At 39.8% G+C, this 125,870-nt stretch overlaps 2 protein-coding genes across 7 annotated transcripts; one reads left to right on the plus strand and one right to left on the minus strand.

Annotated features, from left to right (window-relative positions):
- The first annotated feature begins 3,468 nt into the window (after positions 1–3,468).
- Positions 3,469–53,307, plus strand: LOC140482838 (neuroblast differentiation-associated protein AHNAK). Of its 3 annotated transcripts, none has more exons than XM_072580521.1 (7): positions 3,503–3,579; positions 10,880–11,018; positions 29,195–29,234; positions 29,925–30,081; positions 37,847–38,004; positions 40,682–40,865; positions 44,944–53,307. In XM_072580521.1, exons 3-7 carry the CDS (start codon positions 29,232–29,234, stop codon positions 52,305–52,307), a joined length of 7,866 nt encoding a protein of 2,621 aa, XP_072436622.1. In that variant the 5' UTR covers positions 3,503–3,579; positions 10,880–11,018; positions 29,195–29,231; the 3' UTR covers positions 52,308–53,307. The 3 variants fall into 3 exon arrangements, with proteins under 3 accessions (XP_072436620.1, XP_072436622.1, XP_072436621.1); XM_072580520.1 differs by lacking the exon at positions 10,880–11,018 and adding an exon at positions 18,622–18,736; XM_072580519.1 differs by lacking the exon at positions 10,880–11,018 and having other exon boundaries at positions 3,469–3,579.
- A 2,563-nt stretch (positions 53,308–55,870) lies between these two features.
- edaradd (EDAR-associated death domain) lies at positions 55,871–112,076 on the minus strand. Of its 4 annotated transcripts, none has more exons than XM_072580523.1 (6): positions 111,916–112,076; positions 89,152–89,204; positions 86,626–86,674; positions 82,038–82,117; positions 74,097–74,148; positions 55,871–57,655 (listed from the first exon to the last, which is right to left on the minus strand). In XM_072580523.1, exons 1-6 carry the CDS (start codon positions 111,953–111,955, stop codon positions 57,264–57,266), a joined length of 666 nt encoding a protein of 221 aa, XP_072436624.1. In that variant the 5' UTR covers positions 111,956–112,076; the 3' UTR covers positions 55,871–57,263. The 4 variants fall into 4 exon arrangements, with proteins under 4 accessions (XP_072436624.1, XP_072436626.1, XP_072436625.1 ...); XM_072580525.1 differs by lacking the exon at positions 82,038–82,117 and adding an exon at positions 109,337–109,398 and having other exon boundaries at positions 111,916–112,071; XM_072580524.1 differs by lacking the exon at positions 82,038–82,117 and adding an exon at positions 109,337–109,398 and having other exon boundaries at positions 89,152–89,207; positions 111,916–112,071.
- Positions 112,077–125,870: the final 13,794 nt, after the last annotated feature.

Genomic DNA, 125,870 nt, shown 5'->3' on the forward strand with positions numbered 1-125,870 from the left:
TTCCCTTCCAGTTGGAGAACATTTCAGCGGGTCAGGATATTTGACCTCGGACCTTCGGGTGATCATCCTCCAAGGCAGACTTCGGAACAGGCAACAGTGAAATGTGGCCGAACAGAGGCTGATAGTTAAGTTCGGTACCCATAGGGAGGGCCTTAACCAGGACCTTGGGTTCATGTCACACCACATGTAACCACCATTGCACTATACACATACCCAGGCACGCGCGCGCACACACACAATCCTACAGGCGCACACACTCCCACACTCACACATGCACCCTATCACAGACTTAGACCCCTTTACACTCACGCACACACATATACACTCTCTCTCACAGACACTCACAGCATCCTCCCCCCCCCCCCCCCCACCCCAGACAGACAGACACACAAACAAACCCACATGCACACATACACATATATATTTGTGGGGTGAATTTGTATTTGCAGAGTTACATTGTACTTTGCTCAAAAACTGCACACAGGGTCTAACGCCTTCAACGTATTATCTGGGTTGACACCAATTGTTAAACTAATGTAACTTTTTAAAAACGTTTTGTGATTTACATATGAAAGAAGTGAAACTAACATGGTCATTCTAACAGATGAGAGACTTAACAAACAATCAAGGTATTTTTCAATGTATAATTTCAGTTATATCACACTGTAAACTTTTGCTATAAATTCTGTGTCATACAATTGTGTACTCCACAACCACCTGATGAAGGAGTAGCACTCCAAAAGCTAGTGCTTCCAATTAAACCTGTTGGACTAAAACCTGATGTTGTACGATTTTTAACATGAGAATCCAGTTCATGTAACTTCAGTGTGTTAACAACTGGGTGGGCAAAACTTCCTTTTTGTGCCAATCCACCATTTCACAGAAATTCCAGTCAAATACTGATTTCATAGGTGGCCATTTGACATCTTCATTGGTACCCTCTGTGAGCAGGCTTGAATGCCAGCACTCTCAATGACAAGCTGATACCTAGCCCTTCTTATCCCCCTGCCCTTCATTCTGTGCATTAACACTAGGAGCATCTAATCTAGCCCCCTCCAACCAATCTTCCTGTACTATTGTACCAAACTGTGAACTGGAGTCTGTAAATGCAACTCAAGCAATATTTCTGTTGCCTTCTCATTCTTCTCTGGGCCCTCACAGCCATATTCCAAGGAGTTTTTGGAACTGACATTGAAGTGACAGATAAGACCCTGTATTTTGTGGCATGGGTAAGCAGAAAGAATTTGTCATGCATATGGGTGAGACTTAGCCAAAAAGAGAAAAATGGTAAAAAAAAAACCTCACAGGACTCATTCTCTTTCTTTGCTAGGTGTACCTATTGCCCATGAAATCCATCACCTGTCCTTCCAATGGAAACGAACACATGAAAGATTGGTGTTATCCAACTTTGGGTACCTGCTCAATATAATTATTTGCATCATACCCTGCAGGAGAGAATGGATTGTGTCAATGTTATTTGAGGGTGTGCTTGTCAGGCACAAGTAGTGTTGCTGGTGTGTGAATTATGGCAGAGGATGCGACAGAGGTTATTGCACCAGTGTACCTGTGTGAGCAAGGAGGCTAACTGGTACATGGTGTTGTTATAGGAATGATAGGAGGAGAAGCAAGTGTAGGCAGCTATGCAAGAATACCTGGAAAGGGATGAGGTGTGGGGGAATTGGAGATGGAGAATGTCAGGGGGCTGAATGCTGGGGCTTCAGGGCCATATAAAGCTAAGGAAGTAACTAATGAGATATATGATTTAAGAGACTTACTTTACAAAGCCTTGTGTAGTTATTGAATCTATCCTTGTTTCACAGCCATGTCCTGAGGGTAATGTTATTGCTGTTCACCTGCTCTGCCACTCTGCCCATGTAATGGACAATTTGCTTTATTGATGCATGGTGGAAACAGCATGTTCTCCTGTAGCTCATTGAATATCCCACTTTGAATGCTTGTCATTTTTTCCATCCCTCTAATGGAGGCTTTGTTTAGTTTGTATCACACTTGCTTCTGAGTCAAACATTTCAGGTTTACATTCCAGTCCAGGTTTTCAGTAAATAATCTAAGTCACATTTGCAGCGTTATGAGGTCAGAGTGAGGTAGTGGGACTGACTAGATTTCTCCATAAATGTGCTGTCACGGACTTGATGAACTGAATGGCCTCCTTCTGTGTTTCTATGACCTATGTGTGATACCAAATGTGCATTGTATTTCTGGACGTTACCTTTTCTTCTTACCTGATGTTCAATTAATGACCTTGCTACCTGGTCAAGTGGACATTGGTCAGTTATACAATACTTCTGTTTGCATCAAAAACAAATACATGTAAAGGTTAAGCCAAGCTGAGATATTTGCTGCCCAGATCAAACGTGTGCACTTTCCAGGTTTACTGGTAACATTCTTGAGAGAGCATGAATCTTTGCTTCTTTTGACCAGAAATGGTAGTGTCTGCACTTCCTGAAATCAACCCAAGGGGTTAAACCCAGGCCTTCTTCTGGGCTGAATAACGTATCACTAAAAACCTATACCTTCAGAATTTTCAGAGGTGTATAAGAAGAATTGTTATGAGGAAATATTTCCTTCTCCTCAGTTCACTCCTCTTCTTTTGACCATGAAGACATGATATCCCTTGCTCAATATACATCCACCAACTCTCTGCTACTTATAAACCAAGTAGCCATTGCTTGCTTGTAAATGTGACCATTTATCAGATCATGGACGATATTACAACCCTTTGAAACTTGATGCCTTTGTGCAAACTTCCAAAAATGAGTTCCTGACCAGAAATAGCATGTTGACAGATTGTTGGATCCTATCAATTCTGAGACTTGGCAGGAAACTCAGTGGTGACCTGTACATTTTTTTAAAATTTCAAAAATATACTTTATACGGAAAAAATATCATTGTATACATTTATAGTCACACATGCAGTTTGGTTCTGTACAGCAGCATGTCAAGGAAACAAAGAACCATTGGAATTTGACTCTATCCAAACAAGCAAAAGACATCTCTTAAACATACAAAACTATATTTACATTCATTTGAGGCACTAAGATGGTCCGATAACTGAATGGACCCCCATGTAACTTCAGCAGGAAAACCTCAGACAGTGGTCTTTCCAGGTGGGCTGTAAATGATCAAGGGAGTGGTAAACATTTTTTTAAAAATACATATTTTGCTTGAAATTTCCACTTAAATCAGTTCTGTGAAGTACAGTCTCAGGCAGTACAACTCCAGCACTTTTTAAAAAGCTTTCCACAAGCAAAATAAAACTTTGGAAGAAACAGTTAGCTGGAAGGATAAGAATAGTCCAAATTCATGACTGTGCTTTCAGAATCTGCATATCTGACAGAACCTGTGTATTTGTGTGAGGATTCAGGCTCCTCCCGGAGGGGACGTTTAAAACACACCCACCCCATTCTCTGATAAACCTGCCCGATGACTTTTGGAAGCAACAAAAGCAGGAAGGAAGGCAGAGGGTGTTACTGCTTCAGTTCACCTACACACCAGAGAGAGAGAGAGAGAGAGACAGTACTGTGCTACCACTGTGGTGAACTCCTGAGACAGTCACTGCAGGTAAGAGACTGACTTGTGCCTGCTAAAGTATTGTGTTGAGCCAATGGTAATTCCACATCATAAGGGAAAACTGTGATAAATGACAAGTAAAATATTTGTTATAGAATATCAGTTTTTATCCTCATTTGCTATAGTGTAGTCTTGGATGGGTTCTCTAGCATCAGACTTCCTATGTGGATTACTGAATATCTTGGCATCCAAGCCAGTCTTGATTCCTTTGTCAAGGCAAAGGTGATGGTTTAATATCCGAAAGCACACATTGACCTGTATGTTTTTGTGTCAGAATGGCAACCAACTATTTGTCCGTAATTTGGATAGAAAGGGGAAAAAAGTATGTTTGATATCACAATTGGCACTTTGAACCCAAATGGCAATAGTAAACTTTGTGAAATAGGAATGATTTTGCATTTCATGCTACATATATGCTAGTGTGTAGAATTGTAATCAATTTGAAAGATGAAAAAAATTGTAAAATTGACAAGTGCAAAGTTCATAATATTTTGAAGAAAGGCATTTTAAAGCCTTTTATATCTGTATTATAGCTCTGAGATTAAAATATAACTATGAACAAGGACAGTCTGCAATAAAAACAGAAAGTACTGGAAGAACTCTGCAGATCTGCCAGCATCTGTGTAGAGAGTAACAGAGTTAACATCTCTGATATGACTCCCTTCTTCTTCAAGTCATATTTATTCTCCATTATAATGGAAAATGAAGAAATGGCAGAGGCATTGAATAGATATGTCACAGAATCACAAATGTGTTCTGATAGAGAAGAAGACCATTCAACCCATCGTGACTTCACCGGCTCATTAAGTTAGTAAATTTTGTGTCTGCCCTCATGGTAACAATCAAGGGGCAATGGGGGAGATGGACTTAAAACAATCACCACCACCAGGAAAAAGAGGCTGGAAAAACTGTTGGATGTAAAGGCTAACAAATCCCCATGATCAGATGGCCTGCATCCTAGGGTTTTATGGAAATGCCAGCCCAGGTAGTAGATTCATTGTTTATAATCTTACAAAATCTCTTAAAATCTGTAAGGTTGTCAGCAGATTGTAAAATAGCAAATGTAACACCTTTATTCCAAATGGGAAAAATGCAGGAAGCAAGAAATTATAGATAAGTTAGACTAACATCTGTTAGGAAAGGTGCTGGAATCTATTTTTAAGTTGTTAATGGCAGGTTACCTTTGAAATTCATGCTGTAATCAGGCAGAGCCAACATGGCTTTGTGAAATGGAAATTGTATTTACGATTTCTTACTCAAATGACATTCATGTAGAACCAATAGATGTGGTGTAGTTAGATTTGCAAAATGCATTGGATAAAGTACTATATTAAAGTTTGCTACACCAGACAAGAATGTATTGTGTAGGCAGTATTAGTAATGTATGGGAGAAAGGATTGGTTAACTATCAAAAAGCAAAGAATGGACATAATGGGTCTTTTACAAGTTGGCAAGATGTAACTAGTGGAGTATCACAGTAATTGTTGCTGGAGGCCTCAGCTATTTACAACCTATATCAATGATTTGAATGAAAAGACAAATGCAGCAGCTAAATTTGCCAGTGGCATGAAAATAGGTAGGAAAATAAGCTGTCAGGAGGGAGATTGAAAGAGTCTGCAAAGGGATATAGACAGTTTACCTCAGTGGGCAAAAAATTGGCACATGGAGTATGATGCAGGGATATATGAACATTTGGCAGAAGGTCTAGAGACAAGCAGGAGGCTGGAAGAACACAGCAAGCCAGGCAGCATCAGGAACTGGAGAAGTCAACACTGCAAAGTCTCTTCAAAGGATGCCCATTTTGTAGAAGTTCTCTGCCTCCCTCACCTGAAATGTCAACTTCTCTACCTCATGATGCTGCCTGGCTTACTGTGTTCTTTCAGCCTCCTGCTTGTCTTCCTTGGATTATAGCATCTGCAGTTTTTTCTGTCTCTAAGGAAATCTAGAGAAGGAGTGAAGAGAGATTGCAGGAGATAAAGAACTGAGGGATTCGGTGTCGCAGTACAAGAATCAGATAAAGCTCACACAGTTGCAGAAAGCAATTAGAACTCAAATTTTAAAATACTCATTCATTTTAAATTCATCCCAGCCAGTGACACCTTCATCCCATGAATAAATAACAAAATAAAAATTATTTGGACTGAAACAAGGAGAAATTTCTTCATGTAAAGGGATAGAGAATTCAATGCTCCAGGATTGTTAAATGAAACTTGCCCCTCTACTCTAGATTCCTCAACCAGTTGAAAAAAAAATCCTCTCAGCATCTACATACCCTCCAATTACTTTTTCTTCTGCACAGACCTCCAAGGTCCATGTGTGGCATGTCACCATAGGACAACCCATTCATTCCAGGACGAAGCTAGTGAATGTTTCCTGTGCTGCCTCCAAATGCCAATATATACTTCCTTAACAATTGCACACAATATTCCAGGTGTGGTCTTAGCAAACCATCTACAATTGTAGTAAAACTTACTTATTTCGGAATTCCTACTCCTTTGCAATAAAGGCCAAGGTGCCACTTGTTTTCTGAATTGTTTGCTGTACTTTAATGCTAGGCTTTTGTTCCTTGCTCAAGTACATCAAAGAATGAATATGAACCTTTATAAATTTCACTCCTTTTTAAAACATTTGCTCTTCTATCCTTATGATTAAAGCGAATAAACTCAAAATTTTGCCCTATCTATCACCTTGTTGCCCACTCTGTTAACCTGCCTATATCTCTCTGCACTCTCTTTATGTCTTTCTCATGGTTGCATTCCCACCTAGCTTTGATTCATTGGCAAATATAGATACATTCCTCTCAACCTCTTTGTCTGATAGTGATTGTAAATAACTAAGGCCCCTACACTAATCCTTGTGGCACTCCATAGCCTGCCCAACTCTAAAATGCCCCATTTAACCCACTCTCTGCTTACTGCCCATGAACCAATTCTCTATTCACATTAATATATCTCCCCCAGCTCTATGTTGTGTATTAACCTTTAGAATAGCACCTTTTTGAAAATTAAAATATACCACCTATATTGATTCACTTTTATCGATACTACTTATATTTTCCAAGCACGCTACTAAATTTGTCAAGTGGTATTCATACATCCTGTTGATTTTTTTCTAATCATACTATGGTTTTCTCAGTGCAAAGATTAGTTCTGCACAATGGTGCAGGAAGATATTTGAATCTGGCTAAATCAGTTCTGAGATTAAAATATAAGTATAAAGAATCATGCAATTGTTTCTGTTCAATTTGATGAGAACATGAAAATATAACAAAGGAGCAGGAGAAGGCCATGTTGCTCATTAAACCTGTTCTGCCATTCGGATTCCAGCACTATCCCAATGACTGATGTCAGGCTAACTAGCCTGTTGTTCCCTCTTTTCTCTCACCCTCTCTTCTTGATCATTGGTGTTGCCTATGCCAACTTCAAATCAGCTGGGACCTTTCTGAATCGATTGAACTTGGGAACATCATAGTCAATGCATCCACTGGGTATAAAGTGCTGTTGAGAAATCTAAGTTGCAAATCAAAAATGTTGAAAGTGAAAGTGGCTCAGTTACACTATATAAGTAAATCATGACTTTTTAAAAACAAAATCTCTCTTCTCATCCATCATCTCTGACAATTAGCTCTCTCAATTTCGTCCTTTGGATGATAACATTTACTGGGTGATACTGGGTCACATTATAAATACAGCCTTGGATTCTATATGTTCTCAGTTTCCAGAACAATCATAAAATAACCCCAGATGTTACAAGAAGTATTGAGTGGAACCCAAATAAAAGCTTATTGACAACAAGCAAAGGGCCAAGTTTAGAAACTGAAGATGAATGTGTAGGTTTTGTAAAATACTGCACAATTTTATTTAGGTAATTTGCAGAGCTCATTGTCAGATAGATACATGAGTTCTGCTTTAATAATTTGCTTGATGAATGAATAGACACCTCTCTTGCCTGTGGAACTGAACCATATATTTTTATTAAACATTTTGCAGTCTGTAGCCTTAATAGTGACTTCAATAATATCCCCAAATGTAGCTTTTTTCTACGGTGGGTGCTACCAGTGTTCAGATACATGTACTGATACTGGAATTTGAGAGCACTCCATCAAAAATCTGAGCTAACTGTGGAATGTATAGCCAGAACCGTGTAATATTAATCTATACAAAATGTACTCAAACATTACATTATGGATTCAGTGAGGCAATGTACACATACTTTCAGAAAACATTTGACAAGGTGTCTTGACAACCACAATTAAGAATTAGGGTGTGAGTAGAAAATAGCATTAATACAGTTAGAAAGGAGGTACATAAAGTAGGAGTAAAAGGTAGTTTCGCAGTGTTACTGGAATCGGATATATATGTTTAATGTTGTCCAAAATGTCAGACAATATGAAATTTAGAATAGTGTAACTAATCCAGTGGACCATAGAAGTTGGAAGGCAACAAGGTGTTGTTGGCAAGACATTGTGGATGGATTTTGATGGTAGTAATTGAGGTGATAAAAAGAAATTATTATACTTTTAATTAGAAAAGTCTTCATAATGTCTAGGGTATAAAAGGTAGAGATATATAGGGTAGAGGTTTTTTTAGATGCTAAAAGCAACACAGAATAACAATACAATAAAAATACAAATGTTGTACTGGGTACATGGCAAGAATCATATATTGGCCTCCTCCAGTGGTTCCCAGCATTACAGATACCAATCTTCAGCCAGTTCAATTCACTCCATGTGATATCAAGAAAAGGCTAAAGGCACTGGTTGCTACAAAGGTTATGGGCCCTGGCAACATTCCAGTAATAGTATGAAGATTTGTGGTCCAGAACTTGCCACTCCCCTAACCAAGCTGTTCCAATATAGTCACAACACTGGCATCTACCCAACAATACAGAAAATTGCCCCAGCTTATGTCTTACACACAAAAATACAGAGCAAATCCAACTCTGCCAATTACTATCCCAGCAGCCTACATTTGGGCCTCAGTAAAGTGATGGACGGTGTCATCGTCAGTGCTATCCAGCAGCAACTACTCAGCTTCTGACTTCATTACAGCCCTGGATCGAACATGGACAAAAGAGCTGAATTCCAGAGATGAGGTGAGAGTGTCAGCCCTTGACATCAAAGCCACATTTGACCGAATGTGGCTTCGGTGTCTAACAAAATTGGAAACAATGGGTATCAAGGGCAAATTCTCCACTGATCACTGTCATACCTGGCACATAGGAAGATGGTTGTGGTTATTGGAGGTCAGTCATCTCAGTTCCAGGACATCTATGCAGGAGTTCCTCATGGTAGTATCCTAGATCTAACCATCTTCAGCTGCTTCATCAATAACATTCCATCCATCATAAGTCAGAAGTGGGGACGATTCACAATGTTCTACACTATTCAGGATAGTGAAGCAGTACATGTTCAAGTGCAACAAGATCTGGACAATATCCAGAGTTGGGCTGACAAATGGCAAGTAACATTCATGCCACACAATGCCATGCAATGACCATTTTCAATAAGACACAAGCTATCCACTGCCCCTTGACAATCAATGGGGTTACTGTCACTGAATTCCCCAATATCAACACCCTCAAGGTTAACATTAACTAAAAACTAGACTCACCATGTAAATGTAGTGGCTACAAGAGCAGGTCAGAAGCTAGGAATATTGCGGCAAACAATTCACCTCTTGATTCCCCAAAGCCTGTCCACCATCTACAAGGCACAAGTCAGGAGTGTGATGGAATACTCCCCACTTGCCTGGATGGAATCAGTTCCAACAGCACTCAAGAAGCTTGACACCATTCAGGACAAAGCAACCTGCTTGATTGGCATCACATCCATGAACATCCATTCCCTCAACCCCCGACGATTAGTAGTAGCAGCAGTGGTATTATCTACAAAGTGCACTGCAAGCATACACCAAAGATCCTAAGAAGCATCTTTCAAACCCATGATCACTTCCATCTAGAAGGACAGGGGCATTAGATACCTGGGAACACCATCACATGTAAGTTCCCCTCCAAGCCACTCACCATCCTGACTTGGAAATATATTGCCATTCCTTCACTGCCACGGGGTCAAATCCTGGAATTGCCTTCCCAGGGGCATTGTGTGTGTCAATGTACAGCATGTGGATAGCAGCGGTTCAAAAAGACAGCTCACCACCACCTTCTCAAGGGCAACTAGGAATGGGCAATAAATACCAGCCAGCCAACAATGCCCATGTCCTACAACTGAATAAAAATAGAACATGAGTGATATGAAACCTTAATTATACAACAGTTGTAATGCACCGTTTTGGACTTCACACTGTGGGCAAGATGTTTATACTACATCTTGTTTCATTTGCAATGTTCCCGAAAGAAGTACAGACACCTAGAAAGACTTGCTACAATGGTATAATGAAAAGTTTAGAAAGAAAAGGTTGAAAAATGTTTCAATAAACTATTTTAATGCTGATTCAAAGCATAAGGATGGGAATTTAAGATGCAACTGCATTTGTATTCCAGCTGAGCATAAATATGCATTTCTAAAGTAAGATTTCAACAAGACAATTTTTTATCACAAACAGTTCTTCTTTGATTATGTTTTGGATTGCAAGTAAAACAGAACATAATGTATAATGAAACATGAATCCAATAGACCCATTTTACATTCCCATTAATATTTAAAGCAATAACTTGCAATTACATATTTTTATTTATTCACTTATGGGATGTGGGCATTGCTGGTTGGTGCAACATTTATTGCCTTTCCCTAATTGCCCCTGTGAAGGTAGCAGTGAGCTATTTTTGTGAACCACTGCAGTATAGTGTGGGGAAGGGGTGATTGAGTTCCTTATGACCGTACATAGACACATGAATTGGGAGCAGGAGTAGGCCATTCAGCCTATTGAGCCTGGTGCACCACTCAATAAGATCATGGCTGACCTGTTTGTGACCACAAATCTGTTTACCCACCTACCCGTTATAACCTTTTGCTAAAAGAAATTATCTATTTCTGCCTTATTATATTCAAAGACTGTTGTTCTGCCACTTTTTCAGCAGAAACACAGACACCTAAGGACTCATTAATAGAGGCATTTGAGGTAATTACAGGATGGAACAAGAGTAGTTATAAGGAAAATATTTCCTGTGACTGAAGGTTCTGGAATAATAGGGAGAAAAATCTTCTCTCAACAATTCCCAGACTTACCATAGGTCTGGAACTGGAATCCTGTTGGTGATCGGTATGACCTCTTTGAATGGTCCCTGGGCACAGCTGGTGTTCTTAGTACAATGGTTTGATCTGATATTACAGATGCTCCAATTTTGCGTGGCCTGGTGAAGTGCTTGTGTTGTGTTGCACATATAGTTGGACACAAAGATAATTCCTCAACCTAATATTGAATGGAGCAGATACAACGACCCTAAAATATTACTTCCAAGTGAGTCAGTTGGTAAGTGGGACTAGAAAAGACATACTGAAAAATATAAATAAAACTGATGTTAGAGGAAAAAATGCACACAACAGCAAACATTTGAAGTAATCTACCAATTGAGGTGCTGGAATCAAAAACTTCAGTGGTTCAAAGTATAATTGAGAATTTGTTTGGGTGATTTGGAATACTAAAGAGTAAAGCTTATTTAGCTACTTAATAAAAGAAAGAACTGTGGATGTTGAAAATCTGAATCTAAAACAGAAATTTCTGGAAAAACTCAGCAGGTCTGGCAACATCTGTACAGAGAAAGCACTGTTAATGTTTCAGGTCCAGTGACCCTTCTTCATAATGTACTTTCTTTTATGTTACCTTCTAACATAGTAATCCAAATGCTGCATTGGTTCAGTCTGTTTACAAGAAAAACAGTTGTGCTCCATGTATGAACAGCTACATGAGAAATTTCAACAGCATGGATGTTAATGTTATACAGAAATCACAGGTTAAAGCCATTTAGAGATCACCCATAGGTTGGTGACATACTTGTTTTTTTAATTTTAGAGTTTCTAAAAACTTTGTTTGTTTTTCCAAAGAACAATATGAGTTTCAGTGTAATTGATATTTAATAGAACAATTGTGAAAACACTTTAAAAGGATAATTAATTTAATAATAAAGGGAGCTGTGAGTCAGTTAATTGATGTTTCTTTCTCTCCACCCTCCATCCACACCTTAACATGGAATGTCTTTTGAGTGCATTTACTCGACAACTAGTAGCTGGGCAAACACTGGTCCAACTTATTAAACTAAATCTGTGCAGGTGACAATCCTGCATATAACTCACAAACATGAGACCTTCAGACAGGGAACCAGGCACTTTGCCTTATGTTGAGCCTGAATTTCTCAATTTTAACCAAAGTAGGAATTCTTAATTATGAGGAGTACTCTGAGCACTGATTCCAAAATACCTAATTGATCACTAGTCTGCCTTGATTAAATTGATGGTTTAATGATAAGAATACAAAGAAAAGGTCAAAAAAAGTTCCAATAAACTATTTTAATACGGATGCAAAGCATAAGGATGGAAATTCAAGATGTATTTGTATTCCAGCTGAGCAAAAATATGCATTTCTAAAATGAGATTTTAACAAGGCCATTATTTGTTGCTAACAATTCTCCTTTGATTATATTTGGATTAACGTATAGTGAAAGATGAGTCCAATAGATCCATTTTACATTCCCATTAATTTTTAAAACAATAAATTGCACCTACATATTTTTGTTCATTCATGGGATGAAGGCATTGCTGGCTGGGGCAGCATTTATTGCTTTCCTCTAATTGCCCTTGAGAAGGTAGCAGTGAGCTGCCATCTTGAACCACTCCAGTACATCAAACCTCTAGAGCCTGGTGCATTCAATAAGATTGCGGCTGACCTGTTTGTAAACGCAAATCTGTATTCTTACATACCTGTGATACCCCTTCGTTCCTTCGCTTAAAAAGAATCTATATACTTCTGCCTTAAAAATATTCAAAGACTCTTCTTCTATCACCTTTTCAGGATAAGAATTTCAAAGAATCTTGACCGTCTGAGTGAAGAAAAACTTGATTTATACTATAGTGACCTGTGACTCTAGATTCTTACATTATGGGAAATATCGCTCTACATCTACCCTGTTAAAAGCCCTCAGGATATTACTTATTTCAACCAAATGACCTTTTACTTTTCTAACTCCAGTGGATACAAGGCCAGGCCCATCCAATCTTGCTTCATTTTGACCCAGTGACAGTGAAGGAACAACGATATATTTTCAAGTCTGGATGGTGAATGGCTTGGAGAGGAAACTGCTATTGTATTCTCCCATGCATCTATTGCCCTTGTCTTTCTAGTGTTAGAGGGGGATTTGGAAGGTTCACCCTTAACAGAACCAAATGTCCTAAGATCAACATTAACAACAAAAAAAAGAGATATACAGCTCAAGGTTACTGAGGCATTTATGAATGTACACGTCTGTTTGCGTGAAACAATCAAGTGGTAAAGGACATTTATTTTCGTATCCATCCTATTTTATTTTTTGTCAACAGAATGTAGTTTCCAAGTTAGAAAAATATTAAAGCAATTCTTTTGCTAATGTTATAATGTGTTTTTCTAGGGTTTGAGAGCATAGAGGCATAGTTGTTCCAACCTTGAGTTGTATATCAAAGTCAAATTGATGACACAAGGGTTTGCTTTTCCAGATCGATATTAAGAATCCAAAGCAAAATGATTTTAGGCAATTTCAATCCTTTATGAGGAGGCAGTGTATAGAATGATTGGAATTTGTACTAATTAGTATTGAGTGTTTTGATTGGGTGGCTAATTTAGAGTAGGAGGATATAATTATGAAGTAGGTTTATTCCCAGGTTTCCATCCCTACAATCTAGTTAATACTTTGTGTCCATCGCCACATCTGAACTGAATCACTTTAATGATATTGAGATGAGTTTCTGACCCTATGTCCTGTCTATCATTGAGACCATTTACTTCTTTCCACATCTGTAACGTTGCTCAATTTCACCGTTGTCTTAACACGTTCTGAAAACCCCTCAAGCCTTTAACATCTTTAGATTTGACTATTCTAATATGTTGCCTTGGATTTTGTGTTTTTCTGTGTGACCTCTGAGCTGTGTTTGGCAGCAACTACTGAAACCAGAACTCAGTGCTGGGAATAACTTAACCCCCCCACCCCCCATCAGTGTGTACAGACCCTCAAAGTATCTGTGCAGCCACACAGAGGGAGCATTGTGTCCCAGTCACCCTCTTCTCTATGAACTTGGAATATTGCAAAATTCTGCTGTCTGCATTCTGACTTGTACTAACTGCAATTCACTTGCCCTGTGCCCACTCATTTATATTAGTGCCAGGTCTGAAAATGACTTGATTTTAAAATTATCAGTTGTGTGTCAAACCTTTCCATAGATTGGTCTCTCCCTGTCCCTGTAGCCTTTTCAAGCTTTATAACTCTTCCTCATGTCTGTGCTCAAATTCTGGCTTATTGCACATCTCAGTTTCGAATTGCTTGGAGAGAAGACCAGGAAATCTCCTTCCCTTTTCTGTAGGTCTTCTGTTTCTTCAATCGAACACAATTGCACTGAAAACTGAGAAGTTGGTGTTGACATTGCCTCCTGCCTGGAAAGATCCTAAGCCACAATGGTGACCTTGAGAGCAACTGGCTGTGCGGTCCTTGCCCTCCTTTATGACCACAGGAAGAGTCAGTTTTAATGATCTGTATCAGTATCTGTGATCATCTCCTTGGTGAATTGTAGCTATCTCAAATTCCGTTGACTAAGGCTGAATTGACAGATGTGGGTCTGACTGTTTGTTGAGGGCCTTCTTCTTTTTTCATCTGCACATAAGTTCCCTCCTGCTTCTGCCAGTGCTCCATTCTGTGACCTTTAAGAGATTTATAAATTATATTGAACCCATTACAAAAGTCCATTCTCTTTTGAATCTAATAATTTGTGACAATTCTTCAAACAACGCGGTGGACAGTATTTCATGAACTTCACAACAGCTAAAGTCAAAAGTTTGATTCTGATGCATCTAAACAGCATTATGGTTGGAGGGAGGGGGACTGGGCAGGGGTAGGAGGGGAAGTTACTCATGCTTCTGATTCTATGCTCAGCTATGAATGGTCAAAAGCAGACTTTCAAAGGACCTGTGAGGTGCCTAATGACAGGTTCAGTACCATGTTAGTGCTAGATGCTGACTGATCTCACAATTAGGACCTGACGACGGGCATCCTCCCCAAGTCCCGAACCAGCCTGACCGTTCATTGCCAATATTAACCGTCTTCACTCACAAAAGACCATGAGATGTAGGAGCAAGAGTAGGTCACTCAATCCATTGAGTCTGCTCTGCCATTCAATGAGATTGTGGCAGATCTGATAATCTTTAACTACACCTCCTGCCTTTTCCCTATAACCCTTGATTCCCTTACTAATTAAAAATCTGTCTGTCTCAGCCTTGAATGTACTTAATGACTCAGCCTCCATAGCCATTTGTGTGAGGAATTCCACAGAATCTCTACTCTCTGGGAAAAGAAATGCCTCCACACCTTGGTCTTAAATGTGTAACTCCTTATTCTGGAATTATAGCCTCTGGTTCGAGACTCTCCCACAAGGGGAAACAAACTTTCTACATCTACCCTGTTACATTCCTAAGAATCTTGCATGGTTCAATAAGATCAACTCTCATTCCTCTAAATTCCAATGAGTACAAACCTAACTTACTTAACTCTTCTCATAAGACAGTCCTTTCATATCTGGTATCAGCTCTGGTCCCCAGTTTACTTGGCTGGTGTACTTGGGATAACAGAAAATGTTGACCCACTTTCCATACTTAATGTGAACTATTATTTATTACAAATAAATCAATTCTAACCATAGGAAAGCAAAAATGTGAATTATCAACATGTATCTCTAGTAGCTGAAACTCATACCCTTCATAAACACCTACAGACCAATGCAGACTGACATAGACTGCAAACAAACATGGATGTAATGGGTGAAGGAAAAAAATATTGGGAACTACAGTTCAGTAGCACCCAGTCCACAGCATTTGGATGAGGCTCCCTTTTGCTTCTTCCAAGTCATTCAAATTTCTAATCTTCATATCCAAGTTCTTTCAGTTTGGATCTAATTTAAAAAAAAACCATCAGTCTGTATCTGGGAGAAACTTGCTCCACACATGGGATGCTTTTGCATCTCAAAATCTACCCCACTGCCTGAACAAAAGTAACAGTGTGAAAGAAAACTCACAATGAGTTCCAGTAACTTGTTTTTAAAAGTGCAGAACTCTTTTCACACTCCTTGGTTTACAGCAGCGTACTTTTCCCATGCTGGTCCACAATCTGAAATAAAGAAAAAGAAAAACAAAAAAGATGTGGTCTTTACACTATGAACTGAGCTAAACTGAAAATTGAGGTTGCAGCCAGCAGTTCACTTCAGGAAAGTTTCCTATTTTTAAAACCACACTAAAACCACGCTGTTTAGAACGATGCTTGACAGTGTTCAGAAAAGACTTACAAGGATGTTTGAGGGTTTGAGCTATGGGGAGAGGCTGAATAGGCTGGGGCTATTTTCCCTGGAGTGTGGGAAGCTGAGGGGTGACCTTGTAGAGATTTATAAAAAAACATGAGGGGGCATGGATAGGGTAAATAGACAAGGTCTTTTCCCTGGGGTGGGGGAGTTCAGAACTAGGCTTAGGGTGAGAAGGGAAAGATTTAAAAGGGACTTAAGAGATAACCTTTTCACACAGAGGGTGTTGCGTGTTTGGAATGAGCTGCCAGAAGCAGTGGTGGAGGCTGATACAATTATAGCATTTAAAAGGCATCTGGATGGCGGTATGAATAGAAAGTATTTAGAGGGATATGGGCCATGTGCTGGCAAATGGGGCTGAATTAGTTTAGGAAATATGATCAGCATCAATAAGTTGGACTGAAGGGTCTGTTTCCGTGCTGTACATCTCTCTATGACATATATGTTATTATTATATATCCATGGACCAGGCACTTTATCTGCACCTAATATTAGATTAGATTAGATTACTTACAGTGTGGAAACAGGCCCTTCGGCCCAACAAGTCCACACCGCCCCACCGAAGCGTAACCCACCCATACCCCTACATGTACATGTACGTCTACATCTACCCCTTACCTAACACTACGGGCAATTTAGCATGGCCAATTCACCTGACCTGCACATCTTTGGACTGTGGGAGGAAACCGGAGCACCCATGGGAAACCCACGCAGACACGGGGAGAACGTGCAAACTCCACACAGTCGGTCGCCTGAGGCGGGAATTGAACCCGGGTCTCCGGCGCTGTGAGGCAGCAGTGCTAACCACTGTGCCACCGTGCCGCCCACTTTTTCTTAAACAATGTGCCTCCCATCACCCTCTTTCTCCTACCATCAAGCCAATTTTTTTTTAGATTAGAAAATATATAGGATCAAAACAGCAAAAGATTGTGACACTTAGGCCAAGAATAGTGGAAACTAGAAGGAATGATGCAAGCTTCAGTGTTATTTTTCCATGGCCATTATTTTTAGATAGTAAGTGTTTATGTCATATTGGCCTGGATTTATTTTACAAGAAATGTAAAACACAGTAACAGGTCATTCGGCCAAACTAGTCCATGCTTATTAATCTACACAATTTAATAGTATTTTATCTACTCTCTAGACTGAAGACTTTATGGTTTTTTAAATTCTTTTTTGTGAAGCCTGTATTAAATGCTGGCAAACTGACAAATTTTTAAAAATAACTCATAAAATACTAGGAGTAGAGGTGGGAGGATCTCCACCTTCTCTTCCAAAGCAAATAACAGATCAGGAACAGAGCTAAAGATGAAGACTCCTTGATCCAGAGTTCCCATTACTGAAATTCAATGAGCAGGACCTACTCTAGCAGTCTTGATTGACACATTCAGTAACATAGGCACAGCCGTCACCACAAGGATTCACGTGAACAGAATGACCTATAAGTGGTCTAAAGCCTCACAGTTAAAATGAAAGTGAGTTTTGTATTGGTCCCCTTGCTCAAAGGCCTAATGGAACAGTGTCAGGTTCACCAATCCTGCTCATTTGGAGTAACTGCAACCCACTATCCCATGGAAATGAGCACAGGTTTTAAAAGGGATGAACAGTTGGAAAGATTTAAGAATCATAAGTTCCACAGACTAGAGAGTAAACAAAACACTATTAAATTGTGTAGATTAATAAAAATGGACTAGTTTGGCCGAATGGCCTATCTCTGTGCTTTGCATTCCTTGTAAAATTAATCCCGGTCAATATGGGCATAGTTAACCTCAAAGTCAGACCAGATGTCATGAAATGGAAGTGAGTGAATTACATGCTTAAAAGCAATACCATGGAAAAGACAAACAAAGTATGATAGGTGTGATTTTCCTCTTCCTAATAGAAGAATTAGTGAGAAGGGGAAATAATTGGGCGTGTTTGCCCTGGCGAGAAATTCATCCACAAATCAACACCCTTTAATTAAGTGTTGGGTGAGAAAGCTCTTGGGCAACTGCATCAATTCACCACCAGTTAAGGTCCTAAGTGGTCAATCAATGGCCACTCAAGGACCTCAACTTGCCAGCTCCCCAATCACCAGCCTCTTTGGTCTGATAGAAAGATAGCTAATTTCCTAACTGATAAATGAGGCAACCTGTAATGCCTGAATCTGAGGCAATTGGAGGCACTGATGAGCAATAAGGCAGTTGTGTCTGAAAGCCTGACTTTCCTCTTCCCACGACCTTCATCCCTTGAGAAAAGAAGGAACTATTCACCGTCGGATCCCTCAAGACATAGGCCTTGACTGACAGATTTAGGACTCAGAACCTGCTGACCTCTGATTGGCTGGTAGCTTCTGGCAGCCCAAGTCACCAGTGTCGAGGCCTGTGATAGCATGAAATAATAGCCGTCAATTACCTGTTAGCTCTTAATGGATTCAATGGGTTCTCTCACTGGTTAAGATAACTTGCTAAGTGCTACAAAACAGACTTGCCCCAAGACTTGGGGAGAAAAAGAAAATCATACCCCATAGCTGATTTGAATGGAGTTAGATCTTTTTTATTACTTCACAGGATGTGAGCATCACTAGCAAGGCATTGCTTGGCATTTGTTGTCCATCCCTAGTCAGAGTCATACAGCTTGGAAACTGACACTTCGGTCCAACTAGGTGCCCTTGAGAGCATGCTGGTAAGCTACCTTCTTGAACTGTTGCCGTCTATCTGGTGTAGCTACTCCCATAATGTGTTAGAAAGGGAATTCCAAGATTTTGATCCTGCAGTGGTGAAGGAACTGAGATATAACCTCAAGTCAGGGTGCTGTGTGGTTTGAAAGGAACTTGTGACCATAAGGTCATAAGAAATAGAAACAGGAGAAGGCTGTTTGTCCTCTTGAGCCTATTCCGCCATTCAATAGGATTGTGGCTGATCTGAAACTCCTCATGTCCACTTCCTTGCCCTTTCCCTTGATGCCTTAGCTGGTCAAGAATCTACCTATCTCAGCCTTAAATGTACATAAGGACTCTTCCCCCACAGCTCTCTGTGGTAAGGGGTTCAAAAAGCTCACAACACTTTGAGACAAGAAGTTCCTCCTCACCCCAGTCTTAAATTGCCACCCTTTAATTCTGAGACTGTGCCCTCTAGATGGAGACTCTCCCAAGAGGGGAAACATCCTGTCAGTATTTCCTCTGTCATGACCCTTATATGTTTCAATGAGATCACCTCTCATTCTTCTAAATGCCAATGTGTAGTGTCAAAACCTATTTAACTTTCTCTGATAAGGCAATCCTTCATACCAGTATCATCCTTGTCAATGTTCTTTGAACAGGCTTCAATGAAATAATATACTTTCTCAAATAAGGGGATCAAACCTTCTCGCAGTTCTCCAGATGTGGTCTCAACACTGCCTTGTACAATTGCACTAAGAATTCCTTACTCTATATTCCAACCCCTTGAAATAAGGGCCAACATTGCACTAGCCTTCCAGATTACTCACTGCACACACATGCTGGCTTTCTGTGTCTCATGCGCAAGTACCCCCCAAGTCCCTTTGTGTTGCAGTTTTCTCCATTTAAATAATACTCTATGTATTGGTGTTCCAATGCCATGCAAAAAAGATTAACATAAAAACAGATGATCTTCCCTATTTGAATGGTCTTTTCTTATCCTTGAAATGCTGTTCCTTTATTGGATCTGTTGAGCGTATCATTCACAGGACTGTGAACAGCAGTCTTTTAATCTCTGCTACCTGATGACGTATTCCAACAGGAGCTCCACTTTAAATAGAAGTTTCTTTGCATGTTGAAATAGGGTAGGCAGGAATGCTGTAGATCCCGTTACACTGGCAACATTCTTCTCCCTTAGCAAACAATCTTAGCTCTCTTTCAATAATTCTCAATTGTATGTGCATTTAAATGGTGTTGGTCATACTGTGTAGAGATCAGTAAACTTTCAAATAGAACAGCAGGTTTCTTTTTGACTGAAGCAAACAATTAAAGATAAAATCGGGGGGGAAACTGTGAAAGGAAAGCTTATGATTTTGATGATCAATGTAAATTAATACCTTTTCCAAAGCTTTCCTCTGTTTTTCATAATTATGCAAATTTACATTGGAGTATTTCATCAAAATGAGCATTCTGTAATTTGATGTGTCATTATATACAGGAAGAGAACATGCACTTTAAAGGTTTAGAATTTCAGATCTGAACTCATTTAAAAATCTTATATCCCACATTCAATTAAAAGACAGACAGTGCTTTTGATGCCAAGTTAAATTATAATTGATATGAATTATTGCTGGCTGTATCAAAATAAATGGCAAATTTCTATAAGCTGAAATGGGTCAACTGTTCATTGTGCACTTGTTTGCATATTTAGCTCACAACCTATGTGGAAATATGTGAATTGAGATTAGAATAAAAACAATTTTCATTATCAGGTTGAGAATCAGAACCCTGAGGAAGGATTTTGTCAGTTGGTACCTTTTGAAGAGAGCTTTTTTTTTGTTTTTATGAGGGAGAGTTAACAACCTTTAAAGAAGGATACAAAATTGCCGTGGTATAGAGTGGAAGGAGTTCTATGATAGAACAATCAAACAAGACCTTTAAACAGAGTGGCATGATGAGATGAACAAACAATTCTCATCTGGAAATTGTTATGCTTTGGTTGAATACATATAATAAAAACAATTTCCTCTAGTATTTAATGTTAAACCTGCCTGGGCTCATTCTTACATAATATGGAGCCATATATTATATGTATATCTGTAAAATATGAATACATATTGTTTATATATATTTAAATGCTTCAAATTACAGAATTTTTTGGAGGGCAGAAGGAGATATTGCAATCTTTCATTTCTGTGCTGTTTCTTTAAATGATCTATCCAGTTAGCACTACTGCACTTTCTTGCAGTTTATTTCTTTTCAAGCATTTATCCATTTCCTTTTCAAACCAAGATTTCTTGCTTTTTAAGCAATGGAGACAAATTCAAAACTATCCCACAATCCATTCCAGATCACAGCCAGGAAATTCTCTGCAGTCCTCTTGGGTTCATTTGTCAATTACATTAAATGTGTGCCCTCTGTTTGCCAACCTTTCTGCCAGTGCAAAGCAATTTCTTGTAATTTAATGTATCAAAAAAGACTTAAGAATTTGAATTTCTCTGTTAAGTCTCCCCTGAACTGTGCTGTTCTCAGGTTAACAATTCAGTTTCTCTGGATTTGCAACATAATTTCACTTTGAATTCTGATTAATGGATTTAATTATCAAATCTTAAAACACTCAGACCATGGTGGCTCAGTGGTTAGCACTGCTGCCTCGGGTTCAATTCCCACCTCTGGTAGCTGTCTGTGTGGATTTTGCACATTCTCCTCGTGTCTGCGTGGGTTTTCTCTGGGTGCTCCAGTTTCCTCCCATAGTCCAAAAATGTGCAGATTAGGTGAATTGGCCATGCTAAATTGCCCGTAGTGTTAGGTGCATTAGTCAGGGGTGAATGTAGGGGAATGGATCTGGGTGGGTTGCTCTTCGGAGGGTCGGTGTGGACTTGTTGGGCCGAAGGGCCTGTTTCCACACTGTAGGGAATCTAATCTAATCTAATCACCACACCAGTTAATTGTATGCAGGTGTGAATTTACTTAAAGTAGAAGTGCTAAATTTCGAACTACATTCCTATCCTCATCATTTTAACGGGACAGGATTAAGGTTTTACATACGCAAGTTGACAACGGGAATTTCTAAGGTTGCTTTTCCAGATGTGCAGTCTGTTACAATATCACCATCACGTCATTACCATTCCACCTCAACTACCAGAAATGCAAATTCAATTATCTCAAAGAACACTTAAGTAACTACCTAACAAACAAATCAAGTGACAGACATTATATGCTGGAGAAATTGGAAAATCACCCAAGAAGCAAGTGACTGAAAGCCAGAGTTTAATAACAAGGGTGGTAACAGAGTTAGTGACATTCTGGCAAGCAAACAAAACATACAAATTAGGAGAATAGTTTGCTAGTTGGCCCCTCCATCCCTAGCTGATCTGATTGCGCCTTGACTTCACATTCCCACCAACCTGTAAAAACCATAAATTGTGTGCTAATATAAAACAAAGAACTGCAAATGCTGGAGATCAAAAGAAACAAATTAGTTCTGAAGGAGGATCACTGCACTTGAAAAATTAATTCAGTTTGCTCTTCACAGATGCTTCCAGACCTGTTGGGTTTGTCCAGCAATTTCTGTTTTTGTTTGTTCCCTCAATTGTGTAGCTCGGATACACAGCCCAAAGCTGTACACGTGACAGCAAGTTTAATGATTAATGAACTGACCAATTTTGCTGTGCTAGTAACAAATACCTTCCCCTCCTGAGACAAAAGGAAGTTTTATTATCTTTCCGATTATGTCCTTATGAAGGGTAATTTCTTTGACTATTCTTTTTCTGTATTTATTAATTTGGTTTGCTTTTGTACTTTTGCAGTAATTGTACATCTAATTGTTTTAACTTATTACATGTGGTAAGCACTTGCAAGTCAACACAAGTAAGAATATTCAAGTAAAACAATTGTTAATCCTCTGGATATGTAACTGTATTGGGGTAAATGAACATAACATTGTAATGCCACAGGTTCTGCCCATATATGGACACGATTGTTAAACAATTGAGGACAATACATCAGAAAAGTAGGAATCTGTAATATGAACAAATGTTCATTGTGGCTCATATATCCTTGCTCTCAGCTCCTTGTGAGGCAGGTAAACTGTTCTCAGGAGTGGCCTAGTTGCTGGGTTTTTCTGTAGTATAGGTTTGGGTTTTTGGTTTTTGAATTTGAGACGTAAAATAGAGCTCAGTATCTCAAGCAGACTGAATGTCTGAGTTGTGCACCAGAATTTCACCTACTGCATGACCAAATACATATCAACTATTGAAACTCTGCCATTTAATCTCTTGCTTCTTTCAATGTTTTCCGTCAGCATAGAACCTCTGCCAGGTTTGAGACTAAAACATAATTGTCCAAAATAGTTGTAACCGTGGTGAACATATAAAACTTCTTTCAGATTTTCAAATGGTGGGAATTGTAGCATATTTTTAAATTAAATGAAAAAGAACTTGCAAATTCTATATATTTGAAGTAAAAGCTCAATTTGCTAGAAATATACAGCTGCAGATGTAAAGAGGAAGTGTATTGAAACTTTTAGGTTGTGGAAGATTCTTTATAATTTCCTGCTTAAAATGCTGGGTACTCCACTTACATGGACATACACACATATACAGTATGTTCACACAGGTTCGATCACAAAGCAGCTACAAAATGGCTGGGAAAAGATAATAAACCACAAAGACAAAAGCAAAGAAATACAAAACTAAGGAGTTGTGCTTACAAAAATAAGTAATATTGATGGAAGCTATAGTTATACATGAGGTATGCAAAAGAATGATTCATGGTGATTTAAATGTTAGTGCCACTGGTTCTATAAACAGCAAGTCTGGCGGGTCTGCAACAAAAAGGCTCTGGCCTATAATTTCCACACCAGAGGTTGTTCTTGGGAGTTAAAATAACCGTCAGCTTCAAATAAAGTTGCTACTAATCTGACTCCAATCACAACTTCAGGTTGACCATCCATAAGAGGAGGGGACCTCTCAGTTTGAGAGTTTCCTTGTCCCAGCTTGGGGACCACAGAAGGTATATGCATTGGGTTTGTGGAAACCCAAATGTGAGTACATATCTGGGCTTTGGCCTTGATCGCTGAAAGATTAGCTGAAAGACTTCTTTTTTCCACCGCTCTAAGGGCCCTCCCACTGTAGTAAACCAAGGAGTTGGAAACAGTGTAACACCCCTGAGATGGTATGGATGACATGAAATGAATATTGTAAATACTGAGGCACCTCAGAGTGCTACATATGAGAAACTAATCTGTTTTGTACTTAGTATAATGTTAAAGTCGAACTGTTGTTTACAAAAGTATATTTTTAGAAACAAAAGGATTCCTGAAGGAGAAGATTTGGATATCCTCACCTCCTCCCAATCCCTACAATGGGCCGCTGAAGCTGTCCAGCTGCCTGCCAATCTGGCAGTGCCCAATACTCATCTCTGGTATGAGTGCCCATCACAAAAATATGAAAGAAGGGAACTTCCTTCAAGAGTGGCTATTGGTGGCTAGGGGACTGTCAGTAGAGAAATTCTGCTTCTGATGACCCCAGATATTACCCTTCAATATTTGCATTTATCACTAGGCCAGATCACCTTTAACTTAGTGCTCAGTAGGAGTGAAATTTGCTTTCAAAACTAAAAATGAATCTGGCAACTATTCATTGCCGTTACCGTATCAACAATTAACAACAGTAATCTGAGCTATGTCAATATGTTACACATACTATACCTTGTATCCAGTCATAATGACGTATGGAATGCTACAACTTTATTGACGTATCTCATTTGAATTCACACCAGTTTGTTGACTGTTGAGTTTATAAAACCCCACCCTCGGAGAGTTGGAGGTTTCAGTTTGATTTTATTTTTAATGGCAACGCCTTCATGACATGACGTTCTCTGACAAGTTATTGCCATGGAGATGATCGATCTGAGCTAATTAGATTAGCAATACCAAAGAAAACTGAGATGAAAGAAAAGCAATGCGATGCACTGACATGTCAGTTTGCTAATATCATGCTGTAAGTCTGGCAGACGTTGTTTCAAGGAAAGTCAGCTATTTACTGGGCAGTGGGGACAAACTTGGCTCTAACCAAACTCGAGAAAATTGTATTTGTAGCACTTTTGGGCAGATTTAGTGACACAAGTCAGTCCCTTGAATTACCTAACATCATTATTTTAATATCAGTGTTGACCAGATAGGCTAACAGAGACAGTTAATTAACACCAATCCGGAAGTCTAGGCTAGTGCAATCATAACTTGACATCTCCTTTATTTTGATCAATTTGTTCCAATGGTGCGTCATAACTTGGACATCAATGCATCTTTAATAGATCAATTATAGTGCAGTTTCTGTATTACTACAGTCAATGTGTTTGTTGATAAAGTTCTGGTTGAAGTGCCATGCTTCTAGGAATTCTCATGCGTGTCTCTGTTTGGCTTGTCCTAGGATAGATGTATTGTCCCAGTTTAAGTGGTGTCCTTCCTCATTTGTATGTAAAGATACTAGTGAGAGTGGGTCATGTCGTTTTGTGGCTAATTGATGTGGCTAGTTGATCCTTACATACAATGAGAAAGAACACCACTTCGACTGGGTCAACACACCTATCCTAGAACAAGCCAAACAGAGACACGCATGAGAATTCCTAAAAGCATGACATTCAAAATAGAAATCTTATTGACAAACACATTAAATTTGATCCCATTTACCACCCCCTAAGAAAAAGAACAGGAAATAACATCACCATAGAAAATGATGTCACCACAAGAAATGATATCACCAACCCTAGGAAACTTAAACATATAAATAGAAAGCGGGCTACACCACCAGTGCTTCATTCGGAGGCTCACTGAGTATGTTACCTAGTATGGTGGCAAAACGTCTGAAAATGAACCTTCCAGCTCAGCAAGCAAATGTACATCCTGAATCCTTTCAAGTTTCACAACATCCTTCCGATAGGAAGGATATCAGAATTGTGCCCAATATTCCAAAAGTGGCCTAATCAATGTCCTGTACAGCCACAACTCCTATACTCAATGCACTGATCAATAAAGGCAAACATACCAAATGCCTTCTTGACTATCCTATCTACCTGCGACTCTACTTTCAAGGAACTATGAACCTGCACTCCAAGGTCTCTTTGTTCAGCAACACTCTCTAGGACCTTACTGTTAAGTGTACAAGTCCTGCTAAGATTTGTTTTTTCCAAAATGCAGCACCTCACATTTATCTAAATTAAACTCCATCTGCCACTCCTCAACCCATTGGCCCATATGATCAAGATCCTGTTGTACTCTGAGGTTACCTTCTTCACTGTCCACTACACATTGAATCTTGATGTCATCTGCAAACTGACTAACTGTACCTCTTATGTTCACATCCAAATTATTTATATAAATGACAAAATGTAGTGGACCCAGCATCGATCCTTGTGACACTCTATTGGTCACAGGCCTCCAGTCTGTAAAGCAACTTTCCACCACCACCCAATGTCTTCTACCTTTAGAGTCAGTTCTGTATTGAAATGGCTAGTTCGCCTTGTATTGGATGAGATCTAACCTTGCTAACCAGTCTCCCATGAGGAGACTTGTTAAACGCCTTGCTGAAGTCCATATAGATCACATCCATCACTCTGCCCTCATCAATCCTCTTTGTTACTTCTTCCATTACACTCTCAACACACCTCAATCGAATAATCTTTTCAAGTCCTAGGCCCCACTCAGCGCCTCAAGCCCTCTGAACAGAGGAAATTGAATTGAGGATTCAAAGTCTAGCCTCAGTGATGGTGACCATGAAACTATCGCCCATTCGATTCACTTATTTTCTTCAGGGGAGGGAAGTTGGTATCCTTATTCAGTCTGACATACACATGACTCCAGGCAGAGACAATGTGGTCAACTCTTAACTGCCTTCTGAAATCTCCAAGCAAGCCAAAGACAACCAGGGATGGACAACAAAATGCTGGCTTTGCCAGTGATAGCCATGTCCCATGGAAGAATTAGAAAACCTTTCAATGATAATTTTTTATCCTACTACTTCCCCTCCACCAATGGAGACTAATCAATGAGTAACTGAGGAGAAGAGCCATTGAGCTCAGCATAAGTTTCTTCAAAACCACTTCAGTTTTCACTTTGCTACTGTCTTCCTGCAAAAGTTTCTAAAATTTCCACCTTCTGAATGATCTCTCAAAACATCAAATTCCATCTGCTCCTCAACGTTCTCCACTATCATAGTAAACTTTATGCATGTTGAAGTGATACTTCTTATAAAGTCCAATTTGTTACTTATAGGGCAATGAAATATTTTTAAAAGAATATGATTATATTTTCATTTTCAATCGATAATTATTACCAGAACCTGACTTTTCTGAAATCGTTATCCTTTTAAGTTAATTGGCAGCAAACCACTGAGAACGTAAGTAGTATAGTGGTGCCTCCTAGTGGACCATGAAATATATGTTGTTCCAAGGGAACTTATAGTCAGAGAGTCTACCTTTTGAATCCTCTATTCAGGGATAAGGTCACATTCTCATTACTGAGAATAAACCAATTGGCTTGGACCTTACATCAGATCATAAGACCACAGAGTACCTTTAGATATACTTATCTAGTTGGTACAGCGGTGCAATCTTAACTTCTGTATCCTTTAATTTTCTCTCTCTTTCTCTCTGCCAGAGATTTTCTCGAGGCTCTGAAAATGGACCAGTTATTGAAGTAATTGTGACCTTGGTTGGAGAGAAACTCACTGAAATCTGACACTTCTTTTTCTGCAGTAAACCTGCTAGAAACTCATTCCAACATCCCATTGTATCTTGCTGGGAGAATTTAAGACTTCAATTAAGAGGGTGGGATGATGGCTCAGTGGTTAGCACTGCTGTCTAACAGTGCCAGGGACCTGGGTTCGATTCTAGCCTTGGGCGACTGTCTGTGTGGAGCTTGCACATTCTCCCCATGTCTGCATGGGTTTCCTCCCATAATGTTCAGGGATGTGTAGGTTAGGTGCATTAGTCAGGGGTAAATGTAGAGGAATGGGTCTGGGTGGGTTGCTCTTTGGAGGGTGGGTGTGGACCTGTTGAGCTGAAGGCCTGTTTCCACATTGTTCGGATTCAGTGATATTAAGGGTTCAACTAAATATTCCCTGGGAAAAGAGGATTAGATTGCAGACAGTTAAAAATCACTTGAAGAATTGTGACCTACAGGGCTACAGACCAACTGTTAGAAAGAGTGATTAGGCTGGTTAACTCTTACTTTGGCTGCAAGAACGTGACAGTCTGAAAGACCTTCTTCTGTTGCCATAGATTTTCTCTACTTCTAAATTCCTATGTGAATCGGGCTGTAACAAACTGAGAGACATCGTTTATTTTTTATTAATTCATGGCACATGGGTGTCACTGGCCATTTCTTGTCCATAACTGATTGCCCAGAGGGCAGCTAAGAGTCAATTATATTGCTGTGGGCCTGGTGTCACATGTAGGTGACACCAGGTAGGGACAACAGCTTTCTGCCCTAAAGGATATTAGTGAATGGATCATTAAAACATGGAATGATTCTAGGTACATGGATAGGAAAGATTTCAAGGGATATGGGCCAACAGCAATCGAATTGGACCAGTACAAATTAAGAAACCTGATCATCAGAGACAAGCTGGGCCAAAAGGCTTGTTTCTGTGCAGTATATCTCTATAACCGGATGGGTTTGTCCCCAACAATCAACACGAGTTTCATGATCATCATTGGATTCTTAATTCCAGACTTATATTGAATTCAAATTCCTCCATCTGCCATATTGGGAGGAATTGAACCCAATCCCCAGAACGTTGCCTGGGTCTCTGGATTAATAGTCGAGCAATAGTACCACTAAATATTGCATCCCACTAATGATGTAAATGAAAACAGGTGACATGACTTAAACAGTGAAAGCAAAACCAAGGCACGTGGCCAGAAATTGGAAGAAGACTCAATCCATCAGTGATAAACTTTCTGCAAAAACATCTTTTGTTATGTCAATTAAAAACATTTATAAGCTTTGGACATGAGATATTCCCAATTGGTGATAGGTATTGTCTAGGCTCATTGGGCGGCACAGTGGTACAGTGGTTAGCACTGTTGCCTCACAGCGCCAGAGACCCGGGTTCAATTCCTGCCTCAGGCGACTCTGTGTGGAGTTTGCACATTCTCCCCGTGTCTGCGTGGATTTCCTCCGGGTGCTCCGGTTTCCTCCCACATTCCAAAGATGTGCAGGTCAGGTGAATTGGCCATGCTAAATTGCCCGTAGTGTTAGGTAAGGGGTAGATGTAGGGATATGGGTGGGTTGCGCTTCGGCGGGGCGGTGTGGACTTGTTGGGCCGAAGGGCCTGTTTCCACACTGTAAGTAATCTAATCTAATTGGCAAGGAAAATGGTGCTCTTGACAAAGAGGAAGGGATTTCAAGACAGAATCAAATAAAGTGTAGTGTTGTTACTATAGAATGTAAAAAAACTTTCACTTTGTTTCTCTGCCTGCAGGGATTTCCACTAGAAGAACAGTGACTGAGGGGACAAAATGGTGAGTACGGATTTTCACAAAAGAACCAATTTTAATGTTTAATGTGTGAGCATGTATGGTAGATTGAAAATTCTGATACTTTCAATGTTTCATCCTTCTCCTATTTTATATTGATAGCAAAGTCTCTGGTTTATAAATTCACTGATCTATTAATGTTAGAAATGTATCTTCGTACCAATAAGCTTCATGTTTGCAGGTTGTAGTGAGGTAATTCTCCAAGATTTTTTTTGACAGTACCGCCACCATCTAGAAGGACAAGGTTAGTGTCAGAGAGGGAATATAGCACTTTCATGTTCCACTTTGAGTTTTATGCCATACTGCCTTCTAATGCTCTTTGTTGTCACAGGGTATAAATCTACTCTGAAGCAATCAGAACATTAACTTACCCAACCAAAATGTGAACATCAATTGGCTGGAAGCAACCACCACTTTCACTCTTTACATTATTGTCAGACTGTTGGAATGGAAAGATGGAAATGAGAACAGGCATCTTGTCGAGAGTTTTCACCCATAACATCCCAATCTTGCACTCACTGACTTTGTGAATTAGGAAAAACACTTCCCTTTCAATGTAACATAGTAAAAAGCTTTAGAATTAAATCTATCTATTTCGTCAAAATCTACAGATGAATTCTAGGCTATGTAAAGAACCTTCCAAGCTCATAGGTGTGATTTTTCTTCTGAAACCAGAACTTCAGCTTTAACAAAACGATGGGAGTTACTCTCCCAGGGAACATTGGGGCTTTGTCGGAAGAACTTACCCTCACCGATACAAATGATGGAAATGTCATTATTGAGGATATTCAACAAGACTCTCCAGTTGCCAGAGCTGGTACTTTGAAAAAAGGTAACCATTCCATTCTTTTTAATGTGGAGTGATAAATATTAAATACCAGAACTGATACAACTGAAAATCAAAATATGTTATTAGCATGGACAAAACAATTACAACTCTCTGACTTAGAAATTTGTTGGCACCATGCTGTTTTTCAACCATGTAAAGATTACCTAAGTGCCCAATCCAGCTGGCAGTGATGTTGCACATATTTCCTTCTCCACATACAACACTAATGTTACTTTGTGTGCAACCCATTAACCCTGGCATCTTTAGGAATTGGAATGGCTTCCATTCCCTCAATGTATGGCTTATATGCATGTTTGTGGAGGTGACCACTCAACCCATGTTGGGCAGAATAGCTTCCACACTCTATGGAGGCCATGACAGAAATTCAAGCTGTACTCCAAGGTTGGAGCCAAGTTATTACAAGTTGGTTGGCTGATGATCAAGTGCACCTTGACTTTCTTTATGTACATCCACTAACCTTATACAATGGCCTGAGTCCTCAAAATCAGCATATATGTCCTGTGAGGCAGAGTTAGTGCACCATCTTGTTCTCTACTGAGCTGATATGTGTGGTGTCCTATTCGCTTGCCTGAGCTTCTGTCACATGTATCACTCATCAGTGTAGACCTCAAGCCAAGGAAAAGTAGAGAAAAATGTCATCAACCCTGAATGACTATATGTCCCCATCTTTGCCAGAGATGATTTCTGTGAGCCACAGCAACAGTATGAAGCCAATTAAAATTGTTAATCAAGCAATTACCAGGCATTTTGTGAGGGAATGGAATTTTTCCAATGATGCACAGGAGTGTCTGCAGGAGCCCAGTGCACAGTGGAAGGTAGGACTACTTGAATATAATATGCAATCAGAACTTCAAAGACACAAAATGGCACAGCCAAGGTTATCTACAGGGAGAGACTTTCAAAAGCTTATCCTTGAAGACTGCTTTCTCAGATAGTGTTGCCTGGTGAGAACAAAAAATGTTGGAAATCACAACGGGTCAAGCAGCACCTGTGGAGAGAGTGCAAGCTTACATTTTAAGTCAAGATAACACTTCATCAGAGCTGATGTGAAGTGCGATGTGAAAAGCTGCCTTGTAACTCAATATTTGCTCCAGTTGTTTCACACCGTTGTTAATTTTTTTTCACAACAAAAAGTGTGATCACACACAATGAAACAGCTTTTACCACCACCACAGCACTTGTACAAATTTTCACCTGCACCATTAAATCACCTGTATTTCCAAATTGTTCAATTTCAGCGCACAGCCCATTATGGGTGATATAATATCACCAACAGTGAGGGAAAGGTAGGAAGAGCAGGAGAGGGCTAAATCAAAGTGGAGTTGGATGAAAAATCTCTCCATTTTATCTGAACTCTTTCTCATCCTATTCAACTCAGCAGCCATCTCCCTTCAGGCAAAGTGAAGGCTACAAGTCACCCTCATTCAATTGAGTGTGCTGAATTGCATGGTCATTTCCTTATCTCACTTGCCCATTACCAGTTGGATGTTGGAGCTAATACCACCCTCTCAATAGGATGCATCTTCAGAGATTGTACCTGCTGTCACATTGCAAAGGCAATCAAGTTCATGACCTGAACATTATCTTGCCACCCAGAAAAACATCTTAATATGGAAAAAATTCAGTCTGATCTGACTCACATTCACTGCCTAAATATCCTGCAATGCAACCCCCAGAAGACCTAAGTGTTTTGTCTGGAACTCTGGGAAATCTTTTTCAATACGAGAAATTTCCTGCGGTCTACAGCCAGAGTACATTACCTTGAAAAAGGTGCTGATTTTTGTCCAGCAGCTTGATTTTCTGGCCCACATATAATTGTAACCAATGAATGGCATTTATAACAAAACACAGAGGATGTTGGAGAAAATCAGCAAGTCTGGCAGCATCTATGGAAAGAGAAACAGACAATGTTTTGGGTCCAGTATGACTTTTTCAGAGGATTCTGAAATCCCATTGGTACTAGCAAAACAAGTTATGGATATTGGTGAAAGAACTGACTAAGGAGTCTTGACAAGGAATATGTAGAGAGAGTGTTTCCTCTTATGGGAGAAACTAGAATTATGGATCTCTGTTTAAAAGTTGGGAATTGCGCATTTAAAACAGATGAGGCAATTATTTTTTCCAAGGGTTGTGAGTCTGTGGAAATCTCTTTTTTGAAAGGTAGTGAAGGCAGAGCCTTTGACTATTTTTAAGACAGATTCATGTTAAACAAGGTGGTGGAAGGTTTTTGGGGTAGGCAAGAATGCAGATTTGAGATTACAATCAAATCAGCCAGGATCTCATTGAATGGTGAAGCAGACGATATAGACTGACTGGCCTATCTCTTCTTCTGTATCTTCTGGGGAAACAAGAATGCAGATTTGAGGCTCCAGTCAGATCAGCCTTGATCTTATTGAACGTTGAGTAGGCTCAAGGGGCTGAATAGCCTGCTTCTGCCTCTTTATGTTCATGTGATAAATTTGCTTAAGACTCTTAAGGTTATGACCTGTGAAAATATAAATTATGAATGGTGTAAAATGGGTTGCTGATTCACTATCTTTCATTTTTACACTGTTGCACCAAGTCAAAACATGCCCCTTAATTCCTTGACAGCTTATCTTCAATTTCATTTAAGCCTTAGGTGCTGCCCTAGATATTACAGAATTCAGAGGTATTAATCTGTCTGAACCATTCCCCTGACCTGTAGTCAGCATCGCCACACTGGAATCAATTTGCCTGGAGGCCTTACATACAAGAGAATGTTTGCAGATGTTTCTGGAGCTGCCAGGTGTGCCAAGAATTACTGTATTATTGTGAATTATTCACTGAAGGGTGTTCTACTCTATTATATTGGAGTCAATCCTAGCTGACTGCTGCATATCTTCTGAGAGTCTGCTACATGTTTCTGCATGTGCCAGCAGTTCTTTCACGGCAGGATGGCTAAGACTTCAGTGTCTAGAGAACTGACATCTCCTAAATTTCTGTCCAGCAACATCAGGCTTCACTTCGTTGCCTTAACCAAGATTTGCTTCTCAGCAGCACTACTGAGTTGCCTCAAATGTATTTCACTGGGACAGTGGGTGGAAGAGACAGGAAATGAATGAGGGGTCAATGAGTGACCATCAGCATTGCTAATGGTTGAAGTAGTTGGAAGTTTGAAGCAGTTTTGAAGAGCCATACTGGACTCAAAACATTTGTTTTGTTACTATTTGCAGATGCTGCCAGACCTGCTGAGTTTCTCCAGCATTTGTTGCTTGAATTTCAGGTTTCCAGGATCCACCTTATTTTTCTTTTGTTGGAGTGTTTTTCCTGTTCTTAAATGCTGAATCTTGGCTCACAACTTGTGGGAAGACTAAGGCAGATACAAAGTTTCCACTCAGTCTCTCACTGTTACTTTTCATTGCCTTTACTTTTGTAACAATAACATGTTCCAATACAGGTATACAGGTTTCCACTTCAAACTCACTGTGTTCATAAGGCCCCCACTTATAAAACTAAATTGCAAGGGTGGAGTATGTGTGAAAGGTAACCATCATCCATTTTTCTTGTTATCCAGGTTGTGCCTCCCATAGCTCTCTGTTCCTAGTTTTGCAATAGTCCCTTTCTGCAGCAGGAAGATGATGTTCTACTGGTATTATCATTGGACTATTAATCCAGAAACTCAGCTAATGTCCTGTGCATCTGGATTTGAAACCCACCAGATGGTGGAACTTAAATTTGATTGTTAAAAAAATGTCTGGAATTAAGAATCTACTGAAGACCATCAAACCACTGTTGATTGTCAGAAAAACCTTTAGGGAAGGAAATATGCCACCCTCACCTGTCTGGCCTACATGTGACTCCAGTAGTGTGGTCGACTCAAGTCTCAAGAAAGAAATTGAACCGGACAGACCACCCAGCATCAACCTAGGCACAGGAATAGACAAAGGCAGAAACAGCCCTGTCAACCCTGCAAAGTCCTCCTTACTAACGTCTGGGCGCGAGTGCGAAAATTGGGAGAGTTGTCTCACAGTCTAGACTGATGCAAGTCAAACTTATGGGACAGACAATGTCCCAGGCACTACCATCCCTGGATATGTTCTGTCCCATTGGCAGGAGTGACCCAGCAGAGGTGGCAATACAGTGTTATACAGAGAGTTGTCTTCAGAATCCTCAATATTAACTCCAGACTCCATGAAATCTCATGGGCAAGGAAACCTCCTGCTGATTTCTATATGCCATCCTCACTTAGCTGATGAATCATTACTCCTCCATGTTGAACAACACTTGGAGAAAGCTCGGAGCATGGTAGGGGTACAAAATGTACTGGGTGGGGGATTTCAATGTCCTCCACCAAGAGTGGCTTACAAACAACACTACTGTTTGAGCTGGTCAGGTCTAAAGGACATAGCTGCTAGATTGGGTCTGCAGCAGGTGGGGAGGGAACTACCATGAGGGAAAAACATTCATGACCTCATTCTTACCAATCTGCTGGCTTCGTTGGTAAGGTAAAAGTGACCACAACACAGTCCAGACAAATCCCACCTTAATATTGGGAATACCCTCCATTGTGGTATGTAATAGACAGGACAAAATGATCCCACAACCAACAGATCAGATCTCAGCTCTGCAGTCCTGCCACATCCAGTCGTGAATGGTGGTGGATAATTAAAGCACTTATTAGAGGAGGAAGAGGGTCCATAAATATCCCCAGCCTCAATAATGAAAGAACCCAACACAAGTGCATAAGATAAGGTTGAAGCATTCTCAGCAATCTTCAGCCAGAATTGTCAGTGGTCCTCAGCATTACAGATACCAGTCTTCAGCCAATTCAATTCACTCCTCGTGATATCAAGAAATGGTTGGAGGTACTGGATACCTCAAAGGTTATGAAGTTAAAAATCACAACACCAGGTTATAGTCCAACAGGTTTAATTGGAAGCACACTAGCTTTCGGAGCAATGCTCCTTCATCAGGTGATAGTCGAGGGCTCAATCCTAACACACAGAATTTATAGCAAAAATTTACAGTGTGATGTAACTGAAATTATACATTGAAAAATTAATTGTCTGTTAAGCCTTTCATCTGTTAGAATACAGTGATAATTTCACTTTTCATGTGTAAATCACAAAACCTTTTGTTTAAAAGTTGCATTCTCGGGTTAGCTGTTAACAATGGTGATAGCTAGACAATATGTTGAAGGTGTTGTGTGTGAAGGTGGTGTCAAAGGTTATGGGTCTTGACAACATTCCAGCAATAGTACTGAAGACTTGTGCTCAAGAACTTGCCACTCCCCTAGACAAGCTGTTCCAGTACAATTACGACACTGGCATCTAACCAATGAAGTGGAAAATTGTCCAGGTATTTTCTGTGCACAAAAAGCAGGACAAATCCAACTTAGCTAATTAACGTCCCATTGGTCTTCTCTCTATCATTAGTAAAGTGATGGAAAATGTCATCAACAGAGCTATTAGGCAGCACCTGCTCAACAGTAATCTGCCCAGTGACATCCAGTTTGGGTTGCATCAGGTTCTCTCACCTCCCGACCTTATTACAGCCTTGGTGCAAACATGGACAAAAGAGTTGAATTCCAGAGATGAAGTTAGAGTGACAATCCTTGGCATTAAGGCTGAATTTGTCAGAGTTTTTCATCAAGGAGCCCTCGGAGTATTGGGAGGCAAACTCTCCACTAGCTGGAGACATACCTAGCATATAGGAAGATAGGCATTGTTGTTGGAGGTCAGTCACCTCAGCTTCAGGACCTTACGACAAAGTTCCTCAGGGTAGCATCCTAAGCTCAATCAACTTCAACTGCTTCTTCAATGACTTTCCCTCATCATAAAGTCAGACATTGGGATGTTCGCTGATGATTGCACAATGTTCAGCAACATTCAAATGTAAGAAGATCTGGATAAATCCAGACTTGGGCTGACAAGTAACAGTCACACCATACAAATGCCAGGCAATGACCATCGTCAATAAGAGACAATCTAATCACCAATCCTTAATATTCCATAGAATACTATGTTAGTGAATCCCTAAAGTGTGGAAACAGGCCATTCAGCCCAACAAGTCCACATTGACCATCTGAAGAATAACCCCCTCAGACCCTCCCCACTCTATAGCCCTGCATTTCTCATAACCAATGCACCTGACCTGCACATCTTTGAACACAATGGGCAATTTGGCATGGCCAATTCACCTAACTTACACATCTTTGGACTGTGGGAGGAAACTGGAACACCTGGAGGAAACCCACACAGACACAGGGACAATATGCAAATTCCACAAAGACAGTCGCCCGAGACTGGAATCAAACCCACATCCTTGGTGCTGTGAGACAGCAGTGCTAACCAGTGAGCCATCATACCACCCAGTGTTACCATCACTGAATCCCCCATTATCAAGATCCTCAGAGTCATCATTGGGCCAGAAACTCAATGGGACTCATTATATAAACACAATGGCTACAAGAGTAAGTCAGAGGCAAGGAATACTGTGGCAAATCATCATCATCTGACTCCTCAAAGTCTCTCCACCATCTGCAAGGCACAAGTCAGGAGTGAGTTGTAATACTCCCCACTTACTTGGATAAGTCCAACTCCAACAACATTCAAGAAGCTTGGCACCATTCAGAACAAAGCAGCACACTTGATTGACACCAAATCCACAAGTAACCAGTCCTCCATCACCAATGCTCAAGAGCAACAGTATGCACTATGTACAAGATGCACTGAAGAAATTCACTAAAAATTCTCAGACAGCCCCTTTTAAACCCATGACTGTGTGGATTATATGACTGATTGATTGACCTCTTCAAGTATAAAGGCAACAGATAAATGGAAACACCACTTTTTGCAAGTTTCCCACCAGGCCACGCGCCATTCTCACTTGGAAGTGTATTGCTGTTCCTTCATTGCCACTGGGTCAAATTCTGGGAACTCCATTCCTCAGGGCGTGGTGAGTCAACCCTCCAGCATGCGGACTGCTGTGGTTCAAGAAGACAGCACACCATTACCTTCTCAAGGGCAACTAGGGATCATCAATAAAATGCCTGCCAGCCAGCGATGCCCACATCCATGAACGAATTTTAAAAAGTGCTTGGCATCAACCTGCTCACAGGACCTCCCCTGCTCTCTGACCCTCTCTGGCTTGCTGACTCACTTCTGCTTCTTGACACTTTGCCTCTCGCCAACTCTATCCTGCTTGCTGACTTTCTCTTGGTCACCAACTCACCTTTGTTCCCCATTTCTGTCACTTGCTGGTTCCTACCCATTCCTTTTACTTCCCATTCCCCATCCTCATATTCACTACATCTCCCCTGTTTGGTGTTTCTCTCACACACCACATCCCTTTTCAAACCTCCCATACACGGTTTCTCTTTGTGGTCCTCCCATTAAAACCTCCTCTAATTCCCTTAATTACCCCCTTCCTCTTAGAGAGCATGGTAATTAGGAAGAGTTAGCTTATCCCTTCCATTTTTAAAGTTATTTTGTTTTAAAAACACTTTCATTTACAAATACAGCTATATGAATGTATTTCATTTTACTGGTTTAATGTTTAATTGTTTTCTCCAATGAGAAAGGTCCATTTAGAATGTTGTAATGCTTTTAGATATTTTGTAATTATCATGCTCAGAGATGATAATACATATCTCCTGATGCATATGGTGACATTGTTTATGTGTATTTGTTGAACAAATTTTATTACAGGAGATTTTATTCTCTGGAAAAATGTGGTACATTTTAAAACTTATCTTTGTTTATCTTACCTTTATCTTGTCTTGTAGGTGATCAATTGAATGCAGTAACAATACATTTTGACAATCTAACCAGTGAAGAAGTTAGCAAAATACTGAAATATTCGGAACAATACAAAACAAGCTTAAAACTAAATGCAAAAGAAGAACTCAGGAGTCCAGATTTCAGACTGTCCAGTCCTGACATGGTAAAAAAGAAGTTCTTGGTTTATTTAGCTACTTTCAATGAAACAAATAAATTTTCTGGCCATTGCTTGACTTTTCACATTTACTAGTACTGATCATCCTAGTTACTAGTTACCTTCCTTTTGCTGACCCTCCCAGTCCCTGACTCTCCCTCTCACCAAATCTCCCATGCACTGACCTACTTTCCCTCCCACCAACCCTTTATGTCCTCAACTCCTGCTCCCACTAACCCTCCCAGTCCCCAGCCATCTCTTTCACCAAACTTCCCAGTTGCAGGCCCAACCTGTATCTTGTTAATCTTTTTCACATGCCTGACCCTCTCACTGAATGTCCCAGTCCCTGACTCTTTCTGTATGTGACCCTCCCTCTCACTGAACATCATTGCTCCCTGATCATCCTAGTCACTGGCTGACCTTCCCTACCATTGACCTTCCTTCTAGACCTCCTTTCTGTTTGCCCACCTTCATGTTGTCTCTCTAGTTTGTGGTTTACCTTTATGACCTTGAACTCAAAAATTTCTCTCACTCCAAAGTTGCTCATCCTGCCTCTCACTGCTCATCTCCCAGGCCTTCACTCACAACAAGGGAAATGGATGCAGCAAGTGGGAAAGTTGGCCAACAAACAGGAGGGCTGGCAAGCAACTGTGAGGATCTGGAACTGGCAGGATTGGAAACCAGGAGGGTTGGGGCCTTGACGAGTTGCACGGGGATTAAGAGATTGGCTAACAAACAGGAAGTTAGCTAGAAACTGGATGATTAGGGAAGCAAAAAGTGCAATGAGCAAGAGATTTGGTAAGCACATTGGTGGTGAGGGCTGTGGAGTAGGAAAGGCAATGATTGGGAAGACTGATAAATGTGGAAAGTGGTGTATGGGCAGGTACAAGCAGAGTAAGCCTTTTGTATTTTTCAATGAATTTTATTTTATAAGTTGTATCTTTTACAAATATAGGAATTTAACTACATTCCATCTTATAATGTTTTCAACATTTATTTTTAAAATTTCTCAAATAAACTCTTCATTTTGTAAACATTCTTTGTGCTGCAGACACCAACATTCTGGCAGAGAATATAACATACATGAAATCCTCAGTTCCATGGAGCTGTTATGTTTAGCTGTTCCAAAATATTAGCAAATCTACCTAGAAAAAAGGATGGACTTAGTTGCAAGGTTTTCAATAGGTCACTCAGGACAGTTCAAGGGCTATTGAAAAGTAGTTCAAAGTTTACAGGCAGTTGATAAAGTCAGGGAAGATGAGAAAGAGAGAGAAAAAGTAAAAGTAGGTACTACTATTTAAGCTATACTTGTAGGAAGATAACTGAATTTACATAGGTTCTGCTGAAGGTACTTAGTGAGAAGTCCCAAGAGAAGTTGAATATCCCTGTGTTGTTTGGACTCAGGCAGAAGTTCTAGGAGCTGGTAGGCAGCTAGCAGTAGGAGTTGGGGCTCCGAATAGTCCCAGGCGCAATGGAAACTCAGAAAAAGCTGTCTGCCAGCTGAAAGTGGGGGGGGGTTCAAAAGCACACAAGTAGTATTTGCTTAATGCAACTGAATTCAGATCAGATCTCAGGGAAAAAAAGCATTCTAGCTTGGTGAAGTTAATTGTTGGTAAAAACCTAGAATTATGACTGTGAGTAAGTACTGGAGTGTAGTTTCCAAAGTGCAGGGCGAGGAAAGGAAGGTTATTAAAATAATAGTAAATAAAAGCAAATTACTGCTGATGCTGGAATCTGAAACCAACTGAGATTATGCTGGAAAATCTAAGCAGGTCTGGCAGCGTCTGTAAGGAGAGAAAAGAGCTGACATTTCACATCTAACTGACCCTTTGTCAAAGCTGGTTATTGTTGAAAACAGGCACAGTCAGTATGGTGGCTTATTACAGAACAGCTCATTACAGGGTGTTTCAAGATGAGCAAAAGTTAAGATCTGAATCCCTTGTGAAGTTCACTGAAATTTGACAGAACACCATGTCATTAATGTTTGAGAATTGCTGAGCCATTTGGACAACTCACTGTATTTGCCATTTGAGGTGTAGTTTCGGGTATTTGACCATATTCCAGGTTTACCACACATTAGTTCTGGGTGTTAGCATTCAAGTTATATAAGTATTGTAGATTGTATTATTGTTGTAACCTTGTGGTAGTAACATTTATTGTTATTTGTTCAAGATCATGGAATCCTGTGGCTTTATTCTCTTAGTAAGTTCCTTAGATCTCAGAACTTGTCTACTTAAATTTACAGGTCCTTAGGCAGATTGCAACATGAATTTGCTGTCTGGTCCAGGATTATAACTCTGAGGAGAAAGGCCATGTAGGTCCTAGCTACAGTTTTTACATTGGTTGTGTGGGAAAAATCTGATTCACGTAATGTTGTTTCACTTAAGTTACACTTTTAAAGAACACAACTATAATGTTAAGTAAGGACATTCCTCTATATTCAAGGCTGAACTATTGAATCAGTCAAAGTTTTGTCTCTCGAGGAGTCAAGGTTTATGAGGTGTAGGCAGGAAAGTGGAATTAATACCACAATTGGATCAGCCATGATCTTCCTGCATGGTGCAGCAGGCTGAGTGGTCTACTCCTGCTCCTATTTCTTATGATCTTCTTAATTAAACGTTTATGCCATTTATAAGTCAAAATCAATTGAACATACATACTTTACAAATTACGTTCTTCTTTGCAGGGATCTGGTGATCAAGCTTACTTAAAGCTGTACAACAGCAAGATTAAGCCACATCTTAAGCTAGCAAAACCAAACCTGAGTGTTGGAAGCCTAAATGTAAATGTAAAAAATAAAACATCTTTTGGAATAAAAGAGCCCAAGATATATTCTCCTGATATTGACATGAAGCTAAAGGCAACAGAAGGTAAAATTTATACTTTAATCTTCACATTGAATTCATTGTTTGTGATTTCCACATTAATGGCATAAATAAGGATAAAGTTACCACAGTGCAGCTTAACCTGAAGGTCACAGTGCCTCAGATGAGGGAAGAGATTGACAACCCTGCAAGGTAATCTCAGCCAGTGTAGGAATTGAACTCATGCTATTGTTGATGCTTGACATTGATAAACCAGCTGGCCACTCAAGTGAGCTAACTGACTGCCAACCAACTGGCTTAAATATGAAACTAATGAAGCCAGTGCACACATGACATTTCCTTCATAATATAAATTTAGCAGCTGACTAGGGGTATGGTACGGGCATTGTGGCTATGTCACTGGACTTGTAATTCAGAGATCTGGACATAAAAATTCAAATTTCACCATTACAATTAGGGAGTTTAAATTTAATTAAATAAATTTGGGGAAAAGGCCATTATTAGTAATACAGATCATGAAACAACCAAATTTTCATTAAAAATATCCATGGAGTTTACTAACATCTTTTAGAATCCCTACAGTGTGGAAGCAGGCCATTCCACACCAACCCTCCAAACAGCCATTCAATCTAACCCATCTCTGTAATTCTGCATTGTCCATGACTAATCCATCTAATCAGTACATCTGTGGACTCTATGGGTAATTTAGCATGGCCAATCCACCTAACCTGCACATCTTTGGACTGTGGGAGTAAACCAGAGCATCTGGTCTTGCACTAAAATCAAAACTTTAAGGAATAAAGGAGAAATTAAAGTCTCTATAGTTCTATAGAGAAAATAAACATTAAAAAGTGGAATGCAAACCTAATAATGACTGATTTGAATCTTGAGGTTCCTGATTTCAAATCAACAATATAAATGCTTTTATTCACATTAACAATAACAAACCTTTAATGTCAGATTCTTAGCTCAACTCTGAATTTTAAAGTGGCATTAACAATCTTACCACTTGATGTCAAGGAATCCAAACTTGATACTGGGTGTAAAATTAATTCACGTTGAATGCAGACTTGTTTTGATATCAAGGGGGTAGATAGTGTTGCTGCTAACTGTTTGCATAGCCCAGGTTGATTTGTTTCAATTATATGAATGGAAAAATCCAAAGGCTGATTCTTCAGTCTGCTCCCAGGCAACTGTTTTACATAGAGGAGAAAGTGAGGACTGTTAATGCTGGAGATCAGAGTCACAAATTCCATCCCCAGTAATCCATATGAGAATTCACTGAATGAAAGATTAAATTGCCATAATTCAATTTGTCAGAAATAAAATGATGAAGTCCAAATATTGGCCTTATCATAAAAGCACCACAAATTTACAGTCCTCAATATTAAATATATTACAACTAATATGAAAGAATATTATCTGGTCAGTTGTACTCCAAATCATAATGTGATTAAGAGGATAGCAAATGTTATTTCCTTGTTTAAGAAGGGAATTACAACCCTGGAAATTATAGACCTGTGAGCCTTACTTCGGTTGTTGGTAAAGTGTTGTAAAAGGTTGTAAGAAATAGGATTTATCATCATCAAGAGATGAGTAAGTTGATAAGTCAACACGGTTTTGTGAAGGGTAAGTCGTGCCTCACAAATCTTATTGAGTTCTTTGAGAAGGTGACCAAACAGATGGATGAGGGTAGAATGGTTGATGTGGTGTATATGGATTTGAGTAAGGTGTTTGATAAGGTTCCCCACAGTAGGCTATTGCACAAAATACAGAGGCATGGGATTGAGGGTGACTTAATGGTTTGGGTCAGAAATTGGCTAGCTAAAAGAAGACAGAGGGTGGTGGCTGATGGGAAATATTCATGCTGAGGCTCAGTTACTACTGGGATACTGCAAGGATCTATTTTGGATCCACTGTTGTTTGCCATTTATATAAATGACCTGGATGTGGGCATAGAAGAATGGGTTAGTAAATTTGCGGATGATACCAAGGTTGGTAGAGTTGTGGATAGTGATGAAGGATGTTGTAGGTTACAGAGAGACAAAGATAAGCTGCAGAGCTGGGCTGAGAGGTGGCAAATGGAGTTTAATGTGGAAAAGTGTGAGGTGATTCACTTTGAAAGGAATAACAGGAATGCAGAGTACTGGGCTAATGGTAAGACTCTTGGCTGTGTAGATGAGCAGAAAGATCTTGGTGTCCAGATACATAGATCCATGAAAGTTGCCACCAGGTTGATAGGGTTGTTAAGAAGGCATACGGTGTGTTAGCTTTTATTGGTAGAGAGATTGAGTTTCAGAACCATGAGGTCATGCTGCAGCTGTACAAAACTCTGGTACGGCCACATTTGGAGTATTGCGTACAATTCTGGTCTCTGCATTATAGGAAGGATGTGGAAGCTTTGGAAAGGGTTCAGATGTTGCCTGGTATGAAGGGAAGGTCTTACAAGGAAAGGCTGAGGGACTTGAGGCTGTTTTCATGAGAGAGAAGAAGGTTGAGAGGTGACTTAATTGAGACATATAAGAAATCAGAAGGTTCGATAGGTTGGACAGTGATGGTGATGACTAGCATGAGGGGACATAGCTTTAAATTGAGCAGTGATAGATATAGGACAGATGTCAGAGGTAGTTTCTTTACTCAGTAGTAGGGGCATGGAATGCACTGCCTGCAACAGTAGTAGACTCCCCAAATTTAAGCGCATTTAAACGGTCATTGGATAGGCATATGGATGAGAATAGAATAGTGTAGATTAGATAGGCTTCAGATTGGTACTGCAGATTGACGCAACATCGAGGTGTGAAGGGCCTGTATTGTGCTGTAATGTTCTATGTTCTAAGACCCACCTACTATAATTTGAGCCATGCTATTCCCTAAGTCATATCAATGTTAACTTTTTTTTAATGTATGCTAGTAATTTATCTGACTTTCAGATGAAGATTGGTAGAAAGAATGGACCAGATTTCTGTACTACCCAAGAATTATTAATTATTCCAAGCAATTAGACTATAGTTACATGGAAACTGATATAAACTCTACTAAAACTTTAATTAACACATAACTCTACTAAATTAAAACTTAATCCCCTCATAAAGTCCCTCTTATCCACACATACTCACAATTTATTGGTAGAGGTAGAAAAAATGGAAATTCAGTTCAGCAGTCTTTGCTTCCAAGTAATAATGTTGAGATGGCTCATCTTCAGCTGGCCATACTCCTTGTTGATCAGATGACTTTCTCTGGATGTTTTCATTGGTTTTTAAGAAGTACAGAGTGACTAATTCACTTGGAAAATGTCTTTGTTTTCTCAATTCAAAGACCACAGCTTATAGCAACTGCTGCAGGAAAGGTAACTGGTTTTATTCAAGTTTAAATAATGATAGTCAGGTTGAAGTTTTTGACTGCAGTGAACAGACAGTTTCTGGCTACAAGAAAATTTGCACACTTCTTTGCCCATCTCTGTATCTCCTAATTTGCTTTTAGCTCCAAGCTGCTTAGCCATCCAAGAACCAATCACACAGTTGTTTGGAGGTAAAAGGTCTCTGTCATTGATAACTGTCACTAGCTCACAGACCAATCAGTTTCTTGTGGCCAAGACGAGCTACATCAGTTCCTGAGCTCCAATCTTCAGCAATGTGAACTACAATTATTGCTTAAACAAACAATTGTTGCCATGGGTATCAGGTTACTTGCTTTCAAAACTGAATCCACTCTTCCAAATTGCACATGTTCAAATATTGATAGTGACAATCTTTGATGTTGCACTTAAACAGACTCTTAAACACAGTTCTTTCTTACTTCAGACTCCAGATTCTATGAAAATGCAAAGATAAAAACATACAGTCTTTACAAAGTTTAGAGGACAGATGTAAAATTGAACATGAAAAGTTCCAAATTTGAGAAATTTCAGGAACAAAAGAAAGTAATGTGGATTTAGACAAATGTGTAAAATTTCCTATGACTGATAATATAACCTCTACCTAGTCAAGCAGAGCTGGGATCTACCAAAGTAAACAATTAAAAACATAAATTATGTAATTTATCTTGAAGATACACATACAAAAAAAAGGCATACAATTAAAAACATATTTTATTAACAAGTCTTTATCAAATATTTTCATTCCAGATAATGGCCTCAAACTGCCAACATCAAATATAAATCTTGAAGCTCCGAACATCCAAGCTAAAGTCAAAAGTCCAACTCTTGATATAGGTAGTGGAAGACTTAAAAGCACCAAGCTTGAAGGAAAGATAAAGTCCTCAGGGTATCAAACACCATCGTTTTCAATTTCAAGAAACAAATCTAAAATGCCAGAAATGGACGTGTCTGGACCAGATATAAACACTTCTAATATTGATATTGGTGGTGTAAATATCCCTGAAACAAATTTGAAAATGCCAAAAGTACAAATGTCATCCTTTGATCTATCAGGACCAAAAATACCAGATGTGGATGTTGATGGTTCAGTGAAAGGACTTGGCTTTGATGTGTCTGTTCCAAATGTTAAAGGAAATTTTGCTGCACCAAATGTTGATGTAAATTTTCCAAAAGGAGATATAAACATTCCAGATACAGATCTTAATAAACAGAAATTCACAATGCCAAAATTTAATATGGCAAGTGCAAATTTGTCAGCTCCAGATGTGAAGGTGAACATGAAAACACCAACTGTGACAAGTGAGTTAGATAGTAAATTGGAGGTTCCGAACATCAAGAAGCCAAGTGTAGATATTTCCGGACTTGAAGGACCCAATGTGAATTTAGACGGCAAAGTAAAACTGCCAAAGGCTGACATACAAAATCCAGGGATTAAAGGTGGGATAGGATCTGGTCATTTAGACTTCAAAACACCTAGGATCAGTGGAGACTATGATATGCCTGATATGAACCTGGAAGTACCTGATATAAAACTGAAAAACCCAGGGTTAAAGACGCCTTCACTCAACCTTTCAGGAAAAAATATTTCTACTTCAGATGTGCATGTCAGTCTACCAACTGGAAATATAGATGTGGCTACTCCAAAAATACAAGCTAATGTCAGAAGTCCAAACTTGGATATAAATGCTCCAAAGATTGATGCCCCTGGTGCACACAAGAAATTTAAGTTGCCAAAATTTAAAAAGCCCACATTTTCAATCTCTGGAAACAAACCAAAAATGCCTGAACTTGATGCAACCGCTCCGGATTTGAAGACAGATTTCAAAGGTCCAGAGGTTGATGTTGGGGGATTAAAAGGAAATGTTGATGTTCCTGATGCAAAATGGAAAATGCCAACCCTGAAAGTGTCTTCATTTGGAGTGTCAGGAGCAAAAGGACCTGATGTGGATGTTGATGGTTCGATAAAAGCACCACGTGTTGATGTTGCTGTTCCAAACGTCAAGGGAAACATTGAGGGTCCAGATGTTGACATAAATGTTCCAAAAGGAGATATAGATGCAAATATCCCAGATGCAAAACTTAAGGGAGGAAATTTCAAACTGCCGGGATTCAACACGCCAAGTGGAAAACTGTCATTGTCAGGTACTGATGCAGGACTGAAGATGCCAAAAGGTCAGGTGGACCTTTCTGCTCCTGATGTTCAGGGAGATATCAGTGGCCCAAGTCTTGATATGAAAGGCCCAAATATTGATATCAATGCTCCAAGTGTTGATCTTCCTGAAGCAAAATCCAAATGGAGAATGCCAAAATTTGAATTGCCATCCTTTGGTTTTTCGGCACCAAAAGGACCAGATGTAGATGTTGATGGTTCAGTGAAAGCACCTGGTTTTGATTTATCTGTTCCAAATGTTAAGGGTGATTTTGCTGCACCAAATGTTGATGTGAATCTTCCAAAAGCAGACATAGATGCAAACATTCCAGCTGCTGAACATAAAGGAGGAAAATTCAAAATGCCAAAGTTTAACATGCCAAGTGCAAATTTGTCAGCTCCTGATTTGAACTTGAACATGAAAACACCAACTGTGGTCAGCGATTTAGATGCTGGATTGAAGGTTCCAAAGCTCAAGACCCCAAATATAGACACTTCCAGACTTGAAGGACCTAATGTGAATTTAGATGGCAAAGTAAAGCTGCCAAAGGCTGACATAACAACCCCAGAGATTAAAGGTGGGTTAGGATCTGGTGGCTTAAACTTCAAAACACCCAGGATCGGTGGAGATTACGACATGCCTGACATGAATCTTGAAGTACCTGATATAAAACTTAAAGGTCCAGGAATTAAAAAGCCTTCACTTAACATGTCTGCCGGCAACATTTCTATTCCAAATATGGATGTCAGTCTACCAACGGGAAATATAGATGTGGCTTCTCCAAAAATACAAGCTGATGCGAAAACTCCACACTTGGATATAAATGCACCAAACGTTGGCGACTTCAATGCTGAAGGAAAATTTAAGTTGCCAAAATTTAAAAAGCCCACATTTTCAATCTCTGGAAACAAACCAAAAATGCCTGAACTTGATGCAACCGCTCCGGATTTGAAGACAGATTTCAAAGGTCCAGAGGTTGATGTTGGGGGATTAAAAGGAAATGTTGATGTTCCTGATGCAAAATGGAAAATGCCAACCCTGAAAGTGTCTTCATTTGGAGTGTCAGGAGCAAAAGGACCTGATGTGGATGTTGATGGTTCGATAAAAGCACCACGTGTTGATGTTGCTGTTCCAAACGTCAAGGGAAACATTGAGGGTCCAGATGTTGACATAAATGTTCCAAAAGGAGATATAGATGCAAATATCCCAGATGCAAAACTTAAGGGAGGAAATTTCAAACTGCCGGGATTCAACACGCCAAGTGGAAAACTGTCATTGTCAGGTACTGATGCAGGACTGAAGATGCCAAAAGGTCAGGTGGACCTTTCTGCTCCTGATGTTCAGGGAGATATCAGTGGCCCAAGTCTTGATATGAAAGGCCCAAATATTGATATCAATGCTCCAAGTGTTGATCTTCCTGAAGCAAAATCCAAATGGAGAATGCCAAAATTTGAATTGCCATCCTTTGGTTTTTCGGCACCAAAAGGACCAGATGTAGATGTTGATGGTTCAGTGAAAGCACCTGGTTTTGATTTATCTGTTCCAAATGTTAAGGGTGATTTTGCTGCACCAAATGTTGATGTGAATCTTCCAAAAGCAGACATAGATGCAAACATTCCAGCTGCTGAACATAAAGGAGGAAAATTCAAAATGCCAAAGTTTAACATGCCAAGTGCAAATTTGTCAGCTCCTGATTTGAACTTGAACATGAAAACACCAACTGTGGTCAGCGATTTAGATGCTGGATTGAAGGTTCCAAAGCTCAAGACCCCAAATATAGACACTTCCAGACTTGAAGGACCTAATGTGAATTTAGATGGCAAAGTAAAGCTGCCAAAGGCTGACATAACAACCCCAGAGATTAAAGGTGGGTTAGGATCTGGTGGCTTAAACTTCAAAACACCCAGGATCGGTGGAGATTACGACATGCCTGACATGAATCTTGAAGTACCTGATATAAAACTTAAAGGTCCAGGAATTAAAAAGCCTTCACTTAACATGTCTGCCGGCAACATTTCTATTCCAAATATGGATGTCAGTCTACCAACGGGAAATATAGATGTGGCTTCTCCAAAAATACAAGCTGATGCGAAAACTCCACACTTGGATATAAATGCACCAAACGTTGGCGACTTCAATGCTGAAGGAAAATTTAAGTTGCCAAAATTTAAAAAGCCCACATTTTCAATCTCTGGAAACAAACCAAAAATGCCTGAACTTGATGCAACCGCTCCGGATTTGAAGACAGATTTCAAAGGTCCAGAGGTTGATGTTGGGGGATTAAAAGGAAATGTTGATGTTCCTGATGCAAAATGGAAAATGCCAACCCTGAAAGTGTCTTCATTTGGAGTGTCAGGAGCAAAAGGACCTGATGTGGATTTTGATGGTTCGATAAAAGCACCACGCGTTGATGTTGCTGTTCCAAACGTCAAGGGAAACATTGAGGGTCCAGATGTTGACATAAATGTTCCAAAAGGAGATATAGATGCAAATATCCCAGATGCAAAACTTAAGGGAGGAAATTTCAAACTGCCGGGATTCAACACGCCAAGTGGAAAACTGTCATTGTCAGGTACTGATGCAGGACTGAAGATGCCAAAAGGTCAGGTGGACCTTTCTGCTCCTGATGTTCAGGGAGATATCAGTGGCCCAAGTCTTGATATGAAAGGCCCAAATATTGATATCAATGCTCCAAGTGTTGATCTTCCTGAAGCAAAATCCAAATGGAGAATGCCAAAATTTGAATTGCCATCCTTTGGTTTTTCGGCACCAAAAGGACCAGATGTAGATGTTGATGGTTCAGTGAAAGCACCTGGTTTTGATTTATCTGTTCCAAATGTTAAGGGTGATTTTGCTGCACCAAATTTTGATGTGAATCTTCCAAAAGCAGACATAGATGCAAACATTCCAGCTGCTGAACATAAAGGAGGAAATTTCAAAATACCAAAGTTTAACATGCCAAGTGCAAATTTGTCAGCTCCTGATTTGAACTTGAACATGAAAACACCAACTGTGGCCAGCGATTTAGATGCTGGATTCAAGGTTCCAAAGTTCAAGAAGCCGAATGTAGACATTTCCGGACCTGGTGTGAATTTAGATGGCAAAGTAAAACTGCCAAAAGCTAACATAACAACCCCAGAGATTAAAGGTGGGATAGGATCTGCTGGCTTAAACTTCAAAACACCCAGCATCAGTGGAGATTACGACATGCCTGACATGGATCTTGAAGTACCTGATATAAAACTTAAAGGTCCAGGAATTAAAAAGCCTTCACTTAACATGTCTGCAGGCAACATTTCTATTCCAAATATGGATGTCAGTCGACCAACAGGAAATATAGATGTGGCTTCTCCAAAAATACAAGCTGATGCGAAAACTCCACACTTGGATATAAATGCACCAAATGTTGGTGACATCAATGCTGAAGGAAAATTTAAGTTGCCAAAATTTAAATGGCCCACATTTTCATTCTCTGGAAACAAACCAAAAATGCCTGAACTTGATGCTCCAGATTTGAAGACAGGTTTCAAAGGTCCAGAGGTAGATGTTGGGGGATTAAAAGGAAATGCTGATGTTCCTGATGCAAAATGGAAAATGCCAACCCTGAAAGTGTCTTCATTTGGAGTGTCAGGACCAAAAGGATCCGATGTGGATGTTGATGGTTCGATAAAAGCACCACGCGTTGATGTTGCTGTTCCAAACATCAAGGGAAACATTGAGGGTCCAGATGTTGACATAAATTATCCAAAGGGAGATATAGATGCAAATATCTCAGATGCAAAACTTAGAGGTGGAATATTTAAACTGCCGGGATTCAACACGCCAAGTGGAAAACTGTCATTGTCAGGTACTAATACAGGACTGAAGATGCCAAAAGGTCAGGTGGACCTTTCTGCTCCTGATGTTCAGGGAGATATCAGTGGCCCAAGTCTTGATATGAAAGGCCCAAATATTGATATCAATGCTCCAAGTGTTGATCTTCCTGAAGCAAAATCCAAATGGAGCATGCCAAAATTTGAATTGCCATCCTTTGGTTTATCAGCACCAAAAGGACCAGAAATAGATGTTGATGGTTCAGTGAAAGCACCTGGTTTTGATTTATCTGTTCCAAATGTTAAGGGTGATTTTACTGCACCAAATGTTGATGTGAATCTTCCAAAAGCAGACATAGATGCAAACATTCCAGCTGCTGAACATAAAGGAGGAAATTTCAAAATACCAAAGTTTAACATGCCAAGTGCAAATTTGTCAGCTCCTGATTTGAACTTGAACATGAAAACACCAACTGTGGCCAGCGATTTAGATGCTGGATTCAAGGTTCCAAAGTTCAAGAAGCCGAATGTAGACATTTCCGGACCTGATGTGAATTTAGATGGCAAAGTAAAATTGCCAAAAGCTAACATAACAACCCCAGAGATTAAAGGTGGGATAGGATCTGGTGGTTTAGACTTCAAAACACCCAGGATCGGTGGAGATTACGATATGCCTGACATGAATGTCAGTCTACCAACGGGAAATATAGACGTGGCTACTCCAAAATTACAAGCTGATGTGAAAACTCCACACTTGAATATAAATGCACCAAATGTTGATGACTTCAATGCTGAATTAAAATATAAGTTGCCAAAATTTAAAAAGCCCATATTTTCAATCTCTGGAAACAAACCAAAAATGCCTGAACTTGATGCAACCGCTCCAGATTTGAAGACAGATTTCAAAGGTCCAGTGGTTGATGTTGGGGGATTAAAAGGAAATGTTGATGTTCCTGATGCAAAATGGAAAATGCCAACCCTGGAGGTGTCTTCATTTGGAGTGTCAGGAGCAAAAGGACCTGATGTGGATGTTGATGGTTTGATAAAAGCACCACGTGTTGATGTTGCTGTTCCAAACGTCAAGGGAAACATTGCGGGTCCAGATGTTGACATAAATATTCCAAAGGGAGATATAGATGCAAATATCTCAGATGCAGAACGTAAAGGAGGAAATTTCAAACTGCCGGGATTCAACATGCCAAGTGGCAAACTGTCATTGTCGGGAAGTAATACAGGACTGAAGATGCCAAAAGGTCAGGTGGACCTTTCTGCTCCTGATGTTCAAGGAGATATCAGTCGCCCAAGTCTTGATATGAAAGGCGCAAATATTGACATCAGTGCTTCAAGTGTTGATCATCCTGAAGCAAAATCCAAATGGAAAATGCCAAATCTGGAAACACCATCCTTTAATCTATCAGGACCAAACAGACCAGACGTGGGCTTTGACGGTTCAGTGAAAACAACTGGTTTGAATGCACCTATCCTAAATACTAAAGGAAATTTTGCAGCACCAAATGTTGATATAAAGCTTCCAAAAAAGTCTGCTGATTTGGATGTGAAAATACCCACAATTGCCACTGATTATGATATGTCCATTCCAGACATGGACATCAAGCTACCAAAACACAATGTAAGAGGAGATGCAGATATGCACATTCCTAGTGCTGGAACTCAGAAAAAAACATGGACTGACCCCAACATAGACATGAAGGGGACGAGGTTCAAAGTTAAGTCGCCAAATCTACCTGATGATTTTCGTGAAGTTGGTGTGGATGTGAGCACACCGAGCCTTTATGGCCAAGTGAATGCTCCCAGATTAAATGTAAATAGCAATGAGAATATTAACATGCAGAGTGACTTTTCAAGGGAAACATTTAAAATAAGATCATCATCTTTATCTGATCTTGATGATGCACCTACACTGCCAAAAGGTGATTCGAATTTAAAAGCAAGAACTTCCAGTACTCTTCATGTCAATGATGATGATTCAAGTAAAAAAAGTATGTTCAAGTTTGGAAAGCTGTTTAACTTCAGTCATAAATCAAAAGGATCTGTTGACTTTACAAAGGCCAAGGCAGCAGCTTCTTCTGGGACATTTAAATCAAAGTTTTCATTGCCAGAACTTGAGCTCTCTGTATCTAAAGACTGAAATTGTGCATCAACTGGTTATTAAGCCAAGATGTATCAATGTATCTATATCAGTGACAAATATAAAATTCCTTCAAATCAATATTTCATATATTATTTGATATATAATTGCAGTAACGTAACTCATTCATATTGAGGCAAAAACAACCATGTAACCAAACTCAGATTTAAAGATACAAGATAGTAAGCGATCAAGCTTGAATACTGAGTTTGTAACAGACTCAACTAAGGCATACAATACCAACTCAATGCTAGAACTTTTAACTTTGTACCTGAATGAAAGGATTTTACTTATATACCTAAATCTCCTGGGAACACCATGAAAAAAAGCTTTGCATAAAACTTGCTACTGGAGTTCTTTGTATTGATTGTCTACTGCTATCAAACATATGGAAATAGCCATTGCATTTGGGGATTGGGAGTTACTCTGAGAGATGTTCCAAATAATTTGATATTAAAAAATGATAAAATTAAAAATGGACAAACGTTGATATAATTTTTGACAGTCTGAATTCTTTCAAAACAAATGTGTTATGAGCTTATATCCTACTTATCTTCTTGAAAATACTTTTCAATTTTGATAACCCCTGATATCTTATAAATAATATCATTTGATATTTTTAAAAGTTATTAAATGCTGCATATTCAGTTAAGTCAGGTAATATTTAAACTTTGCTTCATCTATCATACATATAACGGGATTCATTACATCAAAACACAGTTGGTAATATGTTGAAATGTGCTAAATATATTTACTTACATTAGAAATGTAAAACTCAGGATTGTACAGACTTTCATAATTATTCAAAGTTAAAGTCAAGTTGTAACATATTCAGTTTATTTACTATTTTGAGAATTTAAACTTTTGGAAGATGTTTTACTGAAACATTTTAAACAGTTATTGTACAGTCTCACATGAGGCCTTCAAGTGGTCAAAACCTCAGTCTCCATATTAAATGCTATTGCTTTATACCAATATTAAAGACTTAATTTTTATTGAACATTTATGAAATTAATATATTTCTAGAAATTTGGTAGTAAACACACAACTGTTGTTGGGATAATTCATTTGAAGTATGTCTCTTTGAGTATCAGCTTTTGTGATTCAAATTGTCAACACATTCTACTTTTATCTTAATTGTATATGCATGTAGATTGGAATGTTCTAAACCAGACAAATTGACTTTGATTGATCAAGACACTGCCTTGAGGAATGAACAAGAGAATGTCATTGCCTACTTAGTTAGGTTGAAATAAGCACAATTTGTGTATGCGTTCTTTCTGTCTGTAAATAAAAGTCATATTTATTGATATTCGTGACTTGCAGCATGCACACAAGTGTGCCACAATGCGAGCCTGATTGACAAACTTAAATTAGTAGTCAACATAATCTTATATCACTCAAGGTTGTTTGATATAAGTTGTTCATTTGTGAAACCACACCTAATGTTGGATATTACATTTGGAGATCTGCAAGCACTGACTGGTTGGGTATGGTTAGAACTTTGTTTGTTGTGTACAACCAAAGAGACATGCATCTAAGTAGGTGGGACCTATGGCCTATATACATAGTCACACCTGTACTACTATTCATGTACCACTTATTTGTGTGATAAGAGATGGTCTATTTGGCACGATGGTAGCATCCCAGGAACACGATTCACATGCTACCTCATATTAGCAGCCTTCACGGAAGGATACCTCACAGCACCAGAGACCTGGGTTCAATTCCCGCCTCAGGCGACTGACTGTGTGGAGTTTGCACATTCTCCAAGTGTCTGCGTGGGTTTCCTCCGGGTGCTCCGGTTTCCTCCCACAGTCCAAAGATGTGAAGGTCAGGTGAATTGGCCATCCTAAATTGCCCGTACTGTTAGGTAAGGGGTAGATGTAGATGTAGATGTAGGGGTATGGGTGCGTTACGCTTCGGCGGGGCAGTGTGGACTTGTTGGGCCGAAGGGCCTGTTTCCACACTGTAAGTAATCTAATCTAATCTAATCTAATCTAGAAAATCCATGCAAAATGTGAAGTTGCTTGTTTCCCGTTACTTGTTCATCAGCATTAGCTTGCTAATGAGTATGACTGTCTACTAGGAAATTCTGTGCCACCGGTCATGGTTTTTGCATGGCTGCTCAGCCCAATTCTTTAGCTGCATGTCCAACCACACATTTGGTAGTGTTTCTGACAAGTGGAGTTGGACTGTGGCCTTGAGATCGCTGACATTCCTTTCTTTCTTTTGCTGAAGAGAGTTCTCAAAGAATTGTGTCCTTTCACAGCATCCCTACGGCACGGAAGTAAGCCGGTCTGCCCATCAGGTCCAGGCCGACCCTCCGAAGAGCAGCCCACCCAGATCCACCCCACCCCTGTAAGCCTGCATTTTCCATGTTTAATTCACCTAGTCTGCACATCCCTGGACACTATGGACAATTTAGCATGGCCAATCCAATTAGCCTGCACATCTTTGGACTTGGGTGGGGGGGGGGGGGGGGGGGAAACCAAAGCACTTAGTGGAAACCTACACAGACATGGGGACAATGTGCAAACTCCACACAGACAGTCACCCAAGGATGGAATCAAACCCAGGTCCCTAGCACTGTGAGGCAGCAGTGCTAACCACTGAGCCACCATGCTGTCCACTTCAGACAGGAACTTCCTCCAAGTTTCTTCCCATGTGTTGAGATCTATGTTACTGCTCTTGAGAAAAGCCTTTATGGAGCCTTTGAAATGCTTCCTTTGTCTTCCTCTTATTTGGGTGCCTTCCTTAAGCTGGGTGAAAAAGGTTTAATTTGGCAATTGAAACACAGGTATCCTAAGCACATAGTCAATACTCCAAAGAGTAGCAGTGTGAAGCAACTAACCTCACATATTGCAAAGACTATTTTCGATATTTTGTTCTTCCATTGTAATCTGAAGTAGACTAGGCATTTTTTGGGGACTGAAAGTGGGGAATTGGACCTGTTCATGAGCTTATGTGATATACAGTGATAAATGATGAGGGTAGCCTTTATTTGCAGGATGGCTTTGATGTACCTGATTTCAATATCAAATATGTGCAGTCAGAGAAGTAGGCTTGTCAATGGTAGAGAACCCATTGGCAGATTTCGCAACTCGTGCATCAAGGAAAGGGAGCTTATTTGACTGTTTCATTTCAAATGTGAATTTGAATATTGGATGGAACACATTGAGATGAGTAGGATATTTTTACATGCAGTTGCAAATTCAAACATAACAAATATATCATCTGCATATTGGAAGTTTGTAAAGGTGCTTCCTCCCATTTGTATACTGAGTCAAGCAGAACAGGAAGGTCCTTGTACAATCTGTGATCTGTGCTGATCTCAGCTGCAGGAATACAGTAATACAGGTATTGCAGTTTCCAAAGCAAACTTGGAGCAGGCAAAACATCAGCTGGGTTTGGACTATTGGCCATACTTGAGAGGCTTCTGGCTACATCCATCATAGGTGTAAATATCCAGAGCTGATTAAAAGTAATATTTTGTGACAAAACCAATTAACATTGAAAAATCACTTTATGTAGCTTAAGAAGGCACTTCCTTCACAAAAGGGTGATCAGCAAACCACTTTATTTTTGGCGTCTGACTATGCAATGCAATGGCAATTTCATCAAGGTACACAGTGTGTTGTCATTGTGATAAGACACATGGCTTTTCCTCATAGAAAAAGGTATGAAGATCTCTGTGAAGCTAGTACTTTTTAACATTGGAATGATTTGTTAGCAAGAAAGTGTATTTCTGGTCAAACAAAGCAATTTGTTGAGATGCTAAACATAATTCACTCGGGTTCAAATAATAGGTGACTGGTGAAGATATAATTAAAAAGATTAGCATGACCATCCAGATTAGGATACACAATCACAATCTAGAATGAATTCCATTTGATCATATTCTACCAGAATTATGAATCCATTATTGTGTTATACTAGCTATCTTTAATTAAATTAAACTAATGTTCTGACCTCAACCAAAAATGCCAGGCAACTCTTGCTTGCTTGTGAAAACTTTAAGTTCAAAGAGCCAGTAGGCTTGTGGTGTATGAAAGCTCTTACACAAATCTAAATGCCCACTGAAAGCTTTAAAAATATTATTGTGACTGGACTACCTCAGACAGGTGCGGTAATATTCAGATTCATTTGTACAGTTTTTTGTACTGTAGCACAAATGGTTTGAGACAAGAACAGACGTAGTTTAGAATGCTGGAATACACTTTTGTAGCCAAAAGAAAAACTCAGACTGCAGTGTTTTATTATGTGAGGTAGTCTTTAAGAGTAAATTGACTCCCACCCCAAAAATACAAGATTCTCAATGAAAAATGTCAAAGTCGTGCCATTATGGAGGTGTTTGGGAAACCTTCCAATTTTCCATAAGCCAGACCATAGTTTTTTTGCCACTTCAGTATGGCCATAAAATCACTTTTGAGATAATCTAGTAGTTTAATTAAAAGTACTCTCAAACCTTTAGGTTTTGTTTTAAGAAAATCTTATAAGGTAGAATTTGAAATAAAACATAATATTTGATTCCATCAAGATCTAAAAGTTTTCCCAAACAAAAATATTCACCCTTACCAAAATTTCTGTGTTTGAAATGTCCTGCAGTTTCAATGAACTACATGTACAATGAAGAACAAGGCAACTTTCAGCTGTGGAGAGAGAGAGAGAGAGAGAAAGAGAGGTTGGGGGGGTTGAGGGGGGGAAGAGAGAGAGAGATAGAAACAGGCACGCATAAATATACACAAATTATTCAACCATTTTAGTGCTTTCTCAATTTCTTTCCATTTTGTGGCCCACAAATTTCTCCGAAAACTTAAATCTCTTAAAACTTCAGAACTTTCAGGAGCCCTCTCTCAACCTACGACACAATTTGAACATAAGGTGACAGAAAAGAAATTGAATTGTAAGTGAAATGATTACAACTGGAAATTGTACTACAAATTCTTAATTTTTTCAAGGTTTATTTGATTTTGTATGCCACTGCTTTGGCCACTCTTTCTCCACCCATGTCTCCAGTACTTTTAACACATCCACCCTCTTGTAAAATTTGCACAGGTCAATTAGCTGTGCTACTGTTTGTTCACTGTTCCTCAACAAAAACTCCAACGTAGGGCTCTGTTGTTTCTGTTCCAAAAAGCAAAGTTCATCATAGGTCATGCCCCACTTGCTGGCAAAATTCCTCCAGTTTTTGATAGTTGGGTGGTATGGATCCAACTTTAACCTCAGTGTATATAGTAAATCTTCATCGTTCATCAAGTCACCGATACAAGGAGGAGAGATGCACAATGATGAATGTTTATATGTAGTTTCTGAACAGTCTGTACACGATTTACTGTCTTTCAGATCTGCAACCAAGAAGTGGGGAATTAGCTTTAGTAAATATATTGTAATTTAGCTTCCCATGAAGTTTGATCCCATTTTCACCTTTAACATCTTTATGTTACTGCATCCAAATTAATAGCAGTTACAACAAAAGTTCCTTCATTTTTTGGGAGTGTGTGGCCCCTCTAAATCTTTTTGCCCAATCACATACGCAATCATTGTTAGAGCTGACTTGTGTGCTGCTTGCATGGGTACTTAGAGGGAAGACGATCAACAACATTAGTTACAGCATTGTAAACTAAACCCTCTGTAGGCATTTTATATTTATCATTAGAGGCACTCTAAATAAAGATAAACTATTTCCTTTGGTTGGAGATTCTAAAACCAGGGGGCCTAGTGTGAGAATTTGGGCCGGACTGTTCAGGAGAGATGGGAGGAAGCACTCCTATACACAAAGGGCTGTAGATGTCTGGAACTGTCTTCCATAAATGGAAGTGGATGGTGCATCAGTTGTTAATGTTAAATCTGAGATAGATTTATTTGTTAAGCAAAGACAGTAAGGGACATGGGCCAAAGGTAGATATATCAAGTTAGGCCACAGATCATCCATGATCTCACTGAATAGTGGAACAGGCTTGTGGGACTGAATGGCTTACTTTTGTTCCTATGTTCGACTACAACAGAAACAAAAAATCCAAGTTTTCCCAATCCTGATCAACATTTTGTTACACCTGCTGGAAAATGTAGTCATGTAGTCATCGGACGAGAATTAAATCAACAACTCAGATTTTATGATCCAATATTGGCAGATGTTGAGTTATTTGCTGATATTGAGGACTGAAATGGAACCATAGATTCTGGGAAGTTGAAATACAATCAAATTTTGAAGTTGTGGTTTGCCTGAATATTTATCTCAATATTTATGCTGACTTATTTGGAGCTGTTCCTAATGGTTGCAGACCCTGCCCAGGCATGTTGTCCTTTGAGTCAATAGGGGTATCAAAAACACTCCCACACCAGCATCACATCCCAGCTCTGCATACACTCCCCAACACTGGTATGCCTGGCTCCTCAGATCCATTGTTGTTGGAGAAGAGCTGGGGTTGCAAATGAGGTGGTAGCAGGTCTGGAAGGGTGTGGTGGTGTTGTGGAAGGGAAGCTGGGCAGGGTGCAGGAAGCGTGTGGGTAAGGAACTAATTTTTAAAAAATTCTTTCATAGGATGTTGCAAGCATTAGCAAGGCCATTGCTTGATGCTCATCCCCAACTGCTCTTGAATTGAGTGGCTTATCAAGCGATTTCAGAAGGCAGTAATGAGTTAACCACATCAAAAATAGTTAAGGCCAGTAAGGTCACTAACCATTAGTGAATATATATTTTTACAGAAGTCAATCATAGTTGTCATGGTCACCATTACCGAGAGCAGCTTAATTGTTAATTAATTGAATTTAAATTTCACCAGTTGCCATTGTGAGATTTGAACCCATGGCCTAGGCTCTAGATTACGAGTCTAATGATATTGTCACACATTGCCACCCCTCCCTACTCAGCAACAAAGTGGGATGGGACTCAGAATTGAAAATAGATATAAAGAAGATTTTAAAATGCCAAAAATTACTTCTGACGTGGAAGTGCCAGTGTTGGACTGGGGTGGACAAAGATAAAAATCACACGCCAGGTTATAGTCCAATAGGTTTATTTGCCGCCTCACTACAACGTCACCCTAAATGATGGATTCATGCTGCAGCTGGGTCTGCAAGTTCCCACAATAGTCTACAAAATAAAATAAGAATGTATTTTTAAATGCAGTCAGCGACACACACCTTTGTTTTGTTGCTGACAGGTCAAGTGGTTGGCTGAACCAAGTCTCAAATTTGAACTAACAGGTACTCACAGTCTAGATCCACATTTAAGGAACAATAAATAGGAGTATCCATCTAACACGTGGGAGGGAAGTCTTTTGAATCAAGGCTTCAATAAACCTGCAGTACTTTGGTATAGAGGTTCTGAAACTTAATGCTGCTTTCTGCTAGTTTTAGTAAAGCCGTGTCATTCTGAGTGATTGCAATTTCACCATCAGCCTTTTAATGCAGAAGAATCTCCTCATGCCTAGCAAAGAATCAGTGATACCATTCACAGAGAACACACCAGTATCTCTGTCATTCAGTACCTATGGGTGTAAATGGGTGCAACAGATATGATATATACTCCTCCCTTACAAGAGTTTACAAAACACCTCTTCCTCATGTGTAATCATTTTATATGCCTGCCCCTGAAAGTACCCAAATGCACAAGGCAACTTGAAAAGGATCCCACTGGATTTGAATTTTAAAACATGTAATCTCTATTTAAAATAGAATCCCTACAGTGTATAAAGAGGACATTTGGCCTATCATGTCTTCGCTGACCCTCTGGTGAACATTTCACCCCCAATATCCCTGTAACCCCACCTTTCCCATGGCTAATCCACTAGCCTACACATTCCTGGACATTATGGGCAATTTAGCATGGCCAATCCGCCTAACATGCACATCTTTAGACTGGGGGAGGAAACTGGAGCGTGTGGAGGAAACCCACGCAGATACAAGGAGAATATGCAAACGCCACACAGATAGTCACCCGAGGGTGGAATCAAATCTGGGTCCCTGGTGCTGACTTGAGCCACTGTACCATCACAACTCAGATTGTTCTCTTTATAAAAACTCACCAAGAAACTCTACATCTGGAGAAAATATTCCAAATATTTCTTAAAAACTAAGAATTTGGTAAAAAACCATTCCACTCGATGTAGGATTGTCAACATGTTATTTTTGTTGAGGACACAGCTGGCAGCTTGAAAGAAAAGCAAGCAAGCAGGAAGTAAATGAACTACACTTAAATTTAAAGAGATAAAATTCATGAATAAAATTCAACCTTATTATCATTCACCATTAAAGATAAGTGTAACAATGAAATTGACATGTACCTTAAATGCTCTTTTGGTTTATGCATACATGCAGAGGAATGATAGGTAGAAACTGTGAGGACGAAGGGAGCAATGTTCAAAATCTCTCAGCCTTGAAGAAGGGTTATAACCAAAACGTTGACTTCATCTCTTGATGCTACCTGGCTTGCTGTGTTCTTCCAGCCTCCTGCTTGTCTACCTTGGCAACAATAGCAACCAAACCGATCTTTGTAGGATTAATTTTCTTGACCCACCCTTCTCCTCAATGAAAAATGATACAGCCTGCCTCCCTAGCAAGGCTGCACAACTGTGGGCCTTGGAGTTCCTAAGTCCTAACCAGGGCTTCCGGAGAAAGAGTAGGTCATATGTCCTGTCAGTCTAGGTTTCACAGACTCATTGAAAGGTTACAGCAAAGGTAGAGGCCTTTCTGTGTATTTGTGTTTGTGTTGACTCACTGTAAGAACAACTCAGCTAGTCCTTTCCCTGAAGCTATGCAATTTTTTTATCTTCAAATAATTATCCAATTTACATTTGAAAGCCACAACCTCAGTTAATGCTTTCTAAATCCTAATCAAATGCTGTATACAAATGCTTATCTTCATGTCACTTTTTGTTCTTTTACCATGCATCTTAAATCGGTGTCCTCTATTTTTCTTTTCTTCCATTAATAGCAATGGTTTCTCCCTATTTATTCCATACTCATGATTTCAAACATCTTTGTCAAATCTCCTGTTAACCTTCTCTTCCTTAAAGAGATCAAACCAACTTCTCCAATCTATCCATATAACCATAAGATTATAAGATAAAAGTTTAGAATCAGGCCATTCAGCCCATGAAGTTTGCTCTGCCAGTTGATCATGGTTGATTTTTTCTCAACCCCATTGTCCTGCCTTCTTCCCACAACCCTTGATCCCTTTACTAATCCCTTTACTATTTGCCTCTGTCTTAAACACATCCAATAACTTGGCCTCCACAGCCTTCTTCAGCAATGAGTTCCATAGATTAACAACCGTTTAGCTGAAGAAGTTCCTCCTCATCTCAGTTCTAAAAGGTCTTCCCTTCACTCTAAGGCTGTGCCCTCATGATCTCGTCTCAAGTGATGGTGGAAATATCTCCTTCACATCAATTCAATCCAGGCCTCTCAATATTCTATAAGTTTCAATGAAATCCTCCATCATGTACAGACCCAGAACCCTCAACCACTTCTCACATGACAAGACCTTCATATCCAGGATCATTCTTGTAAGCCTTCTATGGTCTCCCTCCAATGCCAGTACATCCTTCCTCAGACACAGTGCCCAAAACTGCTCACAGTATTCCAAACGGAGTTGGACCAGAGCATTAGGGCGGCACGGTGGCACAGTGGTTAGCACTGCTGCCTCACAGCGCCAGAGACCTGGGTTCAATTCCTGCCTCAGGCAACTGACTGTGTGGAGTTTGTACATTCTCCCCGTGTCTGCGTGGGTTTCCTCCGGGTGCTCCGGTTTCCTCCCACAGTCCAAAGATGTGCAGGTCAGGTGAATTGGCCATGCTAAATTGCCCGTAGTGTTAGGTTAGGGGTAGATGTAGGGGTATGGGTTGGTTGCGCTTCGGCGGGGCGGTGTGGACTTGTTGGGGAAGGTAAGACCTCTATAAACAGGATGGTCTTCTCTTGAACCAGAGGGGTACTAACATCCTGGGTGGGAAATTTGCTGGTGCTATTTGGGTGGATTTAAAATGGCTCAGCAGGGGGATGGGTATCTGAGGTGTAGTTGCAGTGCAGAGGAGAATGAGAGTAGGGAGGACAAGGATAGGATTTCAGGTTCACAGTAATGTGCTGGCATACAGCAAGCTGGTTTGAAGTGTGTCTACTTCAACACCAGAAGTATCCAAAATAAGGCAGGTGAGCTTGCAGCATGGATAGGTACCTGGGACTTCGATGTCGTAGCCATTTCGGAGACATAGATAGAGCAGGGTAAGGAATGGGTGTTGCAGATTCCAGGGTATAGATCTTTCATTAAGAACAGGCAAGGTGGTAAAAGAGGGGGAGGTGTGGCCTTGTTAGTCAAGGATAATATAACAGTGGCTGAAAGAACTTTTGAGGAGGACTCGTCTACTGAGGTAGTGTGGGTTGAGGTTAGAAGCAGGAGAGGAGAGGTCACACTGCTTGGAATGTTTTATAGGCCTCTGCAGAGTATCAGGGAGGTGGAAGAGAGGATTGGCAAAATTATTCTGGACAGGAGTGAAAGGAACAGGATGGTCATTATGGCGGACTTTAACTTCCCCAACATTGACTGGAAATGCTATAACTCTAGTACATCGGATGGATCAGTTTTTGTCCAATGTGTATAGAAGGGTTTCCTGACACAGTATGTCGAAGGGCCAACAAGAGGGGAGGCCACAGTGGATCTGGTGCTTGGTAATGAACCAGGCCAGGTGTTTGATTTAGTTATAAGTGAGCACTTTAGAGAGAGTGACCATAATTCAGTTACGTTTAGTTTAGCGATAGAAAGGGATAGGTACATGCCACAGGTCAAGAGTTACTGATGGGGCAAGGGCAATTATAATGCGATTAGGCAAGAATTAGGATGCATAGAATGGGGTAGCAAAATGCGGGGGATGCAGACAATGGAAATGTGGAGCTGGTTTAAGGAACAGATATTGCGTGTCCTTGATAGGCATGTTCCTGTCAAGCAGGGAGGAAGTGATAAGGTAAAGGAACCGTGGTTTACTACTGAAATTGCATCTCTTGTTAAGAAGAAGAAGGAGGCTTATGTGTTGATGAGGCAAGATGATTCCGATGAGGCGATGGAGAGTTACAGATCAGCCAGGCAGGATTTGAAGAGAGAGTTAAGAAGAGCAAAGAGAGGACACGAGCAGTCTTTAGCAAATAGAATAAAGGAGAAAGAAGGTGACTAGGGTAGGAATAGGGCCAGTCAAAGACAGAAGTGGGAAGTTGAATGTGAACCCTGTGGAGATCGGAGAGGTGCTAAAGGAACATTTCTCATCGGGTTTCACTCAGGAAAAGGAGAATATTGTAGAGGAGAAGAATGAGGCACGAGATATTAGACCAGAAAGGATCAAGATTAATTACGAACAGGTGTTATCAATTCTAGAAGGAGTGAAAGTAGACAAGTCCCCTGGGCCAGATGGGATTTATCCAAGGATTCTCTGGAAAGCTAGGGAGAATATAGCAGAGCCTTTAGCTTTGATATTTGAGTCATCATTGTCTACAGGTTTAGTACCAGAGGACTAGAGGATTGCAAATGTTGTGCCCTTGTTCAAGAAGGGAAGTAGAGATGACTCTGGTAATTACAACTTGATTTCAGACAGTCAACATGGTTTCGTCAAGGGTAGGTCGTGTCTCACAAACCTCATTGAGTTTTTTGAGAAGGTGACCAAGCATGTAGATGAAGGTAGGGCAGTTGACGTGATATACATGGACTTCAGTAAAGCCTTTCATAAGGTTCCACATGGGTAATTTAGCAGTTTGGATTAGAAACTGGCTTTTTGAAAGAAAGCAGCGAGTGGTGGTTGATGGAAAATATTCAGCCTGGAGTCCGGTTACTAGTGGTGTTGCACAAGGATCTGTTTTGGGACCACTACTGTTTGTCATTTTAATAAATGACTTAGATGCAGTCATTGGTGGATGGATTAGTAAATTTGCAGATGACACTAAAGTTGATGGAGTAGTGGACAGTTTGGAAGAATGTTACAGATTGCAGGGGGACTTAGATAAACAGCAGGATTAGGCTGAGAGGTGGCAAATGGAGTTCAATGCAGCTAAATGTGAGGTGATGCACTTTGGAAAGAATAACAGGAAGGCAGAGTACTGGGTCAATGGAGAGATTCTTGGTAGTGTGGATATGCAGAGGGACCTTGGAGCCCATGTACATAGATCCCTGAAAGTTGCCACCCAGGTTAATAGTGCTGTTAAGAAGGCATACAGTGTGTTAGGTTTCATTTGTAGAGGGATTGAGTTCCAGAGCCGCAATATTATGCTGCAACTATACAAAACACTGGTGTGGCCACACTTGGAATATTATGTAAAGTTCTGGTCGCCATATTTTGGGAAGGATGTGGAAGCATTGAAAAAGGTGCAGAGGAGATTTACGAGGATGTTGCCTAGTTTGGAGGGAAGGTCTTATGAGGAAAGGCTGAGAGACTTGGGTTTGTTCTCATTGCAAAAGAAAAGGCTAAGAGGGGATTTGATAGAGACATACAAGATGATCAGAGGACTAGATAGGATAGACAGTGAAAGTCTTTTTCCTAGGATAATGATGTCATCTTGTATGAGGGGGCGTAACTACAAATTGAGGGGTGATAGATTTAAGACAAATGTCAGAGGCAGGTTCTTTACTCAGAGTGGTAAGGGCGTGGAATGCCCTATCTGCCAATGTGGTTAACTCAGTCACATTAGGAAGATTTAAACAATCCTTGGATAAGCACATGGATGATGATGGGATAGTGTAGGGGGACAAGCTGAGAATAGTTCACTGGTCGGCACAACATGGAGGGCTGAAATGCCTGTTCTGCGCTGTATTGTTCAATGTTCTACCTATGTTCTATCCCCACTCTCTGCTTTGTGCCAGTCAGCCAATCCTCTATCCATGCAAGTAGCTTGTCCCTGACACTATGGTCTCTTGCATTATTTAGCAACATCCTGTGCAACACTTCGTCAAAGACCTTCTGGAAATCCAAGTGAATCGCATCCACTGGCTCTCCTTTGTTATCTACTCAAAGGAGTCTAACAGATTTGTCATGCATAACGAAGCCATGCTGACTTAAACCTGTTTTACCATGCACTTTCAATTACTCTGCAATCTGATTGTTAATAATGGACTCTAAAAACATTCCTCATCCTTGAACCTCTCATAAATCTCTTCACATCTTTCACATCATTCCTAACCTTCCTAAAATGTAATGTCTAGAATTGGACATAATTCTAGAGCAAAATCTAAGCTAGTGATTTATAAATATTTACCACAACAGCCTTCCTTTTCTACTCTATTTCATTATTTATAAAGCCCATTATCTACTGCTCTTTGAGCCTGTGTACCATATTAATTGATTTGTGCACAATATATATGCATGTCCTACAGATTCTCCAGTCCTTTAAGAATTCTTTTGGCTCTCCTTGTTATTGTTCCCCAAATGTATTACTTCACACTAGTCTGCATTAAATTTCGTCTGCCACATGTCTGGTTATTCCACTTGTCTGTCCATATCCCCATAGTTTACAATATTTCTATGTTTAGTGTGATGTAACATTTTGAAATTTTCTGTTGTACACACAAGTAATCTAGGCCTTCAAGAAAAGCAGTGGTCCTAGCAATGGTATCTAAGCAACTCTAGTGTTCATCTTCTCCAGTTACTCACCACAACTTCGATTAACAAGCCATGAAATTTAAAATGGGATTTGAACACATGCTGCCCAAAGTTCATGAAGCTGGAAATCTTTATTCTACCAGCACCATGTCTTCACAAAAAGGGAAAGAAATTAAGGATAACCAAATACTAAATACACAAAATACAATGAATGACTGTATGGGTTATAATGGACATAGGAATTCCTTTGTCTGTCTCTTTCCTTTTACAATTGCTCTCTCTCTACCATGAGGCCTTTCCTGTTGGGGAGAGTCTAGGACCAGAGAATATCTGATCACCCATTTAAGACAGAGATGAGGAGGAATTTCTTTTCTCATAGGGTAGTTGATCTGTGGAATTTATTACCACAGAGGGCTAAGAATACTCTGGCACCGATTGGAAAGTCAGTCCTGTCAATCTTATGTTTAGTCAATGTTTTTCTTTTCAGCATTTCCCTCTCATTGTCAGCTTGAATGTCTGGCTTAGCATTGTGTAATGCTCAGCTACCCACTGTTGACCTAGTCATCCTCATTGAAAGCTGCGGTGAGCCTGGGAAATAGTCAACAGAAAGGGCTGACTCTTTCCTAAAGAAGAGATAGTGTGAGAATACTTGGTGGATGAGTGTGGGGTGCTTTACAGGCATTAACTAGCTCTGCTATGTACTCAGGCCCTTTCATTTAGTCTCAGAAGATAAGATGAACAGACTGTCATACAAGTATAGTTGAATTGTTTGCAGAACAGCATGCATGAACTTAGTGAAAATATTTGCAAGCACAAGAACGTGTCAATCCCATTACTACTAGGGTCAATGACCATAAAATCTATTTTAAGTACCTCCACAGCAGTCTCAAGGCATAATTCAATAAGACAAACAATGCCACATCTCATCCACATGCAGTTTAATTGATTGCTCATAAATATCACATTTACTTGCATTTACTAATGGTTACAGCCTTACTAGAGAGGTTTTTTGTAAAACAGTGCATACAAGTTAAAATAGATCAAAAGAATTAATGTTTCAAATCAGCTTGGAGAAATCCATCATCTTTGACTGCCAGTACAGATACATTTTCAAGATCTGCTCAATTTAACTATTTCTAATTATTCCTGAACAATGGACCAGAGCAAAACACAATGTACAGTAAACTGTAATTTACTGGGTTAGTGGTATACCTGGGCCTGCCAGTGTGCACAGAGCATTTTGATCCAAGGAGAAATTGATGAAAGGTTCAATTGCAAATCTTGCTCCAACTTCTCTTCTAGTGCTTTGAAAGTTTGTGCTATAAACGGTGTCTTAACTTATTTGGCGCCACCACAATGTTTGCCAACTTCTCTCTGCTGGTGAGACATTCAAGTAAGGGGCAAGCAGTATCTTCTGTCCATGAAAATCCAAAGGCAAGATAGTTCTCTTTTTCTGTGACTGAACAGTTCTTGCTTATTTTCTCTTTGGGTTCAGATGTTTAAGCGACTGAATTAATAGAAGAATCACCTGTTTTGGCAAGAGACTTAGCCTTGGCAGCACAGCGGCTCAGTGGTTAGCACTGCTGCCTCGCATTGCCAGGGATCTGGCTTCGATTCCAGCCTTGGGTTACTGTCTGCGTGGAGTTTGCATATTCTCCCTGTGTCTGTATGGGTTTCCTCCCACAGTCCAAAGATGTGTGGGTCAGGTGAATTGGCCATACTAAATTGTCCATAGTGATAGGTGCATTAGTATGGAGTAGGTGAGTGAGTCTGGGTGGGTTACTCTTTGGAGGGTCAGTGTGGACTTGTTGGGTTGAAGGGCCTGTTTCCGCACTGTAAGGAATCTAATCATTTCTTCTTAGACTCTAAGACTTAGATAAGTGACATAAGTAAAAATAAATTCCAAAAATATTCACCTTAAACTTTGCAATAATGTGCCCAGACAAGCAAGTTTAACAGCCATTTCAATTGTATGTCTCTTTATTGCAAATGCATAGTTTCTTCTCATAATGGATGTTTGGTCCTGCACATATGCAGATGCCAAATGTCTGTGCATTCATGGTATTGGAAGCCATTAGGCAAAGGCATCAATACTCCTAAGAATTTCATGGAACTCATGTGACTATTCATCTTGGTTCTGTTGGGCCATGGCACACCAGTTGTAAACCTCTGCTCCAGAGGTCTTGTAGCGACCAAGGATCCCATGCTGGGCTGAAGTGGCTTCTTTACTTTGGCCAAAGTATACTTCTCATAATTGTGACAATAGTCATCAATATCATTACCAATTCCAGACCAGTAACACAGTTCCCTGGTCAAGACAGTTATCTTTCTTGTTGCTTTGTGTCTTGAAGTGCTACATTTAACACTTGGAGGCTATTGGGGAGGATGAGTTGCTTCACCTTGTTTTCCTTGTTATGAACCAGCCAACATAGGGCTCCATTCTCCTCTCTGATCATCTTCCAGCACCTCAACTTGGACTCCCGCATCAGGCACTGTTGGGTTGATGGATGTGGGCCCTTGTAATGGGACAGTCTATCTGAGGTCCCGTTTTGAAATAAATGGTAAAGGTGAATGTATGCCTGACTCTGCCAATCTTCACATGGTTTGGATCTCACTCATAAGCACATCAATGACACTGCTGAATCTTCGTTTGAATGTCATATGGAATTGAGGTCAGAATGATGCCTTTGATTTGAGGCATGAGCATGATGCCAGGCACAGCACCTTCCAGCCTGGAAGGGGAGATATCCTCCTGTGGTCAATATTCTGAGTAAGGGCCATTAGCATTTGCATTATTTTTGCCTGACCTGCAATGGTTCTGGAATCAACACCACACAAGTTCAGTGTCTCAGTGAGTTTCTGTTGTTCGCAGCTTGGTGGAAATTTGCAAGTAGCTGAGTGGGTTGTTGTGTGTAAACATTTCAAACTTTTCACCTACCAGAATGTCTCCGAACTTCTGGGAAATAGCCCACCTCAAGGCTTGCTTTAAGCTTCATACTGGAATAATTCTCCATATTCCTCCCATTTGGCTTGAGACTCAAACCGGTCTAAGTAATAACAATTTTTTTCTGTCCTGAAGCTGTGACAGCACCACTCGTTGGGCAAGGAAACTTGCTCCAGTTTTGAAATAATTTCACAGAGGTTGGTATCCCATCACCAAGTTACTCTCTATTAATACATGGAGAGTCCTTGACACTGATCCAATTCCCTCAGACACTCCTATTCTTATCTGTCAGGACTCACTGATTAGACCAGATTAACAGCCCCAAACAGGCAATCCATATTCTTTGAGGTCAACCTGGCTGGCCTTGTTACGATCACTACAGGTTTCAAATATGAAAGGGTATCAGAAATCTGGTTAGCCAAGGACAAGTGTTGACATACTCTGCTGAAAGGGGTAAAAACAGTCTTCTTATGCTGGGCTCCAACTCCTTGTGACGTTCTGTAAAGTATCACACCATGTACATCCCAACTGCTCCTTCAGCATTCATCAGCAAATTGTGGCGTGGGATGGCCAACTGTGAAAAACCTTGGACAAATCACCTACAGTAACAAGCAAAGCCAAAGAAACCACATGGTTCCCTTGCTGTCTTAGGCCTGGCCCACTCCTCTTCCACTCAGGTTTTCTCATTGTCTGGAGTAATGATTTCCTTGGGAACAAAGTGGCCCAGATACTGTACTTGTATCTGAAATGTTGGCACTTCTCTAGTTGACTCTGAAGTTAGCAGCAACAAGTGGGCTAATATGGTATATAGTCTTGCAACAGTCTCCTTCAATGTTGAGTCAAAGATGAGCATCTTGTCCAGATAACCACAAGGGACTAGAAATTAAAGTACTGAAAGCTTTATCCAACACACATAAAAGTGGCAGGAGCATTAAAGAACCAAATCAGCCTTTTTGTGTATTCATAAAGTCCTCTGGTACCCATCTGATATGTCATCTTTTCAATGTCTTGTTTAGCAATGAATAGCTGGTTTGTATAGGGTAGGCCAAATTAAGAATACGGAAATACTCTGCACCTTTGAAAAATTGCAATGCATTCTTAGTCCTAGGTAGACAATAAGCATCCTTATAAGTCTTTTGTTAAGTGTGACAGGACCAAAAGAGATACTCAGGTTTCTTTCTTCCTAATGAGAACTATGAGGGAAACATGCAGACCTGATGACTCTGGAATGACACCTATTCCAAAGACTTCTGCAGGTAGTCCCAGAATTCCTCCCAATGATGGGATGGGATCCTATAGTAAGAAATCTTTACAGAATGGTCATGTTTAACCACATCTTGTGACTTACCAGGTCACCATCATTTTTACTGAAAGTGATCTTACACTTGATGAGAATCAAAGCAAGTTGCCTCCTCTATGTCTCCTACAATCCATCCCTGTCCACCTTCGAAATGTGGTTGGAGATATATCCTCCAGTCAATTTACTGTCCATGACAGTAGCAATTTGAAGGCCAGCAACAGACATTTTTAAAATAAAAGAACTATGGTGCTGGAAATCTGACACAAAAACAGAAATTGCTGGAGAAATGTAGCAGGTCTGGCAGCATTTGTGGAGAGAAAGCAGAGTTTTGGTCCAGTGACCCTTCTTCTGAAGCTTTCTCTTCAGAGATGCGTATAAGCATTCTTAGTTGGACGCATGCATCTTTGTCACTGAAATTGGCAAGCAGCATGCACACCCAACTCTTTTCTCCCATGGTGACCAGGGGAGCTCCCAGAGTTACACCAAGTGGAAGTTCTAATACATGTGAGACAGGATGACACTCTAGCAAGGCCTGATATTGACTAGTCGATGGTGGTTGGCATAAGGTTTCAACAGCAGTGATGATTCAGTTGGTAAAAGAGCAGCCTGACTTGCTGCTACTCAAACAGTTCTAGAGTCCCATGCAGGCTGGAACACTAAGCAAGGTCCTGTGGGCATCTGTCAACTTCATAATGCACTGTTTTCCGAGCAGTCATCATACACATTTTCCAAGGATGCCCAGATATCGCTTAATACAGAGGAACCTCGATTATCCGAACGAGATAGGCGGGCACTATTTTGTTCAGATAATTGATTATTCAGTTAATTGATTCAATGCCTTTCCTCTGGCTCTTTGAGTTTTCTGTTAAGTCTGCACCCCGTTCAGGAGACCAGGTAGCAGCACACTGCACACGAGCCCCCGCCCCCACCGTCTGTTCCGACCCGCCCCCAACCCTGTCCAACACTGCCCCCCTACCCTGTTCGCTTCCCACCCGCCCCCCACCATCTGCCCCCGCCCCCTCTCTGGGGCAGCTAGACTGGACACCATCAGCAAGACTGCTGCTGCTACCTTTTGGGGGGTGAGTCTCCAAATAGCGCACACACATACACACAGGTTCCACCTTTGCCCTGTACAGGACAATGTTGGAGAGATGATCTGGGGAAGGGGGTTTAGGGTACACGCCTATGTAGAACTGCAGGGAAAAGTTTGGGAGAGAGAGAGGGCGGGAGGTCAGTTATTTGGAGACAGTGCCTGTAATCCAATCCTATGAAGCAGAGACCTGGATGAAGGAACAGATATCCATCAGCTCATACTCCTCAGCCAGATGCTCATTGAAAAACTGGTGGGTAATGGCTGACTCCTCAAATCCTGTGCCGATTAGGTTTGTCTACTTTGCCAAATTTCCCACAATTTCAAGTCCGTATCACTCTACATAAGACTGAACATCTTCCTGAAGGAACCTTATCCTGTGCTTGGCTCATGCTGAGAGGCCCAACTTGAGAACAGAAGGCCATTGCAACAAATGGAATCTCTGCATCTGACAGCAGTGATAGCAGAGCTCATTGAGGGCAGTCCCATTTGAAGTAACCAATCCTGTAACAATTCCAAAACCTCTTTACAGCATCCCTTGAACTGATTCGGCCATGGAGCCTACTGTAGAGATCAGACAGGATCTGGATCTGAGCATTCTGTGCAGCAATATGTTTCTCCTATCTTTTCAGCTTGAGGTCCACCTTCCCATCTATGTCAACAGTCAACCTTGATGTTAGCCTTTTCTCGGTCTTAGTAGTCCAATCTTTCTCCATGATCTAGATGATGTGATTCCATATTTCAAAGAAAGACAACTGAAGTCTGCCACTATTAAACTTCTTCAACACTATTTGGATGGTCCCATCCCTCACTGCTTCTGCCAGACGGTTCTCCAATATCCTGTTGCTGGCTGATTGAAAAGAGGGATCGGGAAGGTGATACTATCAAGAAATGTAACTTGTTTTGGGAATTGGAAAGCAGATTCCTTTCTTTGAGTTGATTGCAAGGATAAAATTTCTGCCATAATTGTGTCAGGCTACTACAATCCCTAAAAACCTTTGTCATTATCTCAGAGATCTACTGCAGATTTCTTTGAATTTCTGCACATCTTTCCAGTATTTCTTGAAGGGCTTCCCCATATAGATGTTCAATCACAAACTGCTCAGTCATGTTGAGGCTCCCAGATGCTATGAGCATCCATCCAGTCTTCAATTGCTGTATTATCAGATATTTCTGGTCTTCCCCTGAATCTGTTCAACTTCCTATTAATCAGTTGGTAGAAAATCTGACTAGGAGTATCATCTCCTTTCTCCACAGTATCAAGAGAATGCACACTGCTGTGAACCTCTGCTTGGTTTGGCCTATAATGTCCAATTCCCCCTGTCAATATCTGAGCGTCCAATGATCCTGCAGCTACGTCAACCTCTGTCATGGACTTTGCCAGTTTCAACTGCTCCATCATCTGCTCCATCTTGGTCAGGTGCCCAATAAACTTATCTGCCACAATTTGATATCTGTGGAAAGCTTGCCAACAACATCCGAAATGTCACGAGATTTAGAGTCATAGAGTCATACAGCACAGAGACAGACCCGTGTGTCCAAATCATGCATGCTGACCAGGTATCCTAAACTGAACAAGACCCATTTGCCTGCATTTGGCCCATTTCCCTCTAAACCTTTCCTATTCACAACTTATCCAAATGTATTTTAAATGTTGTAATTGTGCCCGCTTCTACCACTTCTGGCAGCTCATTCCATAAACACAGTACCCTCTGTGTGACAAAGTTTCCCCTCAGGTCCCCTTTAAATCTTTCCCCCTCACCTTAAACCTATACCCTGTAGTTTTGGACTTCCCTACTCTTGAAAAAATACCTTGGCTATTTATCTTATTTATGCCCCTCATGATTTTATAAACCTCTTTCAGGTCACCTCTCAGTGTCTGATGCTCCAGGTAAAATGACCTTGACTATCGCCTCTCCTTATAATTCAAACCCTGCAATCCTGGCAACATCCTTGTAAATATTTTCTGGAACCTTTCTAGCTTAAACAACATTTTTCCTATACCCAAAGATCATGAAAGCAGATTCTTTATTCCACTGGCGTCATAAGAACATAAGAACTAGGAGCAGGAGTAGGCCATATGGCCCTTCAAGACCGTTCTGCCATTCAATAAGATCATGGCTGATTTTTTTCATGGCCTCAGCTCCACTTTCCCACCCTCTTTCCATAACCCTTAATTCCTTTACTGTTCAAAAAAGCAGCTATCTTAGCTTTAAAAACATTTACTGTGGAAGCCTCAACTACTTCACCAGGCAGGGAATTGCACTGATTCACAACCCTCTGGGTGAAGAAATTCCTTCTTAATTCAGTCCTAAATCTGCTCCCCCTAATTTTGAGGCTATGCCCTCTTATCCTAGTTTCACTGGCTAGTGGAAACATTATCTCTACCTCTATTTTATCTATTCCCTTCATAATTTTATATATTTCTATAAGATCCTCCATCATTCTTCTAAATTCAGACCTCACAGCTGCAGGCATGAGATGGGGGATGTGATGTTCTTTCCTACCTGTTCTTCATGCCATTGCTGGATCTACAAATGAACTATTCTGTTTCAGGGAAATTCTAGAAATTGTGAAGCAACATTAAGAAGCAGAGTCTTTGTATATGTCATTGCCATATTTCTCTTGATTTTAGGGGAATGGTTAAGAAAATCAGAACACTGGTTAGTGTAAGAGATCTATGAATGAGTACCCAAATCTAGATCGAAAGAAACAAAACTGCAGGATAACTAAACATTAAAAGGCTGTTGGTTCAAAAAGAATTGCACTTTTACATTTAATATTTGTCAAATAATATTTGATAAGACTGACCTGTAATTTAGCCCAAATAACACCATCTTTTGTAGTTATGATAATTAACTGTAGAAATGGCGCATTTTACCTTCTTCTGATAAACATTCTTCTTCAGTGTGCCGGCTGTCATTCTCTTCAGGCTGCATGGCAATTACAATATAGTACATTTCAGTGAGGGTAACATCACAGTAAAACATATTAATTTGGACTTAAAGCAAGAAGAAAATATTTTTGAACAAAAATACAAAGCTAATAGCTTTTAAACTAAAGTCTTATTTTCAGCAGGCTTGCTTCAAGATCAGAACAATTGCATCTTTTTCTTCCCCACTGTTACCTGACTTATGAACAGATCTCCCACATATTAGAGATGATTTTGCTCTGCAACTTTTCTTTAGCTGTAAACTACATTTTGCATTCTGTTCTATTACCCTGGTGTACTAATGTAAGGTATGATTTGTCTGGATAGCACGCAAGACATACTTTTCATTGTATCTTGGTACATGAAACAATAATAAATCAAATCAAATCATTCAGGTTATTGCAAACAAACTCACTTATAATTATCACCTGGGATTAATTCCACCTTGAAATTCAAGAGGCCCTTCTCCATCTGTCTCTGGATCAGTAGGGGAGATCCTTCAAGGCACGTCAGGTAAATAAAATGCATACAAGCAATTATAGTTTAATGCAATAATACCTTATGACTGGCTCTTTATCCCTATTTAAATGTATTCCACAAATATTCTGCACTGAAACGAGCAATTTTATTTGTCTTCATTTCAAGCCACAAAAAGATTTGGCCTTTTCCTTTAATGCCTAACAAACATTGCCTGATACTAACAATTGATTTATGTCACGTGTAACAAGACAAACCTTTTAATCTACTTCTTTGGTGCAATGGTCTCATAAAATAAATGTTATAAAATATACATCAGCCTGTTTCATGATTTTCTTTTTGCTTTACATGATCATGCTGCAGATGGTCTTGACATGAGTGGGTAGAAGACTAAAGGGAAGTTGGAAATAATAAATTCACAAAAAGATTCAGGACAAGAAACTGATCACTCTGCCCTGTGCTTTTCCTTGTGTGAATCACGCTAATCACTCCCATTTTCCTGGTTGTTGCAGAACAATGGCAGAGTTCCTACCTTTGAGCCAGGGGACCGGCCTGCAAGTCTCATCTGCTTCAGATACCTGTCATAAAAAGTCTGGACAAGCTGATCTAAAGCCCTCTTGTGCCACAGTGGTAATGTCTCTATCCCTGGACTGGGAAGCCTGGATTCAAGTCCCACATGCTCTAGAGGTGTGTAATACCATCCATGAACAGGTTGATTAGAAAAAGAGGTTAAATTTTTTAAAAAATCACATTTTCCTTTTCCCTTACCATACTACTTGCTATTCATCTTTTTCAAGTAACCATCTAAAACAAAAATTAATGTACACTGCTTCAAGAACAGCTTGTGGCAGAGAATTCCACATTTTAACTATCCTCTCTGTAATGTCACTTTTACTATGCTCCCAACAAAATATTTTTGTTAACGTGTACTGTCATTATTGCCTCACCAGCCAGGGGAACTGACCAGATTTGATTGCCAATAGCACATTTCTCTGTTGGAACATTTCACAATTCTCGCCATAGTTAAACAACAAATTATAAACTTGAAGAACTCCATCATTACAACACTTGGCTGTCATAGAGTCATAGAGATGTACAGCATGGAAACAGACCCTTTGGTCCAACCTGTCCATGCTGACCAGATATCCCAACCCAATCTAGTCCCACCTGCCAGCACCCGGCCCATATCCCCCCAAACCCTTCCTATTCATATACCCATCCAAATGCCTTTTAAATGTTGCAATTGTACCAGCCTCCACCACTTCCTCTGGCAGCTCATTCCATTCACATACCACCCTCTGTGTGAAAAAGTTGCCCCTTAGGTCCCTTTTATATCTTTCTGCTCTCACCTTAAACCTATGCCCTCTAGTGCTGGACTCCCCCACCCCAGGAAAAAGACTTTGTCTATTTATCCTATCCATGCCCCTCATAATTTTGTAAACTTCTATAAAGTCACCCCTCAGCCTCCAACGCTCCAGCGAAAACAACCCCAGCCTGTTCAGCCTCTCCCTATAGCTCAAATCCTCCAACCCTGGCAACATCCTTGTAAATCTTTTCTGAACCCTTTCAAGTTTCACAACATCTTTCCAATTGGAAAGAGACCAGATTGCACGCAATATTCCAACAATGGCTTAACCAATGTCCTGTGCTCAATACTCTGACCAATAAAAGAAAATATACCAAACGCCTTCTTCACTATCTTATCTACCAGCAACTCCACTTTCAAGGAGCTATGAACCTGCACTCCAAGGTCTCTTTGTTCAGCAACACTGTCTAGAACTTTACTAAATAGTGTATAAATCCTGCTAAGATTTGTTGTCCCAAAATGCAGCACCTCGCATTTATCTGAATTAAACTCCATCTGCCACTTCTCAGCCCATTGGTCCATCTGATCAAGATCCTGTTGTAATCTGAGGTCACCTTCTTCGCTGTCCACTACACCTCCAATTGTGGTGTCACCTGCAAACTTACTAGCTGTACCTCTCTTATGCTCCCATCCAAATCATTTATATAATTGACAAAAAGTAGAAGACCCAGCACCGATCCTTGTGGCACTCCACTGGTCACAGGCCTCCAGTCTGAAAAACAACCCTCCACCACCACCCTCTGTCTTCTACCTTTGAGCCAATTCTGTATCCAAATGGTGAGTTCTCCCTTTATTCCATGAGACCTAACCTTGCTAACCAGTTTCCCATGGGAAACCTTGTCGAATGCCTTACTGAATCCATATAGGTCACATCTACTGCTCTGCCCTCATCAATCCTCTTTGTTACTTCTTCAAAAAACTCAATCAAGTTTGTGAGACATGATTTCCCATGCACAAAGCCATGTTGATTATCCCTAATCAGTCCTTGCCTTTCCAGATACATGGCATCCTGTCCCTCAGGATTCCCTCTAACAACTTGCCCACCACCGACGTAAGGCTCACTGGTCTATAGTTCCCTGGCTTGTCCTTACTACCCTTCTTAAAGAAGGCACCATGTTAGCCAATCTCCAGTCTTCTGGCACCTCACTTGTGACTATCGATGATACAATTATCTCAGCAAGAGGCCCAGCAATCACTTCTCTAGCTTCCCACAGAGTTCTAGGATACATCTGATCAGGTCCTGGGGATTTATTCACCTTTATGCTTTTCAAGATATCCAGCACTTCCTCCTCTGTAATATTGACATTTTGCAAGGTGACACCATCTATTTCACTACTTTCTTTATTTTACGTATCCTTTTCCATAGTAAATACTGATGCAAAATGCTCGTTTAGTATCTCGTCCATCTCTTGCTGTTCTACACAAAGGCCACCTTGCTAATCTTTGAGGGACTCTATTCTCTCCCTAGTTACCCTTTTGTCCTTAATATATTTGTAAAAACCCTTTGGATTCTCCTTAATTCTATTTGCCAAAGCTATCTCATGTTCCCTTTTGGCCCTCCTGATTTCCCTCTTAAGTGTACTCCTTTATACTCTTCTAAGGATTCATTCGATCTATCCTGTCAATACTTTACATATGCTTCCTTCTTTTTCTTAACCAAACCCTCAATTTCTTTAGTCATCCAGCATTCCCTATACCTACCAGCCTTTCCTTTCACCCTCACAGGAATATACTTTTTCTGGATTCTCATTATCTCATTTCTGAAGGCTTCTCATTTTCCAGCTATCCCTTTCCCTGTAAGTTCTTGCCTAATGCCATCAAAATTGGCCTTTCTCCAATTTAGAACTTCAACGTTTTGATCTGGTCTATCCTTTTCCATCACTATTTTAAATCTAATATAATTATGGTCGCTGGCCCCAAAGTGCTCCCCCACTGACACCTCAGTCACCTGTCCTGCCTTATTTCCCAAGAGTAGGTCAAGTTTTGCATCTTCTCTCGTAGGTACATCCACATACTGAATCAGAAAATTGTCTTGTACACACTTAACAAATTCCTCTCCATCTAACACTATGGAAGTCCCAGTCTATGTTCAGAAAGTTAAAATCCCCTATCATAACCACCCTATTATTCTTACAGATAGCTTAGATCTCCTTACAAGTTTGTTTCTCAATTTCCCTCTGACTATTAGGGGTCTATAATACAATCCCAATAAGGTGATCACCCCTTTCTTATTTCTCAGTTCCACCCAAATAACTACCCTGGATTTATTTCCAGGAATATCCTCCCTCAGCACAGTTGTAATGCCATCCCTTATCAAAAACGCCACTCCCCCTCCTCTCTTTTCTCCCTCTCTATCCTTCCTGTCGCATTTGTATCCTGGAACATTAAGCTGCCAGTCCTGCCTATCGCTGAGCCATGTTTCTGTAATTGCTATGATATCCCAGTCCCATGTTCCTAACCATGCCCTGAGTTCATCTGCCTTCCCTGTTGGTCCCTTGCATTGAAATAAATGCAGTTTAATTTATTAGTCCTACCTTGTCCCTTCTTGCCCTGACTGTTTGATTCGCTTCTGTTCTCAACTGTACCAGTCTCAGATTAATCTCTTTCCTCACTATCTCCCTGGGTCCCACCCCTCCCACCTTACTAGTTTAAATCCTCCCAAGCAGCTCCAGCAAATCTCTCTACCAGTATATTAGTCCCCTTCCAATTTAGGTGCAATATGTCCTTCTTGCACAGGTCACTTCTACCCCAAAAGAGATTTCAATGATCCAAAAATGTGAATCCTTCTCCCATACACCAGCTCCTCAGCCATGCATTCATCTGCTCTATCCTCCTATTCCTGCTCTCACTAGCTTGTAGTACCAGAAGTAATCCAGATATTACTACTCTCGAGGACCTTCTTTTTAGGTTCTTGCCTAACTCTCCGTAATCTCCCTTCAGAATTTCAACCTTTTCCCTTCCTATGTTGTTGTTTCCAATATGGACAATGACCTCTTGCTGGCCCCTCTCCCCTTTGAGAACATTTTGCACCCCCTCTGAGACATCCTTGATCCTTGATCCTGGAACTAGGGAAAGCAACACACCATTCTGATTTCTCACTGCTGACCACAGAAACATCTGTCTGTACCTCGAACTAGAGACTCCCTGATCACAAATGATCTCTTGGAACGCGATGTACCCCTCATTGCATTAGAGTGAGTCTCAATACTAGAAACTTGGCTGTTCATGCTATGTTCCCCAGAGAATCCATCACCCCCTACATTTTCCAAAATAGCATACTTGTTTGAAATGGGTACAGCCACAGAAGGCTCCCTCACTAGCTGCCTACCTCTCTTACCTTTCCTGGAGTTAACCCATCTATGTGACTGTATCTGAGACTTTCCCCCTTCGTATAACTGCCATCCATCACATACGGTTGCTGTTGCAAATTCCTCATTGCTTCTAATTGTCTCTCCAACTGATCCATTTGATCTGATAAGATTCGCAACCAACAGCATTTAATGCAGATATAATCTGCAGTAACCCTTAAACTCTCTTTATATTCCCACATGACAAGAAGCGCATATCACTCTACTAAAGGACATTTTTGCTCCTTCACAAGCTACAGACCCAGAAAATAACGCCGTCTTATTCCTCTATAAAACATTTCCCCAGGTTAAATTAATAATTTTGGCTTATATTTTAAGTTTAATCAAGAGACATATCTCAAAAAACATATAATCAAGAAAGAACCCACACTACTCACTACTGCAGACTTTCTGTTGGTCCCACTTAAAAACAGCACACTTATCTGCTTCTGTGCTGTGAACCTCACCCAAACAGTTCCTCCAAGATCAGTTTTGAATTTCACTGTTTGTTAATTTTCCCAGACACACTCCGATGTCCAGCGATACATGAATTCAAACAACAAAGGCAGAAACTGTGCAGGTTCACTGCTACGCCAGTTTCTTTCTCTCTCTCTCCTGCACTGACCTTACCATGTGCTTCATTTGTCTGTTCTTCTCCCTTTTAATACTGCTGTGGTTTTCACTTTTTTTCCAAAATTTCAAAACAATGCAACAGCATATAAAACAGTAATTGCTGCTCCTGGAATTTGAGGAAATCACCTCCAACACTTAAAATACCTCAATAAAGGAGCAGCTGTTATAGCCAGAAATTTTTCCTGTCCTCCATCTTGGATTACCCAGAATCCTTGTGAAAAGGCACTGTCATGTCATTACTTTTCTTAACTGTATCCCCGTACCCTTACTAACATCTTGATGAATACAGATTGCACTTTTGAAAACTGATCTTACATTTTTCTTGATCTGTTGGTGTCATGCTTGGCCATTAGAAATCATGTGCTGTTGTAATATCCTAAACACTGGTCAGTATTTTGTGTAACTCTGAAGCTCAGTCTGACCCCAGGTCTACAGTGAAAACAGATGGAACCGACCCTTGCCGGCACCGGCACTCAATCCATCACACACTGACCATTTCCTTGAACTCACCACACTTTCTGAAGTGCATGGCCAGGCCAATGAGTGCATAACCAAGTATCATACATGGCTAAGCCAGGCATTCAAGATAGTGCCCAAGGGGACTGAGAAAGAATCACTGAAAAGAAAAGTTTGATCGATCTCAAGACTGTCACAACTGACCTTCATTGAGTGCAAAAGCATTCCTCTGAAATCAGAATATTAGGGGTCACAATAAGATACAAATCCTAAGGAGTCTTCTTGCTGCTGGACACAGATGGCCACAGGCATATTGTCAAACCATTAGCTGAGAATTAATCTCCTTGGTTCTGTAACACTACTGAGTGCATTGTTTGCCTCTCATTGTACACTGGACTCCTGTCCTCAAGCATGTGCTTACTGTGGATCATTTTCCAGACTTCAGTTGCCAATCATCAAGTGTTTCCAGTTCTTCTGATAAATCTATTCAGCTGACTATTCGTTAGCAAGTATAATATCTGACCAGGCGTATTGTTTCCTTCCTCCATAGCCTCAAGAGAACACAGACTTGACTTGATTTGACGTAAGGTTCTAATTCCCTCTGCTAATACATGAGCCTCCAATGATCTGGAGCATCCTTAACCTCCCTCGTGGGCATTATTAGTTTCAACTTCTCTACATCCATTCCATATTTCCCAGGTGCCTTTCAACCTCATCTGCCATGACTTGATGCCTACGTTGTAGAAGTCTAACAACTACTCCAGGAAAATAACATGGCAGTTCAACACATGGAAGGCCCAAAGATCATGAGCAAGGACTCTTTATTCCACTAGCATGGGTCATTTCAAGCATGAAGGGAATTAAGGATAAACAAGGAACTATTTACGTCATGCACAGGAAAGAAATGTGTGGGTTACATTGGGCTGAGAAATTCTTTTGCAAGCTCTCCTTTCCCATTCATCCTTTTTTCACCAAATACAGTCTTTCCTCTCCAGTGACAGTCCATTCAATTGCTCCAGTTGACCTCTCTCATTATTACTACCTAATGCTGGAGGTCCTATTACCAGAAAACAGAAGAAACTGATGGGATGATCCAGATTGTGCAACTACTAAACGCTATTGTCATTTTTATAGGCTGTCACAAATTGAAAATAGGTTTAAGCAGAGCATTTCCTTCTTCTATTCCTCTTGAAGATTGGATTCCACTTTCTTTCTTAATTATTTTGCATCAAAGACAAAGAGCATTGGATTCCTAAATTCTACTCTGTTCAGAAATTGCAAAAAGGCAGTTCAAGGAGTCCACCATTCAACTTTGCATTCTCTCTTGCTATGCCACAGCATGCTGAAGTGCTAAAGGGCCTTTAATGAGCTGAATAAGCTATTTTAAAATTCTCAGCACAAAGCTGTTTTGAAGTCAGCTATTTTTTAATAACTCACTTCAGAGGCTGAAGGAGGTGGTATTCTTATGAGACCCGAGATGTGATTGTGGTTACAGGGAGAGAATTCTTTTAAAGATGCTGCTTAAACAGAGGACAGAATACTTTGAAACTTAATCTCTACAAAAGCTCAGAACCAAATCAGGGAATAAAGTTGAAATGAACTTGTTTCTACCTGTCTTGTCGTTTGAAGAGTTGAAGTTAAATGTTCCAGGTTAACAGTTGTCGTATCCTGTACTAGGAGATCTGAAACACCTGTCAGCATAAATAATTGAGCTTTAGTAGGTATTGATAGATGTCAGTGCTTAATAACTGAAAGAAAGTTACTATAAAGCACTCAATACTTTAATTATCCTAAACGGGTAATGGACATTTCCTTATAAGTGATAATATTCACCAAATAATATACAGAAGTACTAAATTACACCACAATACAATAGATATTGCTTGTGAACTACATTTCTTTGCATTGCTCCAAGGCAGGCAGCATTTGGTTCAGCACTTTTAGAACTTTAATGTACAGAACTATAGTGTAGCAGTTTGCAAGTGGTGGTATAGGTGAATGACCTAAAGCAAATCAACAGGGTAGGAAAATAAAATAGCTAATCAAGATGATAGCCATTCAGGAATTAATAGAATCAAAGAATGTGGGAGAAAATGGAAACATAGCATTGAGGTAGAGATCTAATCTCCAGAGAATATTGAATGGTGGAGCAGGCCTGAAGGGCTGAATGGCCTACAGCTACTCCTAGGTTCTATGTTTCTAAATGGAACATTTCCATCTTTTGTACCAAGCTTCAACATCGGGTTCACCTAAATCAGCTACTCCAAATGTTAAACAATCATTCTAATATCCTTCTAACTTGGTAGAGAAGCAATGCCCAACTCGACCCCTGAAATGCCATGATGACCTTTCTATTTCTCAACTTAGCCACCTTTGTGGCTTCTCTTTATAAGTAAGATTGCTACTCATGAAATTCACTAATTTATTAAACAAAGCAGCACACATCATCTAGAGCTCATTTATAATACAAAACATTTGTTCCCTCAACTCCACTAATACATTATTTTTACTGCATATTATCTATTGGATACATTGCAGTAATATCCCAAGCCTACAACTTCCTCACCAAATCACACACCATCAAAATTTGGACATATGTCACTATTTCTCCATTGTCATTGAATAAAAACTCTTAAACTCCCTACCTTACAATATTGTGAGAACACCTTCACTACATGGGCAGAAGCAGCTCAGGAAAGTGGTTCTCAAGGCAATTAGGGAAGAGCAAGAAATGGTGGGCTTATCAGTGGTACCCATGTCTCGAGAATGATTTTTTAAAAATCCTGCCACAGTAAGAGTGGGCTTGAATTGCATCAACTGAGAACTCTGTTGAAACACAGTCACATTGTCCCTAACAGATAGCATTCTTTATTTACATCATTATCTTGTCTGAACTGTCAATCTGGGTCTCAGAGATGAAAGAATAGCTGCCACCAGATTCAATATAAACTAACCTACCTGTGCCCTATCCAAAATCAATGTCAGTTGTGGCTCAGGTAGTAGCATTTATCAATTAAATTACACTCCAAAGACTTGAGTATAAAAATCTAGTCTGACAAGCCAGTTTAGTTGTGAAGGAGTCTTTTAGAGTAAACTTTAAATCATTACTGCCGGCTCTTTCAGGTGGAGATAAAAGATCCTTTGACATGATTTATGTCCTGGTCAATATTTATTTCACAATCAACACCTCAAAAACAGATTGTCTGGCCATTATTACATTGCTGCTTTAAAGAACTTACTTTGTGAAAATTGGCTGCTGCATTTTCTAGCTGAAAAATGTGTTGCTGGAAAAACGCAGCAGGTCAGGCAACATCCAAGGAGCAGCAGAATCGACATTTCGGGCATAAGCCCTTCTTCAGGAATCCTGAAGAAGGGCTTATGCCCGAAACGTTGATTCTCCTGCTCCTTGGATGCTGCCTGACCTGCTGCGCTTTTCCAGCAACACATTTTTCAGCTCTGATCTCCAGCATCTGCAGTCCTCACTTTCTCCCTGCTGCATTTCCTACACTACGACACTGTCTATACTACATTTGTATTTTATTAGCTGTACAGCACTTTGAGGCATCCCATGGTCATGAAAGAAGAAATGTGGAAACATGGAAACTACAAGCAGGAGTAGGCCATTCAAATCTTCGAGCCTGTTTTGCCATTCAATATGATCACAGTTGATCTTCTATCCCAAAGTCACATTCCTGCTTTCTCTCCATATCCCATGATGCCCTTACGATCTAAACATTGACCAATGACTTACTGTGGTAGCAAATTGTACAAAGTGACCACCCTCTGAGTCAAGAAATGTCTCCTCAACTCATCCTAAAAGGCCTACACCATATCTTGAAACTGTGAAGTCTGGTTCTGGACTCCCTTACCAGGGAAAGTATCCTCTCTTCATCTGGTCTGTCTAGTCCTGGAAGAATATTCTATGTTTCAATCAGATCCCCTCTCATTATTCTAATCGCCAGTGAATACAGACTCATTTAAACCAATAACTTTTCATACTATAGTTCTGCCATCCTTGTATCAACTGGGTGAACCTTCACTGCATTCCCTCTATGAAAGTATACCCTCTTAGATCTACCCTTATCTGCACACAATACTCCAGGAAAGTGTCACCAAGTCCTGATTAACTGCAGTAAAACACCCCTATTTCTGAACTCAGATCCCCTTGCAATGAAGGCCAACATACTATTTGTCTTCTTAACTGCTTGCTGCACCTGTCTGTTTACTTTCATTGACTGGTGTACAAGGGCACCCAGATCCATTCATACATCCACATTTCCCAATACGAAACATTTAAATAATACTCTGCCTTGCTGTATTTCACACTGACATGTATAACTTCACATTTGTCCAAGTTGTAAAGCATTTGACATGTGTTTTGCTCACACACTTAATTTGTCCAGATCACCCTGAAGCTTCCTTGTATCCTCCACAAAACATATAATCCTGCCCAGTTTTGTGTTGACAGCAAACTTGGAAACATTGCATTTGGTTCCCTCATCCAAGGTCTTTTATGAATATTGTGAATAACTGGGGCCCAGGTACTGATACCTGTAGTACACTACTAATCACTGCTGGCCATTCAGGAAAATAGCCATTTATTCCCATTGTTTTCAGCCTGTCAAGCAATTCGCTACCACCAAACTGTTAACTACTTTTAAAAAAAGCCTGTACTTCTATACCTGCATCGAGAGGTATCCAGGCTCACTCGCTTTTCTAAGAAATGAAATAAAAACTTCCATTGCTGCTCTAGCATCTTCTAAGATCATAATGAAAATACACTACCAATATTCATCTTTTTGATTTTCATGGTGTTTAAAAGGACACTGATGACCTTAATGGATGCTGTGATTACCTGACAAGACCAGGCAACTAACATGGAATACAGACAAAATGTCTCTTGTAATTACAGTTTTGATCAAGAAACACTGAAACTCAGTTCTGGGTCACAAAATGAGTAGATTTTGTTTTATTCATATTTGCATGACAACTTCACAGGCTGGAGATGAAATGGAACCTGTAAAATGTACAGTTTGAAAAAGATAGTGGAGCTGGACTTGAAATATACAAATGAAGTGTTTTTCAATAGTTTGTTTTAAGCAATTAAAAAAAAGAGAAAGCAACCTAGATTGAATGAAGCAAGGATACGAAAAGCTCTTCTCTCACTCTCTCTAAATCTCAATAGAGAGCCAGTGAAAAAAAATTAACACAGTAAAACCTCAGGTGACTGAGAAATCAAGAGTATCTGTACTTCCCCACTACTGAGGATACTGGATAGCAGCTAAACAATTGGGATGCCACTCTCACAACTTAAATACCAGAACAACTACCTTTTCTTGTCTATTTGTACTAGTTATCCCTCCACCTCTGGCTTCTTTGTAAGCTCATTACCTCTGCTTTGTGATCATTTTTCTTTTCAGGTAATAAAAGTTCACTGTCTCATTCAAATTGACCTTAGGATGGCTCTCTTTCATTTTTAATCTCGTTAACTAAGTTTGACTGAAGAATGATAGCTACATTTTATAAAGGAAAAAAATGAAAAGTACTTGTTGCCACTGACCAACACAAGATTAAAAAAGAGGGAAGCTGTGAACCCCCCCCCCTCACGTGTCCGAGTACATCGCATACGTTTGGATTCTTCCAGCAGTACCACCCCTCTGCCCCACGTTATCAGGGTGAAACAGGGAATAGCGTCTGCATATCTTCTCAAAGAAAGGGAGGAGAAAACTTTAGGTTTTCCCTGAGCTATTCTTTAACACTTGTTAGGACTGCCCCAAAGATACATCATTAAGAGCAACTTAATGATGGAAAGACTGGACACTACTGAAAATGAAATCTGTACACAATTATTAATAAGCTTGTTACTGCACTTGTATGAAATTTTTTTGTCTACTTCCTTCATAATAGGTTAATATCTTCATTAAAAGGACAGCTAATGAAATTTCAGACAAACATGCTCATGCATTTACTACATATTCAAGGTTAGCAATATAAAAACACTTAAAATGTTTTGACCTTTGTACCAAATTTTCTGCAGATACCAGGTTGCTAATGCAAATTTATATGGTATTGTATACGATAGTCATCATTCAAAAATTGGCAGCTTTAGTTTTGACTAAAAGTATAACACAGGATGCACTATAGTTGTCTCAGTCTTGTATTCTGTCCAGTGTGTATTCTAGGGTCAGAAAATTTATACCTTTAGTGGAAACACTGTGATCTGTAGCTTGAATAGGATATTTTTCAATCTGTGAAAGCAAAAAATAGGACATTAATTCACACACATTTGACACATATACAGTCTATTGGTAATAAAAGGCTTTTTATGCTCAAAATATAGGAGGAAAAAGAAACACTCCAGACGGTTAAATTTTATGGGTAACATTTAACAATTGCCTGCTGGCAGGTTTGCAGGTGGGACGGCTCATAAAAGTCCCCAGGTGTCCTTCCTTCTACCTGCCCTCAACCTATCTGCAATTTTGCATGGAGTGGGCAAGACTGGCTTGCCTGTCCACGCCCAAATGAGATCCTAATGTCATAAATTATCAGCCAATTCAGGGCCACTTCCTGCTGCCCTCAATCTTGAGATTGATGGGCATAGGGGATCTTATCACTGGACTGTTAATTCAGAGGTTCAGGTAACATTCTGGTGACCTGGGTTCAAATCACCACAGCAGATGGTGGAAATTGAATTCAATCAAAATCTGAAATTAGGAGTCTAATAATGATCATGAATCAATTATCGATTGTTAGGAAAACTATCTTGTTCACTTTTAGGTAAAGAAACTGCCATTCTTACCTGGTCTGACCTTGATGTAACTCCAGACCACACGGCAATGTGGCTGACTCTTAACTGACCTCTGGGCAATTAAGGATCGACAATGAATGCTGGCCTGGCCAGTGACACCCTCATCCCATGAATGATTAAAACAAAAGTTCAGGGAAAGGATCAGTGGGTCACCCTGCTCTAGTCTTGCACCAGAATGGCACTCCCTGATGATACTCTTTCTATACGTCTAAATCTACCACACCTAAAGCCTGGCCCTTATGATGCTCACTTCCTCCCTGGTCTCCCCATCAGGTCGTTAATACTACATCTCCCTAAAACCCCAGTCCTTATCTCACTCCCCTGCTATAAGACCCAACCCCAACACATTTATTTGGTCCGAGACTCTGAGACTTAAAATCTGAGGACTGCTCATTGTCCAAGCCCTAGTCACTGCGAGCACTGCTGCTGCTGAAGAACTATCAGCTAATCACCTGAGTGCAATGCTGTTTCCAGCAAATAGAAACTCCTGGGTGTGTTAAATCGTGGTGAAACATATGCAATCTTCAGCGACATGTTCCCCATCAACTCCTCAAGTGGCGGAGGTGTGGAAATGAATCTTGTAGAAATTTCTTCCTTATCAAAACAGTAGTTAAGGTTTTACCATAAAAGTACTAACTATAGATTTGTCAACACACTGGGTTTAAACGGTGTTGAAGTGGTAAGGCTTGAACTGCAAGGCAAACGTTCCCATAGTCAGGGACAATGGATACACAATGGATAGAAACAAAATGTGAATTTGCCCAATCACACCTCCTCCTCAGTAGTAACATGTTAATCCTCTGTAGGCTGCTTATGGATTTTGAGAGGGAAAGTCAAATTAATTCTGTCTTTCAAATCACTCATCTCTTGCAATGCACATATTCTTAAAACTCGAAGCTTCTGCTGCAATGAATTTAATGGCCCAAGCAACAAGTCTTCAAACAGAAGAGGAATCTGATGAAAGGACATGCTGCAAATAGATGAAAATTGGAAATAAGAGTCTTGTGTAGTAATGAAGAATTTTCATGGGTATGGGATCTTTCATATTCTCAAGTTGTTCTCAAAACATTCCACACACTCTTGAAGTGGTTATTGTTGTTTTATAGCAAACCTAGCTGCCAAATTGCATACAACAAAGCTTGAACAAAGTCAGGTACAACTACCCATTCACACCCCTTAATTTCTGAACTAATCTGTGCTGCTGTAGAAACTTGCTGTACATGTTCATAAAAGATGAAGGGGAAAAATCATGGACAACTCAGTCATGTTATTATTTATTATTACATCCAGCAGTAGTCTTACACACAACCATCACCAATCACCTGTGTTATTATTTTTCATTTATTAACAACCACCAGTAAATCATCCATGTTTTCCAACTGACTAATTTACCTGCAAGGACAATGCAGACCATCAAATGTGAGGGACACGTAGGGAGTGGGAGAGGGAGCTAAATCAAAATGAACATGGTTATTGTCACATAGTTCCTCAGAATCAGCTGAAGATACATCTGGCAAAAGCTGGATGCATTATATCTGGATGAAGTGAAAAAGGGGAATGTAGGAGGAATTCCAACTTTGTTAAGAAGAGTAAAAACTATGCTGCCTGACTGTGGATTGTTATCACATCAAGCACTCAAAATGCATTTAAAAACCAAATGTTGCACCATTGATTTTAGCTAATGAGAATGCTCACCATTGCACAATGGTAGGAATATACTATTCATACTCTTGTTTCACAAGTGTAAAACTGCACCTGAAACAACTGCATTATTCTATATATAAAATAAATTTCAAAATGTGTGTAATATTTACTACAAAAGTGAAAGAAAATGAGGATTCAAAATCAGAGCGAATAAATTAAGTAAGGAAAACAATCATGGTTCATAAAATGTGTCATGCAAGGCAGTAGTCATACCGTTTCTGAAGGAACACTAGGATCTGTATCCTCAACGGGAGTTCTGGGAACTTCTTCTGTTAAAAGCAAAAGTACAACTAATTTTTGATAAAAAAATTAAAAATTTACACAATATTACAATAAATGAGACATCATAAGATGAAAATGATAGTAGAACAAATGCATACAATTTATGTCCATTCCGTCAGGGCAATATTTTGAAATTGAGCTTGTTACTAACCACACCCACTCAGCCATAGGAGGTGGTTATAGTAGCTAACTAACTTTTATACAGGGAGTGGACAAAGACCCAAGAATACAATCTCTATTGGCTACTGTTATCATAACTTTGATGGAGGGGTGAAGCAGGCCCTCTGGCTGACTTGGGGCTGGCCCATGCTGCAGAAGAACTGGAAGACGACACAAATTAAAAATAAACATAACAGACCTTTCATAGATATAATAGATCATCTTTCTTTGAAAAACACATCAATGTATCTTCTAAACTGATCTATGGAGGAGTAGAAATTTAGAGGTTCAAACACAGAAATCAGTAAAAGCTACTGCAAGGCACAAAAATAACTTGAAACGCTAATGGAATATTGGCCTTTATCTCAAGAAGGCTGGAGAACAAAACGTGGAAGTTATGTTGCAGTTATGTCAAGATTTGATTGGGTGATATCTGGAAGACCGCACTTAGCTCTGGACATCATATTTCAGGAAGGATATATTGATCTTGAAAGGATCAATGATAATGGTCCAGAATGATAATGGTGGTAAAATAATTAAATACAAGGGCAGGCTGAATAAACTTTACATGCGCACTCTTGAGCTTGGCAAATTAAGAAATGATTAAGTTATGCATTTAAGATACTGGATAGAGTTGATAATTTAGATAGAAATAAACTATTTCTTCTATTATGAAGTTCAGAGCAAAGCAACATTAATGTTAACATTGAATTTAAGCTTTTCAAGAGTGACACTTCTTCACTAAAAGGGTATTATAAACTCAGAACTCTCTCCCACTGTAAGCTGTTGAGCTGGGTTAATTGAACATTTTAAAACAATATAGTTTTAAATGTATATGCTGAAAGTATTAATGTTTGCAAAACAGAGACATGTCAATGGAGTTAAGTTATAAATCAGCAATGATTGAACTGAATGTCAAAACAGGCAGGAGTTGAATGATCAACTGGACAGAATTTTACCAGAAAACAGCAAAGTGTCAATTTTGGTGAGATTCATGGAGGGCTTCTTTCTGTGAGTGCTAATGAGATTTTTCAAATTATTCTCTGCAACTCACTTCATTACCTAAACATCATCTGTCTAGAGTGCCCCGCTCTTCATATCTTCTTGCTAGAGATAAAAGTCCTCATCACTGCCAGGACCTCCCAAGAGTGCCAGTGATGGCATTTTCAAAGCCCAGCAGCATATTATGAGTTCCATCCATGAGTTCCCTTCGCCAGTCACTTAGTGAGAGGGGAAACCAAAATAAATTCTTTTCAGAGTGCAAGAGTGGCATGGCTCACATGTCATTGCAAATTCATAAATATATTGCTATTTAGGAACTAAGCTTCACAGGTTACCAAATCTTAGCCTCTTCATATTTTAGAGCCTTGTCTAAGGGATTGCTACTCTTCCCCAATGCTCAGTGTAACCTACAGCTTAGTCATAACAACTATTGAGCTGCACTGTTCCAAATTGTAGCTAGGGTGGTTGTGACCGCTGATGCCCCCTTTCCTACAGTAACCCATGTCTTCCAATGCACTGACAACTCCCCTATATATCGAGTTGCCCCTGTTACAAATATTGTTCCCTACATCCACAACTAACTTCCCCACCACAGCTGTAGCCTCTCATAACGCTCCCTTGACTATCTCTGTCCTAACTGATGACTGACCAGACCCCTGATATGTGCGCAATCCCTGACTAATTTATCACAAATCCCAGTCTGATTCTCGTGGACCTGCAGGCTGGTCATGGCCTACACTCTAGACAGTAGAGATAAACACCTCTGAGCCTGTCAGACATGTCTGAGCTCTTGGATTAATAGTGGATGATGTATTTTACTCTCAGGACCCCCAACTAAAAGCTGCTTCCCTTGGTTTGACTGTGAACTACTCTTCATAGCGTTTGCTATATGACCATTTGGTTCAAGTACATGCAGTGTGTTTGCCGCATATGTTGCATATTTTAGTGCCGTTTAGCAACATGTTCACGTTTTGACTGATTATTACTGACAATCATAACAAGCTGCCTTGCTTTGATCTGTGCTATGCAGTAAGGCAAGACAGAAGTACTGTGAAGCTTTAAACTCTGGCTGAAGTGACAAAGAGCAAAAAGGCAAGACAAGACAAAGATGCTGTGAGCATCTAAGAAGGTGTAAAGTGCATGGGCAGTAAGACAACAAATGAGGAGCCTTGAGATGCACCCTGGCTTATTCCATGATCTAGGTGCTGCCCACCCCCCCCCACCCCGCCCCAAGTGTAAAATATTCTGACAGTAGCATTACCATGAGTGGTACTGGTGCACTCCAAACTGTAGCACAGAAATGCAAAACCACATCGTAAATGAATTGAGAATCTACCATGAGGGTATAGTGAGGCAGATGATTCTTTAGCCAACAAAAAAAATGTCGTTCTAAGGATTTGCTTAAATCTCTATGATTGGCATATATTCTCACTTTTTCACTTGACTACTGTAATTACACTTTGTTGAAACATTTAAGATCCTGATGGAAGTTGACAGAGTAGATGCTAAGAGGACATTTTCCTTTATAGGAAAGACTAGGACCAGGTGAACACAGTTTAAAATAAAGGTTCTCCCATTTAACATAGAGCTGAGGACTTTTCTTTTACTCTCAGAGAGCCACTGGCCTGTGGAATTCTGTTCCCTGGACTGCACTGGAAGCTGAGTCATTAAACATTTTTAAGGCTGAATTGGGTGGGTTGTTTGCCAAGGGGAACAAAGGGCATTGATAGTACACAAAAAATTAAAGTTGAGGCCATGTGGTGAAGCAAGCTTGATTTGTTTTGTGCTTAGCTTCTTATAAACTGGTTATAATATGACATTATCATTGAGATGCAATGTCTAGCTTAACACAAACATTTTGGTCATTCATCCGCAATTCACTTGTCCATTCCACCCCATCTCCTATGAATCACATCTTGAAACATTGTCTAATGAAGATAAGTTTAACTTGACTTTGCAATACAAAGAGGAGTAATAATGTAATAATGTAGCAAATCTTCCGAAACATTCTCAAAGGAAGATTTTCCACAAATTCCTATTTCTAAATGTTTCATGTTGATTTAGTAAATTTTTTTTCTATAATTATTGAGTGTTCTTGAAATCAAAGTTTAGTCACACCAAGTATTCCTTTTGGTTTAATGGAACCAGGATCCATTTAGCTATCAGACACATTGCCCACTCTTGAGTTAATCAAACTGTTGGTCAGGTTTACAATGCCAAATTTTCACACACACAGGTTGTATTATAATGAGGGGGAAGTTAACCTCACAAAAATAATTATAGGGGAGCAAACATGCAGGGATAAGGAGATGTCATGGCCATTCACACCAGATATGCCCTTTAAAAATAACAAGACTTAAGAGTTTTAAAAATAAATTATTGACATCCTCTTTTAATTGTAACTGAGCCAACATCCATGAAACCAATACAAGTAGCTTTTCATCCCACAACCTGAAGGTTTTTACATAAGATTTTTGCAGTTCATCTTATTGAAAGGGAAAGGTGATTAATGTTCACCCCAGGTTAATCCTGATTAGTTGAAACTTTCATTTTCTGAAAATACAGGGTTAATAAATGTGTGGAACTGTTCCACAGAATTATTTTATAACTCTCCTTTATGATTGATGTTGTGCTGTGCTGTCAAAGTGATGAATTAAACCTTCAGGGCAAGACATTTGAGAACTCTGAGTTTTGCACTAAGAGCATTACAAAAATTTAATCTACCAGCCATATTATTGTATGGGATTGAGCCACCTGAGTGTAAGTACACATCCTGTAAAAGTGCCTGAATTATCAGAAAGTTTTAATGAGAATAGTAGCTATCACCCATTTAAGCAGAGATAAGCAGTTTAAACAAATAAATTTCTCTTGCATTTTCTGTGCAATGCTTAAAATATACGCTGGAACAGTGTCTAAAAAGAAATATGTTTTTGATAAAAGTCATCAGAACAGCTTCATCATACCCATATTCATAATCACCCTGGATTCCCATCCCACACTCTTAGCAAAATTCATCCTTCAAGAAGAATTCTAGCTAGAATAGTGATCAGCTAATTTTGGATCCAATGTGTCACTTTGCTTTGGATCTCATAGGATGTTATTTTCTTTACAGATGCGACCTGTGGGATCTAATCAAAAACCTGGCTAAAGTCCATGTAAACCATGGCAAATGTCTTGGAAAATGTGATGATGAGCTGCCTACTTGAACTGCTGCAGTCATTGAAGTGTGGGGACACCCTACTGCTGCTAGAATGTGAGTTCAAGTTCTTTGACTCAGTGAAGGAAAGGTGATCTACTTCAAAAGCTGGCGTGTGTGTGGCCGCATTTATTGCCATCTCTCATTGCTACTTGAACTGACCGGCTTGCTAGAGCCAGTTCAAAGTCAACCACTTTGTTGTGGGCCTGAAGTAATATGTAGGCTAGATCAGGTATGAAGAACAATTTCCTTCCCTGAAAGACTTTAGTGAAACAGATGGGTTTTTACAACAACTGACAGTGGTTACATGGTCACCATTAAGTTAGCCTTTAATTCCAGATTTTCATTCATTCAAATTTCACCACCTGCCACGCTGAGATATAAATCCATTTACCCAGAGCATTAGCCTGGGTTTCTGGATTACTATCCAGTGATGATACCATTACATCACTGTCTCCCTAGGTAGGGGAACTTCTGGGTGGTGGTCTTCCCATGCATCTGCTGCACTTGTTAAATTCTAGAGGTTGTGAACTTGGAAGTTCCACCCAAAAAAGCTTGGTGAGTTACGATAGTACATCTTGTAAATGGCACACTTACTGCCATTATGCTCTGATGGAATAGAGACTGATTGTTGAAGGTGGTGGGTGAGGTGCCAATCAAGTAGGATGCTTTGTCCAGGATGATGTCAAGTCATCAAGTGTTGTTGGAGTTGCATCCATCCATCACACTCCCGACTTGTGCCTTGCAAGTTGGTGACAGATATTGGGTAGTCAGGAATGAGTTAGTTGCTGCAGAATTCATAGCCTCTGACATGTAGTCACAGTTCTGAAATGGCTGGCCGAGTTCAATTTCTGGTTAGTAGCAACTCCAGTATGTTGATAGTAGAGAATTCAGTGATAGTAATGCCATTTATGGTCAAGGGATGCTGCTCAGTTTCTCACTTATTGGAGATGGTCATTGCCTGATAATGAGTGGCATGTATTCTACTCGGTACTTATCAGCCCAAGGCTGGAGGTTGTTCAGTTCTTTCAGCTTATGAACTGAATTACTTTGGCATTTGTGGAATCACGGATGGTTCTAAACATTGTGAAATCTTCTGATCTCTAGATGGAAGTAAGTCATTGATGAAAAGCTGGAGGCTATTGGGCCTAGGACACTACCCTTGGAACGCGTGCAGAGATGCCCTTGGACTGATATGTTCAACCTCCAACAATCATAAATATTTTCTTTTGTGCTAATTATGACCTTATGGATTTTTGCAGACTGTGTGCACTTGGTTTCCACCTGGGCCTGTTGGAGAAGCTTGAAATAGTTAGTATCTTGCAATATGTTTGCACACACACTGGGTCTGTGATTGGATCTCTTGATGAAGATCATCACATCAGTGTAACCTGTAACCAGTTGCTGTAACGTTCAATTCTGTCTTGTTAACTACAACAGACTTTTCTAACTCGACCATGAAAAGATTTTCGTCTACCTCAACAGACCAAATAAGCATTATAGTTTCTTATACATAAAGATGATGGTGACAGCAACTTTCATCATGAGCAGTAGCTTATACACCACAATGAGCTGGCATGCTCATACAACAAACAGTACTTTACTTGTTCTACAGTATCTACACCATCAGTACTTGCATAGTGTACTGAATTTCTTTTTGGGGTGATCGTGGTCAGGTGGGGAAAGGAGATAAAAAAGAATTAACTAATTACAAAAACTGTGATCATGAAACATATCCCTCACCATCAATTAAAATTTATTGCAAATGTATATGATTTATAAAGGAAAAAGTTAACAGATCCTTTGGCTTTATTCATGTTCTAACGACACTCTATGGATTAACATGTTATAGTTGAAAGCTTTCTTATTACAAGTTTCCACATGCCAAGATCTTTGAAGTGAGGAACTTTAAATGTGAAGAAATCTTTTTGCTTAACTTCTTCTATTATCTGTAGATGTCAAACGACTGGTTAACTCTTTGAATACTGGGTTATTTTTGCAATAAAACATAATTTTCTGAGCCATAGGCCTACAGAAAACTAAGCTTTGTAGATTTAAAAAAACGATATACAGATTATATGAGAAAATTGAAACGAGATCTATTAGACTTTTAGCTAAAGTAACAGTAGAACAGGTGTTAATTTTGGAACGATCTAATTCATAAATTTTGATTTTTTTTATTTATTAGAAAATATACACCAAGAAAATTGGGCTTTTTTAGAGTCTCATATCTTGGAATTTAGTTGCAACACTAACTATTTACATAACTACCATGTCACAGACATATAGCTCTACAGACATAGCCTGAGTTCTCTGATTACTTATGTTACTACACATTACACAGATATACTGACTGACTACACTGACTCCATTACACAAAAGGACTGAAAGCGAGATGGGCATATGTACACTGAATTACATGTTATGATGTCATATAACTGTCTTAAAGGTACAGGCCTAGAATCTGTGCCATAACACAACCTCCTTCCAACCCCATTTTCTCTCTCAAGAATGGAACCCCTTTTTGATACATCCAGATAATGCAATGATGGAAGAATGATAAAATACCAAAATACCACTACATGGTAGTGTACCTTCAATCTGTGGTGTGCTACCTATTACAGATGGATGTGTATCATTTGTTGTTCATGTGTAGTTGCATCTAGCATGATATCTTCAGTGTACAAGTCATCATCCTATATGACAGGTGGCTGATGATATGCCATTTAGATATGATGTTTATATCCTTGTAGGAATTGATCATTGTTCATTACATCATCATGTAATCTAGGCTGGACACAACTTCCAATAACCCATGTGCACATATAAAAATCTTGAACTCTTACAGTTTGTTCTTAGTTCAGCCTGGGATGACCCAATTACCAAGGTGATGTGCCATTTTCTCCCTTCTTGCCAACAATGCATCATGCATATGTGGTTTGGTAATGAGAGTGTGAGAGAGAAATTTCCCAAAATGTAAGCTGTCAGTGAGGCTAAACCATTGTTTTGAGGAGGAGACATAGATTTAACATAGCTATCTGAAAGTCTTAGCAAGAAACTTTACATTAAATGATCATAGATTTAATAGTACGAACAGTGCATTCTATGACACCATTTGACTGAGGGTAGTTGGGAAAAGGAAGCAAAATATTGAACGGCCCATTACCTGCACATGTGTTGGAAAAAAGCATTAGTGTATTGTGTGCCAGACACAAATGAGAAATACCAATCATATTGAATATGGCAGTCAATTATCAAAAGCTGTTGCACTATTGGTACCTTTGATCTGTAATATGAAAAGTAATTTGCTGAAATTGTCAGTCACCAGAATGTAATCACGTCCTTAGACATGGAAAATATCAGTCGCAATCTTATTCTGTAGCTCTGAAAGAAACCTGTGCACACCCATGTGACCTACATATATGCCCTATATATGGCCTACCATGTCTTGACATAGAGCTTGCAGAATCACAACTTACTTAGCTTTGAAGATTTCATTCTTGGAGTGTCCTTGTTTGTCATTGAATGACCATAAAGAACACTAGCTCAAGTACTTGTTGGATGCAGTCAGGCCACTATGCTGTATGACTCTGTGACCTGTTGATGATAATTTTTTGAGCTATTGCAGGTGGTCATCATCTGATGTAGCTTGCTGAATCTACACTGCTTGACTGTGACCAAAATGAATGAAATCATGTTGTAGTCTGCAGTCCTTGGAGTTGAAACAGACTCATCTCACATAACTCCTCTCACTTTCTTCAGGCCAAAGTTGTGGATAAGGGTCCACATGGCCCCCAGTTATGGCTGCCTCTTTGTGGAGTACGTGGAACATTCCTTGTTCCAGACCTACTCAGGGTCCCACCCACAACTCCTTCTCTGATACATTGATGACATCATATTTGCTGCTTCTGTCTCTCACCCAGAATCGTAAATGTTTATCAATTTTGTTTCCAATTTCCACCTTGCTCTCTCCTTCACTTGGTCCATTTCTGACTTCTCCTTTCCCTTCCTTTGAATCTCTGTTTCCATTTCTGGGGAAACACTGGTCACCAATATCTACTACAAATCCACTGACTCCCACAGTTACCTTGACTGTACATCCTCACACCCAGCTTCCTGAAAAGACTTTATTCTATCCTCCCAGTTTCTTTGTACATATCACATCTGCTTCTACAGGGGAGCCTCTGAAATGTCCGCCTTCTTCCTCAACCAAGATTCCCCATCTCGGAGGTCAACAGGACTGTCAGCCATGTCCCACCCATCTCCCGCAGCCTTTCTCTTCCATTCCACAACAGCAATAGGGTTCACCTGGAACTCACTTCCACCTCATCAGCATCCATATCCAAAGGATCGTCAGCTGCCATTTCTGCCAGCACCAGCAGGATGCCATCACCAGTCCCCACCCTTGTCAGCCTTCTGCAGGGGCAGTGCCATCCAGGACACCATGGTTCACTTCTCCATTCCCAACACCTCCTCACACCTCTATGGTACCTTCCCTTACAACTGCAGAAGGTGTAACACCTGCCCTTTTTGTCCTCTCTCCTCACGATCCAATGCCACGGACACACCTTCCAAGTGAAGCAGCAATTTACCTGCACTTCACTCAATCTGGTCTATTGTATTCATGCTCTACGTTGGGGGGACAAAACACAGATTCGGCGAATGTTTGGAATAACACTAACGTTCTTTGTGCAAAACTGACCCTGACCTGCCTGCTGCCTGCCACTCCAACATACCACCATGTTTCCTTGCCAACATTTCTGTCTCAGGCTTGCTTCAGTGCTTCAGTAAACCTCAATTCAAGCTGGAAGAACAGCATCTCATTTTTGTTTGGGGACCTGTAGCTTTTAGGACTCAATATCAAGTTTAATACTTATAGGACCTGAGCACCTACTCCTATGTCTTTACCCAAAGTCCCCACACCAGGTCTTGCCATCACATGGCTGCCACAACAAACAACCCATTGTCAGCCACAATGATCCCCATTAGCAGCTATCAATTCTCCTGGGTTGACCTTTACCCATTTCTTTGTGTGCCCAACAATTGTTCTCTCTCTATTTGGGCTCTATTTTTGCCTATCGTTTACTCCTCTCTCCCTCCCCACCTCATCTTCAGCATATGTACTAACTTTGTTCTAGCTACAACCAGTTCTGAAGAAGGGTCACTGGACCCGAATGTTTTAACTCTGCTTTTTCGCCACTGATGCTGCCAGACCTGCTGCATTTTTCCATAAATTTCTGTTTGTTATTCGATAGCACTACAGGAGTTCCTCAAGCCCAACGTTCAACCGATTCATCAGTTAGATTCGCTCCACCATCAGGTTAGAAGTGGAGATACTCACTGTTGATTGTAATGTTTAAGTTCATTTGCAACTCTCAGGTAATGAAGCAATCTGTGCATTCATGTAGCATGACATAATGATATTCAGTTTTGGACCAATATGATGGCATGTAACATTTGCATCGTGAATGCACGAGCCAATAATCCCACCATCAACATCCCGGGCATTGGGGGGGAGGGGGCAGTGTAGGTGGTCACTATTTATCTGGAACTTGACTGAGCCAGCTACAAAAATGTTTAAGTACAAGAGCAGTTCAGAAGCTGGGTATTCTGTGACAAGGGACTCACCAACTAAGTCTTTCTGTCAGCATGGTAAGAGTTAAGATTATGATGGAAAACTCTCTGTGTGCCTGGATGAACACAGTTCCAAAAGGCAGTGCAAGAATAGAGGCAATTGAAGCCATATGTGCAGTGGTAGGTTGAGGAAATGATTAAAGGCATTTTGGATCCCAAGCTCTACAAGTTGAGTTATGGAGTACAAAAGCAAAGGAGTTATGATGAATATTTATAAGACATTGGTCTGGTCTAAATGTGCCTGATTCTAGGATGTGAAGGATTTAGACAGTGAGAGCAGAAAGATTAACAAGGATGATCCCAGGGTTGAGGACTGAGGGACTTCACTCATGAAGACAATGGGGAGAAGTTAGAGCTTCTTAGAGAATAGAAGGTCAAGAAGAGATTTGACAGAGGTATTCAGAAACAAGAGGAACTTCAACAAAGCAAATACCTGTACAAAGAATCTATTCCATTGGCATAAGCATCAGAGGTTACTAAGTTAAGCTAATTGACAAAACAAAATGCTTCTCTTTTACAGGAATTTATGGCCTGGGTAGTAGCAGCAGCTTGACTTGTGACTTTCAAACAGATATTGAATGAGCAGCTGAAGTTAAAATATCATTTTCAGGGTTACGGGGAAAGGGCAAGGTTTGGGGGAGTAGCTTAATTGCTGCTGCAGAGAGTTGGATGGACCAAATGCCTTCTGTGTTGTAACTCTTCTCTAATTCCTAATACCATAAACTCAGCATTACCCTGGATAAATCAACTGATTTGAGTAGCATCCACCACCTTAAACATTTACTTCCTCTACCACTCTGTGGTTGCACTGTGTGCCATCTACAAAAGGCACTGTAGCACCTTCTTTGACAGCATTTCCCAAGTTCATGAATTCTTCCACCTAGGACAAACCAACAGTTGCACAGGAACACCAGCACCTCCAAGTTAACTTCCAAATGACACATCAGCTTTAATTTTGAAATGTATGACTATTTCATCTTATCGTTGGGTCAAAATCCTTATATTGCCCCATTCCTCTTAACAGCACAATGGATTACTCTCACCACAAACAGAGGAGTGATTCAGAAAGTGGTTTTCTGCCACCTTCTTTCAGGCAATTAGGGATGAGCAATAAATATTGGCCTTTCCAGAATTAATTAATTTCACATGAATTAATTTCAAAAAAGATTGGTCTATCCAACACATTTAAGAAAGAACATTTACAGCTAGCTCAGAAGTCTCCTATCCCATTCTTTTATGGGCTTCACATTCAGTTTCTGGAAGTGAAAATACAGTTTCTTATCTTATAGAACAACTCATTTCTCTTCATACCTTCAGTTATGACCCTCAAACTATTAACTGAACAACTTCAGAATATTCAAACTGAAGAAAAGAAACTTGCGTCTATTGATAGTTATTCCACAAAGTATTTCCCAAGAAGACCCCAAGCAAAAGTGTAATGAACTCATGGCTTGGAGAAGGTGGACGCTAGGAAATTGTTTCCGTTAGGCGAGGAGACTAGGACCCGTGGACACAGCCTTAGAATTAGAGGAGGTAAATTCAGAACAGAAATGCGGAGACATTTCTTCGCCAGAGAGTGGTGGGCCTGTGGAATTCATTGCCGCAGAGTGCAGTGGAGGCTGGGACGCTAAATGTCTTCAAGGCAGAAATTGATAAATTCTTGATGTCATAAGGAATTAAGGGCTACGCAGAGAATGCGGGTAAGTGGAGTTGAAATGCCCATCAGCCATGATTGAATGGCAGAGTGGACTCGATGGGCCGAATGGCCTTACTTCCGCTCCTATGTCTTATGGTCTTATGGAATTCGTAAAATAAAGAGGACATTGGTTAGGCCACTTTTGGAATATTGTGCGCAATTCTGATCTCCTTCCTATCGGAAGGATGTGGTGAAACTTGAAAGGGTTCAGGAAAGATTTACAAGGATGTTGCCAGGATTAGAGGATTTGAGTTATCGGGAGAGGTCGAATAGGCTAGGGCTGTTTTCGCTGGAGCATCGGAGGCTGAGGGGTGACCTTATAGAGGTTTATAAAATCATGAGGGGCATGGATAGGGTAAATAGACCAGGTCTTTTCCCTGGGGTAGTGAAGTCCAGAACTAAAGAGCATAGATTTAGGGTGAGAGTGTAAAGATATAAAAGAGACCTAACAGGCAACTTTTTCACGCAGAGGGTGGTGAGTGTGTGGAATGGGCTGACAGAGGAAGTGGTGGAGGCTCGTACAATTGCAACATTTAAAAGGCATCTGGGTGGGTATATGAACAGGAAGGGTTTGGAAAGATATGGGCCAGGTGCTGGCAGGTAGGACTAGATTGGGTTGGGATATCTGGTCAGCATGGATGTGTTGGATCGAAGGGTCTGTTTCCATGCTGTACATCTGTATGACTCTGTTAGAAAGGCTGGAAGTACACAACAGATGTTGCAGCAATTGTGGAGACAGTTATGATTGAGTCACATATGACTCAGAACAAAAATTTCAGACTTATTTATTTCAGATGTGCAGCACCTGCAGTATTTTCTTTTAAAATTAGGATTATTCATGATTGAAATAGTAAGGAGGAAAGGTATGACATTAAAGTAACCAACAAAATTTCACAGAGAAAGACAAAGACCATTAATTTCATATATGTATGAGAAGAAATAGATTATTGTTGATTACCTCAAACTTTGCACTTTAGTGTAGTTGAGAGAATGAGGACACCAAAAAAAACGAAGTAGATGTTTCAGGAAACTGAAGGGAAAAAAAAATCACAGTAAGCTATCAGTACAGAAATGCAGAAGATAATCTAGCTTTAAAGCAAGAAAAAGGGCAGAAATAAAGATGAAATCTACACAAAAGAACAAAATGCTACAGAAGATAAATTAAAAGCAGCCAAAATAAGTCTGGTCTCAAAGGTATTGCGTACAGCAGGATTAAGAAAAGTTATTGACTAATGTTGAGCAGAGTTTTGGGCAAAGAAGTAAGAATATTCAAATTAACTGTGTTAAATCAATTCTTCGCAAGATTTTGACAGAACCTAAGTATAAGTTCCACTCAGTTCTTTTTTCAAGTACATTTCTAGAGCCATTACTTATGAACAGAGAACAATTAACAGTCAAAATCTTTTTAAGTGCAAGCTCAACAGACAAATTCCTGTAACAGTAAGTGAAGTGTTTCAACAAGCTTTCCTGAGAATCAAAAGCTGGATACACATGATAGGAATAACTCTTTAGCCATTTTATTTCACAGTACATTTCAGCAATTTAATGCATATATATATATATTTATTATTGTGGTTTGTAGATTGTGCAACTTCAGATTGAATTCTTGGTTGATCCAAATCCTAGCCTCAATTACTTTCAATGAGGTGATCACAGTGGCCTAGCAACATGAAGAATGACTCATTAATAAGTATTTTGTAATATTTTAAAAGATTATTTTGATCTCTTTGAATTTTCTTTTTCTGTCTCTTTCTTCCTGTAATTCTCTTTGAATCTGATTTTAACTGCCCCCCATTGGAGAGATGTTTAAAGTAAAAGGGCAACTTAATTCCACAATTCTTCTTCCTTTCTGTCAGGTACCTATATTAAACTTTTCATGTGGGCCTCGCTTGTTCTCAACTACCAGTCTCCCTTAATCATAGTCCTATAGTCAAGAACCAGAATCACTATACTATTACGCACTGACTCACATCCCACCAACAACAGATGAGCAATAACCACAATTGTAAGATTGAAGTCAGTTTAATTTGATTCTTGCTCATCCAATTACTTTTATCTTTCCTGGTAGCTTTGTTTGACCCTTTAGCAAGCTTCAAATTCTACATTTTACCCAATATCAAGGTTATCTGTTATTACATCTGCCATGTTTGGCGAGAACACCTGCCAACACTGCTGAAGTCCTTGTTGATCTCATTCAAACTTAATTTCTCCAATGCCCTCCTCACTAGTTTTGCTGGCCATTACAATTCATCCAAACATATAACCATTTGCTCATCTATTTCTTCTTTTCTTGGCAACACAATGTCCATCCTTCAATGCAGTAATTTAAAAATGCTATATTACTCTTCCAAAGGCATCCCTTCAGTATATGTCTTTAAGGTCATCCAAAGCCACAACCTAGTTCATACACTTCACACTTTTATCTCTCAGCAAATGAACATATTCCTTCCCATCTGCTCTACTGTTGGCAGCAGAGGTTTGAGCTATTAAGACTTGGCATTCTTCAACTCACTTCCTAAACACCTTTAAGCCTGCCAGTGTTCCTCATTTTCAAACCTCTTTCTTAATAGTGCCTTTTACATCTCTTTTAAATTTTCTCTCAATGCCTGCTCATTGTCAAACTTTGCTACTCTCTTATGAAGTGCAATAGGATGACTAATGTGTTACAACTGCTATATAAATATGGCAGGCAGTTTAGGACTGTTTAGAGACACTGTAGGTAAAACAGATTTAACACAATCATCAGTATTTTTATCATTTCATGTATTGTGCTGACAAGAAACCTAGCTCAGTACTTCTTTTTATGATGGGTGCAGCACGTTCAATATTAATAAGGGATTCCAAAACCAAAAGGTTTGGAAACCAACTGTCCTGGAGTACTTTAATCCAACCAGTCCACGCTGAGCATAATCCCAAATTAAACCTGCCCTATCTGCCTGCTCCTGGCCGATACTCCTACAAACCTTTCCTATTCATGTACCTATGTAAATGCCTTTTAAACTATGTAACTGTGCCCGCATCCACCACTTCCTCAGGAAGTTCATTCCACACGTGAACCACCCACTGTATAAAGAATTTGCCCCTTATGTCTTTTTGAACATTCGCTCCTCTCACCTTAAAAATATATGTCCTAGTCTTGAAATCCTTCACCTGAGGGGAAAAACACCTACTATTAATCCTATCTACACTCCTCATGACTTTCCAACCTCCATAAGGTCACTTCTTAACCTCCTACACTCCAGTTAAAAAAGTCCCAGCTTATCCAGCCTTCCTTTACAACTCAAACCTTCTATACCTGGCAACATCCTGGTAAATCTGAATCCCTCCCCATTCTTCCTTGGATGCTCACTTTTTGTGATTCATGGACAAGAACTCCTAAATCTCACAGTTATGTAGCTTTCTGCAGTCTTTCTCCATGTAAATAATATTCAGCTTCTCTATTCTTCCTGTCAAAGTGCACAACTTCACATATTCCCACATTATATTTCATTTGCCAAGTTTTTGCCCATTCGCTGAACCTGTCTACATTCCTCTATGGACTCTTTGTCATCCTCACTACTTGCCTTCCCACCTCTTTTTGCGTTAATGGCAAACCTGGGACTTTTATCCCAAATTTTTCTAAATTGAAATTTCTTTGCTCTATCTTATTAGGGAGGATATAAGATAATAACCTGGAGTTTTTTCTTGGATGGGAGGTTGTGAGATTCTGATTATGTAATTTATCCAAGAATGGCATAAACAATGCAAAATGCCAGAAAATGTAAAATTTAAAAACACAAGTTGCCATGATTTTTTCCATTAGTTTTAAAGACACTAAACTGGAAGCAGGTTCAACCCACAAAACTTGCCATTCTGTTGAGATGTAATAAGTGCTATTTGGAATTTTGCCCTTTTCAAATCTTTGATGGTCTAAAAATTAAGATGGTTATTTTGGGTGCAAGGACACTAAAAGGAGCATTTTATAAAGTTTATGAATGTAACATACAAAGAAATAGACCACTGTACCTCAATACAATGAGGTAATAATTATGTGTATTTTCTAAAAGAGAATTCTATTAAGTTTATGTATGAGATTGTAGATTTTACAAGTTCAGATTGGACAGCTAAGTCATAGCCCTGTATTATTTGTTGGATTGCCTTGAATCCTTTGGCAAAGATTCATCACTATCCTCATGACTACTCCCACCATTTACCTTTACCTCCGTCATTTTAAATTGAACTTCACTTTTCAGTTAGGAGAAAGTGAGGACTGCAGATGCTGGAGATCAGAGCTTAAAAATGTGTTGCTGGAAAAGTGCAGCAGGTCAGGCAGCATCAAAGAAACAGGAGAATCGATGTTTCGGGCATAAGCCCTTCCTCAGGAAATGTAAAATTTCGGGCTTATGCCCGAAGCGTCAATTCTCCTGTTCCTTTGATGCTGCCTGACCTGCTGCGCTTTTCCAGCAACACATTTTTAAGCTCTTCATTTTTCAGTTCCAACTTCCAAAGTTCAAAATCTCTCTTTCTCCCACCCTTCTCTCTCTTTATCCTTCTGTTTTTAATCATAACTCAAATTGTTTCATTTCTCTTTAATATTCAAACTATTTTACTGCTTTTGCTTTTGTCTCTAATTCAAGCTACTCCATTTGCAATTAAATTTTAGCCATTTCCAATTATTCCAATTACATTTCTGGCAATTGTAGTTGCTGAGCTATTGCTGCAATTATCTGCCCTTTCTTCATAGACACAGCCAATCCCCAACTTTAGCTTGTTTGTCAATTCCAAAAGCTTTTCCTTCCTCACCTTCTGTAAACCATCCCGAGTGAGTGCTTCCACACTCAGGAAACTCTTAGCCTCTTAGACCAGAGCCCCAAATTTGCTATGGACCAGACCAGACACCCTCAAAATATATCAAGGAGACAGCCTAGATCCTAACTTTTATCTTATTTAAAGGCAAGTGTAAGGTACTCTGTTCCAGGTGTAATTTGACTGGTGACACTACTAGGCATTAAGCAAAACACACTTTATTCTTATCTTACAGTTAAAGTACAAACAAAAGAAAGAAGAATTTGTATAACTTTAACTGTATTGGAAAACTTAAAAGAATAACAGATTATTTAACTACTAAATAGCAACTGTTCCAATACAGTTACATCCTATAAATACACCATTCACAAAGTAAAATTTAGTAAAATAGATTGTCTTACATGTGTTGCTTTTACAATCCAGGAAAAACGAACACCAAGGGAAAATTCTGGTAGAGAAAGAGGTATGGCAGCTTCCAACAACCAACTTCAATCCTCAACAACTGAAAACTAAATTAAAACCCTGGTTCTGTGGGAGCCTAACTCCACCCATTTCTGCTGCTTCCATTGTTCCAATTTTTTAAAAAAACCAAGGCCTCACAAGCTGTTTACTTTATTAGGTTGGAAGAGACAGCTCGGTACCTATGGCTCAAACCTCCTTTCAAAAACCAAGAACAAAATACATCTCTTAAAGCCATAGTATCATCACGTATTGTGATGGGGTCAATATGAGGTTCTCCACTTTGGTAGCAAAAACAGAAATGTAGACTATTATCTGAAGGGTGAGAGATTGGGAAAGGGGGAGGTGCCAAAATCACAAGTCATTGTAAGTATGCCTATCAGTGCATCATGTAGTAAAGAAGATAAATAGCATGCTAGCCTTCACAATTCAAGACAGGATTCAAATACAGGAGCAGGGATGTCTTGTTGCAATTGTACAGAATATTGCTGAGACCACATCTGGGGCCAGTGTGTTCAGTATTTGGTCCCCTTATCAGAGGAAGATGTTCTAGCTATACAGGGAGTGCAACAAAGGTTTTGCAGACTGATTCCTGGGATGATAGGCCTGAAGAGAGACGGAATCACTTAGGACAATCTTCACTGAAGTTTAAAACAGTGTGAAGGCATTTCATAGAAATCTATAAAATTTTAACAGGACTAGACAGGGTAAATGCAACAAGGATGTTCCCAATGACCAGGGAGTGCATAACCAGGGATCACAGTTTAATGATATGGGGTAGGTCTTTTAGGACTAAGAAGAGAAGAAATGCCTTCACTCAGAGGGTGGTGAATCTGTTTAACTCTCTGCCACAGGATTGTTTGAGGCCATAACATTGAACGTTTTCAAGGAGTAGTTATCTAAAAGTTAAAGGTAGTTAAATAGATAGTTAACTAAAAGATACTAAAGATGTTGAAGATCTGAAACAAACACGCAGAATTCTGAAGAAACTCAGCAGGTCTGGAAGCTTGTGAGGAGAGAGAAACAGAGTTTACATTTCAATTCCGGTGTGACTTTTATTCAGAAGATGTTTGACCACAATCATTTTTGTTAAATATAGTTCTTAGGATAATGATCATATTGAATTGTTGAACAGACTCAAAAGGCTGAATGGCTTATTCCTGCCCTTATTTTCTATGTTTCTGTGTAATTAATCGAATGAATTGATGTGATTGAATCCTTAAAAGTAGCAACTATATAACAATACTGTTTAAGATTCAGAAAGGAGTGGAAAAAATGAGGAGTGCAAAAGCAAGCTCACTGAATTGGAATAGATCAGATCTCAGGGAGACAAAGGGTGAACTAGCACAAATGAGAGGGAAATGAAAATTGCATTGCTTAATTTATAGAATAAACACAAACAATTTCAAAACAAAACTATTTCATATTTCAAGATAACCAAAGTGGTTAGAAACAAAAAACAATTGACACATGGATCCTATAGCTATGATTTTTAATGTTGATTTGATTTAATTCATTATTGTCACATGTAATGAGACATAGTGAAAAATATTGTTTTGCGTGCAATTCAGGCCTATCATACCTAATGTACGTACATCAGGGTAACAGAACAGAATGCAGAATATAATGTTACAGCTACAGAGAAGGTACAGGTAAAGAGTAATTCTGACATAAAATTGAGATTTACAAGAGTGGAACGATTATTATATTTAAATTGGTGACACAAGAATGTGAGAAAAGAAGTTGACAGGGAGTAACAGGAATCTAAAAAATATACTGCAAATATATTAGTAAAAAAGGTAACTAATGAATGTGAGGTGCATTGCCATCAAAAAAGGCGACAGTGAATTAGTTTTAATATACACTGAAATTTATGGAAATACTTAATGAGTATTTTGCTTTAGTCTTCTCGAAGAGTGAAAAGAACATGGTAGAAAAATTAAAAGGACATCTGATTGCAGGTAATTGCAGGGGTACTTTCAAAGAGCCTGATGGAAAAGGGGAAGTAATATCCAAGGCCAAGACATTATTTCAAAGTTTCCTCAATAGTTGATGTATACCAGAAGACAAAAGTGGCCACTGTACTACTCACATTCATAAAGGTGAACACAGCTAATACAGGTGATTGTAGACCAGTTAGTCTAACATCTATGATATCAAATCTTTACATGAAGAAAAAATTATTAAATATCTGGATGAACAGGAAACTGACTTTAATTTCCAACAAGGTAGTCCTAATTGCTCATGTAACTTCAGCAATAAATCTGTGGAAATACTGGAAAGATGTTGATTTTGATGAAGTTTCCATGAGTGTGCTGTGTAGTTTCAATGAATGATGGAGAATTCCCTTGGAAATCCAACTTTAATCCGAATAACTAAAAGCTATCAATATAACATTGAGAAAGGTATGTATTCCCGTTATTTTGTAAGTATAGCAAGCTGCAAGTACAAATAGATTTTACTATTACAATTTAGGTTTTTTCCCTAAGACAACAGCACAAAGAATGGCCCTTTCCAAACTTACAAACCCACAAAATTCAAACTTGATAATAAAGGAAATTAGAACTGAACTGACTTTGTGCACCAGAGTGCAAGTATCTGCAGTGCAGGTTTGTAGGCCATAATTTGCACATCTTCTAAAATTTTAAACTAGAATTATAGTAAATAACTACAGTCACATATTTGTTTAATTTTAATAACAGAAAACAGCACTTTTTTGTAGTACCAGAAATCAGCAAAGAATAGTCAATCAGCTTCTTTCATACTACTCAAACTACAAGTTTATTTAATGTTTTTGTCTGGTAAAATGGATGGCATTCCATTAATTCACGAAGGCATCACTATATCTTTTTAACTCAGGCTTCTTTGCACAGAGTCCTTTGGCCCCCTTCAATAATCATGGAACAACCCTACCTGTACCATGATTAGCCTCTTTGCTTCCATTATATGCTGGAAGTCTGTAGAGGACTGTTAACATCAAATTCCCACTTCTCATGTCGGACAAATAGTAAATTTGACTAAGTGTTGATCGGTAACTAATTATTAATTAGGCCCTACTGTTAATATGAGCAAGGCCTTCATGAGCTAGAATTTGGCGATGCTGCTGCTTTATGGTTTGTGCAGATTGTTCCTGACCCCTTTATGAAATCAGGAAGATAGTTACTAATGAAGTAAAACATAAATACCTCCTCATATCCACTGAGTTTCCCCTTGTCTCTTTGATTTTGAGTTAACGATTCCTCCAGTTCTTCGTGACAAATTTCAAGTTGAGCCAATAAACAAATAATAGAAAAATGTGGCTGAATAAATACTATAGAAGACAGCCATAATAAAACTCATAAGCAGTAGTTGTTAATGGTAATATTAATGGTTATAACTCATGGGTGTTTAAAATCATTCAGAAAAAAATGTGTAATAACTGGTGTGTCCTTCTATGCTCAGCAAACAAAATTATGTTGAGATACTCATGTATTATAGTAAATAGTGGTTTCAAGGAAGATCACTCTCTTGACTGGCATAGAAGATGCCAAGGGTGTAACATGGGGAGGTCAGCTACCATTGCATAATCACCTCCTTTGGAATCCAGCTTTGGTGACCTTCGCAGCTGTTAGGTATGATTTGTTGAAGTGATTATCTTCCTGGATGTTGTCATAGACATTGTATTATTGGTTTTCCTGGAGTGTAAAATTATGAAGAGTGCAGCATAGAAACATTGCCACAGGAGCAGGCCTTTCTGCCTCTTAAACCAAGTAATTCAATTAGATCATGGTTAATTTGTATCTTAACTACATTTCCCAGCCATGATTCCAAGAAATCATACACGCAATCAGAATCCATGCTTGCCTTTGGGTTAAGTAATGAAGTACTCTGCCAGGTCTGCCCAGACAATGAAGTATATTCTTTGCATCTCGATGCTCTTTTTCAGGATAGACTTTCTTACTGCTACAACCAGGATGTATCTGCCTGAGGTTTCAGTGGGATTATGAGCCAAGGTTTTGTCTCCTAGGATCCATCCATTCATGCTCATGGAAAAGTTGTAAAAAATAAATTCATCATTTGTAATTCCACTGCATGTTAGATTGTAACCAGCAGGGTTTTCTGGTTGGTATCACAAACAAACTGTATCTTGGGTAAATAGAATCCTTTTAATGTATGGCAATGACTTCTCTGTTGGTGTCTTCAGAGCCACCCTTGAGCCAATTATGGCATTCTGCATCCAGAATTCAGATTGCTGATAGAACTCACTCACTTTCTTTAACCCTTGGACATTTTGGTGAACTTGATAACTTGTTCCTTTGAAGGATATTGTCATTACCTTGTCACATAGCTGCTATAATTGTACTCTCTCTGATGTTACACAGATTTACACTGGCAGCTTGAAAAGAATGTGAAGCCAAAAAAAACAGGAAAATAACTTCCATGCTCACAAAAACTTCAACATAGTAAAGTAACCCATGGCAATAGTTATATGCACAACCACAGATTAATTCTGATAGTTGAGTCAAGCTGATTTTAATAGTTACACAATTCCACAAAGGGAGCCTTAACAGATCACACCTTTTAACACAAGTTTATCAGAGATCTTATGACACAGTACAGCCTATATTTTTGAACCAGAAACTCTAAGTTCAAGTTCCATTCCAGGAGACTGAGCCTGATTTCAATTCTGTGTAAGGGGCATGGGTTTGAAATTAGATAAAATCTTGCCCACTTTACATGTAAGGATTAAAGTACAAAAGTGTAGGTGTAAGGGAAGACTGTGTCCCTGTAGGGATCTGGGGGGAATTTGTCTGAAATCTGCAAGCATAGCTTGGGGGCTCTTTAAATCTCTCAAACTTCCAACTTCAGTGGAAGTTGCGGGAAAGAGGAACATATGTATATGGTGAAAGCTACTCAAAGTGCAATTGTAGCGCAAAAGCGGGAAATTCTCATCCCGACTGCCATTAGGTGAGGTTAAAAACAATGACTGCAGATGCTGGAAACCAGATTCTGGATTAGTGGTGCTGGAAGAGCACAGCAGTTCAGGCAGCATCCGAGGAGCAGTAAAATCGACGTTTCGGGCAAAAGCCAGGGCTTTTAACCGAAACGTCGATTTTACTGCTCCCCGGATGCTGCCTGAACTGCTGTGCCATTAGGTGAGTCGCACGCCTAAACAGAACTAACAGAGTCCGGAACTTGAGTGGACAGACAATGCAGACAATTTAAATGGTCTTTCACGTTTAACTATAATTGTGCTAAAATGCATTTCGTTTGTTTTATTAGACAATCACGGCGAATTAACAGAATAAGTGCTAGCTGGCAAGCATATTCTGAGAAAAAAAAATCTATAAACATTTAATAAAGAAACGAATGTGAAGCAAATTCGTTTAGTATTTCTAAGGATGAAATAGGAAGACGAAGTTAAAACGAAGTCGAAAAGATGTTTTAGTTATATATTTTAATCGTACGCTTTTAACCAAACGTACGGCAGCAGAATTCTACAGAAGTCACTCACAGCTAACTTCAGCAGCTAACTGAGGTTTAAAAGTACCATTGGCGCAATGCACCAAATTCCCACAGTTAAAACTGATCATACCCGATGCTGAGTGAGTTCTCCAATTTTCATCGAACACCCATACTTGAGTGAAGTAAAGCAAAGATGGAAGCACAAATGTCAGTCTGCATGGCTGGAAACTACAACATAAAATATGCACTGCTGTGTAGTTACTACTTGGGGAGATAAGACAAAAAAAACCCCAAAATTACTTGTGAAAGTTTACAGTACCTTCGGGCATCTGGCCGTTTTCTGGTTGAAGGGTCGCCATTGGGGGCACACTTTGATGGTGTGGGCTGAAACGGATACTGTAAGCGCAAAGACGTAAATGAAACAAAGTAACAGTGGAAATCAGGACACCCCGGGAAGTGGGGATCTACTTCCTCGCAGTTGATGCTTTGCGCAGGTCACCATGTTCTCAGGCAGAGAGAATCTGGTACATGGGCGCTCCCTACAGGAGTGAACTAACTGCAGCTGTCAATTCGGGGCAACAGGTGACATGGGGGTCCAGAGAGCAACTCTAAAATTGTTGCTCGCACTCTGCCAATTTGTACAGTACATTGAAAAAGAAGCGTGCAAAGCCCTGTGTGCGGTGAGCAAGTTTATATTTTTCGTGTAAAGAATTTCCATCTCGTCCATTTGACTGTTTTTGGTTGTTTCCCTTGCTCTCTCCCTCGAGATGGAAATCTCGATCGGTTTAGATCAACAGTTTTGAGAAAAAACCGTGGCCGGAGTACCTTGAATATATTCGTTTGAATATATTCAGAAATATTCCACAGATCAGTCCAACGTTGTTTTGTTGTCCAAGTTGTCCAAAGTAGAGAGGCTCCTACATTTTCTTCTAGGCATTTTCCTCCAAAGGTCTGAATCCCGGAGGACCAATGCAGCTGGAAGTGGAACCCAGAGGCTTCTCTGTTAAATTGACCTGAGTAGCAATTGAAAGGTAACATTTATTGTCCATTCTTAATTGCTAGAGAAGGTGGTGGTTCACTTTCTTGAATGGTGCCTTTGCTGCAGTTTGTTGGGTCGTGCTTCTTTGAAATTAGGTTTAGAATGATATAATTAGGATATTTAATACTGGTATTAAAATGGACAAGTAGATAGGCTGCAGTTCTTCCCTCCGTTATGGTAATCCAGAACAAGATCATGTGGTAACATTATTAAACTAGTTCAAAGCAAGGAGAAAGTGAGGACCGCAGATGTTGGAGATCAGAATCCAGAGTGTGGTTGCTGGAAAAGCACAGCAGGTCAGACAGCCTCCCAGGAGCAGGAGAATCGATGTTTCGGGCCGGAGCCCTTCATCAGTTCAAAGCAAGCCTAAGGAAAAGTTGATCTCACAAAGCTTTATAATTATGCTATATCCCAGAAGTTAAAAATCACACAACACCAGGTTATAGTCCTACTGATTTATTTGGAAGCACTAGCTTTCGGAGCACTGCTCCTTCATCAGGTGATTGTGTACAAATCAGTACCTTCTGGGATATGATTTGGAGGTACCAGTGTTGGACTGGGGTGTACAAAGATAAAAATCAAGAGGTTGTGTACCTCTTGATTTTTAACTTTGTACATCCCAGTCCAACACTGGCACCTCCAAATCATATCCAAGAAGGTACTGATTCAGAACCAGGACATAATAAAAAGAAATGAGACAGTTGGGAAATAATTGTGCTAAGGCATGTGCAAGCCACATTAATAAAGGGAACAAAATGGTAGAAAACACTCAGTGAGTGACTCTCCTATCCCATTCCTCTGATCTGTACAGCCTTTGTTTACCGAAAGGAATGTCACAATTGTTTGAAATCTGTTAGCAAAAAGAAACTGCACATTTATTTAGTGACTTATCCTTAGGGTTACATCCAATGAATTTTGCTCAATAAGGTAAATGTTTTGAAGTCGATATTCTTACCATGTGATGCAGTTATGGCTGGCATTTATTGTTGATTTTCAAGTGCCCAAGCAATAGTTTGATGAACTTGACTGGCTTCACTACTTCAGAGGGCACTTAATGATGGACCACATTCATGTGTCCCACATAGGCCAGACTAGAATGGCATGTTTTCTCTAAAGTAAGAATTTAAACGGACATTAGTGACTCAGTTGGACATTGCACAACAATGAATAATGATCACTTTTCATGACATCAGTTTCAATTTCCATTTCCCAAAACAGAATTCAAACTGCCATGATAGGATCTTAACTCCCATTTGCTTGTTTATTATGTAGATTACTAGTCCAGAAAGAAACCCTCTGCCTTAATTTGTGATTTGCTATTTCTCATTTACAAATCAGCTAAAACTTAGGTAATCCTTATTTTAATTCAGTTTTGTCTCTGCTAGGCATTTAGAGTTGGCAATAAGTTTTGATCTCTGGACAATTTTTTGATTAGTTTTATAGATTTGTTTTGGAATAATAAATGTAACGGCTTGAACATCACAGTATAAATATGCATATACCAAATGCTACAAAGATTTAACAAATTTTCTTCATTAAATATTTAAAATGCAATTTATGGAAAATGTTCTACAGTATTTATAGAGTTGATAAATGCTACTAGAGTTGCCAAACTTTAACAAAGTAATTCATAATCATACGTTACTAACATCTGTTTCTTATTCTCATTCTGTAAATAACTTTATGTTCATTACAGCTACTCCCATCAAAGATTATAGTTCTACTTAAAATAAATAAAGCACTGTTGAACTTTATTCACTTTCATAATTAATCACTAAGTTATAACAGACAATTTATGACTGACCAATGCATTTAAGAAGTAATTGTATCAGACAGTCAACATACTTTAATGAAAAGGAAATTTGTTTGACAAATTTATTACAGTTTTTTGATGATGAAGTGAGATAAAGGAACAAAACGTGTAGTATTTTGGAATTTCCAAAAAGCCTTGAATAAGGGGTCAAACAATAGCTTAATGCACAAGGCTCACAGAATTTAGAGCAATATATTAGTATGGATGGAGCATTGGTTAACTGACAACAAGTAAAATGTAGGGATAAATAGGACACTCTCAAGTGGCATGTTGGAATGAGTGGAGTGCTGCAAGAGCAGCACTGGGGCCTCAGCCATTTATAAATATATTAAAGGAAGAGACTAAGACTAATATGTCCAAGATTGCTGATGATGCAATGAATGCTAGGTGGAATATAAGGAGGACTCAAAGAGGCTGCAATGAAATACAGATAGTTTAAATGGGCATCAAGGTGAGAGATGGAAGATAATGTGGGAAATTATGTGGTCCTTCATTTTTGTATAAGAATACAAAAGCTTAAAATGTTTTAAAAGCTGTGGAACCTCTAAATGTTGCTGTTCAGACAAACTTGGGTGTTCTCATACAAGGAACAACTTAGCATGCAGGTACAGCAAGCAATTAGGAAGACATATGGTATGTTGGCTTGACAAGAAGTTGTTTCCACTGCTGGGGAACTGAATACAGTGGGGCATAGTCTCAGGACAAGAAATTGCTCATTTGGGACTGAGATGAGGAGAGGTTTCTTCACACCGAGGGTATAAATCTTTGAAATTCTCTACTTCAAAGGGCTTTAAATGCTCTATCATTGAGCATACTCAAGGCAGAGAGATTTTTCATATCTAGAAGATCACCCATGATTAAATCAAATGGCAGTGCTGGCTTGAAAAGTCATATGTTCTACTCATGCTATTTTTAAGCTCTTTTAAAAGCAATGACCATATATTTAACTTAATATATTATTTAAAGTTGCTACAGTTGTTTGAAATAATGTAAATTTACCAATAGAGTAGTCAGATCTGTAGGTTTTATCGTTTGCATTTGACTGAAATCATTTCAAAACTAATTGAACAGAGGCATCAACAAATTATATGATAAAAGCTTATAACTAATGTATTTACCCTATTTATCCAACAGCGTTTGCTCTCCAAAATTTGGTCTCAATATTATTGATAAAGAACATGTAAATACTTGATGCTATGAAGGACTGAAAATTTATAAATTATACTTTTATTCTTGTTTGCAGTGACAATGATGGAGAGACCAGAAAATACAAATGGAATTCTAATCAACTATTATACCATCAATTTTACCTGATTGATCTCGAACAATTAATAGAATGAAATGTGTTTCAAATCATCTCTTAAGATCAAACCTTCCTTCGCTTATTTTAGCTAATAATCATTGTTGTACAATCAGCATAACAATTCTGAGTCCCATAGCTCCTTCACTACAGTTCTCTCCACTCCATGTCCTGCAAGGATTCCATTCCATTCTCCCAGTTCCTTTTTCCTAAGTTGTGTCTGTTTGGATGATGCCACCTTTCAAAACAGTGCTGTTGACATAGCTTCTTTCTTTAGAATATGCAGCTGTTTGATACAATTCAGAGGCTTGCTAGACCATTTCAGAAGGCAGTTAAGAGTCAAATGCATTGCTGTAGATCCGGCGTCAATTACCTTTTTCAATCACTTCCTCTTTAACAGATTTTCTTGTTCTGGATGAATAAATCTGCAGCAAAGGAATTTTGCTCTTTTTACTAAAGTCATTTTCTAGTCTGTTCCAGTGATGTGCCATTGTCCACATTCATTTTCTTCCAGCTGGTTCCTCAAAAGTGAAGACATAATTTCTTACATAATTTCCTACAAACACTTGTATTACTTTCTCATAGAGTCATAAAGTCATAGAGTCTTACAGCACAGAGACAAACCCTTTGGCTCAAACTGATCCATGCTGACCAAAAGGTTCATCCGCGTTAACCCCACTTCCCTGCACTTGGCCCACATCCTTCTAATCCTTTCCTATCCATGTATTTATTCGAATGCCTTTTTAATATTGTTAATGTCCTTGCCTCAACCACTTCCCCTGGCAGCTCATTCCATATACGTACCACCCTCGGTGTAAAAAAAGTTGCCTCTCAGGTCCCTTTTATTCTTTTCTCTGTAACTTTAAACTGATGCCCTTAGTCCTTGATTCCCCAACCCTGGAAAAAGACTGAGTACATTCACCCTTTTTATGCCTCTCATGATCTTATACACCCATATAAGGTCCCCCCTCAGTCTCCTTTGCTCTTAAAAAAAAGTCCTAGTTTATCCAACCTCTCCCTATAACTCAGACCATTGAATCCAGGCAACATCCTTATAAATTTCTTCTGTACATTTTCTAATTTAATTACATCCTTTCTATAATAAGGTGACCAAAACTTAACACAATACTCCAAGTGCGGCCCCATCAACATTATGTATAACTGCAACATAACTTCCCAATCTCTATATTCAACGCCCTGACTGATGAAGGCCAGTGTGCCAAAAGCCTTATTCACTGCCCTGTCTACCTGTGACTCCACTTTCAGAGAACAATGAATCTGAACTCCAAGATCCCTCTGTTGTACTACACTCCTTAAGGCCCTACCATTCACTATGAATCTCCTACCTTGATTTGACTTTCCAAAATACAAGATCTCACACTTATCTATATTAAATTCCATTTGCCATTTCTCACCCAACTTGCGCAGCTAATCAAGGTCTTGTTACAATTTCTGATAATCTTCCTCACTGTCCACGATACTCCCAATTTTAGTGTCATCAACAAACTTATTAATCATGCCTTGTACATTCTCATCCAAATCATTGATATAGATAACAAACAGTAATGGGCCCAACACCAACCCCTGAGGCACTCCACTAGTCACAGGCCTCCAGGCCAACAAGTATCCTTCCACTATTACCCTCTGCTTCCTACCATCAAACCAATTTTGTATCCAGTTTGCCAGTTGGCCTGGATTCCATTGGAATCTAAGCTTCCAGAGCAGCCTACCATATGGAATCCGTCAAAGGCCTTACTGAAATCCATATAGACTACGTCTACCACTTTGCCCTTGTCAACTTTCCTGGTCACTTATTCAAAGAAGTCTAGCAAATTTATGAGGCATGATTTCCCATTCACAAAGCCATGCTGACTATTCCTAATCAAATCCTGTCTTTCCAAATGCATGTATATCTTATCCTCAGAATCTTCTCAAGTCACTTACCTACCACAGATGTTAAGCTTACTGGTCTATAGTTCTTAAGCTTTTCTTTACAGCCCTTCTTGAAAATGGCACAACATTCGCTATCCTCCAGTCTTATGGGACCTCACCCAAGGCTAACGATGATGCAGAAATGCCAGAGCTCCCCCGCAATTTCTTCTCTGGCCTCTTTCAGTGTTCTGGTTGGGATATGCCTAGTCAGGACCTGGAGATTTATCCACTTTTATACATTCTAATACATCCAATACCTCCTCTGCTGTGATAAGGACTGTCCCCAAGATATCACCACTAACTTCTCCAAGTTCCTAAGTCTTCATGTCTTTCTCCATGGTAAACACAGGGCAGAAATACTCATTGAGAACTTCGCCCATCTCGTGCAGTTCTACACATACGTGTCTACTTTGGTCCTTGAGGGGCCCTATTCTCTCTCTCGCTATTCTGCCTCCTTTAATATATTGAAAGTACCTCTTTGATTCACCCTAATCTATCTCATGCCCCCGTTTCACCCTCCTGATTTCCTTCTTCAGTAAACTCCTGCATTCCCTGTATACCTTCAAGGATTCCCTTGATCCCAGCTGCCTGTACCTGAGCCATGTCTCCTTTTTTCTAGTCAAAGCCTCAGTATCTCTTGTCACCCAGGGTTCCCTATTCCTGCCAACTTTGCCCTTCACCCTCACAGGAGCGTATAGATCTTGAACTCTAGCCATCTCACGTTTAAAGGCCTCTCACTTGCCAGAAGTCCCTTTACCTGCAAACAAACCAGTCCAATCAACACCTGCAAGCTCCTAACTCCATCAAACTCGCCTTGCCCCAATTTAGAATTCGAACCTGTGGACCAATTTTATCCCTCTCTATAACTATTTTAAAATTAATAATGTGGCATTGCTGCTCCTTTAACAAGGTTATGTTGTCCTTGGGTTTTATTTCACAGAAGCCATAAAAGACACAGACTCCAAAAAGTCTAAGTTGAAGGGTTTTAGGGCTAATTTAGTTATAGCTAACAGATACTGCCTCAGGGAAAGCTTTCAAATTAAAAAAAAAACATTTGTACAGTGAAAGGGGAGTGGTGAGTTCTCCCAGCTCAGCTTTTCTCTGGTTTGATTTGGTGTTTTTTTTGGCAGTGTGGCTATTCACTGAAAGAAGTCAGGCAGTTTTGAAGCTGCTGGACCCAAACAAACAGGTCCATGCTGGTACTCTCTCTCTCTCTCTCTCTGGCATCTCTCCTGTAAGACCCTGTGCTTGACTTTAACTTTTGTGCCAAATGGTGTTTATGGGGATTGTTTCAAGTATTGGGAACAGCATCATTAAGTTGGAATAATCTGTTGGTTTCCAGATAGGTTAAGTTATTCAGTATTCTGTTCTCTTTTGTTTGTGTTTCACTTAGTAATCTTGTAAATAAATTCTGTTTTGTTTAAAACTAAGTGGTTTTTCCAGCTGCATCACTCCTTGAATATCCAGGTTACACATACTTAAAACAACTAGCAAATTTATGTTCGGGGTTACTTTCTTGAAATGTTTTGAGGGGGTCTGGCCTGGTCCATAACAAATAGAACTATGGTCACCGGTCCCAAAGTGCTCCCCCATTGTCACCTCCATCACCTGTCCTGCCCTATTTCCCATAAGTAGGTCGAGTTTTGCCCCTTCCTAAATAGGACCTTGTGTATGCTGCTTGAGGAAACTTTCCTGAATACACTTAACAAATTCCACCCCGTCTAAATCCTTAATGCTCTGGCAATCCCCATCTATGTTAGGAAAATTAAAATCCCCTACTATGACAACCCTATTACTCCTGCAAGTCTCCCCAGTCTCCATGCATATTTGTTCCTCTAATTCCCGTTGACTTCTTGGGGACCTATAGGACAACCCCAAAAATGACACCATCCCCTTCTTATTTCTTAGCTCCACCCACAAAGACTCACTGGATGATCCTTCAGTTATTTCATCTCTGATTACTGCTGTGATACTCATGGTCCAATTCCTTTTCAGGTTTGATCTTTTCCTTCAGTTTTATCAGTTCAGTTGTCTTTGTTTCAGATGCATGCATGGAACTCTTACACAAATTTTGACAACTTTACATTGGCATTCTAAATTTCAAAATTTTCCCACCTTTGGTTACTGATTGCTCCTTAGATCTTGCAATTAACTCATCAGATTCACATTCTCCTCCTTAGATTTTTCTATAGCTGCTTTTAAAAAAGTTCTGTGAAGCAATAACAAATGCTGTGGAAAAGGGCAGCCTGTAGACATTCTTTATTTGGACTTCTTGATGGCATGTAATGAGGTAAAAGGTGCCATAGTCCTACCGGACCATATAACCGCTCTCATTAGAGAGAGATAACTGACGATGGTTTAACCTGAGGGTCACCAGGTCTTGGGTGGGGGAGGGGTTGAGAGGAAAGTCCTTCATACACGCCAAGATGCTTATAACATCTTGTGGCTTTTGAGGGTAACATATTAGCATAGGTAGAAGATTGGCTGGCTGACAGAAAACAGGGACAATGCATAAATGTGTCTTTTTCAGACTTGGCAGGATATGATAGGTGGGAATCTGCAGGGGTCTGTGCTGTTGTCTCAACTTTTTGTAATTTATATCAATGGCCCAGATGAGGGCAGTGAAGACATTGGAAGCTAAATTTGCAGATGACACAAAGGTAAGTAGGAAAGTATGTTATGAGGAGAATATACGGAGGATGCAAACTGATATATATAGGTTGAGTGATTGGGCAAAATCTGCCAGATGGAATATATTGTGGGAAAATATGAAGCCTCCTGCTTGTCTAAGTTGATCCCTTTGGCAGGAAAAAAATTTTAACAATTATTTGAACAGAGAACGAGTGCAGAATTTTCAGGTACTAGGTGTTCCAGTGCATGAGTCATAGAGGTTAGTGTACAGGTACAGCAAGTAATTTAAAAGGCTAATGGAATGCAATCATTTACATTGTGAGAATTGAACATAAACATTGGTAAGGCCGCAGTTGGAGTACTGTGTGTAGTTCTGGTCACCACACGATAGGAAGGATGTGATTACATTGTTTGGGGGGTGGGTGGAGGGGTGGAGTGCAGTGGAGATTCAACAGGACGTTGCCTAGGTTAGAGCTTTGCAGCTATGAAAATAGGCTGGATAGGTTTGGATTGTTTTCTTTGGAACAGAGAAGGCTGAGGGGGCACCTGATTAAGGCATATAGGTTATGAGAGGCATGGACAGGGTGGATAGGAACAAAAACAAAAACAAATTGCTGGAGAAACTCTGCAGGTCTGGCACCAATTCTGAGGAAGAGTCACTGGACTTGAAATGTTAACTCTACTTTCTCTCGACAGATGCTGCCAGACCCACAGTTTTTGCAGCAATTTCTGTTTTTTGTTTCAGATTTCCAATATATTCAGTCTTTTGTTTTTATGTATATAATGAGAGAGAAAAAAGACGCAATTGTGAATAAACTTGTAAAAAAATATATATAGTGAGACAAAAAAACATGGTTTGGAATAGACTTTTTTCCCACCACCAGGAAAACACCTGTGCGGCCAACTGTATATTAACAAGCAAAGCCTGTTAAGGTCATGCTGACATTAAAAACAGTGATGGGTGGGGATAGGGAGAGAAGTAAGGGACCAACTCTGTCCTTTGTTTCATTTATGGATAGGAAGTCGCTATTCCCCTTAGATGAAGAGTCAATGACAGGCATAACTTTAAGGTGAATGACAGGAGGTTTAGATGGGATTGAGGAAAGCCTTTTTCATCTACAGGTTGGTCGGAATCAGAAATGCATTGCTTGGGAGGGTCATAGAGTTGGGAAACTTCCCAACCTTAAAAAAAAATGTGGATGAGCATTTAAAATATCATAACATTCAAGACCATGGTCCAAGTTCTGGAAAGTGGAATTAGTGTGGATAGGTCAGTGCAAACTTGTTTGATTCTATAAAAATATGTAAAGCTTCCGTTATATCAGGCATTGGTGAGACTACATCTTGAAAATGTGTAAAGTTGTGAGAAAGGCAGTTTGAAGAAGGGTTACTAGACTAACACCTAGAAGGAATAAGTGGGCTTATGAGGAAAAGACTTGGCTTGTTTCTACTGGATTTTAGAAGGGGTGACTTGACTGAAGTATATAAGATTCTGAACTGTCCTGTGAGTCTGTCGAGGATATTTTGTCTTGTGGGTGAGTACAGAACATGGGGGTACAGTTTAAAATTTAGGTGTGGCCCTTTTAGGACAGAGATAAGTAAATTTGTTTTTCTCTCAGAGGGTTGTTTGTCTTTGGAATCCTATCTCTCAGAAGATAGAATTCCAAGAGAGAACCCAGCTTTTAGCTGTAATAGAGAGAGGAATAATAGCTTACGCATCCAGCTTCAAGATCCCAGCAACAACCGAAAGTTAAACTAAAATCCTGGTTCTGTGGGAGCTTGACCCCATGCCTTCATCCTGCTTCTAGTGTTTCAACTTCAACAAAAAAACCCAAAGCCTCACAAGCTGTTTACAGTATTGGCTTGGAACAGACCACTTGATAACTCTGTCTCAACCTCTTAAAACAAACCAGGACAAAATACACCTCTTAAAGTCATAGTATCATCACAGGCATAATTCTCCTCCAATTTAATTCATGACTCAATGCAAACACGATGGGCCCTTCCTCTCCATTCAGTAAGATTTACCAGCGTCACACACAATAAGTGTAGTGGTAACTTCGGGTTGAAATAAGTTAACACTTCTAAAATTTTTAAGCTTGCTTCACATGCTAGCAAGACCACTCAGATTCTAGGATTGATTTCCAATGACCACTGTTTTCCTAGAAACTGATGGAAGGGTTTTAGCACGGTTGCCAGATCCAAAACGAGCTCGCCTTAGTCACAAGAATTACGTCAGATGAGTCACATTCTCTCATCCAGGAGTTTTCATGATGGCCTCCACCTTCTTGGCATCATTGTGTAATCCCTTACTTTTGATTACATGGCCCAGGTTCTGAATGAAGTCATTAAGAAAACTTATTTCTCCATTTTCACTAGAAAAGCATGCTACTGTGACCATTTTAGGGTTTCTTCTAGGTTTCTCAAAAGCTGTTCTTTGGAGGAGTTAGCAACCAAAATATTGTGTAGATTTAAGACAGGACTTTTGGCAATCCACTTAAACCCTAGTTCATGACCCTCTGGAATAGAGCCAGAACTGATCTGGTGCCAAAGGAACTCACATGCAGTGCAAAAGTGTGTCACTGTCAGTCCACTAAATAGGTCTTCTAGGAGTGAAAATGGATATTGAACTGCACTCAGGGCTGTGTTGACTGTGATCTTAATGACACCACAATTCATCATGCACAATGCAACTTTAACTTTTGTATCCAAGAGCTTCGGAACAATCCACGATATTGGCCTTCGAGTACATATAATTTTCTGCACACTAGTCCTTTAACAGTACTTTCATCTTTCGTAGGGTGAAATAGCCTTTCAGTGGCATCATTTGTTCTATGTATGTCCAGAGTGTAATCTTTGCACCTTTCAATGGTAGTGCCCTTCAATTCTCACTGTTGAGTGACTTGGGAATCAGAGACACCCCTATGCTCATATCCACTTATATCTTTACTGTCTTCCCTTCTAATTTGGGAAGAACCCCAAAAGATTTGCTTCACCCTGTACCAACATAAGTTTAACCAATACTCTGCTGACTCTGGATCTTATGCTTCTTCTACAGTCCCAGCTGACTCCCTGTATACTCTCTGGCTGACAACATGTACCTTATGCCTTGTCCTCAGAATTGTTTCTTTTTGACTTCTCTTTCTTGTTTGAGTTGTAACCTGCAATTTTGTGCAATTTGTCCAAGTATTTTACATTTTCAGCACTAGATTTCTCCAGTCCAATATAGTGACTCCTTGTAGCCAAACCTGCCACATCAACACATTCTCCGTTTGGTAGCACACGCTGCCAAACTTCCATTACTTTATGCACCAGTGCACTGTTACCGAACTGTGCTTCGCTAGCTACCAACTCCATCATGTTCTCTCTTTGTTAGGAGCTCTGTTGTTTGCCTTCATGTTGGAGGCCTCAAACCTCAGTCCCACAATGCATCCTGAAAGAACCATCTGAATTCATGATTTTGTGCTAATTCTTTTAAGACGTCTATGAATTAGGCAATGGACCCTCCTTCCTGTTGTACCCTTTATAAAAATAGAAACATTCCACGATAATCAGTGGCTTTTGTGTAAAACGTCTTTCCAACATTTTACATAGTTCTTTACAGGTCTTCCCCTGCTATTTGCAGCAGACTCCTTAAAATTGACAAGGTCAACAAAACCAGTTCTATTAAATTTTTAGCCACTTTGTTTGCCCTGAAGTATTCAGTAAAACATTTGGTGTACAGAATCCAACTTTCTGTCTCTTCATGAAATATTTCCATTGCTACAAATTGGCTTGCCATTTTGATTTCACAATGGTGGGAATGTTTCCCACTACTCAAGTCCAAGTCCAAAAGGTAGACCGTCACAACTGAGTCCCCTCGATGAATGCTCTCTGCAACACTGTCGGTAGGCTCTTCGATGGAGTACTCCCCTTTTCAGCCATTAGCTGCTGCCCAAGTCCTTTCATGACAACCACTCTTGCCCCGTTCCCTGGTGAATATCCTACATCTCCTCACGACTGCTTCCTTGATGTTTCGGTCTGTCTCCCAGCAAGTCCAGCATGCTACCTCCACAAGCCCACACCGTTTGCAAAGTCCAGCAGCACACAGTTAATGGGTAGAGAATCAGCCTTGTTGCCAGTTATGACGTTTGGGATTGATTATAAATTATAAAAAGACCACAAGATATTCCTGTAGAAACTTCAATTGAAGAATGTGGTGCTGGAAAAGCACAGCTGGTCAGGCAGCATCTGAGAAGCAGGAGAATCAATGTTTCAAGCCTAAACCGTTCATCAAGAGTGAGGTTTGTGGCCCAAGGAGGCTGAGAGATAAATGGGAAGGGGGTGGGGCTGGGGGAAAAGTAGCTGGGAATGCGATAGGTAGATGAAGGTGGGGATGAAGGTCAGAGAGGAGGGTGGAGCGGTTAGGATGTCTTGGGACCATCCAACCATTCAGATATGGAATTTACCAGTTTCCTCATTTCCCCTCCCCCACCTTATCCCAGATCTAACCTTCCAAATCAACACTGCCCTCTTGAACTGTCCTACCTCTCCATCTTCCTGCCCACCTATCCGTTCCAACCTATCACCTTCACCCCAGTTTCATCCATCTGTCACATTCCCAGCTACCTTCCATACCTGCCCCGCCCCAGTCCCACCCCCCCTCCTATTTAAGACTCAGCCCCCTTGGGCCACAAGCCTTATGCCTGATGATGGGTTTATGCTCAAAATGTCGATTCTCCTGCTCCTCAGATGCTGCCTGACTGGCTGTGCTTTTCCAGCATGACATTCTTCAACTCTGATGTCCAGCATCTCTGGTCCTCACTTTCTCCCTGTAGAAGCTTGAACCAGGCAGAGTTTATTTCATATCTTTACAGCTGCACAATCTAATCTAGACTGTCCCCAGCTGCCCCATCTGGTTTTCCTGACCCACTCTTAAAGGTGCAGCATACACTCCAATGACACACATAAATAATATTTGCCTCAATTACTCTGTGGTACTGAATTGTCCATTTTTTACCACTCTTTGGGTAACAAAATTTATTGATGGCTTCCAGTTTTGATTTTCCTCACTAGGTGAAATACACTCTTTCTAATTTTTAAAGATCCTGTTCCCAGAGAAAAAGGAACAGATATTCTGAAAATTTGAGATAAGATAAATAGAATAAGAGAGACTCAAATCCATCATATAAAATATCAACACAAACTTTCGGACTGAATGGCCTGTTTCTGTAATTATGTTATTCTATTAATAGGCAATCTTTAAACCTATGGAATGGGGGCCTCCAGTGGTAATGTCTTAACTCTTGGGCCATGCACTGGATGGGTGTGTCATAAGATGTATAAACAAGTTGGTTTTAAAATATTTTTACACCTCTAGAATTGTTGCGTTATTGAATCGAACATGTTTTACATGAGAAGTTTAAACTCTGACCCTCAGCTAACTGATAAAATGGAAAGAAGCGACGTACCACTAAAAGCAGCTGCCGCCATCAACAGGTCCAGGCAGCGGGCCGTGGAGGGGGTCGTTAGGGCCGACTGCCTGCCCCTCTTCCGGGGTTACGTTAGAGCCCGGGTGTC

This window comes from Chiloscyllium punctatum, chromosome 11 (genome assembly GCF_047496795.1).
Source record: "Chiloscyllium punctatum isolate Juve2018m chromosome 11, sChiPun1.3, whole genome shotgun sequence".
Classification (NCBI taxonomy): Eukaryota; Metazoa; Chordata; class Chondrichthyes; order Orectolobiformes; family Hemiscylliidae; genus Chiloscyllium; species Chiloscyllium punctatum.

Excerpts from the sequence above, each read along its gene's own strand:
- LOC140482838 (XM_072580519.1), top strand. Across the intron at positions 30,082-37,846 it reads AGCTGGTACTTTGAAAAAAG|GTGATCAATTGAATGCAGTA; the intron begins GTAACCATTCCA and ends CTTGTCTTGTAG. Across the intron at positions 40,866-44,943 it reads GAAGCTAAAGGCAACAGAAG|ATAATGGCCTCAAACTGCCA; the intron begins GTAAAATTTATA and ends TTTTCATTCCAG.
- edaradd (XM_072580522.1), bottom strand. The coding sequence starts at position 111,955 with ATGGCGACCCTTCAACCAGAAAACGGCCAGATGCCCGAAG. Across the intron at positions 89,208-111,915 it reads AAACGGCCAGATGCCCGAAG|AAGAAGTTCCCAGAACTCCC; the intron begins GTACTGTAAACT and ends TGCTTTTAACAG. Across the intron at positions 82,118-86,625 it reads TCACAGTGTTTCCACTAAAG|GTGTTTCAGATCTCCTAGTA; the intron begins GTATAAATTTTC and ends TTATGCTGACAG.